This window comes from Heteronotia binoei, chromosome 11 (assembly GCF_032191835.1).
Source record: "Heteronotia binoei isolate CCM8104 ecotype False Entrance Well chromosome 11, APGP_CSIRO_Hbin_v1, whole genome shotgun sequence".
Classification (NCBI taxonomy): domain Eukaryota; kingdom Metazoa; phylum Chordata; class Lepidosauria; order Squamata; family Gekkonidae; genus Heteronotia; species Heteronotia binoei.
This window is the reverse complement of record NC_083233.1, coordinates 23,259,817-23,403,113: the sequence shown is the minus strand read 5'-3', so window position 1 is coordinate 23,403,113 and position 143,297 is coordinate 23,259,817. Positions and strand designations below refer to the sequence as shown.

General features: G+C 47.0%; 1 protein-coding gene across 3 annotated transcripts; it reads left to right on the top strand.

Annotated features, from left to right (window-relative positions):
- Nucleotides 1-67,270: 67,270 nt before the first annotated feature.
- On the top strand, nt 67,271-125,575 carry NHSL2 (NHS like 2). Of its 3 annotated transcripts, none has more exons than XM_060249549.1 (8): nt 67,271-67,396; nt 101,878-102,024; nt 103,859-103,995; nt 107,040-107,235; nt 114,795-114,926; nt 117,346-119,571; nt 121,057-121,189; nt 125,282-125,575. In XM_060249549.1, exons 1-8 carry the CDS (start codon nt 67,381-67,383, stop codon nt 125,565-125,567), a joined length of 3,273 nt encoding a protein of 1,090 aa, XP_060105532.1. In that variant the 5' UTR covers nt 67,271-67,380; the 3' UTR covers nt 125,568-125,575. The 3 variants fall into 3 exon arrangements, with proteins under 3 accessions (XP_060105532.1, XP_060105531.1, XP_060105533.1); XM_060249548.1 differs by lacking the exon at nt 67,271-67,396 and adding an exon at nt 72,244-72,326; XM_060249550.1 differs by lacking the exons at nt 67,271-67,396; nt 114,795-114,926 and adding an exon at nt 72,244-72,326.
- The last annotated feature ends 17,722 nt before the right edge of the window (nt 125,576-143,297 follow it).

The following is a 143,297-nucleotide window of genomic DNA, read 5'->3' as shown; positions in this document are numbered from 1 at the left end:
TCAGTCGCCTGTGAAGCAAATGGAAGGAAGTGCCATCTTAAAAACGCCAAGGGGTGTGTGTGGCATGGCGCTGAAGGAGATGGACGCCTAATTTAGTGCTCTGCTTCCTCAGCCCCCTTAAACCAAGTAAATAAGCAATCTGAACTTTTAAATACCTATCTCTGACATGGGAAGTAAGAAGGCAAACAAGTCAGGGCCAGCTTTAAAGGACTCTAAATATATTCCTGATCTTTATGCCTGAGCTTCTGAGGGTTTTGTCAGTGAGGAGAGTGAAGAAGAAAGCAACAACATGGCGACAGAACAAGCCCTGGTAAGCCCGCGGCCCCCCCAATTGCAAGATGAGATTTTTACCTCACTGTTTAATAAAATGGAACAGAAGCTGATGGCCAACATGTCAGCTCTTACTATGCCACTTTCAGAGCAACTGACTGAATTAAAAATATCGATACAAACTGTTACACAAAAAGGGGACTCAGCATATGCTAACTTACAAAATGGCTACCAGGCTCTTAAGTCAGAAAATGAACGCTTGCAGTCCAGAGTCTTGGCCTTGGAAGCCTCTTCACGTAAAACTCACCTTAAATTCCGGGGCTTCGATGAGTCTTTGGCCCCAATCTCGGAACTCTCTACATTTCTAACACAGTGGCTTATTCATGAGTTAAAATTGGAGGTGGGGTCTCCTTTAATAACAGCTGCCTACAGACTGGGCTCTGCCCACAATAATAAAAGATATGGTCCAGGGGACATTCTAGCTGTGATACCCGACTCTCACATGAGAAAATCAATCTTGATGCTGCCAGATCCCGGGGTTCTTTGTCGTTTAAAGGCTCTGCTATAGCTGTCTTCCCAGATCTCCCTCCTGATGTGAACGAAGAGATTTGAAACCCATTGCAGAAACTCTACAATATGCACACATTCCTTATCGCTGGAAGGATCTAGTCAAAATACAAGTAGTCCACAAGGAACACACACATAATGCTGATGACTGGGAATCTGGGAGAGTCCTTCAGAATCTCCAAGTGCCGATGCCTGCTGATTTTGGGAAGTCAGCCTCTAAGTGTAAACGGGAAAGGCCACCTTCTCCAGTGATAGATAAAAAAGTCTTGATTATTCAACTTTAAACTGTGCTGCTTTTGTGAAATCACAGTAGCATTAAGTGCCTCTGAATGTATGATTACAATGCTTGACGTTCAGGTTGCTTGTTATTGATATTTATAATGGATATATGGGTTTGGCGGGGGGGGGACTATTATTATTGCTCCTGGTTGTTACTTGCTTTGAAAAGTCTTTGAACATAAATTCCTTTGGTTTTGTGTGTGTATAGGTGGGTGGATGTGGGTATACACTTGATTTTTACTCTAATTGGTGGTGGGGAAATATATATCTTTTTAAAAAAAATAAATAAAATACATAATTCTAGATAGTACGTTTTAATAATATTATCAATATTTAAATATATAATTAATTCTGCATCTTGTATATTTATTTTTTTCCAGTGTTGTGAGTTTTATTTGAGGTTGTTGATAGTAGTTCCAGAACTTCTTAATACTCTTCACAGTTTTAAGATTTTATCTCTTTGTCTGAAAAGCCATTTTCTGTACATTAAACTTTTATAGACTCTTTATATAAAAACTTAAATATTTAAATTATTCATTGATTTTTATTAATAATCTAGATATCAATTGTATAACTCATTGATTCATAAAACTGCTTAGAAAATTATAGTGTGATTAATTCTTAGAATTTGATAATTATTATTCAAGCTCTTCCCCCCCCCCCTTTTAAAAACATCATGGATTCAACAACAATTTCATGCCAATGGATCATCTAAATCCTGAGGAGTTTCAATTTTGCTCCCAAAAAATGTTCAGTTTCAACACAAAGCAGTTAAAAAGGACCCACTTGGCCGGTATCTCTTCGTTAAAGGACTTTTGGGTGACAAAATGTACACCCTAGCTACTGTGTATGCTCCAAATGATAATCAGGTGACATTTATTGACAACATTTTCACATCTCTGCAATCCTTTCAGGAAGGTGAAATAATTCTTGGGGGAGACTTAAATCTGATTGTTGACTATGGGCTTGATAGATCTACTACACCAAACCAAGGGAACAAAAAATCTCTGCTCACAAGTTTGTCAGCACTTCTGGAAGTAGCTCATCTTTTAGATGTTTGGAGGCATTTACACCCATCAGAAAAAAAATTATACCTACTACTCGCCGAGACATAGGCCCTTTTCACACTTACCAGTGGAAACCGGAAGGGAGTCGGTATTGTGCCGCTTGCAGTAATCCGAGACAGGGATGGGAGTTTTCAGACACATGTTTTTTTTTTCCGGTAGGGTTCCATGATTGAAGTGAGCCATTTCACACTGTTCCGCTCTTATCTCGCTTCCACCAGCGCCAGCCGTTTTTGCCTGCCGGCTCGCGATCTCCACTTTTTTTTTTTTTTGGAACGTCAGGCTAAGATCGCTATAGCGCTATAGCGACGTATCACAACAGCAACACCATAGAGATGGCTAGGCTCTATTGACATAAGTTACCAGGTTTCAGCGGTGGCGATATCTGGCATCTTAATGGAGCCCAGGCATCCCTATGGTGATGCTATTGTGACACGTCACTATAGCGATCTTAGCCCGACGTTCCCCCCCCCCAAAAGCCGGAGATCCCGCGCGCCGGCGGGCAAAAAAGGGCGCGAAAACTGCTCCCGGGTTAGATACTGGACATTTCACACAGCACCCCATAGCGATTTCAACCCGGAAGGAGGGGTTGAAAAGTGGAAGAAGCTGCTCTTTGTTTGTAACGACTCAGGCACGCCTCACTACCGGGACAGCCGCGGGAGTGTGTGAAAAGGTGAGAGTATTCCAGTAGCAGCCAGTTACTGAATCGGGTCTGTCTGAAATGCCAGCAGAAACCCGTTACTGTTCAGTAACTGACCAGCTTCCATACCGGAATATATAGACTGTGTGAAAAAGCCCATAGTGTGTACACTCAGATTGACTACATCATCACTTCAAAAACTATGGCTTATAAAATAGTGGAAGCTGATATTGGTAACATAATGTGGTCTGACCATGCGTGGGTATCTTGTATGATGCTTAAAGATAATGATTCTCCTCAGGCAAGGTCATGGTCTCTTGATAAATCACTACTTTACTCAACATACTATACAAATGAATTGGATATCAAACAACTATACTATACAAATGAATTGAATATCAAACAATATATCTCAGAAAATGCTAAAGAAGATACTACATCAGCTATACGTTGGGATGCACTTAAGGCAGTTCTACGTGGAAAATCTATCTCATTGTCATCTCACCTTAAAAGACAAAAGCAAACAGTGGTCACAGATCTTGAAGACAAAATCAATGACTGGAAGATCTTCATAAAAGTAGGGGAAGTAAAAAGATATATAGAGAATTATTGAATACCCGCAAACTTTTAGAATCAATTGAATGCTCTCAAATTGGTAAGAATTTGCTTTATATAAAACAGAAAACATGGAGTCACTCTCCCAAATCCCTAAGATTTTTATCATGGAGAGTGAAGGAAAAACGAGCTTCTAGAACGATTATTTAAATTTGAGATTTCGGTGGCAAGATTCAGAGATAGATGAATATCTTAAAAAGGTGCCTCATCTACCAAAGTTCTTAAATAGGCCAATTGACTCACAGGAAATTCTAAGTACAATTAAAACGTTGAAGAATAATAAAACAGCAGGGCCTGATGGTTTCCTCGGAATTCTATAAGAAATTTGCCTTACTCCTGGCTGCTCCATTAGCAGATGCTTGCAGTAAAATACTGACTTCAGGAAGAATGCCAACATCATGGAATGAAGCATCGATAGTGGTGATTCCTAAACCAGGGAGAGATGCTACAACTCCTGCTTCCTATCGTCCTATTTCCCTTCTAAATCAGGACTATAAAATTTTTACTTCCCTCATAGCCAAACGATTGTCTACCTTCATTACTCAGTATGTTAAACCTGATGAAACTGGTTTTATGCCTGGGAGAGACCTCACCTAACATATTTAAGACCATAAATATCATCTCACCTTGTACTCAGGGGAGCCCAGAAACATTGTTACTTACATTAGATACTGAGAAAGTGTTTGATTCATTGGAAACTAAATATTTACTTTACCTTTTACAAAATATGAATTTGGGGGATAATTCTGTACGTATGGACACCATATATGCTAATCCTTCTGCATATGTCAGAGTGAATGGAACATTATCTAACAAATTTATTCTACAACGAGGTACACGTCAGGAATGTCCATTGTCACCTATTCTCTTTGCAATAACATTAGAACCATTAGCAAATGTGATCCAAAATAACAACAACGTACATGGAGTTCCCCTGCAAAATCATGAATTTAAAGTTAGTATGTTTGGTGATGACATGCTTTTGTACATCACGGAACCAGAAATGTCTTTACTGCATCTTCAAGAAGTTCTTGCAGAATTTAGCTCTATTGCAGGTTTGACAGTGAACACTTCAAAGTCTGCAATTTTACCTCTTACCTTATCAGATGATAGAATAAACTCTATGAAAACCCTTTTTGCTTATAAATGGTCAAAATCATAACTGCCCTACCTAGGGATTCAACTCTCCTCCTCGTCTAGTGATTTGCTAAAGATTAATTATTTGTAGAAAATTCAAGATATCCAGTTGGATCTTAGAAAATGGAACAAATTATCCTTCAATTGGCATGATCGCTTCTACTTAATAAAATCTTTTGTGGTACCAAAGCTCCTATTTCTTTTTCAAACTCTTCTAATTTATATACCAAACTTTTGACTGCCTGGCAAAGCATACTTAATCAGTTTTTATGGAAGCACAAAGACCACATATTGCTTTCAATATTTTATGACTACGCACCTCTCAAGGAGTCCTAAAGTATCCTGACATCACTTTGTATTACAGAACTACATTGATGACAACAGTGGTTAAGTTGCTCAGGAATGTGGAGTATGCTGACTGGACAAAGACCGTTCCTGAGCTCCCTCACATTATGAACATTCAGGAGGCTTTTTGGAAGAAACCATCATCTCGTCCACAAGCGATACGTAATAACTTAATACTGTCAACTTTATTTAAATCTTGGGACTCTCTCAAAGGCAAGTTATTACCAAACATATCCAGATTTTCCACCTTTTTATAATAAGATTGGTTCCTTCCGGATTGTGACCTGCATATCCTCTGTCTGGAGGAAAGCTAAAATCACTCGTCTAATAGACATATCTTCAAAACAAGGCCTTCTTCCTAAGCTACTTCTGGAACAAAAATTACAAGCAGATGTTCCCTGGTTTTTCTATCTTCAACTTCGGCATATGACTACTCAACTTAAACGAAATGCGGTATTGCAGTCTCCACAAACAGACTTTGAAAAGCTGCTCGATAGTAAGGAAGCGAATTATCGTGATCTTACATCGCAAATATATGCAATACTTCTACAAAGTTCACGATCTAAACTTTCCTTATCAAATATCTTGGAATAAATATTGTAATAATGTTGTAACAGAGGACCACTGGCCTGCTATCTGGCATTCTATGCTTATCAGTTCATCTTCATGACACATGAAGCTTCAAAACTTTAAGTTGTTAACACACTGGTGTCAAGAGTCACTCCATCTTATTCCTCTTGTCATCTGTATTCAATTGTACAATGCTTTGCTGTGTTTCAATGCTATGCTGCGCTTACTATGCCTTTGATATAACAGTAACTTGTTGCTTATCTGGAGGGAGGATGGCATGTCTGGGAATTGGCTAGTTGCTAGGTAACCAAGGTCAAAGAACTGGAGGAGATGAGAACCATGAACTGATAGTGGGTACCTGCACTGATGAGAGCTTAGCAAAAACCTTGCGAGCAATCCCCGCTTTTGCTTGGCGCGCTTTGGCTTGAGTTATAAAGGTCAGAGCAAAGGTTTATAAGTTGGGAGAACCAACAGAGAGTCAGTTCCGACAACGCATGTGTATGCCCATGAAGCTGGAATAAAGATCTTGAACTTCAATTGTCTTTTCCTTGAATGTGGGTCTGACAACTGGTATCTTAGTCCCAAACAACTGGCTAGAACATAAGAACATAAGAACATAAGAGAAGCCATGTTAGATCAGGCCAATGGCCCATCCAGTCCAACATTCTGTGTCACACAGCGGCCAAATATATATATATATATATACACACACACACACACACACTGTGGCTAATAGCCACTGATGGACCTCTGCTCCATATTTTTATCTACCCCCTTCTTGAAGGTGGCTATGCTTGTGGACGCCACCACCTCCTGTGGCAGTGAATTCCACATGTTAATCACCCTTTGGGTGAAGAAGTACTTCCTTTTATCCGTTTTAACCTGTCTGCTCAGCAATTTCATCGAATGCCCACGAGTTCTTGTATTGTGAGAAAGGGAGAAAAGTACTTCTTTCTCTACTTTCTCCATCCCATGCATTATCTTGTAAACTTCTATCATGTCACCCCTCAGTCGACGTTTCTCCAAGCTAAAGAGCCCTAAGCGTTTCAACCTTTCTTCATAGGGAAGGTGTTCCAGCCCTTTAATCATTTTAGTTGCCCTTTTCTGAACTTTCTCCAATGCTATAATATCCTTTTTGAGGTGCGGCGACCAGAACTGCACACAGTACTCCAAATGAGACCGCACCATTGATTTATACAGAGGCATTATGATACTGGCTGATTTGTTTTCAGTTCCCTTCCTAATAATTCCCAGCATTATTTTCAACATTCAACTCCTCTTTATGTTGGAAAGGGTGTGGAGACATTGGATCTTTTGCACATTGTTGGTGGCAATGTCCATTTATTGTGGCTTTCTGGAACACATTGCTAAAATTACTGGCTATAGAATCCCATTTCAGCCTCTGATACTTTTTCTCCAATACTGGCAAGATACAACAGTTCCTACAATCAGATGCTCATTAATTGATAGCTTATTAATGGCAGCAAAAACATCAATAGCTTCTCTCTGGAAATCCGACACAACACCTTCAATCTCGTTATGGTTCACAAAAATATGGGATCAATTAATTATGGAAAAAATCACAGACCAAATAGCCCAATTGGACATTTATCCTAAATCTACTACTTTTGAAGAAAAATGGTTCCCATTTATGGAGTATATTTCAACTCATATCCTACCAGGCAACTCAACTTATAGACAAATTCTTTCACTCTGAATTTTGAATAGGATTTGTTATTAATTTTATTTATATCATTTATTTTTAAATGATTTTTATGTTATTCTATCTTTCTTATTTCATATTTCTTATCATCATCAGATATGGGGTGCAGTCAGACAGTACCTCAGAATCAGTTTTTGAAAAATATTTTGTGTATTATTTTGGTTACACCATATGTTAAAAGTGAGGTGATAGGATAAGATTATTTAAAAACAATTCCTTCTATCAAGGCAAGATAAAAGTTAAAAGATTAAAACAACTTAGCGTTAGTAGGAGTGAAGAGACAAGCGTCTGCCTTCCTCCGAGTCTGTGCAGAACTCCCCTCTGCGCAGAACTCCTCCAACTTTGTGGTTACACAAAGTAGTCTTACTCTTGATGATATCGTTAAGTTGAATTTTCTAACCGTATTGTACAGGATTTATCGTGCTTATATGCACAGTAATTTCTGTTGGAGGTTGCTAAAATGCTTCTTCATATATTTATTCTGTATTGTCAAAATAGTTAATAACAAAATCTTTGAAAAGTTTAAAAAAAAAATTCCAAGGGGAATGGGTAACGTCTGCTGGAGAATGTAGATTCTTAGACATGCAGAAAATTTCTATTTTTACTGCAAAAGAGCTAAACGAGGTATCTGAAAATTCAGAACCCATTTTCCCCTTCCAGGCTTTCTCTAAGCTCCAATGACAAGGCGCTTCTCACTATGATCCATAGCTTCAGTTTTTTACAGTTCCACATTGGTCTGAAGCTATAGAACAAAGTTAGAGTCCAGTGGCGCCTTTAAGACCTACATAGTTTTATTCAAAGTGTGAGCTTTCACGTGCAAGCACACTTCATCAGACAAGGTTCAGAGGAATTATGAATACAGGAAGAGAGGGTATGTTAATTCTCTGGGGTATACTATGCATATGAGGCTCAGTGTGTGGCACACAGGTAGCCCTCTGTCTTTGCATTCCCTTGGAGTCTTCCCTACTAGGAAGAACTCTGGAGGACCACAGGCTCCAGCTATCCAAAAAGCTCAGCAGCAGCAGCACTAGGTACACTTTGACTGCTTCCCTAGATACCATGAACATCTGGAGCTGTCTTCTGCTGAGTCAGACCCTTGGCCTGTCAAGGTCAGTATTGTCTGCTCTGACGGGCAGCAGCTCCCCCAGTGCTCAGGCCTTTGTATCACCTACGGCCTTGTCTTTTTAGTTGAGGATGCTTGGGATTGAACCTGGAGCCTTTTGCATGCAAAGCAGATGCTCTGCCACTGAGCCACGGCCCCATCCCCTGCACAAATGAGAATAATGGCTGTATTAGTTCATTGGGTGGGGTTGTGGCTGAGTGGTGGAGCACATGCTTTGCACGCAGCAGACCGCAAACCCTGGCATCTCCAGTTTAAGGACTTCAGGCACTGGGAGACGCTTTCCTTTGCTGGAGATCCACTGGAAAAGATCTTTCTCTGCAGGAGGGAGCCGTAAAGCAGACAAAAATGAGATGGCCGGATTCGGTATAAGACAGTTTGATGATACAACACTGACCCACTGTGGAATCTCAGTTTATAGGGGACATTAAACTGTCACTATTATTAATCTGTTATTGTTTTGTGAGCATCCTCGAATTACACAGTCCCGGCAGCAAATGGATGGATTCCACCCCTTTCTTCAGTGCACATCACAAGCTAATTTATACATCCAGATAAAACCCTTGTGGGACAGTACTACTTCAGAATGCAGGTATAGGAAGGAGTGATGTATTTTGGTGCTCTGCTGCTTCGAGAACTTCTGCACTTAAAGGAGGAGCTTGATAAGGAAAAGGCTAAGCTAGAAGCACCTCTGCTTTCCGTAGGCAGGCAGGCAGGCCGTCCGGGGTGGGGGGGGTGGATGGGGAGGTATTCAATTATTTCTCCCATCCTGTATCGAGTGGTATTCTTTCCCCCCATGAACATGTCAATCAGACCTTAAGGTGACAGGATAGCACAAAATTGGTTTCTGTTTCAGTCAGGGAAGATTCCCCATCATCATGATTTTTGTAATGAGCATCCTACACAGGGGTGGAATTCTAGGAGGAGCTCCTTTGCATATTAGGCCACACACCCCTGATGTAGCCAATCCTCTAAGAGCTTACAAGGCTCTTTTTTATAAGCTCTTGGAGGATTGGCTACATCAGTAGTCTAATAAGCAAAGGAGCTCCTGCTAGAATTCCACCCCTGATCCTATGTGCTAGGGTTGCCAGCCTCCAGGTGGGGCCTGGAGATCTCCTGGAATTACAACAGATCTCCAGTCTAGAGATCAGTTCACCAGGAGAGAAATGGCTGCTTTGAAGGGTAGACTTCTATGAGCCCTGCTTGCAGGGAAGGGCAGCCTATAAATCAAATCAGATAAATAAATTATACACGGCTGAGGTCCCTCCCCTCTCAACAGGGCTGGCCCTGCCACTGGGCAAACTAGGCGATTGCACTGGCCTTCTGGGGGCACCAAATTGGGTGCCCCACCATGTGACTCTGTGACATTATCAGTAGGGCTTGGATAAAGGTTTACTGAATTTTTACCGAATAGAGCTATTTCGGTAAATATTCGGAAATGGGTATTCCAGATAGGCATCTGAGCCTATTTTTGAATTCCAAATAACTGATTAATGAATATTTACGGTACTATTTGGAAATATTCGGTAAAGCTATTCTTTCCATTGTTTTCAATAGGGAAAGGCAAAAGGCAGTCTGTGATTGCCTTTCCCACCTTTCCCTGGCCTTTTCCCACCTCTGGCTGGGGTGAGGGTGAGGGGGGGAAGGAGGCTTCTGGCCAATCAGAGGCATGTATTTCTGCAAAGTGTAACTTTGTGGCTTTGCAGGACCCTGGAGGGCTGTTTCTGCAGGGGGAAGGGAGAAATTCTCCAATGGAATTGGATGTTTCCCCCCTCAAGCCAATCAGAGAACAGAACAATTTATTTTCAAACCGTTCTGTTCTGTCCATGGGCAGAGAGAGGGTATTTATTTATCATCTCTTGCCCCCTGGACTCCATTGCAGTTCCTGTTGCCATAGAGAGACTGTGAGCTGGTGTTGAGCCTCTGCTGCTTTGGCAGAGTGCTGTGCTGTTCTGCTCTCTGTGGCCTGGTGTGGTGATCCTGATCCTGAATCCTGAACCTGGACTTCAGCATATAACTGGGTGAGATCCTTCCTTTTTTTCTTTATTGTGGGGAAGGGGATTGGGGAATTTTTATAAGTGGGTTTTTGTTTCTATCTTTTTGAAAACCTTCTGTTTTCCTTGGGTAGGTGTCTGGGTGGTTTTGTGTTGGGGAGGGGATGCTGGGGGGCGGGAAGGGGGTGGCCCTGGCCTGGCCTGGCCTGGCTGGGGTTGTTTGCTTTAATCACTTTTGCCTAGTTTGTTAAAATAATTTCTGCTTTGCTCTGCTACTGTTTTGGGCCTCTGTTTGTTTGCTTTGGAACAGGCCATTTTTCTGTAACCTGAGTATCTACCTGGGCTCTGGTTGTTGTGCTTGTGGTGGGCCTTTGGTAGCCTGGTTTTTTGGTGGTCCCTTGGCTTATTCTCAGTCTTTATTTCTCCTGTGGCCTCAATGCCAACTTAGCCTACCTGGTCTGGTTGGCGGTGCTAGTTTGGGCTTGTGGGTGGGGAGGGCTGATGACCCTTCCTGGTCTCTCTGTCCTGTGCTCTGTTGCTTGCTAGCAAGTAGCCTGGTTTGGTCAGTCCCTTGGCTTTTATTTCTCCTGTGACCTCAGTGCCAACTTAGCCTACCTGGTCTGGTTGGCGTGGTGGTTTGGGCTTGTGGGTGGGTTGCGGGGGGAGGGCTGGTGACCCTTCTTGGTCTCTGCTGTGCTAGGTGTGGTACACTGCTCCTGTTGTTTGAGCGTTGTGTTGTTTGGGGCAGGGATGGAGAGCTGGCACCTGCAGACTGTGTGTTCTGTGGCAGGGAAGCTGGCATCTGGGTGAGAGACCCAGAACCAGCATGGTTGGTGTGCTTGGCCAGCTCTCCCCATGTTGTTTGAGGCAGGACTGGAGAGCTGGCACCTGCAGATTGTGTGTTCTGTGGCAGGGAAGCTGGCATCTGGGTGAGAGACCCAGAACCAGCATGGTTGGTGTGCTTGGCCAGCTCTCCCCATGTTGTTTGGGTCAGGGCTGGAGAGCTGGCATCTGCAGATTGTGTGTTCTGTGGCAGGGAAGCTGGCATCTGGTTGAGAGACCCAGAACCAGCATGGTTGGTGTGCTTGGCCAGCTCTCCCCGTGTTGTTTGGGGCAGGACTGGAGAGCTGGTATCTTGGTTTGCTGCAGCCCAGTCTGCAGAGCAGACCTTGACCAGATTGTGTTTTGTGTGGCACTGAGGTTGGCAACTGGGTTTATGTTGGTGCCAGGGTGAATACAGAGTAGATAGATGAATGTAGTGCATTGGGATCTTATAGAGATTCTCTGATTTGAAGTTAGGTTTGGCTTTGGGTGCCCCAGGAATTGGACCCCCTAGTCCAATTTTTTTTTGGCCTTGTGGGTTTTGTGTGGGACAGTGCCCTGAAGCTGCACAACAGTTTTGGAGGCTCTCCCCAAAACCCCCTGCTCCCAGAGCCACTTTTCTTATGATAATTACAGTGGAGGAAGTGATTAATTGGTTTTTTCTCATCATTGGGAGCAGTGTACCTTTTGGGGTGCCCACAGATAGGTGCAGTCTTTTTGGGCCATGGGGGTTGCATGTGGGAGAGTCCCCTGCAGGTTCCCTGCAGTTTTGGGGGCTCTTCCTCAAACCCTCTTCTGGCCAGAGCCACTTTCCCCACAGCAATTATAGTGGAGGAAGTGGCAATTATAGTGAAGGAAGAGGCTAATAGGGCTTTCCCCAGCAAAATGGGCCTTTTGGGGAGCCCACAGACAGGGACCCGCCTAGCCCAATCTTTTGGGGACTTCGGGGTTTTGTGGGGGAGAGTCCTCTGCAGGTTCCCTGCAGTTTTGGGGGCTTCCCCTCAAACCCCCTCCCTACCAAGTGTCTTCCAATATACCCTATTTTGCCATTGACTTCAATGGCCCATAGGGTATAATGGGAGCCGAATACCATATATATCCGAATAGAGCGGTATATTCAAATATATCCGAATACCCTATTCGGTAATATCTGGAATACCGAAAATTTTATTTCCGAATCCGGATATTACTGAATTTTTTTTGGTTGACAGTGCGTGGGGAAGGGATGCCAGAAATCAGCCTTGCCTAGGGTTAAGGTTGCCAATCTTCAGATGGGGGCAAGGCACCCCCCAGTTTGGAGGCCCTACCCCCGCTTTAGGGTCATCAGAAAGCGGGGGGTGGGGGTGGAGGGACACCTCTACTGGGCAGTCCATTATCCCCTAGGGAGACAATTCCCATAGGGTATAATGGAGAATTGATCCATGAGTATCTGGGGCTCTGGGGGGCTGTTTTTTGAGGTAGAGGCACCACATTTTCAGCATAGCATCCAGTGTCTCTTCTCAAAACACCCTCCAAGTTTCAAAAAGATTGGACCAGGGGGTCTAATTCTATGAGCCCCCAAAGAAGGTGCCCCTATCCTTCATTATTTCCAATGGAGAGAAGGCATTTAAAAGGTCCCTTTAAATGTGATGGCCAGAACTCCCTTTGGAGTTCAGTTATGCTTGTCACAACCTGGCTGCACCCCCAGCATCTCCTGGCTCCACCCCAAAGTCCCCAGATATTTCTTGAATTGGACTTGGCAACCCTACCTAGCGTGCCAGACAGTCTAGGGCTGGCCCTGCCTCTCCAAACCTTTGCTTTCTGCAGGACACCCTCCACCCCCCCGGAATCTCCAGGAATTTCTCAACCTGGAGCTGGCAACCTGCAGTAGAATGCACCCATTTCATTCAAAACTGAGTGGGGCCAGAGGAACAATACTTCTCCTCCAGCCAAAACGTGCCGCTAATTTTGTCAAGTGTTCAGCTTAACTCCCATTTTGTCTTCCCGAGAGCAGCCTGGAAAGGATTTCTGGGAGCGGAACCCAGTTAGGGAGGGGTGAACTTGTTTACTGCTTTTGAAACCAGGCTGTCCCGTTAGCTGCCCTCTGACCTTGTGGGCTGAGACTTGGAACCAGCAAGGGAGAAATCAAGGGATCATCTGCATTTTCCAAACATCACTCCTAGCAGATGGCCCTTGGGCCTGAAGGAGGAGGTTTCCCAGCAAAAGATATCAGGGCTATTAGGCAAAACAGCAACAACATTAAAATGCTTTAAAGCTTGATAGGATTGTGTATATTGGTGAACTCAGCATCTCCCACATGGTAATCTTGCAAGCCTTAAATCTAAACAATTAAGTGGTCCTGGCTGTTCAGCATAGTTTATCTTACTCCCCCTGCCAGATCCATTATGTTCTTGGGAGGCGCTTTCCTTTGATCTAGCATCTGGGGTTCTGCATCTATGGGGCAGATGCAAAAGGTGACCTTTAATCTAGAGCAATGTTTAGGACTTTGCAGCATAACAGGAGGTCTTTTGCAAGCCAAGTAGCTTGTAAGAGACCTTAGCTCAGGGGTGTCAAACATGTGGCGCAGGGGCCGAATCAGGCTGCCGGAGGGCTTCTACCAGGCCCCCCGAGAAACTGGCTGTCATCTGCTTCCTTCTCCCTATCTCTTGCTTCCTTCTACATAACAGCTTGCTTTGCAAGGCTTGCTCAATTGCACAGGAGCTACAGAGCAAGGCCTCTATTTTCTCCAATGGCTGAGGCTCCTCCATTGGGGAGGAAGGGGGGTAGTAGGCAGACGTTGTTTTTCAAGGCTCTCTCAATCACATAGCAGAGCTACTGAGCCAAGCCTCTCTCCCTTCTATTGACTGAGGTTCCCCCCCCCCACCCCCCTGTCCCCTGGGGAGGCAGGAAAGAACCACAGCTTCTTTTGTCCAGTTCCCTGGATCCCATGGGAGAAATACAAAGAAAGCACATTTAAGACTAATAAGTGCTAACATTTTAAGCATGTTTTAATTATTTTAAAAATATATATATTTAACTGTGTTTGTCTGTGTCCTTTATAAAGTTTATATCTCTGCTACCTAATCTTAAATAAGGTACACGCATGACCTGGCCTGACATGGCCCGGCCTAACCCAACATGGCCCGGCCCAACAAGGTCTCATTTATGTCAAATCTGGCCCTCATAACAAATGTGTTTGACACCCCTGCCTTAACTGGTGATTAGTACTGACAAAGAAAGGTGACCGATAGGCTGCACTGGTGCAGTGTGTTGAGAGCATGAGTTATGAGTCAGGTCCATCTCCTGGCTTGGTGGTGAACTCACCAAGTGGCCTGAGGAAAACCACACACAGCCTATAACATGGGAATGGTTACTTCACAGGGTCATAGTTAGGGTTGCCAGTCTCCAGGTGGTCACTGAAATAAGGACTCAGGAAATGTTTTCAAACAACTTGGTCTCTTTTTACAATAGTGCATGAAGCTTACGTATATTCAGTGATAACAATAACAATAATTGGTTTAAATTCAACAGGACTTACAAGTTCAGCTTCTTACAAATCCTTTACAACTAAGGCTAGCCATGCTGTAAGTCAAGGGTGTTAAACATGCAGCCTGGGGGCCAAATCAGGCCCCTGGAGGGCTCCTATTGGGCCCCCGAGCAACTGGCTGTCGTCGTCTTCCTTCTCTCTTGCTTCCTTCTGTATCACAGCTTGCTTTGCCAGGCTTGCTCAATTGCACAGGAGCTACAGAGCAAAGCCTCTATTTTCTCCATTGTCTGAGGATTCTTCGTGTGGGGAGGAAGAAGTGGAGAGAGAGCTTGCTTTGCCAGGGTGTCAATTGCACAGCAGAGCTACTGAGCCAAGCCTCTCTTCCTTCTGTTGGCTGAGGCTCCTCCCTCTTCTTGTCCCCTGGGGAGGGAGGGAAGGAGCCTTCCTTTGCCTAGTTCCCTTGATCCCAGGAGAGAGATACAAAGAAAGCATCTTTTAAAAAAGAATGAAAGAAAGCACCTCTGTTTCCTTCAAAGTTTGTATCTCTGCTTCCTAGCATTACATTTTATAACACACATGGCCTGGCCGAACAAGGTCTCATTTATGTCAGATCTGGCCCTCGTAACAAATGAGTTTGACACCCCTGCTTTACGTGATACAGGAGGGCAACAATGGCACACATAAGTACTTAGAACATGCGTTAGCTGGACTTCACAAATAATAATAAATCATGGAGCTTAGGGTTGCCAGACCCGACTCAAGAAATATCTAGGGACTTTGGGGGCGAAGCCAGGAGCAAGGGTGTGACAAGCACAATTGAACAAAGGGAGTTCTGGCCATCACATTTAAAGGGACCATGAGTCTTTAAAGGGACCAATGCCTTCCCTCCATTTGGAATTAATGGAAGATAGGGGCACCTTCTTTTAGGACTCATAGAACTGGACTCCCTGTTCCAATCTTTTTGAAACTTTGGGGATGGTTTGAGGAGAGATACCAGATGCTATGCTGAAAATTTGGTGCCTCTACTTCAAAAAACAGCCCCCCAGAAACCCACAGATTGATTCTCCATTATGCCCTACACAGTTCCTGCTGGCTTGGAGTCAGGGGGTGGGGCCTAATATGCAAATGACTTCCTGCTGGGCTTTTTTTCTACAAAAAAAGCCCTGCCTGTGTCCACACCTCAGGGTGGGATAGGATCCACAGTAGGATCGTAGAATCACAGACAGAACTTTGAATTTATTATTACTTGAGAAGTCCAGCTAACACTTGTTCTAAGTACTTATATGAACCTTTGTTGACCTCTTGTACCACTTAAAGTGTGGCTAGCATTATTTGTAAAGGCTTTGTAAGAAGTAAGATTTTGCCTATCGCTGAGCTTGAATCGGTTATTGTTATTACTGAACATGTGTAAACCTCATACACTCGACCAGGAGTGACCAAACTGTGGCTCGGGAGCCGCATGTGGCTCTTTCACACATATTGTGTGGCTCTCAAAGCCCCCCCACCCCCGCCAGCTTGGAGAAGGCATTTGTCTCTTTAAATCACTTCTCCAAGCCAGGAAAATGTATTTAAAGTTAAAGTTGTTTTCTTTCCACATCTCCCTCCCTCCCCCATTTTCCTTCCTTCCTTCCTTCTCTGACATGCATGCCTTGTGGCTCTCAGACATCTGATGTTTATTCTATGTGGCTCTTACATTAAAACACGTTTGGCCACCCCTGCACTAGATAAATGTAGTATACTTTTGAGCAATGAGGAGGATCATTATATATTGTATTTCTAAACTGCCATTTTATTTTATTTTTTAGGAAAACATTGTTCTGCTGTTTGCTTGTTCGTTTTAATTGTTGTTAACTGCCTTCTACTATTTGCAGTCCTAGCTATTGAGCTCTCAGCCAACTGCACAAGATGGATAGCCACGGTAATTTGTCTATAGCAGAAGAAAAGAGCAAGAATCCAGTATCACCCTGAAGACTAACAAAATTTGTGGCAGGGGATGAGCTTTCGTGAGTCACTGCTCAGTATCTAAAGGAGTGACCATTGATTCACAAAAGCTCATCCCTGCCACAAATTTTGTTGGTCATCACCTGAAGAAGTAAGCAAGGACTTGTGAAAGCTCATCCGCTGCCACAAATTTTGTTAGTCCTCAAGGCGCTACTAGGGCTGGCTCGCCCACTAGGCAAACTAGGTGGTTGCCTAGGGTGCCGGGAGGGGGGCACCAAATTGGGCTCCCTCCCCCTTCCGGTGCCCAAGACAACCGCCTAAATTTGCCTCTCTATCCTCTCGCTGCCAGCCCCCTCCCTTCCTGCCCGTCCGTTTCGCTGCTCCTCCCAGAAGCTCGCCACGACGAGGCTGGGCCCTACCAGCTTTGAGACAGATGGCAGGGCCACGTTTTTTTGAAGAGAAAGCTGGAGGAGGCTTCACTCCCCCCTCACTTCCGGTTCCGGAAAGGAGGGGGTAGAAGCCTCCTCCAGCTTTCTCTTCAAAAAACGCGGCCTTGCCGGCTGCTTTAAAGCCGGTAGGGCCCAACCTTGTCGTGGTGAGCTTTGGTGTGGGGGGTGGAACACAGTGGAAGGGAAGGAAAGGGAGGGGGCTGGCGGCGGTGGCGAGCCAGCACCGGGTGCCACTGAAGAAGAAGAAGAAGATATTGGATTTATATCCCGCCCTCCGCTCCGAAGAGTCTCAGAGCGGCTCACAATCTCCTTTACCTTCCTCCCCCACAACAGACACCCTGTGAGGTGGGTGGGGCTGAGAGGACTCTCACAGCAGCTGCCCTTTCAAGGACAACCTCTGCCAGAGCTATGGGTGACCTAAGGCCATTCCAGCAGCTGCAAGTGGAGGAGTGGGGAATCAAACCCGGTTCTCCCAGATAAGAGTCCGCGCACTTAACCACTACACTAAACTGGCTCACTACTGGACACTTGCTCTTTTCTACCACCAACATAACTCTTCGCATAGCTGGTGAAGTGGGCTCCAACTCGCAGTTAGGCTTTAAGATTCTGCGTGAGTCTCTTGTTCCTTCGCTCGCAATTTGTTTTTTGCAGTTTTTCTTAAATTGCAGTTCTTCGCCTCAAGAAGGGTAGGGTTATTATGAGATGAAATACAAATTATTAGGGTTATTATGAGATGAAATACAAATAAGGCAAATGAAATGTTATCATCAGCCGGGTCAGGAAACTCCTCGACAGTGGAGCAGAGGCAGAATTGGGAGATGAGTTTTCAAAGACAGAACGATGCAAGGAAGACTTCTTTCCAGCTTGGAGTACTTCAGACTGAGGAGGGGCATCCTGACACTGTTGGTGTTAATAGGCTTTCCCTGGAAGCGGTTTAAGGCCAGGGATCCCGAACTGTGTGTCCTGAACCATTTGAAGGACTTCCTCTGCATTCGTTTGGGGGGTGGGTGGGAGGGGGCGCACAGACGGCAGCTGTGCAAACCAAAGGCAAATGTGGTTGCTGGGACTTGGAAGGAACATAAGAGTTTGTGGGGGCCAGACGCCTTGTTTGCTCCCAAACAGACCAGCCTGCTCCAAGCGGGAAATCGCTTCCAGATTGCGGGCTGGGATCCAGCGGGCAGCTCAGGGTGTGGGATTTGGCCACGAGAAACATGCTTTGGCCCCAAGACAGCGAACAAAAAGGCTGTGGCCCACGCGTGGGGTTGCATGCTCCTGGAGGGCTGGCCCTCCGAGAGGCTATTGGCGTTGGACTGGAGGTCGCACCTGGCTTGTGCAGTTACTGCTGCATCTTTGTAGGCTGTAAGGAGTGTTGCTGAGAGCTGTGGGGTAATCTGAGAGGGCCAAGGGCTTTCCCCAGGAACGTTGGCTTTGTACTTGTACTCTGGAACATAGTGCGGCCTTGTCTTGCGCACGTACACCCACGTACTCTGGCTAGCATTTAGGGTTGCCAAGTCCAGTTCAAGAAATATCTGGGGACTTTGGGGGTGGAGCCAGGAGACATTGGGTTGGAGCAAGGTTGTGACAAGCATAATTGAACTCCAAAGGGAGTTCTGGCCATCACATTTAAAGGGACTACACACCTTTAAATGCCTTTCCTCCACTGGAAATAATGAAGGATAGGGGCACCTTCTTTGGGGGCTCATAGTTTGGTGTACTGGTGAAGTGTGCGGACTCTTATCTGGGAGAACCGGGTTTGATTCCCCACTCCTCCACTTGCACCTACTAGCATGGCCTTGGGTCAGCCATAGCCCTGGCAGAGGTTGTCCTTGAAAGGGCAGCTGCTGGGAGAGCCCTCTCAGCCCCACCCACCTCACAGGGTGTCTGTTGTGGGGGGAAGGTAAAGGGGATTGTGAGCCGCTCTGAGACTCTTCGGAGTGTAGGGCGGGATATAAATCCAATATCATCATAGAATTGGACCCCCTGGTCCAATCTTCTTGAAACTTGGAGGGTGTTTTGAGCAGAGGCACTAGGTGCTATGTTGCAAATATGATGTCTCTACCTCAAAGACAGCCCCCCCCCAGAGCCTCATATACTCGGGGATCAATTCTCCGTTATACCCTATGGGAATCGGTCTCCGTAAATAATAATGGAGTGCCCAGAAGACATTTCCCTCCCCCCCACTTTCTGATGACCCTGAAGCAGAGGGAGGGCCTCCAAACTGGGGGATCCCCTGCCCGCATCTGGGGATTGGCAACCCTACTAGCGTCGTCAACCTCTGGGTGGGGGCTGGAGTTCTTCTGGAATTACACATGGTCTCTAGACTTACAGAGATCAGTTCCCCTGGAGAAAATGGATGCTTTGGAAGGTGGGCTCTGTGGTTTAATATCCCTTCTGGGTTCCCCATTCTCCTTACCTCCCCCCACCGTTAAATAGTGAACACACATACACAATACCCCCCCCCTCCCAAATCTCCAGAAGTTTCCCAAACTGCAGTTGGCAACCCTAATATTTTGTGTGCTGCACAAAGCAGAGGGATGCCAGATTTATAACTTTAAGCAAAAGTTTCTAGCCCTCATGATTGTCTTTGCAGCTTGAAGCGAAGGCTGCCTGGCTTAATTTCTCAGCATATGTCTGTAATTGAGAGTTTGGATAGGAGTCTCTGGAACTGCTTTCCTCCGATCTGGAGTGCTTGAAAGAGGCTTGGTTTTCATATATATAAAAAGCAGGAGCTGTGCATATGTTTTGAAGGCAACTCCTGAGAGCTGCAGAGTTACAGAAGTTTGGCCAAAGGGATGCGGGCATGCCCCTTCCACATGCATTTGAAAATTAATTTAATTGGGGGGGGGGGGGCTTCCACTGGAACTGTTGCATGTGCTTTAATGGGAAAATTGTATTTGCATAGGAACAAAAGATGTTGGAGTTGAAAGCATACTTGTTTTTAGCCAGTGGTTGGTTGGGCCACAGCGAAGCTGTTTTAGGAGAGGCATTTGGCTATTGGGGGGGGGGGGGGGGGGCGGGGATGCCTCTTTTAATATGCGGGAAGAAGACAATGAGGTTTTTTTGTAAATCCACATAATGGGAAAAATGTTTAAATGAATAAATATGCGGCCCCCTGAGCATTATCTGTGTTATGAGCAGGGCTGGCCCTGCCTCTAGGCAAACTAGGCAATTGTCTAGGGCGCTGGCCTTCTGGGGGTACCAAATTGGGTTCCCCCTGTGATCAAAGATTTCAGGTTTTCACGGCTGGTAACATCATTAGGGTTTGTAGAATCTTTCGGGATCAAGTGCCGTGTTCTACTGGAGAAAGCAGCCAAGAAGGTCTGAGCGCCTGCTCCGGCTGCAACGCCACTGAGGATGTTCTCCGCAGCTGAGAACGAAACGTCTGGAAGGAAAACTTTCTCCAGTAGAAGACGGCACTTGATCCCGAAAGATTCTACACTCCCCCATGTGACTTGGTGATGTTAACAGTGTGTATATGGGGGTGCCAGACGTTAGCCTTGCCTAGAGTGCCAGAGAGTCTAGGGCTGGCCCTGGTTATGAGGCCTGTGAAGCCTTCCACAATTAAGAAGGGTACATTTACACATCAGTCACCAATTTTGATATATTTATTTGCTTCGCTGTGTCCCCCCCCCCCCGCCAATTCAGTCCTAACAAATGGTGACCCTATAAGCAAAAGAAGAGCCCCGTGGCATAGAGTGGTAAAGCTACTGTACTGCAGTCTGAACTCTGCTCACAACCAGAGTTCGATCCTGGTGGAAGCTGGTTTCAGGTAGCCAGCTCAAGGTTGACTCAGCCTCCCATCCTTCTGAGATCAGTAAAACGAGTACCCAGCTTGCTGGGGGGAAAGTGTAGATGACTGGGGACGGCAGTGGCAAACCACCCCGTAAAAAGTCTGCCGTGAAAACACTGTGGAAGCAACGTCACCCCAGAGTTGGAAACGACTGGTGCTTGCACAGGGGACTACCGTTACCTTTTTATAAGCTAAACTTGTTATTCCTGTTTGGTCCTTTCATCTGCTAAACATCATTATATTGTATGCTAATTCGCTGCTCACATTCTATCTATATGTATGGACTGGTAACTTCCATTTCAATGCATCTGAAGAAGTGTGCATATACACAAATGCTCATACCTTGAATAAACTTCGTTGGTCTTAAAGGTGCCACTGGACTCAAATTTTGTTCCACAGAGCATAGTTAGGGGAGTTCTATAGAGCAGAGAATGGAGCTGCTGTATTTAAGGGGAAATATCTGCATTTGCAGCTTTTTCTCAGGCCTGCAGCACCGTGAGGTGACAAACTGTAACTGTAAAAATTCTCCCTTGCAAGAAAAGCATTACCCCATCTATTGAGCAGTGGTATGCAAAAGCCAGAGACTTGATGATACAAGGCAAACTGTCCACACAACTTTTATTGATGGAATCGCTGAATTACAAAAATAACATAAGAGAAGCCATGTTGGATCAGGCCAACGGCCCATCCAGTCCAACACTCTGTGTCACACAGTGGCAAAAAATTTTATATACACACATACACTGTGGCTAATAGCCACTGATGGACCTGTGCTCCATATTTTTATCTAAACCCTTCTTGAAGGTGGCTATGCTTGTGGCCACCACCACCGCCTGTGGCAGTGAATTCCACATGTTAATCACCCTTTGGGTGAAGAAGTACTTCCTTTTATCCGTTCTAACCTGTCTGCTCAGCAATTTCATCAAATGCCCTCGAGTTCTTGTATTGTGAGAAAGGGAGAAAAGTACTTCTTTCTCTACTTTCTCCATCCCATGCATTATCTTGTAAACCTCTATCATGTCACCCCGCAGTCGACGTTTCTCCAAGCTAAACATCCTAGAGAAATGGTTTCCTTATCTTGAATATGGAAATTCAAATGCTTCTGCAGTAGAGTTATTATCTCCAGAATTGTTGGACTTTATTATTATATATCTGATGAATGAAACTGTTTGGACCTTTATAGTACAGATGTACTGTGGGATGGATTTTAGATGTGATTATTACAGCTTTTATTTGTAAAATGATTTTTATTTTTATTATAATAAAATTGTTTTTAATTTTTTTTTTAAATTCTCCCTTGCAAACCAAGGACTGGATCTCCAAGGGAGGGTGGAACCCTTGGATCACCCAGAAAGGCTATGCTGGGGGTCATATACATCTGCCTGAACAAAAGCCAGCTGTGATGGGGCTGAAGGGAGGGGGATTGTGCAAGACTGGGCAAAAAACCCTGGCTGGATCCAGCCCTGTTACTAAAAGCACTCCCTTGCATCCAGTTCCTCTAAGATCCACATCCACAGATTACCTCATCCGCTGTAAGGACCCAATTGGACCAGCAATGCAGACTGAAGCTCTTCCAAACTTGGCTGTGTTGTGTGCGATCTTTTTCAGCCTACATTTCATTAGGTTAAACAGAATGATCCCAGTGTCGGATTGAGGCTAGCAGCACTAGAGCAATGTTTCTAAAGCAAAATCCCCGGCAGGAGGGGGGGGGGAGGAAGGGGGGGTGGTCGAGAACATCTCTGTCATGGGTTAGAATCATGCAGGCATGACCCTGAGCTTCTCTGTCGCCGATTGAAAGAGAATTTAAAAATCCGCTTTCCCCTCTAACTTTAAATGTGATAACAGCCTGAAAGGAAGGTGGTTGGGGGAGGGGGGGTCAATCGAGCTGCCAAATTAAAAAAAAAAACACCAAGAAGAAAGAGTGCTAGAGCAGAAATGTTTGTGTTGTATGGCACAGAAGCAGTCTGTGCCTGGATCCAAGGCTTCTGCCAGAAACTGCTTGCAAATCCTGCTTAATGTGTGGTCTCTGTGTTTTCCCATCCTATCTTGCATGCAGTGGGTTGACACCATCATGTTGTGAGTTAAGGATTTCCACAAACAGATCTTTGCTCAAGGATCGGCTGTGAATGTGCATGATGTCCAGCGGGTGGGGGGGGGGGCAGTGAGATGCCTCCCAAAGCCCTTATGCATTGCCCAAGACCCGGGCGGACGAAAGAGGTGGCATGGCCTTGATCCAAGGCTGCCTTCTCTGCAAGGCAGGCAGAGGGCAGCTCTGCCTGGGTCTCAGGTGGGCAGAAGGGGTGGCGAGGCGCTCTGCACTCCTCAGAGCCTGCCTTCCAAGGCAGGCTCCAATGAGCGCACCGCGCATGTGCTATCCTGCTGCTTTCACTCCCTGAAAGTGGCCAGGCAGTCGATGTAGGCTGGGCTAGGGTTGCCAATCCCCATGTAGGGGCAGGGGATCCTCCAGTTTGGAGGCCCTCCCTCCGCTTCAGTTTCATCAGAAAGCGGGGGGGGGGGGGATGTCTGCTGGATTCTCCATTATTCCTTATGGAGAATGATTCCCATAGGGTATAATTCATCTGCGGGTATCTGGGGCTCTGGGGAGGGGGCTTTTATATGAGGTAGAGGCACCAAATTTTCAGCATAGCATCCAGTGCCTCTCCTCAAAACACTCCCCAAGTTTCAAAAAGACTGGACCCAGGGGGTCCAATTCTATGAGCCAAAGGTGCCCCATCCTTCATTATTTCCAATGGAAGGAAGGCATTTAGTACACAGTCTCTTTAAATGTGATGGCCAGAATTCCCTTTGGAGTTCAATTATGCTTGTCACAACCTTGCTCCTGGCTCCACCTCCAAAATCCCCAGATATTTCTTGAATTGGATTTGGCAGCCCTAGGCTGGGCGCATGCAGTCTGGGCATGGGGAGGGGGCACCTAGTGGTGCCCCATAGGCCAGGTGCTGCCCTAGGTGGCCGTCTACCTGACCTACTCCCAGGTGCAAGCCCTGATGGCACCTGCGTGTGTCTCTTTCTCTACAGAGGTGGTTTTGCTGGAAGATCAGCTGGATGGGAAAGGATGGAGGAATCCAGCAAATGATGTATAAAATAGTCCTGCTCTTCTCCCTGCAGAGGCCTCTCCCAGCATGAAATGGGAGATTGTCCTAGTGAGTGATAAGGATGAGCCTAACATCTCTGGTGGATAGTGGGCCTTCTGCCAGCCTGGAGCCCTTGCGCCCCAGCATGCCAACACATTCAGTTCACAGATCCGCCTGCCCGTCAAGTGGATGCCACTCCGCTGTAGAGAAACTGAGTGAAGTTCATGCATGGGCGAACCTTGCATGATTTGAGGGTGATGAGTTCATACGTAGTCATAACGAGGTTATCTCTTCTATTAATATTTATGCCTTTGTCTAGCAGATACGATTGCTTACAAGAACATGTAGTATTGTAGTGTTTCTGTCCCTTTTTTTCCTGTTTGAATTGGGTGTTTGTTGGGATAAAATTTAAAAACGGGAAGAAATAATGGGGTGATAGTGGAGTTAAAAAGAAGCTTCTGCACCAAGGAGAGCTTTCATGCCCCAGTGTAGATCTATGGCCAGTAGTCTTCAAATTGTAGTCTTGGTGCATGGGGGGGGCAACAGTGGGAGGGCTTCTAGTGTCCTGGCGCCACTGATAGACCTCGTGATGGCATCTGGTTTTCTTGGCCACTGTGTGACACAGAGTGTTGGACAGGATGGACCATTGGCCTGATTCAGCATGGCTTCTCTTATGTTGTTATGTTCTAATTAGGTTCCATTAATTCTGCTTTTCTTAGCTCAGGGGTCCTCAAACTTTTTAAATAGGGGGCCAGTTCACTGTCCCTCAGACTGTTGGAGGGCCGGACTGCCGTTACTGTACAAGGCCGCGGGCCGTTAGTTCTCCGTCTTCTGCATCTCTCTCCCTTCCCCACACCACACACCCGGCCTGGGAACTCACCTCACCTCGGTATCACCTCACACTCTGTCTCCGCCGCCTCAGCCCAGTGCCGGAAGTGTGCGTTGCTAACGCGAGTTTAGGTCGAACGTCACTTCCGGTCTGATTTTGCCATAACCTGGCGGGCCGCATAAACGTCCTCAGCGGGCCGCATCTGGCCCGCAGGCCGTAGTTTGAGGACCCCTGTCTTAGACCCTTGTTAGGAGTTCTTCAAGGAGATGATGTCTCAGGGTGGCATGCATGGGTATCCCTTTCCCTGCTATCCTTTGTGTTCTCAGACTTACACTTGGTCGTTAAGACACAATTATGTTTCTGGCCGTTCTATTACTGTTTCTCCTTTTCCACATGTAAAAATCGTGATCCAATTTGTTGACTGGGAATGGTTACTATTTCGTGATGTTGTTCTTTCAATCACACATCTTCTACTGATTGATTGACTGATTTAAAACATGTGTATCCTGACTTTTCCCACTGCCTACAATGGCCCTTTGTGCCTAACAAAAGCCAGCTAAGCAAGCCATAAAAACATTAAAACTGCAGGACAATCCAGTTATCGGAAGCGGTAACCAGTCCTGGGCCCTCAACAGCAAAAAGAAAAGAAAAAAACCCACCCTCCCTCATGAGCTTTTCTTACCAGGCTAAAACCACAAGGCCTTACAGCGGTTATGTAACTAAGCCGGTGTGGGGGCCCTCACTGTTCCTTAGGAGGAGATTTTACATAACAGTTTGCTTGTCTGCTCAGCCAGTATTATGATGTTCATTTTACAGGCCTGAGAGAATGGGGGCTTCCATGAAGCCTCCAAGAGAAATCGTGGTTGAGGAGAGATTTGAAATAGGGGCTTCCTGCCTCCCAGCCCTCACTGTAGTTTTGAATCCCCATTTCACAGTTTTGCGCCTATTGAGCCACAAAAACTAGGCTGCTTAACAGTATTGTTTAGACGTTACAACTGAGTGCTGACATGGGTGGCCCTTTCCTGTGGTTTCCTTCCCATAATGCCGCTTTTAACACTTCAGCCATTTTGTGGGTCGTTCCCAGAGCCACAACAAGCTCATTTTGCGCCTGAGGCAAGAATATAAAATTGTGCCCCCTATACATTCATAGTAGTTATTTTAGTTAAAAAGGTAAATACATAAATAACAAGAGCAATAATAATACGCTTATTTCAGTCATTAAATAATTTTTCTGTATCCCTCAACTTTGTGCACCTGTGGCAAGTGCCTTGCTTTTGTTACAGTTCTGATCCTTCTTCTGGTATTTTTTTTTTTTATATTTTAGGGGTATGTGTGTGCGTGTGTTTGTTTCTGGAAGTCATATCAACCTCTGGTGACCAATTCCTACTGGGGGCCTGGAAGATATTCAGAGAGGTGACTGAATAAAGCCTGCCCCTGTCCTCTCGACTGGGTATTTCAAGGAAGTCTTCCATTCAGGTACTAACCACAGTCAACCCTGCTTAGCTTCTGAGATCTGATGAGATCGAGCTTGCCTGGGCTATCCAGGTCATGGCACAGTTCTGGTCCTTCTTGTGCAGTTGCCATGCAGTTGGATTGAGGGGGGAGATAATGATTGCTAGAAGGGACCGACATCACAATGTTCCCTCTAATTCCCTGCCTCCCACTGATTGCAGCAGTTCACATCCTGAGCAGAATATAACTGCAGTCATTTTAAAGTGGGCAGTGGAAGACCCTGCACAACTCCAGATTGCTGCTGAATGGGACTTCGCATGTTAATGAGCAGCCGCTTATGTGCACAGCTTAGAGGGAACAGTGCCTACAAGGACAACCAGTGGTGCAGAGTGGTTAGAATGCTAGATTTGGATCTGGGAAACCCAAGTTCAAATCCTGACTCTGCCATGGAATCGATGGTGATCTTGGGCCGGTCATACTTCCTCTTGGTCTAATCCAGGGGTGGCCAAACTGTGGCTTGGGAGCCACATGTGGCTCTTCACACATGTTGTGTGGCTCTCAAAGCCCCCACCACCCCATCAGCCAACTTAGAGGAGGCATTTGTCTCTTTAACTCATTTTGTCAAGCCAGCCAGCGGTTTGAAGAATGCATTTAAAGTTGCTTTCCTTCTACCTCCCCCTCCCTCCATCTAATTTCCTTTCTTCCTTCCCTCCTTCCTTGCGGCTCTTGAATATCTGATGTTCATGTCTTGTGGCTCTCAAACATCTGACATTTATTCTATGTGGCTCTTACGTTAAGCAAGTTTGGCCATCCCTGGTCTAATCTATCTCAGAGCGGTTGTTATGAGAATAAAATGGAAGAGGGGAGAATGATGGTGTAAGCCAGGGGTGTCAAACTCATTTGCTATGAGGGCCGGATCTGACATAAATGAGACCTTGTTGGGCTGGGCCATGTTGGGCCGGGCCATGTGTATTCCTATTTAAGATTAGGTAACAGAGATATAAACTTTAGAAAGGACATAGACAAACACAATTAAAGATTTTTTTAAAAAAAAACACTTAAAAATAAAACCTGCTTAAAACATTAGCACTCATTGGTCTTAAAGGTGCTTTCTTTGTATTTCTCCCATGGGATCCAGGGAACTGGACAAAGCAAACTCTGGCTCTTTCCTTCCTTCCAATGGGGACCAGGAGGGGGAGGAGCCTCAACCAGTAGAAGGAAGAGATGCTTGACTTAGTAGCTCTGCTGTGCAATTGAGGAAGCCTGGCAAAGCACACTGTGATGCAGAAGGAAGCAAGGGAGAAAGAGAAGGAAGCAGACAAGAGCCCCCGGGGCCACATGTTTGACACCCCTAGGGTAAGCCATTTGGGTTCTCCCTAGGGGAGAAAAGTGGAGCATAAATAATGACTATTCTTGAATTTGCCCACATTTTGATGGGCCTTCAATATTAACAGAATTAACACAGAATGGCAGCTCCCGCACCACCAATCTGAAGGCTCCAAGGAGCATGTTAAAAATTGGCCGCTCTAGGATTTGCTCACTTGTTGCCCGGCTTTCCGATAACAAAACCTGCTTAGATTTCAGCTGTTTTAATTGGCATGGAGCTCTTAGCCGCTACCAGCCTCTGTTAGAATCGCTCTTCTGCTCAGTACTGTCAAAGAGGGGCCTTCCTTCGCCATGCTCTCTCTGGCAGGAGGTGCCCAAGAACAGAATGGATAAAAAGAGCTCAGTTTGTTCATAAAAAGAGCTCAGTTTGTTCCCTTCACATCGGAGATCCAATAAGACTCTCTCTTGTAGACCTTTCCACCCCTCCCGCAACATTTCCCTAAAGTACCAAGCACAGTGTGCCTATTGGCAATGCCCCAGGCAGCAGGCGAAGCTTGTGTACACACAAGAGGGCATTGGGTGCTGTTGGCACAAAGCGTAGCTTCAGTGGTGGGGGGGGGGGAAGGCTAGAGCTGGCTGGAAGACTCCCCTGAGCTTGCCTGGCTGAATGAACCGAGTGTGTTTGCTTAGAGAACTAGCTCCCCACCCCCCATTCTGTGCACTGTGCAATTTTTATTCAGAGATAATCCCTCCCCTCTGGGGTTCATCTCATGGGTTAGAGCAGTTACATCTCTGAAGATGCACCCAGCACAGGCACTGAGGCCAAGTTGAGGCTAAATTCCAAGGATCCATGGAGCAGGCACTTCCTGAGCAGCTCTGGGAGAGGGGAATTTCATTGGGAATGCTGGCCGTCAACAAACGCCTTGCTGGACTTTCTGCAGATGGTATGTCTTTTTTTATGTGTTTGTGTGTTGTCACCCTTTCTTCCGGTGCGACCCTTGTGGTAGAGCACATGCTTGGCCTGCGGAAGGCCCCAGGTTCAGTCCCTGACATCTCCAGTTAAAGGATCTGATAGTGATCTGAAAGACCTCTGCCAGAGAGCCATTGCCTGTCTGAGTATACCACTGACTGTGATGGACTAATGGTCTGATTCAGTGTAAAGCAGCTTCATGGTCCCAAGTTCAAGCCTTGGCATCCACAGTGAAAGGGATATTGGGCGTAGGGAAGATGTCTTTGATTGAGACTCTGCCAGCTGGTGTGGGCCACATGGAACTAGGTGGACGGCTGACCTGATGTACAATAAGCCAGTTTGGTGTAGTGGTTAAGTGTGCAGACTCTTATCTGGGAGAACCAGGGTTTGATTCCCCGCTCCTCCACTTGCACCTACTGGAATGGCCTTGGGTCAGCCATAGCTCTGGCAGAGGTTGTCCTTGAACGGGCAGCTGCTGTGAGAGCCCTCTCAGCCCCAACCACCTCACAGGGTGTCTGTTGTGGGGGAGGAGAATAAAGGAGATTGTGAGCCACTCAGATTCAGAGTGGAAGACAGGCTATAAATCCAATATCATCATCATCATCATCATCATCATCAATCTTCTTTGCAGTTCATGTGCTGAGAAGAGATGGTGGCTCAATGAAAGAGGGGTGCATTTCCATGTCTGATCCCCAGTATCTTGAACAAAAAGGCTCTTAGCTGGAAATGACAAACACACACACAAATTGCTAATGGCAGGCATCAATTCAGCAGGTGCAGTTTCCCCCAATACACGCTAGCAACCCTGGGTGAAGCTTTACTTGCTGAAATATTTGGGCATGGTCATAATTCACTCACCAGCTCACACAGGAACATATGGAGCTATTTCATAAGCCGCTGGCCCTTCTAGTGCAGGAGTGCAGCTGGAGTCTCTGGCAGAGAGAGGCCATTCTTTGTGGCAACAGATTGTCCTCAGAGGGTTGCCAGCCTCCAGGTGGGGGCTGGAGTTCTCCCAGAAGTGCAAATAGTGTTGCCATCTTCAGATTTGGAAATTCCTGAAGATTTGGGGGTGGCTCTTGGGAAGGGCAGGGTTTAGGAGGAGACCTCAGCAGGTCATACAGTCCATGCTCCAAAGCAGCCATGAGCTCCAGGGGAACTGGTCTCTGTCATCTGGAGATCAGCCGTAATTCCAGGGAGTCTCCAGGCTCCACCTGGAGGTTGGCAGCTCCAATTGAAAGTGATCTCCGGACTACAGCGATAAATTCTCTGGAGAAAATGGCAGCTTCACAGGGTGTGGCCTAAGGAGCCGCACCCCTACTGAGCTCCTTCCCTTCTTCAAACTCCACCCACCCAAATCTCTAGGAATTTCCCATCCTGGAGTTGACAACCCTAGGACTCTTCAATGGATGTCTCACTGGAAGCGTGAACAATGGCTGCCTGTTGGTCGTGTGACTTCCTTCCTTTTGGTAAGCTGTCTAAACGGCTATCTTGTGATGAGAAAGACAGGATGCAAGCAGGAGTACATCAACAGAATGAGTTAGCTCAATAAAATAATGCAAGCAGTTTCCTAACAACTGGGGGAGATTCTTCTGCCCCAGCCCTCAAAGCTGACCATAGGTTTCTGCTGCCACCTTCAGGTTTTTTGGGGGAAATGGTTGAGCCTGGGAGTGGAGAGAGGATGAACAAACAGTGATTCAAAACCCATGTTTGGTGTAGTTTGGAGAGCCAGTTTGGCGTAGTGGTCAAGTGTGCGGACTCTTATCTGGGTGAACCGGATTGATTCCCCGCTCCTCCACTTGCACCTGCTGGAATGGCCTTGGGTCAGCCATAACTTTCACAGGAGTTGTCCTTGAAAGTGCAGCTGCTGTAAAAGCTGCCTCAGCCCCACCTACCTCACAGGGTGTCTGGGGTAGGGGGGGGGGAAGGTAAAGGAGATTTTGACTGCTCTTGAGGCTCTGAGATTCAGAGTATAGGTTGGGCTATAAATCCAGTATCATCATCTTCTTATGTGTTGTGCTTTGGTTTCTGAATCTTAGCATCAGGCTATGATCTGGGAGACCCAGGTTCAAATCCCAGTTCTGTCATGGAAGACTGCTAGATTATCTTGGGCCAGACACATATTCTCAGCCTGGGCCACCTCACAGGGTTCTTGTGAGGGTAAAATGGAGGAAAGGAGCATGAGTAGGGTAGCCAGTCTCCAATTGGGGAGCAGGGGAACCCCTGGTTTGGAGGCTCTCCCCCCACTTTAAGGTTATCAGAATACAAGAGAGGGGATGACCACTGAGCACTCCATTGTACCCTATGGAGATTGGTTCCCTTAGGGTATAATGGAGAATCAATGTGTGGGTATCTGGGACTCTGAGGGGGCTGTTTTTTTGAGGTAGAGGCACCGAATTTTCAGAATAGCACCTGGTGCCTCTCCTCAAAAAAACCCACATGTTTAAAAAAGATTGGGCCACGGGGTCCAATTCTATGAGCCCCAAAAGAAAGTGTCCCTATCCTCCGTTATTTCTAGTAGAGGGAAGGAATTTAAAAGAACCACAGTCCCTTTAAATGTGATGACCAGAACTCCCTTTGGAGTTCATTTGTACTTGTCACAACCTTGCTCCTGGCTGCACCTCCAAAGTCCCCAGATATATCTTGAGTCCAAACTGGCCACCCTGCCACATTTTAGTTCCCTATGGGGAAGAAAGACAGGCCGTACATGAAGTAAATAAATAAAATGATGAAACTGCACAAACTGGCTAGCTTTTCTTTTTTAAAAACCCTTTTGACGGCAGGAAGCAGCTCTGCATATGCTCAGAAGCCCTTAGCCTTATATGCCAGTATTCTTGGAAACAAAAAATCTCAAGTTCCCTCTGACGTATAATAACCAAAATTCCACTCACTGAGGGCTTCAACCTCCCCACACTTTGGATAGGTTGCTTCATCATTATCTTTTTTGAGGGGAAGGGTTTGTAAGTGTCTAAATGTGCAGTGCAGAAGTTATCCGCTTTTCGCCGAAATGTGGCCCTGTGATGTAGTGGTCAGAGACTCATCGTGACTGTCATTTCCCTTCTGTGGTGCTCTGAGCTCCTCTCGAATGAATGCGAGGCATGAGGAGCTCCCAGCAGGGGAGGGGGCGCTAGGCTGCTTGGCCTCTCCTGTGTAAACATGCGGTTTCCTCAGGAACGGCAGCTGAGAGTGAAGTCATGCGAAGCAGCGATTTCTCAGGGATTTGGTCGTGAGGCCGAATACCATTAACGAGGATGCCTTGGCAAAACGGACTTTAGCCACCATTTGGAGCTTCTGCTATAGTGGAAGGGCAGAATATTTGCTGGCCCATGGACTTGCCCACTGGCTAATCTGCCCTTTCAGTTTCTTTCCATGGCCCCTGAAGTCCATATCCTCTCAGTTTGTGATGTGATGGATGAAGAAAGTTATATTCTCATGCTATTGATCTAAGTGCCAGCCCACTGGGTTCAAATCACCTCTTTGACCTAAAGTGAGTGACTTTGGGCCAATGACTTTTTCACAGCCTAATTTATCTCATAAGAACATAAGAGAAGCCATGTTGAATCAGGCTAATGGCCTCTCCAGTCCAACACTTTGTGTCACACAGTGGCCAAAAAACCCAAGTGCCATCAAGAGGTCCACCAGTGGGGCCAGAAGCCCTTCCACTGTGCGCCCCCCAAGCACCAAGAATACAGAGCATCACTGCCCCAGTCAGAGAGTTCCAACAATAAGCTGTGGCTAATAGCCACTGATGGACCTCTGCTCCATATGCTTATCCATTCCCCTCTTGAAGCTGTCTATTCTTGTAGCCGCTGCCACCTCCTGTGGCAGTGAATTCCACGTATTAATCACCCTTTGGGTGAAGAAGTACTTCCTTTAATCAGTTCTAACCTGACTGCTCAGCAATTTCTTTGAATGCCCACGAGTTATTGTATTGTGAGAAAGGCAGAAAAGGACTTCTTTCTCTACCTTCTCTATCCCATGCATCTCATGGGGTACATATGAGGATAAAATAGGTGGTGGGGAATGGGGGTGGACATGCATGCTTCCCTGAGCACCTTGGATGAGGGTGGGATAAAAATGGAAGCCAGCAAATGAACAACAGGCCAAAAGTCTCTGGCAGGAACTGACTGACTGTACAAGCTTTAAAATCTGAAAACATTTTGTTGGCTTCTTCCCCACAGTTTCTGTCCTACTTCTATCGTTGGTCTAATTTTGACCACCTTTTCCCTTCCTTCCTTCCTTCCTTCCTTCCTTCCTTCCTTCCTTCCTTCCTTCCTTCCTTCCTTCCTTCCTTCCTTCCTTCCTTCCTGTCTAGATGCTCTCTAACATCTGGTGTTTATGTCTTGCATCTTTCAAACATCTGACATTCATGTCTTGTGTCTCTCAAAACTTTTGCTGTTTATTCTACACGGCTCTTGCATTAAGCAAGTTTGGCCACTCCTGTTCTAGCCACTACTCCACACAGCACAAAAGGGACATGGTCTGGACTGACATCATTCATCAGGAGATTATAGCACAGAAGCTATCATGAAGTCCAGATTCTACAGATCAGGTCAACTGCATCCCAAGCTCCACAAGTCTTCTTCTACTATCTCAGTTTCTTATTATCTTTGTTAAACAGTTTTTGGGCTGCTCTTAGTGGCCAAAAAGATATATCCAATACTGAGACCCATTAATGGGGAGAGCCCCTGCATGACCTAACCAGATTGTCAGTCAAATTTGGGCTTGTAAATTCCCTGTTGGGAACTAGAAATGCTAACCTCCAGGTGAGGTTTGAGGATCCCCCGGAATTACAGCTCATCTCCAGAAAACAGTCTCCCTGGAGAAAGTGGGTGCTTCAGACTCTATGGTATTGCACCCCACTGTCTTTCCTATTGCACCCCCTGTCTTTTCCAGACTCAATCCCCAAATCTCCAGGAATTTCCAAGCTTGGATCTGGCACGCCCACTCCCCCATTCCCTGCTGGTGGCCAGCAGAGACCCAGCAACCCTCTTGGGAATTCACTTCCCAGGGACATGGAGCCCAATTTGGACTGGAGCTGTGGTGCAAGGGGATGTTGCTTAGACCTTCTTTCCTGATGCCAGATGGTTCAGTGGAGTATTATTTTGCCCCACTGGGGAAAAACCTTCGTGGAATTCCTCCCTCCATTTCATCTCAGGAAAATGGTTGTCGGGGAAGGCCGAAGCCCCTTTTCTTTGCACACCATGGTCCTAACTGGGGGACCCTCATGTGGCCAGAGAACTGTGTTGCCTGTAGGGAGCTTGCAGGTGGACACAGATTGCACAGACCTGGGGGGAAACGTGTGGATGGAGACGAGGCCTTGAATTCAGCAGGAGCTCACAGGAGCACAGCTCCTGAACCTTTCTGATGGCCCCTTCCTCCTCCCCACCTACCTTGTCCATTGAATAGTAGGTGCAGCTGCATAACAATCTCTGGATTAGGAGAGCGGGCAGCCAGCCAGCCACCAGGAGCTTTGCCATGCCCCCAGCAGCCCTCATTAAACCCTGGATAAGCCCTCACCACACTTTCTCCACTATGTGATTTTGGGCAGTGGGTGGCTTGCTGGCCTTTTGCCTGCGGGGGGCAGCCAAGGAGAGCCCCAGGTGAGCGAGGCCTGCTTGGGCTGGCTGGATCTCTAGGCAGCCCAAGCAGGCCTTGCTCGTCCGGGGCTCTCCTTTCTTGTGTCGGGTTGCTTTTGGCAGGGGGTGGCGGTGGCATATGCTAATGAGTTATGCTAATGAGCTCCACCACATGTTTTCCTACAAAATGACCCCTGATGGAGACCTTCCGTGTGCAGAGCAGGTGCACTCCTGCTGAGCTGTGCATGGGAAGCTTCTGTTCCGTTGTGGCTTTTGTAGTTCATGGGTGCCTCTCGTTATTGCCTCTTTTGCACCTTAGGCTCTGCCACTATGTAGATGAGGCTTGGAGCAACCCCCTTTGCAGGGCACCCCAATGTTTGGAGAGGCTCTCCTGTTTCATCCACCCTGCCTTTCTCTTGTCTCCTAAAGAATCTTGTGGTTCCAAGGGATCGCCGAGTGCCCAGCTGCCTGCCTCTGGTGGGAGCATTCCTGTGATAATCCGGGCCCTGCTGTGATTGCTGTATGAATAACACAATAAAATAGCAAAACATTGCAAGCTGCATTCTCTGGAAATAACTGCTAAAGGGCTTGTAATGACCCATGGCTAAATGCAATAAAAAATACTGTGACTTGAATGATACAGGTAGGGTTGCCAGCCTCCAGGTGGGACTTGGAGGTCTCCTGCTTTTATGACTGATCTCCAGATGTCAGAGATTAGCTCCCCTGGAGAAAATGGCTGCTTTGAAGGGTGGAGTCTATGGCATTGTACCATGCTGAGGCCCCTCCCTCCCTAAACCCCACTGTCTCCTGGATCCACCCCCAAAGTCTCCAGGTATTTTCCATCACAGACCTTGCAACCCCACCCTAACTATTTACTCCAAGAATTGTTTTGTTTTCTTTTGTTACAGTACCGCCCCATTTCCTATGTCAGCACAGTAAGCTGCATTAATCTAAATAAGTGAGTGCTTGGGGAAAGCATTACCCGTAGAAGTTCTGCCACCTTTGGTACAGGAGCCCTGCTCTCATGGAAATGACAATGCTACATGTGGATTTATATTCAGACACCCGGGTGGCCACTGAGAAAATAAAGCAGGGGTGTCCACCTTTCCTGGTGCCTGCCAAGTGTTTTTTAGACTGTGGGTGGGACCTGGTGGAACTTTTGCCTAGCAGGACTTCTTATTGGCTATTGGAGATTTGATTGGCTGTGCAGATTTTTTTTACAAACAATGCTTTGGCAAAAGGTGCTGCCAGACAAGGATCTTTACTGTGCGACAAAGTAAGCTACAGCAGCCATTTTGTGGCTGGCTTCACCTCCTGCAGCAGCCATTTTGCGGCTGCATCCACCACCCTGTGTCAAAGTTGCCTGCACACTCCAAGAGGTTGGGGACACAGGGCTAAATGCTACCTTTTTAGTTCAGCTGCATTCAAGTCCAATGGCAACTGACAAGATTTTGGGGGTATGAGTTTTCGAGAGTCAAATCTCCCTTCATTTACGGTGTTCCCCCTCAGCTGACAAGAAAGGCGAGGCTAGGGTGCCTTTGCCCTGAGATTTCTTTCAGCCATACTCAGTGGGAAACGTGTCATGGCGTTCCCCCTGCCGCTGACTGGCACATTGTGAAAAGGTCTGTTGCAGACTCAGAACTCTATGTTTTGTTTGGGGGTTTTTTTTGTCGCCAGCTCTAATGTCAGGGGTTAAAAATAACTGAAATTGTGAAGCGTTCATTCTGAATCTCCCCATCAGTTCTCTCCCCGTGCGATCAATTTGAAAACTGGCAGGAGGCAGTTCCAGGAAAGGAGAGGGCTGGTTCGTGACCATTTTTTTTTATCCAGAGCTTTCGCTGGGTGGCAGAGGAAGCGCGGTGCTTCAGGGAGACCGGAGGGAAGCCAGGTGCTCACACTGGGCTGACACAGCCACAAATGCAGATTTGGCACCTGCCTGGGGGGGGGGGGGTGTTCCCCTGTGTGCCAGCTCCCAGCAGGCACTGAGAGCACTGCTGCTGGGTGTTCTAGAGACCAATACTGGCTTGCGTGTGGCTCCTTTGCCATGCCTGTGTGGAGCAGCAACAACTGTGACCCAGTGATCCAGATGTGTGTGTTATGCAGATGTGTGGTAGTCTCTAAGAGACTGCCCACAGGTGGACAATGGGGGTGGGGGCTGGTTGGGATTCCTCCTGCGTCCCCAGCTTGGAAATCTTTTCATGCAGAGGGATTAAGGCTGGGGGGGCAAGGAGAGGAAGGATTGCATCCTAGAGGAGTTGGAAGCTGCAGGTTGCCTTAAATTCCTGCAGGTGGCACTGCAGGAGAGCCTTTGACATCTGTCTCTCTTCTTTCTGGCAGCGAGGAGTGGATTGCGGAGCCAGGAGAAAATGCTCCCAACCTTGAGTGCTCTTCCACTTCCCACTTTTTCAAGAGCGCAAATGTTACTCTTGCACTGTGGTGCCATTTCTAAATGGGCGCGTACGTGGTTGGCTGGCAGCTGGATTTGCTGCAGGCTCGTAAAGGTCACTTTTGAGGAAATGGTGGAGCAGGGAGGGGGTTGGCCCAATACTTTCCCACTTCCTTTCTGGTTCTATTTATTTTTATTTGACTTCATTTGTACCCTGCCTTTCTCCCCAGCAGGGCCCCCAAGTGGCTTACATCACTCCCTTCTCTATTCTCACAACAACCCTTTGAGGTAGCTTTGGTTGGGTCTGTTTGACCGGTCTAAGGTCAACCAGTGATTTGAACCTGGGTCTCCCAAATCCTAGTCTGGCACATAAACCATGACACATCATTGACTTTCTTCTTCATTACAGCTGCTTTTGTTCATTCATCTCCAGCCTCTTTTCCTTTCTCCTTTATTTCCTTCCGTCTCACTTGTCTGCCTAAAATGTCTGTTTCTGGCAGGCAAGGAGTCAGAGGGAAGGGAGACGCCAGTCTGTCAACTGTTGGGCCAAGCGTTGCGGCGCAGGGGGCTGGATTTTGCTATAATGGCCACCGGCAGTTAACCTCAGATGTCATTTTACTAGTATGAAGTTGTCCTGTGGGCTTTTTTGCATGATGCAGTATTAATTTGGAGACAATCTTGGAACAAAATATTTGCATTCACCAGCAGGAACTCATTTGGATTAGGCGATATACCCCTGACAGGAAGTGACATCACCTGTTCTGCATATAGACACAGGACAAGATAGTGCCATCAGCTGCATTTCATGGATGTGTGTTCTCATACTGAGACCTTGTTTCACCCCCCCCCCCAAAAAAAAAACATGACCAGAGAGAGAAAGCCACGGGAGACAGAGCTGGCAGTGGCAGGCCCAGCTTCTCCCTGGAGGGCTTGCTTGTGAGTGGCTCTGCGGCTCTCACTCTCTTTGCAAGCCCATTGGAGGCTGGAGACAGCAGGGAGGACAGAGCACACAGTCTAGGATCATGTGGCTGCCTAGTGCCTTTCCGCTGCCGGAGACCTTTTTTTGAACTAGAGCCCTGGCCAAGCCAGCCAGAACTGCGTTCCTGTGCATTCCTGCTTAAAAAACAAAACAAAACCAAAAAACACCTTTGCATTCACTAATGTGTGATCTTAATGGTTTTGTTTGGTGTGGGAGTGTGTAGCACTGTAAATACGCCCCTGGAAGCATCTTGGTGTGAAAAACGTCTCTGTGCGGAAAATGTGCTTTGTTAAGAGAGCAGATGTGCTGAATAGTGGATGGAGGATGCTGAGCAGACAGGTTAAAATGGATAAAAGGAAGTACTTCTTCACCCAAAGGGTGATTAACATCTGGAATTCACTGCCACAGGAGGTGGTGGCGGCCACAAGTATAGCCACCTTCAAGAAGGGTTTAGATAAAAATATGGAGCACAGGTCCATCAGTGGCTATTAGCCACAGTGTGTGTGTATATATAAATTTTTTTGCCACTGTGTGACACAGAGTGTTGGACTGGATGGGCCGTTGGCCTGATCCAACATGGCTTCTCTTACGTTCTTATGTTCTTATGAGGGATGCTTTCAAACAGAAACCTCCCTGTGTGAAATTTTGGAGTGTGGTACTGTCCTTGCATGAGGACCGAACCACCATCCTTTGGCTTTGTAGTCTTTGGGTCCAACAGGGCCTGGTAGAAGATGGCTCTTCACTGTCCCTTTTCCGAGACTGCAGCACTAAGAATACTTTGCTGGGACTGAGCCCCATGAAATAAAATGGAATGCACTTCCAAGTAGACCTGTTTAGGATTGCTCCCTGCGTTTGCAACCAGAAGTTTATTAAAGGCTGTTCATTTTGCTATGTGGCTTTTCTTGCACGCAGGGCTTATTTTGCACAAAAAGCCCAGCAGGAACTCATTTGCATGTTAGGCCACACACCCTGACATCACCATTGTTTCGCACAGGGCTTTTTTGGAAGAAAAAGTCAGGCAGGAACTCATTTGCATATTAGGCTAAACCCCCTGATGCCAAGCCAGCTGGAACTGCATTCCTGTGTGTTTCTGCTACCCCCCCCCCCCCGCTTCCAAGTCTGGTTGCGCCTTTCGGGTGGCACAGATTCGGGGGAGGGGGTGAGAGAGGAAGGGGAGGCTGGGTTAAGGTTCTGTGAGAGCAGTGTTTGGAGAGAAGATTGTTCTACTAGGAAGGGAATCCAGGGATGATACCAGACAGCTGGTTTGGGTCGGCTTCAAGCCGTCCCTAAGAGAGCTGGCTGGAAATGGAGCGCCCCGGAGCTTCTGGACGGCGCTCAGAAAAGGGGCAGGCCATGGGCACCCAGGGAGTGTCTGGAATGCTCTCACCTCTTGTCTGTGGCTCTCCAGGCACCTCCCGGCTTTCCAGATAGCCGGGGAGGCGCCTCAGAGGCACCCCAGCGAAAGGGGACCACTTTGAAAGTGTTGCCTTTTTGAGCCGGCTCCCGGCAAGCTGGGGATGGGGCAGGACGGGGACGGGAGGCAGATGTGTGCGTGTGGATGTGCTTTTTTGATCCGGCTGCCTTCCATCCCTCAGGCGGCTTTATTGCCCCAGCAGGCACATTTCTTGTGTGTGTGTAAAGTGCTGTCACATCACAGCCAGCTTATGGTGATCTGTTATGGGGTTTTCAAGGCAAGAGGCTAACAGGGGTGGTTTGCTGTTGCCTTCCTCTGCATAGCAGCCCTGGACTTCCTTTGCGGTCTCCCATCCAAGTACTAACCAGGGCTGGCCTGCTTAGCTTGTGATATTTGATGAGATCAGGGTAGCCTGGGACATCTGGGTCAGGGTAGACATAATTCTTATGTTTATTTAGAGATAGGTTTATCAGTGACTATTGGTTCTGGTTCCGAAGTGGAACCTCCATATTCAGAGGCAGTGTACCTCTGAATATGAAATCCAGGGTGGGGAGCAGTGCAGTGCGACCTGTTTGCTTTATCCTCTGCTGTGAGATTTGGCTGATCTCAGTTGGAAACTGGGCAGTGAAGCTATGCAGACAGGAAGGAAACTCATGATTTCTAATGAATGCAACGGTTGTGGGTCTGATTGAGAGTGGCACTAGGAGGGGTAGAACGTTGTGACCTGATTCCCACCCCCCCCCCTCTTTTTTATTGTTGTGGGGAATGGCTGTAGGTGGGACCTGGGGATCCCCTGGAATTACACCTCATCTCCAGATGAAAGAGATCATTTCCCCTGAAGAAAATGTTTTGGAGGGTTGACTCTGTGGCACTGCACTACACGGAGGTCCCTGTCTCCCCTAAGCTCCATCCCCAATTTCTCCACCTGGATCTAGCGACCCTGCTTCCACATCCCCCGCCAGTGGCCCTTAATGGCTGGGAACTCAGAGACTAGAGCAGGGGTGGCCAAACTTGCTTAACCTAAGAACCACAAAGAGAATACATGTCAGATATTTGAGAGCCGCAAGACATGAGTGTCAGATGTATGAAAGCCGCAAGATAGGAAGGAAGGCAGGCAGGCAAATAGATGAGGGGAGGGAAAGAGAGGTGGAAAGAAAGCAACTTTCACTTTATAAATGCATTCTCCAAGCCACCAGCTGGCTTTGCTTAGAGAAGTGTATTAAAGAGACAAATGTCTTCTTCAAGCTGGCCAATGGGACAGTGGAGGCTTTGAGAGCCGCACAATATGTGTGAAAGAACCACATGGGGCTCCCGAACCACAGTTTGGCCACCCCTGGTATAATCCCCCGTTGCCACCTTCGTTACTGATTTTAATGCATAGAGGCAATAGAGGGCCCACATGGGATATCTCCATAGTATCCCCTGGAGCCCACCATTTCCCTGCTTTGCCACCAGAGTGGTTTCTGTGGGCTTTCGAAAAGAAAAAAAGAGTTGGTGGTATATTGCTGTAGCAGTATGCATGCTAAAGGGCTCTATCCAATGCTGTTGTGTTGTTTTTTAAAGCCAGCCAAAGGCCTATCACTGTCTGGGTGGGACACTGGTGTGTGGGAATATGGAGGGAAATAGCAACAAGTGCCGGCATGGAGGTTCAGAAATGTGTTTATTTTTTAATTTACAAAATTTATACCCTACCTTCCTGCCCTCGTAAGGGCCACCAAGGCATCCGACAAATTAAAAACCATACACAATAAAATCACATCTTAAAATCTATTAACACGTCATTAAAACAATTAAAACCAGACCTAAGTATATATAGACAAAACCATAAAAAATATTGAGCAGGAAGGAGGGATCGCTGAGGGAGATGGCCGAGCCAACGAAACAAAAAAGCCTTCTCTCAGTGGAGGAAGACGGCAACAGAAAGGGAGAGAGGAGGTTGCAAGCTCTGGGTTGGGAAATACCTGGAGATATTGGGGATGGAGTGTAAGGGGGGACCTCAGCAGGTTATAATGCTGTACAGTCCATCCTCCAAAGCAAGCATATTCTGTGTTGGAATTTTGAATATTTATATTGTATGTCTAGGCAATGTCTAAAGTTCAGTCATTATAGTGTTGAATATGTTTACCTGTCAATCAGTCTAGAGCTGGTGGAATGTTAAGCAGAGGCTTGAAAAACGACAGTTAAAGAAGAGCAGCTGGCAGTTCTGTGTTAGGCTCTGGAGTGAGCTGAGTGAGTAACAGCTTGTTAGTGATAGCTTAGAGGGTGTTATTATTTTCATCCCAATGTCCCTACCCCTTTTGAAATAAAATATATTTTTCAGTATTAAAGACCCCTCAACTCTTTTGTGATCCAGCGGTCCATTGAACTATCTGGGAAAGTTTAAATAATTTCCCTCACAACATTTCCAACAGCCTGGAGATCAATTGGAATCCTAGGAGATCTCCAGCCACCACCCTTAGGACAGACAGATCTCTGGGGAGAGAGTTGGGGCCGCAACTGAGAAGGCCTTTTCCTGAGTTGCCACCTGCCTTATCTCAGAAAGTGGTGGCACTGAAAGCAGACCCTCAGAAGATGACTGTAGCGCTTGGGTCAGTTACTAAGAAACCTGCACTTTCTCCTGCTCATGCTGTGGGCAGACTTGCTTTGACTCTGACTGTTTCTGGAAAGATGGCAGGTTTGGGATACCAGGGGGAGAACCACGTATGGAAGAATGCCTGAAGGATGATGTCCTATGCAAATCTTTCCTTTGGCAAGAGCCTTTGGCAGCAAGCTGGTCTGGCTACTCTGTTTCTTCACTTTCCCATATGTACCTACAACATGGGAAGTTTTGTAACGCGCCCAGAGCCTTTGAGGGAAAATCTAAATAACTAAATAAATGCAAAGATAGCAAAGATCTGCAGTTAATCCAACCCCTTGGCCTATGGACTTGTTTAGTATGCATACTTGCAAACCAGATGGGTTTGGTTGTTGTCCTTGCATGCACAGAGAGCATTTTTATGCAGCTATACCTTGATGCAGGTAGCGGCCCCACACATGCGCATTCCCCCTCTGTTGCCGTTGGGTGGTACAGTGGATCTGTTGCCACACTGCTTTTGAATCTTCATGATGGCTTTATCTCTGGCCTAAAGCCTTTGAGCAGCTGTGGAGTCTTGCATTCTCTTCAGCTATAAAGTTTTAGAGAAGATGACTCTCGCCTTGAAGTATGTGGGAAGGGGGGGTCAGGCTGTTGTGCTGGTAAGGGAGGATCCGTTTACTGTTATCTCGGCCAGGGAGAGGCTGAAGATGGTTTTCATAAGGGGACGATAAGGAGGAGATAGAAAGAGAGGTCTTTTTAAAATTTTTCCTGATCACCACTTGGGTGGGGTGGAAAGGAAATTTGAAATTTGGTCAGTCCCTTTGATAGCTTTTGTTGCATGTGGGAGGGAGAGAGAGAGGCTGAAGCTATAGATGTCCAGAGGTTTTCTTTTTTAGCAGGAATGCAGTCCTGGCTGGCTTGGTGTCAGAGGGTGTGGCCTAATATGGAAATAAGTTCCTGCTGTGCTTTTTCTACTAAAAAGCCCAATGCAAAACAATGGTGCCATCAGGGGGTGTGGTCTAATATGCAAATGAGTTCCTGCTAGGCCTTTTCTACAAAAAGACCCCTGTAGATGCCCCTTTGCAGGGTTCGTTTCATAGAAAAAGAGGTGCCAGAGCTCATTAGCACAACTCATTCACATAGCTCATTTGCATATGTCACACACCCCTGACATCACCGGAAGGTGTACTAAATTATATCAGCTGACCATCTACCTTAAAACGCTTCTTGAATTATGGACAGAATTAGGGACGGTGGCTCAGTGGTAGAGCATCTGCTTGATAAGCAGAAGGCCCCAGGTTCAATCCCCAGCATCTCCAACTAAGAAGGGTCCAGGCAAATTGGTGTGATAAACCTCAACTTGAGACCCTGGAGAGCCGCTGCCAGTCTGAGTAGATAATACTGACTTCGATGGATTGAGGGTCTGATTCAGTATAAGGCAGCTTCATATGTTCATATATGTTCAATTGTCACAATAAAACCTTACTCCTGTCATACTTTTTAAATTACTTTCTCCTATGGGGCCACAATGGCACAATGAAGATTTCCATCTGTCTGCTTTATATGTTTTGGTTATTTCCCCATTTTTTTGTGGAAGGAAATATTAGAAAGTTTGTCATATCTTAGAGTTCAGCAAAAGTCGCACAGGAGGGTTGAACAATGGAGCCCAGAAGCAAGGGTATTTTTGGGGAGGGGGTAAGAAAGAAAGAGCACAATAAAACCTAGAGGTTCAGGAGCTCCACTCCTGTCAGTTCCTGCCCAAAATGAGGCCTGCCGCTTTGTAAGCTTTGGCCAAGTTGTATGAGGGTCCAGACTTCTGCTGGGATTCCTACCTTGCTATTGTCTGGTATGTGGGAACCCGGAAACTGAGGTATGTCCATAACAGCGATTTTTATCTTCTTTTATTCCAGTTTTTGTTCCTGTGTGACTCACTAGTATACCTCATGGATTCATAGGTCTTTCTTTCCAGCCATGGCTGTGGGAAGCTGCTGCTTTAGCTTCTGATAAGGAAGAACAAGAACAAGTGTGGGAAATTCTAGGCAAACAAGGGCATAAATCTGTCATGGCAGAAAGTTCTGACTCTCTAGTGTATTTTTATCCCATCTTTCTTTCAAGGAGTTCAGAGTGGCATATCTGGTTCTCCTGCCTTGTTTTATTCTCACAGTTACCCTGTAAGGTTGAATCGTGCATGCTCACGAAAGCTTCTTCCCAGAATAAAACATTGGCCTTAAAAGTTCCACTGGAATCCAACTTTGTCCTGTGAGGCAGGTTAGGCAGAAAAGCTGACTGGCCCATAATTATGCAGTAAACTTTGTGTCACGGTGGGGAGGGGGGGGGATGATTTGAACTGAGGTCTTCCACATCTTAGTTTAACACCTAACTACAACATTACACTTGCTCTTCGGCGCTGGAAGCTACATTGGTTGGGCTGATGGACAGTGCAATATTTTTGCCTAGATCTGATCACTATCACTTTCAGCTCTCTGCCCTAATTCTGTAGCCTCTGTCAGGCTGAACTTTAGGTCTCTGCCCCAAGAAGCTTACAGAATCTTCCTTCTTTGCAGCCTGTTTTCTTGTTTGTTACTTGGCAAAAGTGTTGTGTGCACTGTTGGAGAATTGCAGAAGAGATGAATTTATACTGCACCCTTCATTCGGAGTCTCAGAGCGGTTTACAATCTCTTTCCCTTCCTACACCAAACTGAGTGGCTAAGAGAATGAGTTGTGACCTGGGAGCTTTCCCTCTCTCCTTTGAGCCCTCCGCAACTCCCCCCACCCCGCAGTATGAACTCAACAGATCATATTAGGGAAATCTCTCTGCCACTCCCTCAACTGTAATATAAAGGTCAATAATATTTGGCTACCTTACCAGGCTGTTATGGGGACTAAAGGTAAAGGTAGTTTCCTGTGCAAGCACCAGTCATTTCCGATTCTGGGGTGACGTTGCATCCCAACATTTTCACGGCGGACTTTTTATGGGGTGGTTTGCCATTGCCTTCCCCAGTCATCTACACGTCCCCCCCAGTAAGCTGGGGTACTCATTTTACCGACCTCGGAAGGCTGAGTCAACCTTGAGCCGGCTACCTGAACCCAGCTTCCACTGGGATTGAACTCAGGTCATGAGCAGAGAGCTCGGACTGCAGGTATAAAGCGTTTTGAACACTGGAGGTGCTATGCAAATGCATAATATAGCTACATGACTAATGGAATTTAATGTACAAGGGAGAAAAATAGGCTAAAATGGAAAGCAAAGATGACCTTGGGCTGGTCACACACTCTCAGCCTAATCTACATCACAGGTTTGTTGTGAGGATAAAATGGAGCAGAGGAGAATAACATATAAACCATTTTGAGTTCCCACTGGGGAGAAAAGCAGGATATAAACAAATAAAAGCAGCACAGCAGTTCATGAGATGCAGTCCTGTGGCCTTATCTAACAATTAGGAGCAGATTGCATGGAAGAGCCAGCAGGCAGCAGAACTCGAACCAGGCCTCCCACTCTGAAGAAAGAAACAGCAGGCAGTACTTTAGGAATGACTGTGCGTGCATCCTTTGGTAATGTTGATAATGGAGGAGGAGGTGGTTGAGGGGTATATTTAAAATCTGTGGATGCACATGCATGTAGAGAGGAGCAGGGAGAAGAGGGACATACCTGGGGTCTGGACAGGAGCTGCCTCCGTGTGGGCACTCTGGCTGTAATCTTGGTCATCTTAGCTTGCTGGAGCGTGTCCAGAGTCAATTCTTAAGTTGCACAGAGGATTTTTGTGTTTGGCAGGGCATTGTGACCCTAGAGTTTGAACTGCATTGTGGCGGGGGTAGGGGTGTTGTAGGCTGCAGCCAGGAACCTCCGGGAAATCCTGCAGTCCTCAAAGCCCTGGGATCGTCTCTTCCATAAATAGAACAGAAGAACGGCTGGAGGAAGGGAGGGTTGACTCTCCAGTGCAAAGATACGGTGAACTGGCGGTATTTCCAGGGGGTAAAAAGGCTGTACCGTTCTAGAAGAGGGAAAGTGGCTAAGAGAAAGAACTACAAATGATAAAGTCCCAGGTTGAACTGTTGCCTTTTCCGTAGACAAAGTGTAGCTTAGTGGCTGAGGATCAAACAAAAGCATCCAGCACTTTAACTACCAAAAAAGCAAGTTCAGGAAGACAGTGTGTATGTGTGTGTGGGGGGGGGAATGGTGGGTGTAATGCTTTCTCTCCCCCACTCCACTGCTATGCTTTTGAAAATGAAGCTGGATTTCTTGGGGAGGGGGAGGAGACTGGTATCTTCTGCCTTATTTCCCTTACCATGGCTTGAAGCAGCCCACCCAGTCAGGGAAAGGCATGGGAGTAAAAAATAAACAAATAAAAAGTCTCCCACTATTTATATATTTAAGGCAGATTACATGGTGTAAGTCAATGCCATCAGTAGGATGAGACATCTAATAAGCAATGTAATAGGACTACAGTTTCAGGAATGCAAAATGAAGCTGAAATTTCAGCCCAGTGTAAGTATTACATGTGCAAGTTAAACAAGCAGAAGATGGTATTACCTAAATAGGAACATGATACAGCTGGAGCAGGGGTGGTCAAACTGCAACTTGGGAGCCATATGTGAGTCTTTCCCACATATTGTGTGGCTCTTGAAGCCCTCACCACCCCTTTGTCAGCTTGGAGAAGATATTTGTCTCTTTAAATCACTTCGCCAAGCCAGCTGTTGGCTTGGAGAATGCATTTAAAGTTGCTTTCTTTCCACTTCTTCCTCCCTTCCCATTTATCTGCCTGCCTGCTGTCTTCTCTCAAACATCTGATGTTCATGTCTTGTGGCTCGCAAACATCTGACATTTATTCTATGTGGCTCTTACATTAAGCAAGTTTGGTCACCCCTGAGCTAGAGCAAGAGAATGCAACAGATAACAGCTCTGTTGCGCTACTTGTATCCTTCCTTCCTTCCTTCCTTCCTTCCTTCCTTCCTTCCTTCCTTCCTTCCTTCCTTCCTTCCTTCCTTCCTTCCTTCCTTCCTTTCTTTCTTTCTTTCTTTCTTTCTTTCTTTCTTTCTTTCTTTCTTTCTTTCTTTCTTTCTTTTCTTTCTTTCTTTCTTTCTTTCTTTCTTTCTTTCCCAGGGGTTCCCCTGCCCGAGCAAGGGTCTGGCAAATCTGGCAGTTCAGACTAGCCAGGTCTCTTAAAGCCATCTTTTAAAGGAGGTGGCCCATTACTACATCCTGTGACAGTGAGGTTCCTTTTGTCTGCTCTGTCCCTCATATGTAGGTCCATGAATTAGCTGAGACCTTTGGCCAAGAATTAGACTGGCTTGTCCTTGGAACCTGTTCCAGGAACCAGCCTAGAATACAGAAAAGCACTGAAAGAGCACTGCTAAACATACACAGAGTGCTTTCCCTTCCTGCCTCCTCCTGAGAATAGCACACATCTGGGTTTAGCGATGAGGATTTACAACGCAGAGAGGGAGGAGGGGGCAGAGACTGACTTCTGTTCAAGTTCTCACTTCCAGCTGACATTCTGGGTCTGGGCAGGTTCCCAAGCAAATACATCATCCTGCTTTATAAAACGATGAGTGGAAAATGGATTTGGTTGGGTGTTCTTTCCACCCTTCCGTTCCAGGTTGAAGCCCTTGAGGGCCAACTTTCCCACTCCCAGTTATTTCTATTTCAAGCTCCCCTTCCTCCAAGGATCTGGGGGCCGTGTTCATGGTTCCCGCCCCCTGATCTTCACACTAACCCTCTGAGGTAGGCGAGGCTGAGAGATTGCAAAGAGCTCCGCTCCGGCACCAGTAGCTTGGCACACAGAAAGCAAGCAGGGGAAACTATTATCACTTCTAGCTCTGCTACAAGAAGAGGGCCCCTAAAACTAAAGCTTCATGTGCTTTGTGTAGTGGTACAGTGTCAGGGGTTAGGATCTGGGAGACCCAGGTTGGAATCCCTGCTCTGCCATGGAAGCTGATTGGGTGACCTTCGCAAGTCACACAGTCTCAGTCTCACCTACCTCACAGGGTTGTTGTTGGGGGGAGAACGTTGTACGCCTCATTGGGTAGAAAAATAAGGGGCAGAAATTGATTTTTAAAAATGAGTTCAGCCTGCCAGGTTGACGTAAAGAGAAAAGTCAGCAAAACAGCAACAACAAAAATCCCACCTGACAACTCTAAACAATCCTGGTAGAGGTTGGGTGCAGTGTTCCCTCTAAGCTGAGTTAGTATGAACTAGCTCACAGCTTTTTTAGCCTCTGGCTCATACATTTCTGTCTTAGCTCAGGAAAAATAGCCCCAGAGCAAATGAATTTATTCAGGAGCTCATGACTTTAATACCAATAGCTCACGAAGTAGAATTTTTGCTCACCAAGACTCCACAACTTAGAGGGGTACAGGTTGGGTGATGGGTACAATGTGTGGTCTCAGCTTCAGTGCATGTAGGATCCAAGACTCTTGGGGTTTGCTCCGTGTGCAACTCCAATGCCTTGCTTTGGATGTAGCAACGCAATAGGCAAGCCTCCTTGGGCACTTGGAGCATGGTAGGTGCCCGCTGTTGGGTTCTGCAGCCGCTGCCCAGCAAATGCAGGACCTGTGTCTTTAAGAAGGGCCTGGCTGGGGCTGGGAGAATCAACTGCAGACTGCTTTGCCTGAAGCAAATCTGGCTTGAGTTAGGAAGCTGGGGAAAGGGGCGAGCTGCTCCAGCCCCTTCCTAAGCCCAGGCAGAGAGAGAGGTGGGGGGGGGAGCAGCATGCGCCGGCTGGGCAGAGGGCCTGGGAACAGCCTGGGCTCCTGCCGGAGCTGGTGACCCACTTGGGAGCAGGACAAGCGGCAGATCCCCTGGGGGCTGTTCTCCTGGAAGCTTGCAGAGCTGCAGCCTTCAAGTATGTAAACTCCTTGTTGCTGTTCTGTGGTGTATGGTGCGTGGCTTCAGTGTGGCTCTAAAGGGCTTGGCAGTGGAGCACAGCTGCAGGTCACTGCTCCGTGGCAGAGAAGGGAGGGCACTGCTGGGCGTGTCTGCATTGGCAGGGACCTGATGCAAGCCCTTGAGGGGGGGGCAGGGAGGAAGAGAGAGTTGCAGGGCTTCAATTTGCAAAGGATAGATGCTGGGGGGGGGGGGGGAATGCAGAGCCTGCCTGGAGCTGGAAGCTTTGTCCCTCCCCAATCCCCAAGTGTTGTGAGGCATGGTTGCTCATTCACGGGGAGGGGTATGCTCTGTGTGTTTGGAGGCAGGACCTTCAGGAGTGCTTCAGATGTTCCAGAGCTGAAACCCAGTTTAGCATTGGAACCCGGTCTCGGAGAATTCAGCCCTGGTGTCCAGCGGTTTCCCCTCTAATTGTGCATCGGTGAGACTGTACTGGGGGATGTGAATCAGTGGGAAGGATGCTTTGTAAAGAGAAGAGAGAGAGAGAGAGCTGGGCAGGAGGGATGGGTAACCCGTTTGGATTCTGGATTCGGCTCCGAGCAGCTCAGGAATGAAAGGGATATTTCTCTCGCTTTTTTTACGCTTTTTAAACAAGAGTGTTTGAGGCGAGGGCAACAATTTATTCAGTTATATTTCTAGCTCGCATTTCCAAGCTGCCCCCCACCCCGTCTCCCCCGCAGTTAGATGCTTTTCAGAATGGTGCTGGTGCCGCCCTCATGAATAGTAGACAAGAACAAGGACCAGATGAATGGCACAATGACAACTTGACAAGCTTGAGGTGGTTCTTAAAAGCACTGGGCTGGGATCTGGGAGAGCCAGGTTCAAATCCTCACTGTATTGTGGAAGCTCATGGGATAAGCGTGGACCAATCAGTCTGTCTCAGCCAAACCTACCTCACGGGGTTGTTGTGAGGCAGAATGGAGGAAAGGCGGTTGTATGGTGCCCTGCCTTCCTTAAAATGATAGCTCCAAAGAAATGTCACGGGGAAAGGGTGTTCCAAAGGCCTCAAAGGCCTGGTGCTGCAACCAAAAAGGCCCTACCCCTGGTCATTGGCTGCCTAGCTTCAGATGGGAAGAGGATCCAGAAAAGAGACCCAGTGAAGGCCAGATTCATTCGAGAATAGGATGTCTTTCAGATATGAAAAACTGGAGTCCATTAGCACCTTAAAGACTTACAAGATTTCCAGGGTTTAAACTTCCAAGAGCCAAAGGTCCCTTTGTCAGATACAGACTCTCGAAAGTTTATACAGGGGTGGCCAAACGTTTAACATAAGAGCCTCATAAAATATTTTATTTATTTATTTTATTCGAGATTTATATCCCGCCCTTCCCACAAGTGGCTCAGGGCGAAAACATCAGATGTTTGAAAGCCAAAGGAAAGGAAGGAAGGAAGGAAATAGATGGGGGAGGGAGAAGTGGACAAGAAGCAACTTTAACTTTAAATGCATTCTCCTGCTGCCAGCCAATGGGGCGGTGGGAGCTTTTGAGAGCCACACAATATGTATGAAAGAGCTACATGTGACTCCTGAGCCACAGTTTGGCCACCCCTGGCTTATACCCTGGAAAATCTCGATGATCTTTAAAGTGCTATTGGACTTGCTCTTCAATTGCAGAGGCAGCCCCGTGGCGCAGAGTGTTAAAGCTGCAGTACTGCAGTCCTAAGCTCTGCTCACAACCTGAGTTTGATCCCCGGCAGAAGCTGGATTTTCAGGTAGCCGGCTCGAGGTTGACTCAGCCTTCCATCCTTCCGAGGTCGGTAAAATGGTACCCAGCTTGCTGGGGGGAAAGTGTCGATGACTGGGGAAGGCAATGGCAAACCATCCCGCAAAAACAAAATAGGAGTCAATTGTACCTTTAAGACCAACAGTTTTATTCAGAAACATAAGCTTTCATGTGCATGCACACTTCTTAAATCTGCCGTGAAAACGTTGTGAAAGCAACGTCACCCCAGAGTCGGAAACGACTGGTGCTTGCACAGGGGACCTTTCCCTTTCCTTCAGCTGCAGACCCCCAGGGTTACCCTCCTGAGAATGTCAGAGAGATGTATTCTCTCCCCATGTTTGTGGGTGCAATCTTCAGGCTTGCGCTGATGACTTAACAAGATGCCTTAATGCTGCTCTTACACCCTGTGATAAACGGTTTGTTCTCACAATTCAGGTCATTAACAAGCGATAAAAGGGTGGGCTTTCCCCCAGCCCTCCAAAAGAGCTGTTCAGAAGTTTGAGAGGTGATTGTAAATACCGCCTTAGTGATTGTGAAAACACTCCAGTTTAATTAAATCTGAAACAAAGCACACACACACACAGACACAAGGCTACAGGCTTACCAGAACAGTGCGCTGAAAAGGGAAGGGATACAATCTTTTTTTTTTCCGCTGCGCTGTACCCACCTTGAGCGTGTGTTTACCCAAGAATGCTTCAAGCGCATTAACTCCTGACTTGAAGTGATCTCAAGAGCAGGTGCAAAGATTCTAATGTATGCCTTTGTGAGAACTGGGTAGGGGGCGGGGGGTGACCCTTGTGCTGGAGTTGTTCTTCCAAAATAAAAATGAAGGATGAGATGAGATGTAGCAAATTTTTGTTCTGTTTTATGGCCACGCTCCCATGCCTTCAGTCACACAGCGACATGCGGGGGGGGGGGGTTGGCAGAGAAAGCCCGGCAGGAACTTATTTGCATATTAGGCCACAGCCCCTGATGCTAATCCAGCCAGAACTGCGTTCCTGCTCAAAAATAGACCTGGCGACATGTAGTATTTACTTTCACAGAGACACATTGATGTGGAAATATGCCTTGTCATGAAGGCAGAGGAGTGCAGATGGAGGGAAAAGGCAGGAAATGCAGATTAGCATTAGAGCACCTGCTTTACTAGCAGATGGTCCCAGATTCAATCCTTGGGAATTTCTAGTTAAAGGTTGCCAGGGATGGTGGAAAAGAGCTTCGTGTGCCTCAGGGATACAAGTACTTGCAAAGGGTGAGCACTGTCTTAAAGATGCATTCCTTATTCTTTCTTGCTCAAGAGGGGATACCTCGTCTGAGATAGAAGAGGCGTTCCTCTCCTAAGTTAGATAGAATGAGGGATGCTTCTTTTAGGATGATGCTTTCCCTCTGCAGTTTTGATTCCCTCTCACACAAGAGGGAGTATTGCTTATTTGGTAAATTCTGATGCGTTGCTTTCTTCCTAATGGGAACCCAAAGCAGCTTATATCATTCCTCTGCCATTTTGTCCCCACAAGAACCACCCTGTGAGGTCGGTTAGGCTGAGAGATGGTAACTGGCCTGTGGTCACCTCAGTGATCTTCTCTGGTAGAGTGGGGATTTGAACCTTGGTTTCCTAGATGCTCGACTCCGGGCTTTTTTTGTAGCAGGAACTCCTTTGCATATTAGGCCACAACCCCCTGTTGTAGCCAGTCATCCAAAAGCTTACAGGGCTCTTAGTACAGAGCCTACTGTAAGCTCCAGGAGGATTGGCTACATCAGGGGTGTGTTGCCTCATATGCAAAGGACTTCCTGCTGCAAAAAAAGTCCTGGGTAGACCTATACCACACTGGCTAATTATTCTGAGATTGAAGATGCATTCTCTCCTGTGTGAGAGCTTGGGGAATGCCTCTTTAACCATGATACCACCTATGAAACAATCTCACAGAAGCATTCCTTTGTAATTTATAACACATATTTCTGACTCATGCAAACAGAAATGATCAGTCTGTTAATCAAATAATGATTAAGATTTACAAAAAAGGGTGACATCTCAGTCTAATTCTAGTTGACAGTAGTGCTTGCGATTTCCACATTTATTCCACCAAAAAGACATGATGACTCCTATTAATTGATACTTTCTGGATATAATGGTGAGGGGTAGGAGTGCCATCTTTGGGTTGGGAAATACCTGGAAGATTTTGAGGGTGGAGTCTGAAGAGGATAGAGTTTGGGAATGAGGGGGACTTCAATGGAGTATAATGCCCTAATGTCAAACTTGCTTAATGTAAGAGCCATATAGAATAAATATCAGATGTTTGAGAGCCACAAGACATGAACGTCAGGTGTTCGAGAGCTGCAAGATATGAAGGGAAGGAAGGAAGGCAAATAGATGGGAGGGAGGTGGAACTGGAAGGAAAGCAACGTTAAAGGCATTCAGCTGGCTTGAAGAAGTGATTTAAAGAGACAAATGCCTTTTCCAAGCCAGCCGATGGGGTGGTGGGGACTTTAATAGCCACACAATATGTTTGAAAGAGCCACATGTGGCTCCTGAGCCACAGTTTGGCCCCCCCTGCCCTAGAGTCCCCCTTCCAGAGCAGCCATTTTCTGCAGTTGAGCTGATCTCTGTTGCCTGGAGATCAGCTGTAATACCAGGAGATCTCCAGCCACCACCTGGAGGTTGGCAACTCCAGTTGAAAAGGAAGGTGGTTGATTGAAGGGAGGGGGAAGGACCTTTGTGTTTTCTTTGGCTGGACCTTACCGGAAGGCAGAGCTGGATGTAAGCACATTTAAGGCCTCAAACTTGACACTGCTTAGGGTCTCAGAGTGTCTTAATCCATCTAGCCGTGCAAGAAGGCTGCCTTCTGAACAAAGTTGGTGTGCTTTGAGAAATCGGAAGATGCCTGATGGAGTTGGAGATTGTCGTTATGATGTATCTCACATTAACAAAACATCTTCGTTTTAAGAGGGGAAAAAACCACTCAGTTCAAACCACGGTATGCTGGTATACAGAAGGGTGTGGTTCCCGCCCCACCCCGAATAGGCTGCTTGGTGGGGAGGGGGGAGAGAGAACCCTCTTGACAGACAGAATCGGCTTGTGGAAAATGCATTGGGGCATCTGGACAACTGTATTTCGTGTTGATCATTTGCGTGCGAAACTGCACATTAAACAGGCAAGGAAGGTGTTAATCAGTACAAGCTGTAAAATACAGAGGGTTTCCCCCCCTCCTTTCTGTTCTTCCCCTCCCTCTCTCTGTAACCATCTGTTTCCAGTCCTCCTTCTTGTTGCTTTTATTTGAATCCTAGGCCTTGACAAATAAAATTCTATTTGGCCCAACTGCAGACATGTTCCAAGTGTTATAACCTACGTGGGGGGGGGGGGGGGAGTGTTGTTGAATGGTGGTTAAGCTGCCAAGTAGGGATGAAGTAGGAGTCAAGTAGTACCGTACGTTTAAGACCAACAAAGTTTTATTCGAATGTAAGCTTTCATATGCATGCATGTATGTACCAAGAGCCCCATGGCGCAGAGTGGTAACTGTAGTACTAAGCTCTGCTCACGACCTGAGTTCGAACCCGGCAGAAGCTGGGTTCAGGTAGCCGGCTCGAGTTTGACTCAGCCTTTCATCCTTCCAAGGTCGGTAAAATGAGTACCCAGCTTGCTGGGGGGAAAGGGTAGATGACTGAGGAAGGCAATGGCAAACCACCCATAAAAAGTCTGCTGTGAAAACATTGTGTAAGCAACATCACCCAAGAGTCAGAAACGACTGGAGCTTGCAGAGGGGATGCATGTATGTATGCATGTATGGAGAAGTATTCATGCATACGAAAGCTTACATTCTGAATAAAACTTTGTTGGTCTTAAAGGTGCAACGACTCCTACTTTGTTCTACAGCTTCAGACCAACACGGCTGCCCACTTGGATCTAAGCAGGGATGAAGTAAGGACTAAGGAGGGGATATCCCACTGGTCAGAGGTTAGACTTTGGGGCTGACCTGGCTTTGGTTAAACCTGACTTTACCCTGAAGTGGTGGTCATCACACTTGTCAAGAACTTCTCAGTGAGAAGAAGAGTCACTAGTGGACAAGCTGTCTGAATTGTTGCCTTGTCCACCAGTCCTGATCTTCTCATGTGTGTGGTGCATGGCTCTGGTGCTGTGTCCTAGTATAGTTTTGGCCAGCCTGTCTCAGAAAGGGATACTGTAGCCAGGTCTTGAATTCAGCAGGAGCTCACAGGAGCACAGCTCCTGAACCTTTCTGAGGGTTCCCCTCTTCCTCCCCACCTACCTTGTCCATTAAATAGTAGGTGCAGCTGCATAACAATCCCTGGATTAGGAGACCAGCCAGCCAGCCACCCCCAGCAGCCCTCATTAACTCTTGAAGACACCCCAGCCACCCTTTCTCCACTTCTTATGTGATTTTGGGCAGCGGGTGACTTGCTGGCCTTTTGACTGTGGAGTGGGGGAGGAGACGGCCAAGGAGAGCCCCAGGTGAGCGAGGCCTGATTGGGCTGGCTGGATCTCTAGCCAGCCTAAGCAGGCCTCACTCACCCGGGGCTCTCCTTTCTTGCACCAGGTTGCTTTTGGCTGGTGGGGGGCATATGCTAATGAATTATGCTAATGAGCTCCACCACCTATTTTTCTACAAAACGAGCCCTGACTATAGCCCTGACCTGGATAGCCCAGGCAAGCCCGATCTCATCAGATCTTAGAAGCAGAGCTTACCCTGCAAGTATTTGGATGGGAGACCTCCTTGGAATACCAGGGCTGGAATGCAGAGGCAGGTTATATCAAGCCACTTCTCTGAACATCTTCCATGCCCCAGCAGAGGTCACCAGAAGTCAGCCATGACTTCCAGGCACGCACACAGAAACACACACATTTAAAAAGGGGTGTGTGATTCGTCCGTCTTAACCCCTTGAGCCTTGTCGGTGAGCTGACTGTGGCCCTGCAGCTGTGTGCTAGTTGCAGAGCTCACCACTGCTTTGGGCTGTGGATTTTCAATGGCTGCTCTTGTCAAGATAGCCAGCGTGGCCTTGTGTGGCATTTCTGCTGTCACATGGCTGCCTGGCTGAGTGGTTCGAGCTTGCACACATTCCCGGAAAGATGCACTCCTGCCTCAATCGAGGAGGAAACTTCGCTGCCAAAGGATGCTGAGTACCGATCCAATTTGCTCCTGTTTCCATAGCAACTTCCCAGTGTTTTCTGGTACTCCATCTTCTTAACACAAACGATGCTGGGGAATTGGCCTCTATGAACAAGGCACCAAAAGAAGCTGTTTCTTTTCCTCCCCAGTGGACAGCTGTGTTTGAGCACACACAAAAATAATTGCCCTCCCAAATGCAGGCTGTGTCCCCACGAAGGAGGATCCAACTCCTTCCTTTCCCTTTTCTTTTCTATGCCAATACGGGCTGGATTGCTTGCTGCCGCCCACAACCAGTCACCTCCCCCCCTTCATATGTCAAGGAGGATTTGATGAATTCTAGTGATTGGGGGAAAACAGGGAGTGAATAAGTGGTCCGTACAGTGAAGCTAAATGAATCCAGGTGTTTTGCAGGTCTGTTTCCTGCGGCAGCTCCCTCCTGTAATTCCGGTCCAGGGGTCCTTCAGCAGCATCTCTCTCCCTCTGCTTTATGTGATTAATTTTCTGCATTCGTTTGGCTTGCAGCAATCCACTTCTGGGTGGGAGATTTTTTTTGGGGGGGGGGGGGGTGCACCAGATTTGCTGATTCAGCACTTTTGCCATCATCTTGCAAGCCACCTGGGGACTGTGCCAGTCTTTGTCCCAAGGTACACCCTGCCAGTACACGTAGGTAGCCACAAAATCAGCAGAGAAATAGCTAGAGGTATTATCTAAATGAGACAACTGGCCAGATACTGTTGCTCCAAAGTCCATATTTCTGAATTACCATTAAATCTCACATCCAGCCAGGGCTTTTTTTGGTAGAAGAAGCCCAGCAGGAACTCATTTGCATATTAGGCCACACCTCCTGACATCACCATTGTTTCACACGGGGTGTAGAAAAAGCCCAGCAGGAACTCATTTGCATCTTAGGCCACACCTCCTAAGGCCAAGCCAGCTGGAAACTGTGTTCCTGTGCGTTCTTGCTCAAAAAAAAAAAAAAGGCCCTGCATCCAGCTAAGCAAGAAACTGATCTAGTCTTAAAAGATATGATTCTCTGGTCGTGTAACATCATATAAAAGGAGGGATGACGAGGGGCATATGGTCTGAATACCACTGGGGCAACAGTGTGAAATAAGCATCAAGGGCCATGTAATACACAGCATGTTAATTTTAGATAATGTTAAGTGGTGTAGTGACCTTTTGCTTTGAGGCTTAGCAAGGGCAACAGTCCAGGCAGGAATCCAGTGCTTCAGCTTCTCGGTGGCCTGCTGCCTTCAGCCTGTCCCAGTAAAGCCTGTTCTGCAGCCTGTTCTGCCATTACATTCTGCTGCTGAAGTAGGGAGTCAGAAACACGTGAGACAGCAGGGTTTTTTTTGTTGCACAATAGCTTCTGAACAGGAGCAGTCTAGCTGAGCAGAGAAAAGAATTTTGGCATTGGTACTCTTTTGTTAGGGCCCGAGCGCAGATTGCTGCGGCAGGGCTTCCAAAAGAGTGGGTGTACCTTTCTCCCAGTTGCTCCATCTTTTGCAGCCTAACCAGCAAACAAGAAAAGGGTTTCTCTAGCTTTTCTCAACCAGGCAGCCTGCTTGAACCTTCCTGTCTGTTTCCGCAGTTATGGGTGAGCCTTGGTTGTCAGCTGTTCTGGCTGTTCTCTTTGTCATGTTAGATAAGAGTCTGTAGTCAGGAGGGAGAGAAGGTGGTGAAGTAGAATCTAGCCAGCGGGCATCTCTGGGCATCAGAAGCCGCCTGCACCTGCAGGTGCATACCTGGCCAGGCTTGCACGCTGAAAATGCCACATGTGCCCATTTCTAGTGGCGCATCATGCCCAGGTGTGCTTGTGGTCTTTGCAGGCACAAAGGTAAACGAGGTTCTTCCATTCTCACCTAGCAACTTAGCTGGATGTATTTTTTGGCTCAAGAGGGGCTGGGGAGGAGAAGCCAGTGGCATTCTCTCTAAACTTGGAACGACCCTTCCTTCTGTGTGGGACGCATCATTGTAGGCAAGGCCGGGCCCTGCCACTAAGCAAACTAGGCAATTGCCTAGGGCGCTGGCCTTCTTGGGGTGTTGAATTGGGCACCCCCATGTGACTTGGTGGCATTATCAGTGCAGGAGCCTTGCCTAGGGTGCCAGACAGTCTAGGGCCGGCCCCGATTGTAGGTGTGGACCTCACATTTGTACACCTTGGCTGCAGACCTGCACGCAAACCCCAGCCTTCCCAAGTGCAGTATCCCAGGATCTGCTCACAGAATTCTTGCAGTCTCACTGTGTCTGAAGTGGGGGGGGGGGGGGCGGTGAGCGAGGAATGCACTCTGCACATGCTCGGGAAACCTTCCTTTGCATTAAGCCTTGGGGGCTTCAGGCCTGAGGCCTGGGGCTTAAGACCGATTTCTGCAGCTGAGCCTTTGAGGGGGGGGGGGGGGTTTCGAGGCCCGGCGGTCCCATTCCCGGCGAGGGTGCCAGGCTGTTTTGCAACACGCGTGGGTGCAGGTGCCTGGGCGCGTGTCAGATGGTGGGAAGGGGGGGGGGAGCAGGGAGAATATCCGATCCCCCCTCCCTCTTTCCTCCCCTCCCTCCCTCCCTTCCCAGCCCGCCCGCCCGCCCGCAGGCGGGGGCAGGTGGCGGCGGGGCGACGATGCTGTTGCGGCGGCTGCAGCTGATGCGAAAGCGGCGCCTTGGAGCAGGCAGCCGAGCTGGGCATGAGCGCCGCCGCCGCCAGCGCCAAGAGCTCCAAGCCGCGGGCAGCAGAAGCGGCGCCCGGCCGCGCTCCGGGCTCCCTTCGGCGGGTCTCGGCGGCCTGAGCGATGCCCTCTGGCGCTCCCGAGCCCCCAGCCGCGCACCGACATGGGCAACTCCCCGCCGGTGATGCTGGGCAAAGCGCCTCGCAGCAAGCGGCCTCCGCGCACCGCCGCCGTCTCCCCCTCCAACCCCGCCGCCGCCGCCGCAGCCCTCGGGCAGCCCGCAACAGGTAGGGGCCGCGGGGGGGGGCGCGATGGGGGGCAGTTTGGGATTTCTGGCCGGGGGGGGGGATGGATGGCCGCTGGGGACGGGACTGCAGAGTTGACCCCCCCCAAGATTCTTGGGGGGGGGGAATAATCTAGGGGTGGTTGTTGTTATTGATGAAATAATAATAGTTTAGTTTATTATAATAATAATTTATTAGGCTCCGCTGGATATTTAAATTAATAATAATAATAATAATAAATGGTTGATGAAATTATTATTATTGTTGTTATTATTATTGTTATTATTTCACCATAGCTGACTTACAGCGACCCCCTGGGGTTTTCAGTGCGGGCGACCTTCCAAGGTGGTTTGCCATTGCCTGCCTGACTTGGGACCCTGGACTTCCTTGGTGGTCTCCCACCTAAGTACTGAATGAGTTCGGGGGTTGCCATCACAAAAAGGGCTCCGGGTGACCTGAGTTCGATCCCTGGCGGAAGCTGGGTTTTCAGGTAGCCGACTCGAGGTTGACTCAGCCTTCCATCCTTCCGAGGTCGGTAAAATGAGCTTGCTGGGAGGAAAGCGTAGATGACTGGGGAAGGCAATGGCAAACCACCACGTAAAAAGTCTGCCATGAAAACATTGTGAAAGCAGTGTCACCCCAGAGTCGGAAACGACTGGTGCTTGCACAGGGGACCTTTCCTTTCCTCTCAGTGCTTCTTGCATTGACTCGATTTGGGGGCCCCCAGACCTACTGGAAGAGCAAATAAACGCACAGAGAGGTCGGATTTTTTGCCTGCGTAACATTGGTTTGTTCCCCCTCCCCCCCCAGCGCACGAAGTGGATTCTGTCCAGGGCTATACGCGGAGTGCTTCTCATGCAAGGAAACTCCTAGGAAACAGTGGGTAACCTCTGTGTGTGTGTGTGTGTCCTAATGCGTGTGCTTGCGTGTCATTTGTCCTGTTTTTGACAATCACCCACACCCATGTACTGTGCATATTCTGAGAAACCAGAAGTGGCCGTAGAAGATGTGGTACACCATCAATGTACCGGGGTGCAACACACGCTTGTGCACGAATCAGGAGTGACAAAGCACGCACAGTACCCTGCTGCTTCCAGCCACGGGGATGCTCTGCGCATAAGAACTGGAGTCTTGTGTGAAAGAAGCAGGTAGTGGAGCAGAGCTGGAGAGGAAAGAGAGGAGGGGGGAAGACTTCCCTACCCCCATGAGGTTTGTCATCAGCCCCTCCAGCTGAGCCTAAATCCTTGATCACAGATGGCATTCTTACTAACCTGCCTTTATCTTAAAAGACACAAGGAAGGAATGGAGAGCAAAATATCTAAATGATCCATCTACACGGATCTGAAGACTCCTGCTTTGCAGCTCTCCCAAGCACAATCAGAGACAGCAAGGCTCTTCAGATGTTAGAAAACCACATGTGGCAGATGCCAGTGAATTCTTGTCTTCCCCTTTTCCTTTTTTCCTTGCCTGCATCTTCAACCGCTAATCTCACATGCACATTCACTGCTCCCTGATCCACAGGTGACCGAAGATGCATGGAGGGGGGTGTTGGACTGACGCAAATGCTTTTCTCGGTTCTTGCTTCATCTCTCTTACGACTGTTCTTCATACATGTTGATGATGTACAGTCTCCCCAAGGCTTCAAGGGGGTTTTTACACAGTACCCCTGGAATTAAGTGTGATAGAATTTAGTAGGTTTGCTTCTGAGTAAATGTCCATAGAATCTGGTTTGAAAGGCCAGAAAAGGCCCCCCTAGAGATACCTTTCTAGTGTTCAATCCTTTTCTCTCTCCGCCCTGAGCTTTGCCTCGGTGGGGAGGGCGGGATATAAATAAAAAGTAATTATTATTATATGTTATTATTCTCTCCCTCCCCCACCCCCGCCCCCTGATCCTCTGCCCTGGATGGCCAGTTACCACATTGGGTCCCCTCCATCCATAAACCCTGACAGCATGTCATAGAATCATAGGTTTGGAAGGGACCTCCGAGGTCGTCTAGTCCAACCCCTTGTACAGTGCAGGAAACTCACAAATACTTCCCCCTATATTCACAGAATCAGCATTGCTGTCAGATGGCCGTCTAGCCTCTGTTTAAAAACCTCCAAGGAAGGAGAGCCCACCACCTCCCGAGGAAGTCTGTTCCACCGAGGAACCACTCTAACTTTAGGAAGTTCTTCCTAATGTTTAGCCAGAAACTCTTGATTTAATTGCAACCTATTGGTTCTGGTCTAACCTTCCGGGGCAACAGAAAACAGCTTTGCACCATCATCTATATGACAGCCATTCAAGTACTTGAAGATGGTGATCATATCAGCTCTCACTTATCTCTTCTCCAGGATAAACATAACCAGCTTCTTGGTTTCAAACAATTTTATTAGTAATATATGGCAATATATTCAATTTCTTATATCATTAATAACTACTTTCCCCCCATATATTACTTTCTACCTAACCCTCCCGCCATTACTTGACCCCGCCAGTGTACTAAATTCAAAACATCATTATAAAAGGTACCCCTAATTAATAAGAACCAAAGTTTGTATCCTCCCCCCACTTGTACTTAATCATTATCAAAGATTGTCCAATGTCCTTTTACTTTCCATTCTTTTTCTACATATCTTCTGAGCTTCTTCCACTCCATCTTAAATACTTCTAAATCATAGTCTTAAAGTTCTCGTTAACTTATCCATTTCACTCCATGTCATAACTTTAACAATCCAATCCCATTTCTCTATTTTTTCTTGCTTCCACAACTGCGCATACAATGTCCTAGCAGCTGAGAGCAAGTACCAGATTAAAGTTCTGTCTTCTTTTGGAAATTTTTCCATTTGTAATCCTAACAGAAAAGTCTCTGCAACTTTGTTAAATTCATATCCCAAGATTTTAGAAATCTCTTGCTGAATCATCTGCCAAAACTTTTTAGCTCTTTCACAGGTCCACGACATATGGTAGAAAGAACCTTCATGCTTTTTACATTTCCAACATCTGTCTGGCATCTTGTTATTCATCTTTGCCAATTTTTTAGGAGTTATATACCATCTGTACATCATCTTAAAACAATTTTCGATAATATTCTGACATGTTGAGAGTTTCATAGAGTTCTTCCACAAATATCCCAAAGTTTCCATCTGTATTTCTTTATTCACATTAATTGCCCATTTAATCATTTGAGATTTCACTACTTCATCTTCTGTAGACCATTGTAGAAGTAGTTTATATACTTTTGAAATTAATTTATCATTGTCTCCAAGCAGAACTTTTTCCATTTCTGTTTGCTCCTTCCTTATTCCTTCCTTCAGTTTTAATATCATTCTCCACCAAACTCTTTATTTGTTGCATTTGAAACCAATCATATTTATTATTCAACTATTCGGCAGTTTTCAGTTCTATTTTGCCACTTTGTATTTTTAACAGTTGACTATATGACAACCACTTTTCTTCCCCTATCTCAGCTGTTATTTTTATTACTTCTGCCAGTACTATCCGTAATGGTCTTCTCTCATCTCCATACTTCTTATATTTCATCCATATACTTAACAAATTATTTCTTATATAATGGTGAGAGAAAAAAAGTCCATCTTCTTTTTTCGATAATACAAATATGCATGCCAGCCAAATTTATTTCCGTGACCTTCCAACATTAAAAGTTTTCTGTTTATCAGCGTTATCCTTTCTTTTATCCACACCAAGCAAACTGCTTCTTGATATAATCTTAAATTCGGTAATTGAAATCCGCCTCTCTCTTTTGCATCTGTCAACATTTTCATTTTAATCCTTGGTTTCTTCCCGGCCCACACAAATTCTGAAATTTTTCTTCGCCATTTATCAAATTGTTTACTATGCTTCACAATAGGAATAGTTTGAAACAAATACATTATTCTTGGTAGAATATTAATTGCAGCTATTTTACCCAACAATGACAAATTAAGCTTGTTCCATTTTAGCATGTCTTCATCCATTTTACGCCATAACTTCTCATCATTATTTTTGAACAGATCAATATTCTTCATTGTTATCTCCACCCCCAGATATTTTACCTTGGAGGTGGCTTCGCAGCCCGTTAGTTTCTGCAATTCTTGTTGTTTATTTATCTGCATATTTTTACACAGAATTTTTGATTTTTCTCTATTAATACAAAGTCCCGTCAGCTCCCCATAGTCTTGTATTTTAGCTAACAACAGAGGTGTAACTTGTATGGGGTTTTCATTTATAAACATTATATCATCTGCAAATGCTCTGTATTTGTACGTAAATCCTTTTACTTTTAATCCTATTTCTTTATCTTCTTGAATTTGCATCAGTAATATTTCAAGAGTCATTATAAACAACAGTGGAGAAAGTGGACAACCTTTTCTAGTACCTTTGCTGATTTCATATCTTCTGTAAGATCTGCATTTATGCATAACCTTGCGCTTTGTTCAGAATATATTGCTTTTATCATTCTTATAAAGCTTTCTCCAAGCTCCATTTTTTCCATTACTGCAAACAAAGTCCCAGTTTAAATTGTCAAATGCTTTCTCTGCATCTGCAAAGAGTAATGCAACTTCTTTTTCTGGATGTCTTTCATAATATTCTACAATATTTACAACAGTTCTAATATTGTCTCTTATTTGCCTTTTGGGAAGAAAACCTGCTTGATCTTCCTTTATAAAGTTTATCAAATGTTGTTTAAGCCGTTCTGCCAAGATTCTTGTATATATTTTATAGTCATAACATAACCAGCTTCTTCAACCTTTCCTCGTAGGACTTGGTCTCCAGACCCCTCACCATCTTCATTGCCCTCTTCTGAACACATGCTTTCCGTAGCCAAGCTAATCCCCAAGTATACCTTGCAATATTTATATTATTTCCTTCATTTATTTACATGCCACCTTCCTCTCTTATGGAGACCCAAAACAGCTCACGTGGTTCTCTTCTCCGTTTTAGTCTCACAACAACCCTTTGAGGTAGGTTAGACCTGGAATGTGCGGCCGGCCCAAGGTCAGGCAGCAAGACAGATCTGGTAGAGCTGTTACTTGACTCTCCTGAGGTTATTGCCAGGTTTGGAGGCTGGGTGGGGCTGGTTGGTCATTCTGAGAGAAGATGAGGATGCCTGAGAGAAGATGAGGATGCTCTGTTTGAGCAGAGCAACTGCAGTGAGAATATCATGGGTAATTAGAAGGTTCTCACATCCATTTGCCAAGAACCTTGGCATAAGGATACAGGGTCATCTGAAGGTCATATATCCTACCCCTCTATGTGCACAAATCTCCTTAGCTGACAAAGGGGCTTTAACTCTTGAAAACTTATATCTTGCAATGTTGTTGGGCTCTTAACCTGCTACTGGACTTGAATCTAGCCGTTCTACTACAGGATAACCCAGCTATTCTCTGAAACAAATCCCTTAGAATCATAAACTAGCATGATTCAGAAGAAGTTATTTCCTAAATGCAAGTCAGTTTGGTTCTCCATGTGGATTGCTTACCCAGGATAGGTCTCATTTTGGGCGGGAGCTCACAGGAGCAGAGCTCCAGAACCTCTTAAATTTTATTGTTCACTTTCTTAAACCTCCCCCCCCACACACACACCTGCAGATACTTTCTTCTGGGCTCCATTGTTCAAACCCACTATAAGAATTTTGCTGAACTCTAAAATTTGATAAACTTTCTAATACTTTTCTCTACAAAAAAAGCGAAAATAACCAAAGCATATAAAGCAGACAGACAGAAATCTTCCTCATGCCACTGTGACCTCAAAGAAGAAAGTAATTTAAAAAGTATGATGGGAGTAAGGTTTAATTCTGACAATTATAATTCAAGAAGCATTTTAAGGTAGATGTTGAGCTGGTATAATTTAGTACACCCTCCAGTGATGTCAGGGGTGTGTGACATATGCAAATGAGTTGTGCTAATGAGCTCCAGCATCTCTTTTTCTACCAAATGACCCCTGGGATAAATTAAATATAAATCTGTGCTGGATTTTAGTGCATCATCTTTAGCCACAGTGGTCCATGAGGATGGGCATTTCTTTGAGAAGTGCTTAAATAGCGGCCATTATCATTTATTTATACTACATTTTCATGCCATCATTCCTTCCAAGGATTTCAGGTCAGCAGATATGGTAGTTTAAGGTACCAATGATGCTGTGGGGTTGATTAGGCTGAGACAATGTGACCAGCTCAAGGTCACTCAGTGAGCTTCATGGATGAGTTGAGACTTGAATGTAGGTTCCTCTAAACTCAGTCCAGCATTCTTGCCAGCATACCACATTTCAGAACATGAGATTGCAGAAGAGGGGTGTTAGACAGGGATTCAGCCTGTGTACCACCATCTGCCTCTATCATAATCTCAGATATAGCAAAAAGCTCAATAAATCCTACATGCATTTACTTGGGAGTAAGACACATTGATCACAATGTGCTTTACTTTAGAGTAAACTCGAATTGGGATTGCGCTGGAAATTTTGCTGAAATGATTAATGCAAACCAGTTAAGGGGAGACAAAGTAACTTGCTTCCCCCTGTACTGTGGATGGTCCCTTCTTCAGAGGGCTTCCTATCTCAGTTGAAAACTTTTTAAGTTAAATCTGTCCCTTGTGCTTGCAGGTTTATCTATTTTGAGCTGTTTTGTACAGATTTTAATATTGTAAGCCATCCTGATTATTTATTTTAAATAGAAAAATGAGGGTTATATAGTCTAATAAATAAAACTGGAGAGGTCCATGAATAACCTGACATACCTTGGGTCTGTAGAACTCTTCAGCTAAGTGCCACTTTATTTTGTAACTATATGATGCATGTTTGTGCATGCATGTTTTTCTGTCTTTTTTTTCTTGCTGCCATTTCTGAAAGGGGTCTTGACTGGCATCATAGAATAAGTCAGTGGCAGGGTGAGATCTTCTGTATAATGGCTTCTCCATAGCAATCTTGTACGTGCAGGTTTAGGAGTTAAGATCTCTTGTGCTATATCTGGAGTAGCCAGAATTCACTTTTAACCCCAGAGTGATTGATTGATGTGTTACAGCAAAGTGGAAAGTGAAGGACACATTGCAGGGTGTGTGTGTGTGTGTGTTCTCTGCATCCTTTTAAAGCGTAAATATTAAGGCAGTAGCAGTATCCCTACTGAGATGTTTTCAAATGAGATAGGCCAGCAGGTCTCTGTGCCTGTTGAATGGAAGAGAAGTATGTGGAGTGCCCTGACAAAATGGTTGAGTGAACAAAACCAATCAGGGACAGAGAGCAGAAAAACAAACAAACCTGTCTTCCTGCACTGGGGGGGCGGGGGTAAGCCTGACCTGGAAGTTTTTAATTGGAAGGTCAAGCCTTGTCACATGGCTTACTCAGGGCCAGCCCTGCCACTAGGCAAACTAGATGATTGCCTAGGGCGCTGGCCTTCTGGGGGCACCAAATTGAGCGCAACCCATGTGACTCAGTGATGTCATCTGTGCGGGGGGGGGGGCACCAGAAGTTAGCCTTGCCTAGTGTGCCAGACAATCTAGGGCTGGCCCTGGGCTTACTCTGGCTTATCAGTCTTCATTTATCATTTTCTAGCATTTTGAGATTTGGCTGGGTTAGCAGAAAGAGTTTGACTAGCCAATGTGAGGTTCAGTTTTGGCTTTCTATTGAGGAATGGAGAGAAATCTTGCGGTTCCTGTGTGTGTGTGTGTGTGTATATATATATATATATATATATATATATATATATATATATATATATTCATTGGAATCAGAAGTCTCAGTTGGGGAAATGCCCATTGATAACCTGCCAATAGAGATGTGCTATGAATGACTATAACTGCTGATGGGGACTTGCTTTTGTGCTGCCCAATAGCTGGCCTTGGTAACTGGCCTCCATTTTTATGTTTCTTTATTGCTGTCAAGTTGTAGTCAACTTATGGCAACCCATTATGGTTTTCAAGGCAAGAGATTATCTGAGGTGGTTTGCCATTGCCTGACTCTGTGTTGTAACCAATGTTCCCTCTATGCTGTGGAGTCTTGTGAGCAAAAATTCTACTTTGTGAGCAACTGGCGTTAAAGTTGTGAGCTACTGCATAAATTAGCTTGCTCTAGGGTCATTTTTCCTGAGCTGAGATAAAAATGTGTGAGCTGGAGGCTAAAAAATTGTGAGCTAGCTCACACTAACTCAGCTTAGAGGGAACATTGGTTGTAACCCTGGACTTCTTCGGTTGGCCTCTCATTCAAATACTGACCAGGGCTGACCTAGCTTAGATACTGAGATCTGATCAGATCAGGTTAGCCTGGGCTATCCAGTTCTAGGCCTTTTACCAAAACCATGTTCTTCTTCCAAGGAGCTCATGCTGGCAAACATGGTGTTTTATCCTCTCAACGACCTTGTATAGCAGAGGAAGAACAGCTGGCCCAAGATCAGACAACAGACTTCCTGGAAATTTGAACCCAGGTCTTGGCAGTCTCAGTTTGCCTCCCTAACCACTAGGTAACACTGGCCCTTTGCATATTAGGCCACACACCCCTGATGTAGCCAATCCTCTAAGAGCTTACAGCAAGCCCTGTAATAAGAGCCCTATAAGTTCCAGGAGAATTGGCTACATCAGGGGGTGTGGCCTAATATGCAAAGGAGTTCCTGCAACAAAAAGGCCCTGTATACTATTCTCTTGCTTTTGCTCTGCCAAGTTCCCATGCCCATAGATGGTGCTGGATTAAATCATTCATAACGTTAGCTGTTAAAGATGCAGGAACCTTCCTAAACTGGAGGATGCTAACCTTGGTCTTGTCCAAGGCTTTTTTTTTGTAGAAAAAGCCCAGCAGGAACTCATTTGCATATTAAGCCCCACCTCCTGCTGCCAAGCCAGCCAGAATTGCATTCTTGCTAAAAAAAAAAAAAGCCCTGGTCTTGTCCTTAATGTCTTAAGCATTTTAGCATTTGCTCCAGTATACAAACTACATACAGGAGGGGAGAGCCGTCTGTTTCAGTTACCTGCCTTTCCTCTTCCCACTTCACCCAGACGAGTGGCATGTTTAAGGAGCCCTCTTGTAAAAAAAAAACAACCCAACTAGTTCATTAGACAAACAGGTATTTTAAAAGAATGTTAAGTTGTTGCCATGGCATCCAGGTGATTGCTTTTTGCTCACCTAATTAGCAGGCAGAGCCAACCCCTGGAAAGGTGCAGGGGCCCAGCTCATGGCAACTGAGCATGGAGCTGATTGGCTGAGAATGGGAGGGAAGCTATAGGCTCATTTGCCTACTCCACCTGCTGTGTGTAAGCAGCAGGGAACTGGTCACAGGTAGCTGTTGGGGACAAGATAGAGAGAGTGCTAACTGGGGTTATGTGGAGCTAGGAGAAAACCTGCAAAAGAGAAGCTGGGCCACCTGCTGCATGGATGGAAGTTTAGGTAAGCCCTTTCATTGCCAACTTTCCAAGATACTTTCTTGGCCAGACAGGATTCGCTGCAGGAAGCCCTGGAAGAATTCCAGAAGCTTTAAATGCTTTGGCACTGATGCTGGAGCATTTTGATAGCTGCCCTTGGCTGGAGCCTGATGTTTTTGATGCTAGCTTTTAAAAGTTGGATTCCGGTGCTGAGCAATTCAAAATGTTGCTTTCCTTCCCTCGGCTAGCATATGAGTAGGGCTGCATGGCTGTAAAAGCAACACTTGGTGTTTGGGGAGGGGGGGGAGTCAGTATCTGGAGCATCTTGCTGTGGCTTTTCTACTGGGGGAGGGGAAAGCAAGTTGCTAGTGGCTATAGAGACATAAGTAATGCCAGGTAAAATCTTGGACTGTAATTGCAGTAGAGTTGCCAATCCCCAGGAGGGGGCAGGGGATCCCCTGCTTCAGGAACATCAGAAAGCGGGGGGGGGGGGGAGGAGAGGGAAATGTCTGCTGGGAACTCTGTTATTCCCTATGGAGACATTTTCCCATAGGAAATAATGGAGAATTGATCCACGGGTATCTGAGGCTCTGGGGGTGGGGGCTGTGATTTAGATAGATGCACCAAATTTTCAGTATAGCATCCGGTACCTCTCCCCAAAATACTCTCCAAGTTTCAAAAAGATTGGTCCAGGGGGTCCAATTCTATGAGCCCCAAAAGAAGGTGCCCCTATCTTTCATTATTTCCTATGGAATGAAGGCATTTAAAAAGGTGTGCAGTCCCTTTAATGTGATGGGCAGAACTCCCTTTGGAGTTCATTCGTGCTTGTCACACCCTTGCTCCTGGCTCCACCCCCAAAGTCCCCAGATATTTCTTGAACTGGACTTGGCAACCCTAGATTGCAGGCTGGGAACAAGTGGCAGGTGGTGGAACAGGAGCAATTCAGGACTTCACTGGGAAGGAAGAGAAGGGGGTGAAGGATGGGGTGGGGGTTGTATTTGTGTGCGTTATACCAAATCAGTGTCGTTCAGTTGCTCGGCTGTCATTGTATTGCATATTTGCAGCCTTGAGCGCATATTTCTGTTGTTCTCTCAAAACTCCTCTTGAACAGTCCTGAGGCTGAAAAGCATTCTTGTCTTTCAGATGGGGGTGGGAGGGAGGATTCAGACACAGTTGTTTCCTAGCTAGGAAGAGCAATGCCTTGTTTCCAGCCAGGCTTGTGTCTTTGAAATGACTAAATTGTATTCGAGAAAAGAATCTGGGTAATTGAGTCACAGGAAATAACAACCTGCAGCCTAGGTACCCTGGCAGATTCTTTTAGCCTGGCAGGCTTCCATTGCTGGGAATGCAGCGAGTCAGAACCGGTGAGTATCAACTGCCAGCAGGGTTCCCAGTTTCCATGTGGAACCTGGAGATCTCCTAGAATTACAACCCAGCTCCAAACTGCAGGGGATCAGTTCCCCTGGAGAAAACAGCTGCTTTGGAAGTTGGACTCTGTAGAATTATACCCCTTCCCAAACCCCGCATTCCTCAGGCTCCACCCCCAGACCTCCAAGAATTTCCCAACCCAGATTTGCAAACAGGACTGTTTTTGAGTGGGAATGCACAGGGACACAGTTCCGGCTGGCTTGGCATCAGGGGTGTGTGGCCTAATATACAAATGAGTTCATGCTGGGTTTTTTTCCTACAAAAAAGCCCAGTGTGAAACAATGGTGATGACAGGGGTGTGGTCTAATATGCAAATGAGCTCCTGCTGGGGTTTCTTCCTACAAAAAAGCCCTGTGGAAACAATGGTGATGTCAGGGGGTGTGGCCTAATATGCAAGTGAGCTCCTGCTGGGGTTTCTTCCTACAAAAAAGCCCAGTGTGAAACAGTGGTGGTTTCAGGGGTGTGGCCTAATATTCAAATGAGTTCCTGCCGGGCTTTTTCTACCAAAAAGGGCCCTGGTTTCAACCATCGCCACTAGCCTCCATTCCACCCTGCCCTGGAGCCAGGAGATGATGGTATGTCTGTTAGCTTATGAGTTGCTCCTAGTGAGGAGCTGGTCCTTGGTTTGGAAGCAAGCTAGATGGAAGCGTTGCATTCAGAAGCAAATTCAGGGATGGGGACAGGGCTTTTTTTTTTTGCTCAGGAATGCAGTTCTGGCTGGCTTGGCGTCAGGGGTGTGGCCTAATATGCAAATGAGCTCCTGCTGGGCTTTTTCTACCCAATAAGTCCTGTGTGAAACAATGGTGATGTCAGGGGTGTGTGGCCTAATATGCAAATGAGATTCTGCTGGGCTTTTTCTACAAAAAACCCCCAAACGCCTGGATGAGGACAACCATAGAAGTCTCTTGCAGCCCAAATGACAGTGAGCCTTTTGACAAGCCAAAGCACAAATAATTTATCCACCTTGACAGCGCCACAAGACTGTTAGGGAGAAGCGGCGTATCTCTGGTGGTGTGGTCACTGTGTCTGGTGTTTGGACTTTCCAGGGCTGTTTGTTGAGTTGCCAGCCTCCAGGTGAGGTGGGAAATCGCCCAGAATTACAACTGATCTCCAGACTACATAAATCACCTATTAGTACTTGTTAATTTAAAACATGTATTCCACTTCTCCTGGAGAAATTGGCTCCTTTGGAGAGGGGGACATTATGGCATTACACTCTACTTAAGTTCTCTCAGGCTGCAACCTCAAATCTACGGGTATTTCTGAAACTGGAGTTGGCATCCCTTGCTGTCTTTCTGGCTGCTGCCAGACTCCCTGGATCCATTCATGATCAGGATGACCAGTTGTTCTGCCAGTGCTGAACTGCTGGGGTCATCTTCCAGAGTTGTTCTAAGGACAGAGATGTCTGTTGCTGCACTTATTTTGGTTCTTGAAAAAACGAACTTCACACAATGTGCAGCACGCATGCAATGGAGCCCTGATATTGTATTGGGGGAGGGGACACTAAGAAAAACAGTTTGGGAAGGGGGTGTTGAGAGAATAATTGGAGGCAGGGGTGGAATTCTAGCAGGAGCTCCTTTGCATATTAGGTCACACAGCCCTGATGTAGCCAGTCCTCCAAGAGCTTACATGGCTCTTTTTTGTAAGCTCTTAGAGGATTGGCTACATCAGGGGTGCGTGGCCTAATATGCAAAGGAGCTCCTGCTAGAATTCCAGCCCTGATTGGAGGAGTGCTTGTGCAAGCAAGGTCACCCCAGAGTTGGAAATGACTGGTGCTTGCACAGGGGATAACTTTTACCCTTTTTGCTTAACCCTTCAGCTGCTATATCTCTGTTTGGGTTCACAATTTTGGTCCCTTTCCCGTACCCCGATTTCAAAATGTGGGTAAATATATGAGGGTGGAAGCCACTGACAGAGGAACTAGAGTACCTCCTGTACCTGGGTCCCCTTCTCAGCTCAACTCTGCTCTCCCAACTGCATATTTTCACCGCATATTTTCTTAACCTTAGTTGGGAAGACTCATCCCAAGCAAGGTCACACAGTGCTTGTGGAAAAGACCGTGATTTTGACCAGTCTCAAAGGAAGTAGTTTCCCTTGTTTGTAGAGCACTTGCTGCCAACACCTCCTCTTCGTGCGTCCTTGTTGTGTGGGCTTGACATGTTAATAGTATGGTAAATAATTTGTTGTTGGCTAATTTGGTTTTAAAGTGAGGGTTAGCTGCTGGCGGCCTCTGGGCTGAATCTACCCCATGGAGAGTATTATCTAGCTCCCCAGCTGCCATTGCAGTGTCAGGCTAGGCTCCGGGAGCCCTGGCTTTGAATTCCCCAAGCCACTATGGAAGCTTGCTGGGTGGCCTTGAGCCAATCACATGATCTTCACTCAACCTACCTGGCAGGGCTGTTGTGATGGTAAAACAGAGGCGAGGAGAACAATGTACGCTGCTTTGGGTCTTCGCTGGGGACAAATGAAAAATAACTAATAATGATGTGTGGAGGAAGTAGCAACTGAAGATGTGGCACATGGGAATATAGCCTGCTTTGGGAGATGGGGGAGGGAGGGGTACATGTAAAAACAGTCCTCTGTTGAGATCGGCTTCTGCCTGGTGGTGTCAAAGGTGCTTTCTAAAGAACGTTGTTTTATTTTATTAAATAAGATATTTATATCCCACCTTTGCACGAGGCTGGAGCTGGGGAAGAATCTAAGCCAGGGGTGGCCAAACTTGCTTAACATAAGAGCCACATAGAATAAATGTCAGATGTCTGAGAGCCACAAGACATGAACATCAGATGTTTGAGAGCTGCAGGACAGGAAGGAAGGAAGGAAAATAGATGAGGGAGGGAGAGATGGAAATAAAGCAACTTTAACTTGGCTGGCTTGGCTTGGAGAAGTGATATAAAGAGACAAATGCCTTCTCAAGCCCACCAATGGGGAAGTGGGTGCTTCAAGAGCCACACAATATGTGTGAAAGAGCCACATGTTGCTCCTGAGCCACAGTTTGGCCACCCCTGATCTAAGCCTTGAAGGAAGGAACCCTGGGTATAGAAGCAAGGGCCTTATCTTGCCTTGCTACACATATCCATATTCTGTGTTGTTCCCAGTGCCTTGTCAGGAGGAAGGAAGACGGGGCAGGCCAGCGACAATGGGCCAGCAGGGGTTGACTCAAACAGCCAATTCCTGGTGATTTCCTCTCCCTGTCGAGCCAGAGAAAGTCAGGGAGGAAGTTCAGCTCTAGGAGGACTGCAGACCAGAGACTCACTAGGAACAAAAGGGCAGTTCCCTCCACCGGTCTGAGGTGGTCTGAATCAGCAGCTTGCCTTGGGGCAGTTTTGCTGCCGCCGCCCAGCTGCTTTAGGAGCTGGGTGGAGTAAAAAGACAGGGGGAGAGGTCTGCGTGGAACTTGCTGCCGGGAAAACTGTCTGTCTACCCTGTGGCCTTTTGTGCGGACCCTTGGAGAGCATCGGTGTTGTATGCAGGGCCAGCGGTCATGGAGAGGGCTGGATCCTTGCTCATGTCCTTGCACAGGGCAGGTAAGGCGTACTGGTTGGTGGAAGAAAATCTGAGTGGTGGGCAACAAGGCAGGGGTGCTGCTGTTGTGCACGACGGAGCATAGGCCTTGGAAGTCTGAACTGCTGCAGCCAAGGGTATTGCTGGCCAGGCAACATGCCTGTGGTTTCCTAGTATGCCTGCAGCTGCACACCATGCTTCTGCAGAATTTGTGTCTCAGCCATTCCACCCTTCAGGGGTTGCATGCCTTCAAAATGTTTCCTCCCCCTTCTACCCCCATCCTTTCTCTTGCAACAGGGAGAGTCAGCAATCTATGATATCGCAACTAGGCAGGTCGCCTTGATTTTTATCAAGAATATGCTGTGTAGGAAATGTGTGTGTGGGGGAGCTTTAGATTTCAACACGCCTGAATAGGAAGTCAAAGTTCCTGGCAGCTTCTCTGGTCTTTCTATCTGCCTATTTTTGTTTTGTTCTGGAAAGGGGTAGGAGACTGTTGTTCAAGATGTACTGATGTCGTTGCACAGATGTTCAAGTGTAGAATACCAAGAGCGGATAAATTCCCACGCCTGGAAAGATAGCTTTGTGCTGGCTTCCCTGGGCAGTGGATAGTTTGCAAGGTCAGTTTTCTTGTCAGCAGCGGAGACTTGGACACTTTCTGTAACATCTAATTATTTCCAGATACATAGATGGAGCAGGTGGGAGGCGAGCATGTGCTCACTCATAACCTTAAAGCAGCATCAGTCCTTTTGACTGTTTCTTGCCCACCCTCTCCTTAAAAGCTTACTCTGCCTACAGGCAAACTGCTGGCTTTATTCCCTTCAGATTCAGTCTTGCACCTGCAGGTGTCTTTGACTGCAGGTAGCTTTGGCAAAGGCCAGTGGCCACAATGCAAATGTCTGTCATTCAGGAAGCGAAGGCGGGAATGTTATTTCCAAAGTTGCTTGGCAGTCGAAATATTCAGGTTTTTTAAGAACCTGTCTTTGCAAAGGGCTGCATTTCTTTTCCTGCTCTAGGAACATTATTTCATGCAGAAGGTTTTAAACCGGCTCTTGGTTTAGTCTGGTTTGGAATGCAAATTGAAGGGCGACGTCGGTTTGCATTACAAATGTTTCTCTTCTGCATAGGCCTGATGTTAACATAAATAGCACCCTCCTGCCTCTTGTGTTCTCAAGGTTGGCTAGGGTTGCCAGTGGGGAGGAGGCAGGGGTGCCCCAGTTTGGAGGCCCTCCCCCACTTAAGGGTCATCAGAAAGCGGGGGGGGGGGGGGGAGAATGTCTGCTGGGATCTCCATTATTCCCTGTGGAGACCGATTCTCATAATAGAGAATTGATCTGTGGGTATCTGGGGCTCTGGGGGGGGGACTGTTTTTTGAGGTAGAGGCACCAAATTTTCAGCATATTATCCAATGCCTCTCTCCAAAATACCCTCCCAAGTTTCAAAAGGATTGAACCAGGGGGTCCAATTCTGTGAGCCCAAAAAGAAGGTGTGTCTCTATCCTTAATTTTTTCCAAAGGAGGGAAGGCATTTAAAAGGTGTGTGGTTCCTTTAAATGTGATGGCCAGAACTCCCTTTGGAGCTCATTTATGCTTGTCACAACCTTGCTCCTAGCTCTACTCCCAAAGTCTCCTGGCTCCTCTCCCAAATTCCCCAGATATTTCTTGAATTGGACTTGGCAGCCCTAAGGCTAGCTGGGGGGACAGGACTAAAGGGGGACATCTACAGCCAGTTTCCCTGGTCTCCCAACTGAAAGGACCCCCAGAATGATTCTGTATACAGATTACATATGAATGAACTGTAGAATAAAACTTCTATTTTGCACCCTTACAACTGGGTGTTTGTTTGTGTGCAAGCTAGAAGGCGTATCCTTTTGGACCAGTCGGTTCCCAGTTTGTGTTTGGGTGTTGCGTTCCTGTTGAATCCCACTCAAGCTTCGCTTCGCATCTTCAGTGAGAAGGAAGGCCGTCCTGCCGGCCAGCGGCACCAATGAGGTCATAACTGGGCAGACTCCTAGTTATGGTCTTGAATTGTCCTCCTGTGCCTGATTTCAGACTGTGCCATGGAGTCCTTTCCTCCCACTCAGACTTGTAGGCAATTTCCTTGTATTGTGCTTGTGGTTTCACAATCAAGGTGATGGTGGGTGGGGAGAGAGGATCTGAAGCTAAGCCAAAAGTCCCTGAGGGGTAGCAGAGTGACACTGATGCAGCAAACATACACAGGAGTCCTGCAAGTCCTTGAGGACTAGGGGTGGAATTCTAGCAGGAGCTCCTTTGCATCTTAGGCCACACACCTCTGATGCAGCCAATCTTCCAAGAGCTTACAAGGCTCTTTTTTGTAAGCTCTTGGAGGATTGGCTACATCAGGGGTGTGTGGCCTAAGATGCAAAGGAGCTCCTGCTAGAATTCCACCCCTGTTGAGGACTGACCATTTTTAATTGATTTTTTTAAAAAAGATCGGTCTTTCAAATAGGGTTGCCAGTTTCCAGGGGGTGGCTGGACATCTCTCACTATTACAACTGATCTCCAGGCACAATAGAGATAAGTTCACCTGGAGAAAGAGGCCACTTTGGAAAGGGGACTCCATGGCTTTATACGGCCACTGAAGTCCCTCCCCTCTCCAAGCCCCACCCCCTCAGCCTCCCCCAAAAATCTCCAGGTATTTCCCAATTTGGAAACCCAACTTTCAGCTAGAACAGGTCTCCTCTTTCTTTTTGCAATGAAATGTCTCGCTTATCTCCTTGCTTGCGATGTAGACCCTCTGCGTACGGCCCCCTCCCCAAATATGCAGTGCTTGGCCCTTTAAAATAATTAGTTTTATAAGAGTTTGACATCTCAAACCCCCCCCCCTCCCCAGCTTTTCCATGTGATACTCAGTGAGGGTTTGGAGGTTGGCCCCTTGAAGTCATGGGATTTGAAGGACGCTTCCGAATAAAGCAAACTCTCTAGTGTGTGTGTTTCACAAGGAAGGCTTTGAGTGACTGGGAGCGAGAGCTGCGTAAAGGTGCTTGCACCTCGGGAAGCGGCCAGATCTTACTGTCTCATGGTTGCTAATGAAAAGGGAGCTGCTTTTTATCTCCTGCAGATTCAGTCCCTTTGATCAGCATGCCTTGCTTAATGAATAAGTGCAGGATTGCACCTCTCTCGCTCTTTTTTCCTTTTCAATATTCCCACGCCTGCCCGCCTTAGTGCTCTTAGAGTAGATGTGGAAATATTGTGAGGAGAAAAATAGGGAGAAATAGATGCAATCCACCAACTATTCATCAGACAGGCATGCTGATCAAAGGGTTTGGATTTGCAGAAGATGAAAGCTTTGCCCTTTTCATTAGCAGCCAGGAGAGAAAGGGGGTGAACCGCTTATGGAGGGAAGGGTGGAGATTACCTGCAATCTAGATAGGGCCTCCAAAATAAATATTATTATAGCCATATTGTTCTGCTATGCAAAGTGTCTCTCAGGTGTGGCCTGCTGGGAGGGGGAGGATAGGCCATTAACAATCCCAAGTTACCTGGCATACAACAGGGCCACCTGCTCAGATAAAACCAGTTTTGATCCACATGTGAGAGGGGTAGGCAAGAAGGAAACAGCTGGGGGCGGTAGTTGCTAATGGGTTTCCAGAGGATCCTCCGAGGTTTGGGAGAATGCTTATGCCTGGTTATACCACACCTGGTGTGATGTTGTGGTTCTTGTTTCGGACTTGAATCGAGGAGACCCAAGTTCGAATCCTTACTGCGCTATGGAGTGACCTTGAGCCAGTCACATTTCCAGCCTAACCCGCCATGTTGTGAGGAAAACATGGAAGAGAAGAGAGCGGGATAAATCACTTGGCTCCTCACTGGGGAGAAAGATGAGATATACTGTAAGTCAAACCAGTAAATAAATAAATCTTGTTCCTTTGTGTGTTTGCCTCTGGCAGATCATTCCAAGCAGGGCTTTCTATGAGCAGAAATGCACAGGAATGCAGTTCTAGCTGGCTTGGTGTCCAGAGGTGTGGCCTAATATGCAAATGTTCTCCTGCTGGGCCTTTTCTACACCCCCCCTGTGTGAAACAATGGTGCCACCAGGGGGTGTGGCCTGATATGCAAATGAGAAGAAGAAGAAGAAGAAGAAGAAGAAGAAGAAGAAGAAGAAGAAGAAGAAGAAGAAGAAGAAGAAGAAGAAGATATTGGATTTATATCCCGCCCTCCACTCCGAAGAGTCTCAGAGCGGCTCACAATCTCCTTTACCTTCCTCCCCCACAACAGACACCCTGTGAGGTGGGTGGGGCTGGAGAGGGCTCTCACAGCAGCTGCCCTTTCAAGGACAACCTCTGCCAGAGCTATGGCTGACCCAAGGCCATGCCAGCAGGTGCAAGTGGAGGAGTGGAGAATCAAACCCGCCCTAATTCCTGCTGGGTGTTTTCTACAAAAAACCCGCCCTAATTCCAAGGACTCTCAAGGCTCCAGCACTCTTCTCTACAGGAAATCCGACTGTGCAAGAGCTGTATTGTGGTTGTTCCATCACCCTTCTTCCCTAGAACAGGGACAACCATTTAACTCCTCATTTTATGTCTGTGGGGACACTGGGCAAACAGCTGTTGTACAGGATAGGATAGTGAAGAGTTCCTAAAACTGCTGCTGCCCAACTGGAAACAAAAAATTCATTTTTGCTAACTCAAAACGAGAGCCCCAGTCTTTAAAATGTTGGATGTGATGGTGGGTTTAAATTGGCATGTCTGTCACCTTGAAGGAGTGCAAGAAGGTTGCCTGTGCTAGGACACCAGCTGAAAGGAGAGTCGGCCAGTACAGCACCTTTCAAAATCTTTTTTCCAGGTGGTTTCTACGTGCCACTCAGTTCTGCAGGGCAGCTGTCAAGATTTTGCGCATCTGTCCCGTTTCACCTTGCCTAGAAACTTCAGCCGGGCACACGCCAGTAGCACCGCACGGAAAGCTCATGATGTAATTGGAACAAGCTGTCATTGGCTGCACAGCAATCCTGGGGACAGGAGGCTGGGTTGCTTAGCAACCCTTGAAGCAGCTTCACCCTGTTTTTGTGGGTGTCACAGGAGCTCTGATCTGCAGCGGTCTGGCACAGTGCAGCAACCCCCCATACTATGGTCTCCTCTGAGTTAGGTGCCTCTGTGCATTTCCATCCTCCCTAAATTCTTACCCCCCCCCTCCCAATGCCACAGCTGCCGGGCTGACTTTTTTGCCTCTTCCTCTGGCCTCCTTAGATCTCTGGCTCAGCATCGTAGCCAGCAGGTGGAACTTCTGCTCCTCTCAGCCAGGGTTTCCCCTCTGCCCCACAGAATCCTTGGCTTCCGGCCCTAATTGAGCTCCAGAGCCAAGTGCAATGTGCCAAGCTGAAGCTGAATTTCTCCAGTCTGCAGGACTGGAGTGCAAACATGTGAGACAAGTGCACATAGGTGCTGCTCACACATGGAATGTCATGCCTTGTGCTGCGGGGGTGGGGGCAGCAGTGTGTACAGTTTACCCACACCTGGCAGTGGAAAGATTTAGGTAGCCCAGTGGCTCATAGAAAGGATCTGTCCCCTGGAAAGCAGGGAATTGCATTACTTGTGTGTGTGTGTGAGGTGGGGTCACTTTGTGCAATCATTTCCACTCTATGGGGATCTGGCTTTTCTAGAAATTCCGACTCGTACTTAAAGCGACCTGTGTATGACCACTCTGCTCTGGAAACTTTGAATTTATTTAAGCCCCACCTTTCTCCCCAAGGAGGACAAAAAGCAGCGTACAAAGTAATGTTTTGACCTTCCTCCACTTCATCAAGCAGCTTAAAACTACTGTTCAGCCTTCTTCCACTTCATCCTCACAATTACCACCTTGTGACAGATTGTCTTGCCCAAGGTTATCCAGTGACCTTCATGCTGGAATAGGAATTCGATCCTGGGTCTCTCTGATCCTAGTGTAACTAGCTCATCCTGCTGCTCTTTTTCTCTTTCACTAGCAGAAGAGCTGCTTGTGCTGCTTTTTGTTTATTCGTCTATACCGCACCTTTTCCTCCAGTTGGGGACGCAATGTGATTTACATCATTCTCCTTTCCTCCATTTTACCCTTACAACAATCCTGTGAGGTAGGTTAGGCTGAGAAAATGTGATTGGCCCAAGGTCACCCGATGAGCTTCCATGGCACGTGTGGAGATTCGAACCTGTGTTTCCCAGACACTAGCCAAACACTCTTAACCATTACGCCACACAGGCCCTCGCTGTTAGAGGAAGTCTTTTTAGGGCAGAGGAAGGCTTTGCTGAATGGAGTGGTAGGATACAGTCCGAAAATTGGCCCATTTTTCTTCTAGATGGTTCTGCCATAGGGCTGCCAAGTTCCTGGGCCAGGCAGGGGTTCTCCTGCCTTGGAGGTTCCCAACAGGCCAGCAGGGGGGATCCTCCCCCAATGTCACCGGTCGCTCTAGGAGTGACCGGGAAAACTCTGGGGTTTTCCCTCATGATCTTGCAATTTGGGAGGAAAACTCTATGGTACCATAGAGTTTTCCCAGAAACTCCTAGAGCGACCAGTGTGCGCTGTGCACGCTTTGCTCATGCGAAAACAGTCTTGGCAACCCTATTCTGCTGTGAAGCTTGCTTGGTGACATATAGGTCCAGTCACACACAATTCAGCCCTAACCTACCTCACAGTCCTTGCAAAGATAAAATTGGAAATGGAGGACTGTGCCCGCCACCTCAACAGAGCTGCAGCCAGGATTACATGTTTGGTGGGGCCTGCAGCAGCATTATTTGTATGGGGATCCAGGGGGCCACCCAGTTCGGCCCTAAACACTTTTATCTGCTTCTCAAGTAAAGTAACAGCCTCCACCCCCCTATTTGTCTAATTCAGGGAGCAGATCAGATGCCCCCCAATGGAGGGGCCTTACAGATGGAATGGGGGATTGAATGGTGTTGCCTTGCCCCCCAGGCCCCACTGTATCTATGGGCCTGCACCCCAAGGTCTTTGAAGGAAAGGTTAGATTAAAACTTACTGATAGATAGCACATATAGGCAGAAAAGTTCAAGCAGTATTGCTGTACAGGAAGTGCTGATGTGGTTCTTTTTGTACATTGCCCTTCCTCATTTTCCTCTTGACACTTCCACTACCAGCAAATTGAGTTCTCCCTCAGCTCCTTTGAACCTTGGGTCTGCCTCCTTCTGTATGGGCAGAGAGGGAGGAGAAGGCTTCTCCCTTCCTGTAGGCCTAGCGTCACCAGAGCAACAGAGAACATTTGCAGACTGCAGTTAGGGCTGGAAGCCTCATTTGAGCCATTTTCAGTTCAGAAAAGGATGATTAAAGAGGAAGTACATGAGAGAGGTTATAAAACTATGTCATATGAGGGGGGGGGGGAAAGTGGGCAAGTTGTTGCTTCACCCATAACACTGGAACTAGGAGACATCCAGTGAAGCAAATGGTCTGTAGACTCAGGGCAAACAAAAAGTATTGCTTCACACCAGGTGATGGTCTGTAGCAGGGGTGGCCAAACTTGCTTAACCTAAGAGCCACATAGAATAAGTGTCAGATGTTTGAGAGCCACAAGATATGAACATCAGATATTCAAGAGCCGGAAGGAAGGAAGGGAGGCAAATAGATGGGAGGAGGGAGGGAGAGTAGAAAGAAAGCAACTTTAACTTTAAATGCATTCTCCAAGCCTCCAGCTGGATTGGCAAAGTGTTTTCAAGAGACTTTAAATGCCTTTTCCAAGCCAGCCAATGGGGCTGTGGGGGCTTCCGAGAGCCACACAATATGTGTGAAAGAGCCACAGTTTGGCCATTTCTGGTCTGTAGCTTTAAAAAGGGAAGAGCAGAGGAATTCATAGAGGATCTTCATTGATACCCATCAGTCATGCCTATTAACTGTGATGATTACATGAAACCTTCATATTTAGGGACAGCATAACCTCTGAATATGGAGCCTGGTGGCGCAGAGTGGTAAAGCTGCTGTACTGCAGTCCAAGCTCTGCTCATAACCTGAGTCCAATCCTGGTGGAAGCTGGGTTCAGGTAGCCGGCTCAGGTTGACTCCGTCCTTCTAAGGTTGGTAAAACGAGCATCCAGCTTGCTGGGGAAAAGTGTAGATGACTGGGGAAGACAATGGCAAAAGTCTGCCGAGAAAAAGTCATGATGTGACGTCACCCCATGGGTCGGTAATGACTCAGTGCTTGCACAGGGGGTCCTTTACCTTTATGCATCTGAATCTCAGTTTCTGGGAGGAAAGGTGAGAGCAGAGGGAGTTCTGGCCTCCCTGCCCTGCTGATAGCCCATTATGGGAAAGGGCAGACTATAAATCCACAAAATAAAATAAATAGTTGGCCACTATGGGGAACTAGATCTAGTGGGGCTGCTTTTAAGTGGAATGTCATGTCCAGGGTGTGTGTGTGTGTGGGGGGGTGTACTTCCTGAGAGACTCTTCTCATGTAGTCCATTGCCCTGCCCTATAGTGGCATTTGGTAGTGGACGAAATGAGGTGCTAAAAAAATAGACAGAGGGGAAGATTATATTGGTAGGTGCATGTCCATAGAAAGACCTGTCAGCTAATTATTTCTGCTTGTTTGTGCAGACGCAAACTCTCCATTTTTTTTTAACTTCTACTGCAGTTCCCTTCCCCTCATTGCAGTTCCCATTTCACAACTTGAATTTGCAACATTGCGGTTTGGTCACGATGGGCAATGGGGCGGATGGTGTGTTGTAGCTCAAGGTGAGGTTCCCTTTGACCAACTTTGGTCACACTCACCAAAGGTTTCTGGACTGGAGTGACCTCCCTTAACCAATGGACACGTAAGCAAGGAGCCAGGACTGGGTTCCTAAATCTTGGTGAGCCTGTGGGTACTTTTTAGACTTTTGGGAGAGGACACTGTCACAAAATGGCTTCCATGGAGTGCTGAGGAAATGACTGAATAAGGGGCAGGGGAAAGGGGTTCCCCAAGCACCCTAGAATGGAAGAAGCTGTTTCTGAATGGGGGTTTCTTGCAGGCTCAAAGAGAATGCCTGCTGGCTGTTTCAGAAGTACCTCATGCTTTAGTGAGGTGGAAGAAAGCCAGAACTCCGGCTCTTTACTTTGGGGGAGAGGGGAAAGGGTTCCAGGAAACCCCTTGGTAGGTGTCATGATGCTTACACAATGAATTAAGTATCAGCATGCTCATGGGCAGTGTGATCAGAAGGAGAGAAGGAGCTGCATAGATATCAGAGGGAGAGAAGGAGCTGCATAGATATCAGAGGGAGAGAAGGAGCTGCATAGATATCAGAGGGAGAGAAGGAGCTGCATAGATATCTTCAGGCCTCATTTTGGGCAGAAGCTCACAGGAGTGGAGCTGCAGAACACCTAAATTTTATTGTGTTCTTTCTTTCTTACTCCCCCCCACCAAAACCCGCCCCCCTTGCTTCTGGGCTCCATTGTTCATCCCCCCCCGTGAGAATTTTGCTGAACGCTAAGATTTGACAAACTTTCTAAATATTTCCCCCACACACACACAAAAAAGGGAAACTAGCCAAAACATATAAAGCAGACAGATGGAAATCTTCATCATACCGCTGTGGCGACATAGGAGAAAGTAATTGAAAAAGTATAATAGGAGTAAGGTTTTGTTATGACCATTATAATTCAAGAAGCATTTTAAGGTAGATGCTGAGCTGATATAACTTAGTACACCTTCCAGTGATGTCAGCGGTGTGTGGCATATGCAAATGAATTGTGCTAATGAGCTCCGGCACCTCTCTTTCTACCAAATGGCCGCTTGATTTCTTGCTGCAAAATCCCTTCTGATGTGAGCAAGGATGGTCTTCGCCAATGGACAATAGAGGCAGCTGCCCCAGGCCCACACTTGGGGACTCCACAACCACCCATGTCCCTCCAAGGACAGGGAAAAGAAGAGCAGGTACCCACCTCTGCTTCTACCTGCCCCATTTGGACTCAAGCTGCTGGCTTCTGGTGGCAGCAGGTGTCTCCTGCCCATCTCACACTGTGTGAGATCATACCCCTTGCATGGCCCTGGTGAGCAGGGCTGGCGATAGAGTGGCAGCAATTCTGGGGCTCCGTACAGAGTTCCAGCATCACTGAGGCTGCTCCTGAATACAAGAGACGCCCAATCAGGTACCCTGCCTGTAAAACATCTGCACTTCCTGCTTGTACCGTTTTTAGAACTCCCTCCTTCTTCCAGAGCTGTCCATAGTTTCACCGGGGTGTGTGTGGTGGTGATCACACAATGCAGATGTACCCGGAGGAGGGGAATCTAGATCTGGAAACAGGAAGAGAGAAAAGGTTAAACATCCCTTCTTGCAGCATTTACGCTCTCAAAAGACGAGTTCCCCTTGGCTGTTATACATTTTTTTAAGGCAAAAGATTCTGTCATGGATCTTCCATATCACAGCTGTGTTATTCTGAGATAGCAGTGAATGCGGGATGTTGAGGGTTGTGTTGGGTGGTGTTTTGACAATGTAATTTAGCACAGATATTGCCAAGAATGGGCAAGGCTCTGCAGAAATGGTGGAAGTGATACACTTATGCAAGGCTTTTTTTTTCTTTTATAGAAAAAGTCCATCAGGAACTTTTATATGATGGTGTCATCATTGTTTTGTCTCCAGAGCATGCAACTACTGTCTGATTAAGAGTGATGGGTCAGGTACAGCTGGGGAGAGTATTTGATAGGGGAGTCACACTGAATGCAGAAACAATGAATGGAAATCTTGCGGCTAGTTTTATATCAGCATAAACTTTTGTGGACTTCTTTTGTGTGTGGATCCCCACTATGAAGCCTTTTTATGTAGTGATGGGGGGGAGAGATTCAACAGGATCAAAGCACCATGAAACACACAGAGTGCAGGGCGAAATGTAACTGTCTAAAGTTCTAATCAAGAAAATAAGGAGTTGTAGTGAGTGGGGAGATCCAAGTGTTGCTACGATAGGTTTTTTTTTTTTTGCTCAGTGCAGATGTGCTAGCCTTGACCTAAATAGCCCAGATCTGGGAAGCTAAGCAGAGTCTGCCTTAGCTAGTATTTGAATGGGAGACCTGCAAAGAATTCCAGGGTCTTGAAGTGGAAGCATGCAATGGAGAACCACCTCTAAATATCTCTTGCCTTGAAAATCCATAAAGGTTCGCAAGTAGACAGCTGTGACTTGATGGCACGTTCTACCAAAGCTGGAAACCCTCAGTCAAAGGGGGATATTACACTGGAGAGCGATTGCTAATCTGAGTAGACCTGGGCAGGGGAGGAGCTTGCAATGCCCAGCCATTTCTTATTTTCCTAGGCTCAGAGCATTTTATATTATTTGTTTCTGTTGTGATCCTTGTGCTTTTTCTAGATGTTTTATTTTAAAAATTGCTTCGCCTAAGTCTTTCCCCCCAAAAGCGTGCAAGTGATATGGACCCTGTTAACAAACCCCAGCTCAGCAATTCTGTACTGGATGTTGCTCTTTGAAATTCTTTTGTGAGCTTTCAAGGAGACCGAAATGTTCTCTCACTGGTTTTCTGGCAATTGTTAGGGATGGCTGAGGCAGGTGGTTGATTAGTCCAGATAATTTTAGGATGTGTTGTATCAGTTTAGGCTGGAGCCACCCCAGCTGTTCCTTTTCTTCCCCAGCCTAGACTTTGATCTGATGTACTGCATGAATGCATGAAACTGCCTTATACTGAATCAAAACCTTGGCTCTTCAGAGTTACTATTGTCTACTCAGACCGGCAGCAGCTCTCCAGGGTCTCAGGCAGAAGTCTTTCACATCACCTACTGCCTGGTCCTTTTTAAATAGAGATGTCGGGGATTGAACCTGGGACCGTCTGCATGCCAAGCAGATGCTCTGCCACTGAGCCACAGCCCCTCCCTTCTAGCACAAAGAGATGTGGGCAACTTGTGAGTGCCAAGTCTTGGGCCAAGTCTAATGAGCCCGAGCTCAGAGCATGCTCATAGGATCTTTTCTGGACCTGTACCCAATTCTAAAAAGTGCTCCTGGGTTGCTGTTCCTAGATATGTAGGGGAAGGGAGACTCATCATTCCCTTCCAGATTGTGACCATTTCCAGAGTTCAATGGCAGCCATGAAAACATGGCATTGTATATTGGAATATAGCAGTTTAAGTGCATACTGACTGAATAATAAAAACAACACGATTAGTCCTTGAACATAACGCAAGAACAGACTCTTCTTCTTCTTTTTTTTTTTTAAGCATGCTAGTTTTGAAGCGGTGTTACTGGAACAGAGTTATTTCTGGCCCCACAACTGATGGGGGTGGGAGATGGGGCCAGAAACTGTTTTCCCCTGCAGTGTCTTTCCTTCTGCTGAATTCCAAGGAGAGAGGAATGAGGGATAGTATGCCAGAGACAACCTGGGCAGCTTTGCTATCTGGGACAGGGAGGCTTTCTCTCTTGCAGCTCTGAGGTTTTGTTCTGGTAGGGCTTGCATGGAACTGATGGATGGTCTTCTGGATTTTCTGGGGCTGAAGAATACTAAGAGAGAAGATGTCTCTTAAATCTGCTTGCTGGTGCATATGTGCCTCAGGTTTGTTGGCAAAATGATGTTCACACTCCTTTTGAGCCTGGAATGCTTGTGAATGCCATTAATGTAGCGCAGGGGTGGCCAAACTTTCTTAACATAAGAGTCACATAGAATAAATGTCAGATGTTTGAGAACCGCAAGACATGAATGCCAGATGTTGGAAGGAAGGAAGGAAGGAAGGAAGGAAGGAAGGAAGGAAGGAAGGAAGGAAGGAAGGAAGGAAGGAAGGAAGGAAGGAAGGAAGGAAGGAAGGAAGGAAGGGGAGGTGAAAAAAAGCAACTTTAAATGAATTCTCCAAGCCAGCTGACGGGATGGTGGGGCTTCAAGAGCTACACAATATGTGTGAAAGAGCCACGTGTAACTCCTGAGCCGCGGTTTGGCAACCCCTGATGTAGAGTATAAAGAAGGTCCATTTTAAGCTGGAACATGTATTCTAGCCAATTTAGGTTTCAATTTGAATCCCAAGCGAGGAGTGGACAAAAAAAAAGCAGCAATTTAAATGTCTCACATGAAAAATAGGCTGACAATTATTTTTCTGCCTCTACTACCCTTTTCCCCTCTAAATTGCTAGCTAGAATTTGGGACAGGAGAGGTAAAAATCCCTTCTCTTTTAGCATAATCAATAGAACGAACTACAGTCCTGCAGGCCGAGCTCACTCCCGAATGCCCTTTTAAAATCCCATGTCAGCTGATCGATAGCCAGTACTGAACTGATTTCCTCTTAAAGTGCATGCAGAAGGCAAGTTTTGCAATACCTTAGGACTGTGATTCAGAATCTCTCTCTCCTCCAGCAATTTGGCAGCACTGCAAAAAGATCAGACAGGGTGGCCAAAATAACATATGTAGTAGCTTTTCCCCTGTGCTTCCAAAAGAACTCTCAGTCCAGAGTTATAGCTGCTATATAAGCAATCACTTTTAACCAAAGCAATGCCTGGAGGGCTAGAAACTCTAGCTGTACTTGTGGGCTGGCTCTTACCCAAGCCAAGACACAGCCTACACCAGGGGTGTCGAACCCAGCACCTTGTTGGGCTGGGCCATGTCTGTATGTCATAAAATGTAATGCCAGGTAGAGGAGATATAAACTTTATAAAGCACACACACACACTCAGCCTAATCCACTTCATTGGCTTGTTGAGCCTCAGTCAACGGAAGGAAGAGAGGCTTGGCTCAGTAGCTATGCTGTGCAATTGAGAGAGTCTGGCAAAGCAAGCTCTCCTTCCCCTACTTCACCCCCAAGGGAGGAGCTTTGCTCAGTAGCTCCTGTGTGATTGAGCAAGCCTGGCAAAGCAAGTGGTGATGCAGAAGGAAGCAGGAGAGAGGGCCTGATAGGAGCCCTCTGGGGGCCTGATTCAGCCCCCGGGCCGCATATTTGACACCCCTGGCCTAGACATTCTTTATTCTATTTACTTTTTGTGTCTATTTTTAAAATCCCACCCTCCAGGGAGTTTGCAGTAGCTGATGATGTTCTCTTCTTCACCATATCCTCATGATCACTCACTCAGAGCTAACTCACAGTTTTTTAGCCCCTGGCTCACAGATTTTTGTCTTAGCTCAGGAAAAATGATCCCAGGGCAAACTAATTTCTGCAGCAGCTCACAGCTATAATGCCAGTAACTCACAAAGTAGAATTTTTGCTCACAGGACCCCACAATGTAGAGGGAACATTGCTCACGACAACCCTGTGATGTAGACGCGACTGAGAGAAGGAGTGGCCCAAAGTTACAGGATGAGCAGGGGTTTGAGTACAAGTCTCCCCGGGTGTAGTCCAGCGTACTCTAACAATTAAGCCACAGTGGGTCTCTTTAACCTTCTCCCAAGGCACCATGTAAACTGCAGAACAAGCTCGGCTAGAATCTTCTCTTTATGTGGTTTAGTTACTAACAGCTGCCTTTAATTGTTCATGGGAAGGAAGGAGATTTAAGTGACGAAGTGACGAGAACATCCTATAGAACGTTTATGAAGTCATATGAGATGGCAGTCAAGGCTGCAAAGAAACAATACTTTGCAGCCAAGATTGCATCTGCAAATTCGCGCCCAGCACAATTGTTTAGGGTAATTGGCGATCTTATAACACTGCCACAAGGCAAACCAAACGTTAGAGAATTGGAGATAGGCTGTGAGGCATTTGCGAAATATTTTGCAGATAAAATCGCATCACTCCGCCAAGACCTACCTATCACATTAGATACAGTAAGTCAGACTGAGGCTCCGCGCCTGTCTTCGGATTTACTGCTGGACCACTTCGACCCACTCAGCCTGGAAGAAGTTGATGGAATTCTCTCCGCTGCTCGCCCAACAACATGTGATCTGGACCCTTGCCCCTCCTGGCTGATTAAATCTTGCCAGAGGGAGCTTAGATGTCCTCTACGGGACATCATAAATAGATCCCTCTTAGAGGGGCGTTTTCCAACGCCTCTGAAAGAGGCCTTGGTCCGCCCCCTCTTGAAAAAATCAACAGCAGACCCGGCCGAATTGGCGAACTATCGACCGGTGTCTAACTTACCATTTTTAGGTAAAATCATCGAGAGGGCAGTGGCGTTGCAGCTACAGAGATTTCTAGATGACGCTTCTGTCCTAGACCCGTGCCAGTCTGGCTTCCGACCGGGCCACGGGACGGAGACGGTCTTGGTCGCCTTGGCAGATGACCTCCAACGGCAACTGGATCGAGGCGGTGTAGCAGTCCTGATGTTATTAGATCTGTCGGCTGCATTTGATACGGTCGACCATCGGCTACTGATCCACCGCCTCGCCGACATTGGGGTTAAGGGGTCTGCTTTACAATGGCTCTCCTCTTTCCTCATGGGTCGGGGACAAAGGGTGGCGATCGGGGGTGAACAATCCCAGAGGCGCACACTAGATTGTGGGGTGCCTCAGGGAGCAGTCCTCTCCCCGATGTTATTTAACATCTATATGCGCCCCCTTGCCCAGATTGCCAGGAGGTTTGGGCTGGGCTGCCACCAATATGCGGATGACACCCAGCTCTATCTGCTAATGGACGGCCGGCCCGCCTCCCCCCCGGAAGACCTGGATCGGGCGTTACAGGCTATCGCAACGTGGCTTAGACTGAGTGGGCTGAAGCTGAATCCGGCAAAGACAGAGGTTCTCTGTGTGGGTCGCAGCGCTCCAGGGAGGGAAATATCCCTCCCGACCTTCGATGGTGTGCAGCTAAAGGCGGCGCAGCAGGTGAAGAGTCTGGGTGTTTTACTGGAGCCTTCATTATCAATGGAGGCCCAGATAACAGCCACTGCCAAGTCAGCTTTCTTCCATCTGAGGCGGGCAAAGCAGTTGGCCCCTTTCCTGGAGCGTCGGGACCTAGCAACGGTGATCCATGCGACGGTCACCTCACGATTGGACTACTGTAACGCCCTCTACATGGGGCTGCCTCTGTGCCGGACCCGGAAGTTACAGCTAGTGCAGAACGCGGCGGCCAGGCTGTTACTTGGTCTCCCAAGATGGGAACATGTACGGCCGGGGCTACGCGAACTGCACTGGTTACCGATTGTATACCGGGTCCAGTACAAAGTGCTGGTTATCACCTTTAAAGCCCTATATGGCCGAGGACCAGCCTACCTGAGGGACCGTCTCTCCCCGTATGAACCCCAGAGAGCACTGAGGTCAGTAGGAAAGAACAGACTGACTACCCCTGGGCCAAGACAAATTAAACTACAGAATACTCGCTCTCGGGCCTTTTCGGCCGCAGCCCCACATCTCTGGAACCAACTCCCAGAGGAGGTGCGGGCCCTGCGGAACCTTGATCAGTTCCGCAGGGCCTGCAAGACCACCCTTTTTAAATTAGCTTATGAATAACTGAAAATCCGCCATCAGCATCAACTAGAAGAGTGTCAAGGATAGCGTCATAAAATGTTTTAGTTAATTGTTTTAATTCAGGCTTTTAAGGTTAGTTTAATGTTAATTTAATGTTTCTAGTGTAACTGTTTTATTGTTGGTGCACCATTGGTCACCGTATTGTTAGCCGCCCTGAGCCTGCTTCGGCGGGGGAGGGCGGGGTACAAATAAAATTTATTATTATTATTATTATTATTATCTTTTGACTGCTCCTCTGCATAGCTTACTAACATTGGGAAAGCGTTATGTATATGGTTTGTAATATATGATTCCTGCCGGGCTCATTGAAGCCAGGAGAGCAGAGCCTGGGGACTGGAGAACAATGGACAGTAGGATCCAAATACCTGCTGCCCGACACCAATCACAGACCCCTGCCTGTTTGAATGAACCAACAGCATGCTTGTGCAGAAACTTAGAGTTGTATACAGGTTTGGCCTGTAGGCCCTTAGCCAGTCTTGTTAGTGCAGCCGCTACCATGCTGCCACGAATAAAGAGCTGTTATCACTGTTACCTCGTCTTCTCGATACTTTAAGCCCACTATATCGGGTGTCCAACAGTAGCTCTCCTGATGTTTTTTTGCCTGCAACTCCCATCAGCCCCAACCATTGGCCATGCTGGCTGGGACTGATGGGAGTTGTAGGCAAAAAAACATCTGGAGAGCTACCATTGGCCATTCCTGCACTATATTATAGAAAGAGAGAATTAAAGAGCCTTCAGGATGCATCTCTGAGTGTGGGTGGAATCCATATTGAAGTCCATCATTTCAAAGCTAACATGGGAGGCAGCAGGGGGACTAGTTTAGCCATCTCATTGACTTGTTAGTTTTCTGTATCATGGATTTGAGAGGGAGGGGAGGGAGAGCAGAGGCCATGGCTCAGTGGTAGAGTTATCTGCTTTTCTTGCAGAAGGTCCCACAGTCAATCCCCAGCATCTCTGGTTAAAAATTCCAAGCAGTAGGTGAGGTGAAAAACCACTGCTTGAGACCCTGGAGAGCTGCTGCCAGCCTGAATAGACAATACTGACCTTGATGGACCTTGGATCTGATCCAGTGTTGGGCAGCTTCATGTGAAGCATTGCGTTTAAGGATTAGGGTCTTGACTGCCTTGTGTATGTTCAAGTAAAAGGTCCTTGGAAATATCCTTGGGATTGGGGACTGTGGGGCCAAATGAGAAGCTTTCAGGGGCTGGAGTAATCTCGTGGACCTCTAGTTGTTTGTTTGACTGGAAAGTAGAACTGAGCAGGTGCCACAAGTCACCCCAGTTTGCTCGCTTTGGAATCATATCTGCATCTTTCCCCCCAAGTGATACAGCACCATAAACTTGAAAATGACATTCAACAAGTAGTGTGTGTGTGGTGGTGGGGGATAATATGGTTTCAGGCAGGGGTGGCCAAACTTGCTTGTTGTAACAGCCACATATAGAATAAATGTCAGATATTTGAGAGCCACAAGGCAGGCAGGCAGGAAGGAAGGAATACGCTCAGGGAGAGAGGTAGAAAGGAAGCACTTTAGCTTTAAAAGCATTCTCCAAGTTGCCAACTGGCTTGGCTTGGATAAGTGATTTAAAGAGAGAAATGCCTTCTTCAAGCCGGCCAGCGGGGCAGTGGAGGCTCTTGAAAGCCACATAATATGTATGAAAGAGCCACATGTGGCTCCTGAGCCACAGTTTGGCCACCCCCAGTTTCAGGGCTAAGCCTTAGTTTAGGGTGGTCACCTCTTCTCTCTAGGGCAGAAGTCTTATTTTTGCCAACTGTGAAATGGGTAGCAATTAAGGAGAGCAAGATCTTCCCCCAGCATGGAGATCCATGTGTTGAATTTATGCAGCTGCATAAGTCCTGCTAGAAGAAGGCCTGGCATCCCATCATCTCAGCCATGCCAGCGGCCCTCCTTCCCTCTGGTGATGCTTTTTGAAGCCAACGTTCATCCTATTAGCCTGGGAGGTGATTCTCTGCTCTCCCCACCCACCCCACCAGTGCTGCTTGATTGAACTTCAGTGCTTTTTATCTCATTATTCTGTGATTCTTAGCACCTGGTGTGGACAAGACACTCTGTATCCATGGCTACAGCAATGTTCTCCTCTTATTGCAGGAACAGGAATATCCATCTTGAGTTGACAGATTTCACATAGTTGTTTGCCAAGGGAAGAGTTCATCTGTTGCAAGGTGTTCTGGGATACGCAGATCAAACCAGGTGGTGTGTCTGAGAGCTTTAGCAAGGAGCATGCTGGGAGCAACGTGCCCTTTAACCAGTACCCTCCCCCACAAGAAATGTCACATTAACCAAAGGGCCAAAAAGTTTTAAAATCAAGACAGATGTTATGTCTGTTTCAAAAGCTGGCTGGAAGTTTTTACTTCCTTGTCATGCTGGTCTGGCGAGTCCTGCCGTGGGGGTGGGCACTGAAACTGGAAGCCCAGGGTGACCAGTAGTTGAGGAGAACCTGCCCAGTATTGTTAGTACAGCCTAATTGTGCACTGGGCTGCTGGCAGGTACTTTGTCAACTTCATAATGAAGCTCCAGCTGCTATAAATATCCCAATGCATTTTGAAAGAATACCGTTTTGGGTTTTTTTTTTTTTCTTTCCCCCTTACGGGTTTGTAAGCTTAGGTGTGCAACACAGAAAATGTGCTGCATTAGTACTCAGCTTAGGGCGCTTAAGGAACATCTTGGGAAGTGACAGAAAGCCATGAAATAGCCTACTGAAAGGAGGTTGCCGGCAACCATGTCTGAACATGGGGATCTCCAGTTAGGTTTGCCAGTCCCCAGGTGGGAAGCAGGGGAGACCCGTGTTCTACAAAAAGGTCCATTTCAGTGAAATTTACAAGAATATGCTGTAGTTGCTCAGTACAAAGAATTTTTTAAAGACTCACTATTGAAGGAATATCTCATACTATTTTATAACATATAATGTATATATCCAAAATTATAAATCAAAATTACAATAAAGCATTTTGCCATTTTTCATCATGAAAGAGTCCATGTAGAGTACGTAAAGACTCCAAGGAGTGCAAAGTCCTAGCAGGTGCGCTTTGACCTCTCCTGATGGATGACGATGTTGTCTGCGATGTCAAAAGCTACTTTGCAGGACACTGAAGACTCAACACATGAGGCAATGTCTTTATAACGTTCCCTAGGTTTAAAAAGCCATGTTTCGGTTGTAGACCTTCGTTTTGATCAATTCACTTCATATTATCTGGAACCAATGCTCACAACAATATGCACGCGACTAGCCAGTTTCTTTATCTGGCATTAGCGTTTCTCCAGATAAGGAAACTGACTAGTCACATGCATATTGTTGTGAGAATTGGTTCCAGAAAATATGAAGTGAATTGATGCATAATGATGCAAATAGTGGTCAGTGATTTATTAGGTATATGTGTGTTTCCTTCTTCCACTGGTGCAGAAAGATGATTCCCTAATCTTTCCCTATGCTGTTCTTATGGGGACTCTTTTTCCCAGCTTTTGATTTTTTTAAAAAGTCTCCTTCTAGCACGGCCATGTTGCAAAGGGCATACATATATATTTTATCTTGCTGTGCAAAGAAAGTATAAGGAGTTTAATAAAGATGTGTGTGTAATATTTGTTCATGTCTTGCAGCTCTCAAACATCTGATGTTTATTCTTTGTGACTCTTACGTTAAGCAAGTTTGGCCACCCCTGTTCTAGACCAAATCTGTATCCAAGGTCAAAGCAAAAGCTTTGGGAGCTTTTCCAATTTGTGGAGAGGCCACCTACTCAACTTTCCCCATAGCAGCTGAAAAATACAAGCTTAAAGGACTGGGGCTAATGTTCTAAGATGAGCACCAACTGCCTCGTTAGTTAATATGCAGTCCTCTCAACACTGGTTCACAGTTCCGTCTTGTGATGGTAACACATTTTGGTTCTTAAAATTCAAAAGTTTCCATATGCTTAGCAAAAATCTGCCTGCCTTCCTGTCTTCCTGAATACATACAGATTTGCAGATCCTAGCATGCACGTTCATTGCTTGATATGACTGGGGGAGGGGACATGCAAAATAGGCTACAAATGCCATACAAAATAAGGTATTAAGTTGAAAATGCAGAGGAAGGCAGCCACAATGCTATTAGTCTGGAGTGCCAGTTGGTCTAGCCCAGGGGTGGCCAAACTGTGGCACAGGAGCCACATGTGTCTCTTTCGTACATATTGTGTGGCTCTCAAAGCCCCCACCAGCTTGGAGAAGGCATTTGTCTCTTTAAATCACTTCTCCAAGCCAGCTATCAGCTTGGAGAAGGCATTTAAAGTTAAAGCTGCTCTCTTTCTACCTCTCCCCTCCCCCCTCATCTTTCTTTCCGCTTTTTCAGTTTTCCCTTCCTCCCTTCTCTCCTTTTGGCTCTCAAACATCTGACAATCGTGTCTTGAGGCTCTCAGATGTCCTACATTTATTCTGTGTGGCTCTTTTGTTAAGCAAGTTTGGCCACTCTTGGTCTAGCCTATCCCTGCCCAGGGTGCCACTGAGTGTCCTTTAGAATTCACCTCAGCTAGCACTATTTCCACGGTGGGTGCATGCTCTGGGCCAGTTTTGTTGCATGGGTATTTGTCTGCTGTTCCAGATTGGTCTTCCCACACAGGAGCAGCCCCTGGGAAGCTTTAGAGATGCTCCAGGATTCCCCAGGAAGGGTTTGAAACCCCTGTGGGAGAATACATTATCCCTAATGGGTTTTGCTGAGACTTTTTTTTGCTGCTGGACTTGCGTGCCCCAAATGGAAAGTGTGTGAGTATTGTTTTCTCATTGTGCTAACTGAAGCTAGAATTTGAAGGAATTTGCATGAGATGTGTGAAGATCCCATTTTTCCCCATGTTCAGTCCTATAGACACCGTCCCTCTGAACATCCGCCCCTGTTCTGCATCGGGCTGCTTTTGCAAACTGATGCTTGGCTTCTTGGGGCACTTTGGTTTGGGGTGGGGGTTGGTGGAGAGAAAAATCAGTGAAGATTCCACTTCTAGGCCCCCCCTCCCTCTGTCGACATGGCAACAAGTCAAATTATTTAAAGGAAGGGGAGAGAAAAAAAAGTCCATTATGTCAAGTTGCCGTGGCAACCTGAATTCAAACAGCAAGTGGGCGCAGACGGCAGAACATTTCCTTCTGGACTGCGAGGTGGTGCGAACCGCATCTTTCCCGTAGTCTTCCAGGGATGTGGGGGCAGGCAAGCCCTGGGACCTTCTGGTGATGGGATGCTAAGGTGTCCGGAACTGGGAAGAGGGCAGGCAGCTGGTGTGTCCGCATGTGGTCAAAGAACTGGAGGGGATCACAGCAGCTTTCCTCATAACATGACTAGGCCTTAATGCCTGGTGGCTAGGATTGTGATGTTTTAATTTGGCTCTGATTTAAATTTAAACACTGTTAGATTGATCTGTAAAGTAGCCCTCAAGCACTAATCAGGCACTAGATTTTTTTTTTTTAAATAATACATGTGGAAATGGCAGGTGCTGTCCAATACTTCCTCTAAGCTGTGGAGTCTTGTGAGCAAAAATTCTACTTTGTGAGCTATTGGCACTAAAGCTGTGAGCTACTGTGTAAATTAGTTTGCTCTGGGGCCATTTTTCCTGAGCGAAGACAAAAATGTGTGAGCCAGAGGCTAAAATACTGTGAGGTAGCTCACACTAACTCAGCTGAGAGGGAACACTGGTGCCATCTTAGAAGAGGCGTTCCCTTCTGAGTGTCAGAGAACTAGGAAGACCTCTTCTCAAAGGATGATTGCTGCAGCATCTGCAAACAGAAGGAAGTATAAATTTGGGATTATTTGGTATGTACGTTTATGCAGATGTAGTCAATGAACTGACTCACTGTATAAGTGTTAACAGGCAGTAGCAGCAGCCTGCTTGAAAAGGTGCTTCCCACACAGTCGCACACCGTCTTTGAAAGGTTCCGGTGCTCTTAACAGCTGTTCGATGGGCAGAAATTCAACAGGAAAAGTAAAGCTGCCTAGGTTAAATAGCTTCCAAAGTACAAGAACCCAGCCAACCAGCCCTTGAGGCCCAATAAGGTCTGATGGTTTCTGCTGGATTTCTGTACCAGTTAAATGTGTGATTCCATCCTAGGCATATCTGTGTTTCCTCTGCATTACATAGATGTGGGATCAGGGGGTTCACAGCAACAGCTTAGCAGGGGAACTTAAAAGACATGAAGTAGGACAGAATAAAAGTTGTCTGAACTTCATAGAATCATAGAATAATAAAGTTGGAAGGGACTTCCAGGGTCATCTAGTCCAACCCCCTACACAATGCAAGAAATTCACAAATACCTCCCCTTAAATTCACAGGATCTGCATTGCTGTCAGAGGGCCATCCAGCCTCTGTTTAAAAACCTCTAAGGAAGGAGAGCCCACCACCTTAAGAGGAACCGCTCTAACTGTCAGGAAGCTCTTCCTAGTGTTTTAATTTCAACCCATTGGTTCTGGTCCTACCTTCTGGTCCTACTTCGTACTAAATACTACAGCTTTTTTCTGTCACGGCGCCTGTGCTATTAAGAACTATAGAAAAACAGCTGCTGAATTCCTCACGCACGCCCCATCCATGTGTGACAGCAAGCTTCTCTTGCTGGATTTTCATGCTTCTACTGAAGACACAAGACACAAAAAGTTGGCAACTTTTTAAAATGGCACCAGTCCTATTAAAACTGACCACATTCAAGTGTCACTGGAACATCTTGAAGCACCTGAAGACCATTGGAACATCTGGATGCAATCACTAGAATTGATATACAGACGATTGGTTGTATCTCGCTACCATTAGTGCTAATATATTCATAGTTTATATCACCATATTTTTATAGTGAGGATATTGCTTTTATATGTTTTTATGTTTCAAATTGCCATTTGGCCTGTAAGCTGCCCTGAGTCTGCTTTGGCGGGGAGGGTGCAGTATAAATCTAATAAATAAGATTTTCCTCCTCTTGCCTTACGTGGCTTTCAGATTTGACATTTCCATGAAATATGGTGAGTTTCACAGAAGTGGCAGTGCTCATGTACTTCCATCTTGTCTTCGACTCTGGCTGAGGGTGACCCATTTCCAAGGCATTGTTCCCAATAGGCAACTTGTCAAATTAGTCGATGGTACACCTAAGCTGGCCAAATCTCCTTCAGAACATGGTCTGTTCTGTATATGCAGTGGAATGTGGTGGTAGAGTCCTGCAGTGGAAGACTGTATCACTTCAGGCTGCAGGGGGGGACAGCACATTAAAGACACATCATAGTTTCTTTAAAATGAATGGAGCATTCATAAACATATTATTTGCCTGCAGCCTGAAATGGTACAGTCCTCCTTGCTGCTTTTAAGACTGTACCATCTTATTCTTTCCCCGCTATAGACCAAGCCTGTGATTCACAGTGTGTGGGAGATATGTGGCAGGAACTCGGCAGTGTCCTTCCTCAGTAGAGCATAACTAATGCAAATTCAGTGTTTAATATTCAACTCCCCATGTTCCGCAGATGATCAGAGCAGGTCCTATTATGAGGCAGAGCTGTGGCTGTCACTTCCTGCAACTGGTTTGGTAAAGGGTGGGAAATCATGATTTCATCTTAGCTTTATTTGAGAGCCAGTGCAGTATAGGGCTTAGCGTCTCAGACTAGGACCGAAGAGATCCACTTTCAAATCCCTGCTCCACCATGGGAGCTTGCTGGGTGACTGGGCTGGTCACACGCTCCCAGCCTAACCTACCTCATAGGTTTGTTGTGCGGATAAAATGGTGGCCAGGAGAAAACAATGTAAGTCGCTTTGAAGTAAATAAAGTTAGTTTCAAGAGTGATCTTTCACACCTTCCATTGTTTTACAGGCAAAAACAGCTACACATTTGGCAAGCCTCCTTGCTTTGAGAACAGGGATTATTGGCTGGTTTTCTCTCCCCATCTGTCCCCTCACCCCACCCTGGACTGTGTGTGGTAGTCACTTTGGAGGAGCTAGTCTGCTACTGGTTTAAAATGTGACTATTTACCTCATTTATACTCTGCCTTTCTCCTCAGTGGCGAATGCGTCCTCTAAGGTGTGGAGTTTTGTGAGCAAAAATCTTACTTTGTGAGCTACTGGCATTAGAGTTGTGAGCTACAGCATAAATTAGATTGCTCAGGGGACATTTTTTTGAGCTAAGTAAAAAATGTGTGCGTTAGAGGCTAAAAAACTCACTCACACTAACTCAGCTTAGAGGGAACACTGATGGGGACCCAGTGTGGCTTACATCTCCTCATTTATTCTCACAACAGCCCTGCAAGGCTGAGGGAATGTGAGCTGCCCCAGTTCACCCAGCATGATTCCATGGCAGAGTGGGAGTTCGAACCTGTGTCTTCCAGATCCTACTGCAACATTCTAACCCAGGGGTGTTGAATTCATTTGTTATGAGGGCCGGATTTGACATAAATGAGACCTTGGGGGGCCGGGCCCTGTTGGGCTGGTCCGAGTCATGTCAGGTCGGGTCATGTTCATACCTATTTAAGATTAGGTAGCAGAGAGATAAAGTTTATACAGAACATAGACAAACACAAGTATATATTTTTAAAAATTTAAAACATGCTTAAAACGTTAACACTCATTTGGTCTTCAAAGTGCTTTCTTTGTATCTCTCCCTTGGGATCCAGGGAACTGGACAAAGGAAGCTTTGGCTCTTTCCATCCTTCCCCAGGGGACTGGAAGGGAGGAGCCTCAGCCAATGGAGAAAATAGAGTTTTTGCTCTGTAGCTCCTGTGCAATTGAGCAAGCCTTGCAAAGCAAGCTGTTACGCAGAAGGAAGCAAGAGAGAGGGAGAAGGAAATAGATGACAGCCAGTTGCTCGGGGGCCTGATAGGACCCCTCTGGGGGCCTGATTTGGCCCCCAAACTGCATGTTTGACACCCCTGTTCTAGCCACTACAACACGCTGGCTGAAAAGAGCTTTGTCCTTTAAGTTTAAAGATGCTCTAGGAAGGTATAATTGTGCGGCAGTGGAACAATCTGCAGTTCACATTCCGCCTTGCCTGCGTGTGAGAAGAAAGGCTGTGCGTGAGAGCTTTCATGTTCGTGTGTGTGCCTTTCAAGTTGAGATGCGTCAGCCCCAGACTTTTTTTAACTTCTGGAGACCAGGGTGGGACTGAAGCCGGAAGAATACAGCTGTTTAACAGCAACATTCGAAAGTGGCATCTCTCAAGATGCTGAAAATAAGGATACTTACCAAGGATAGAAACCAGAACATAGAGATGGCTCCTGGTAAACAGGGACAGCTGGAATGTATTGTGTTCAGCCAAACATGCTGTTCTGTACAATGTGATAGGGTTATAAAACCAATCTCGTTTTATTGTGCCAAGATGACGGAAAGGAAATGCAATGTAAAGAATTGTGTGTTTTGTCACATGAAAGGCGATGTATGGATCTGTTGCTCTGCTGCATGTGAAGGAGGTCGGGTGTGCATTGCAAGCCGTGGGTGGGAACTGGATTTTCCACCTCGGGGGCCGCAACAGACCCAGTTCAGAATGAGCCCCATCTGCCATTCTGACTCAAACTTGGAGGGAAATCCCAAGAATCATCCTCTGTCGGCTTCCAGCTTCCATCGGTGACTCACTGCAAATTTGGATTCTTGGACCATATGGAAATATGCAGATTCTGCTCTGGCCAGGCAGGTTGGACATGAAAGGATTTTTATTTTCCTAGAAGCATAGACCTAAAAGGGCGTGTGCTTTCCCCCTACTGTAACCTGAGCCTTCGGGCATTACAATCTCCTGCAATGTATTTTTTTTTTTCTAATTGCTGACACATTCTCCGTGAGTGAGCACAGATGCTGGACTTCTGTAGCCAACTTGGGCCAAAGGCAGCAACATCATGTCAGCACTGTAATGGAAACTGAGCGCCTGGGAGTTGAACCCTGGCTGCTTTCCTGGAACGCCAGAGAAATCCCCAGCTGTGGGTCCAGCCCCTACCCCCTCCCCTGCCCCCCAGCTGCCTTCCTCCAGCTTACTCCCTGCTTCCTGGGCCATATCTCTTTGAAAAACAGGCAGGAAATGATTTGCACCCGGAAATCCTCTTTTGCCTATGGAGTAGTTTCTTTGCAACGAGGCTGCTCACGTTATTCGAGGCCCTTGTTGCAAAGCCGTTGGAATTAGGCTTGCAAGCAGAGTTGCCAGCCTCCAGATGGGTCCTGGAGATCTCTCAGGATTACAGAAGTTCTCCAGAGTATGGAGATCAGTTCCCTGTGAGAAAATGGCTGCTTTTGAGCATGGACTCTGTTGCATTCTACCTTTTATTTATTTGTTTGTTTACATTAGACTTTTATCCCGCCCTCTCCGCAAGCGGACTCAGGGCGGCTTACAACAGTTGTTTACACAATTTAAAACAATAAGTCAATAAAATCTATAAAACATTAATACAATTAAAATTTAAAAACTTTAACAAGTTTTTTCAGGATTCCTTGTGGCCCATCTAGGAGGTATCAAAGGCGACGGTGCCTCGAAGCCCGTGCAGAATTATTTTTCTTCCTACAAAGTAGGGCTTCCAAATCGATGTGTGACTTCTAAGGAGCTACAGTACCCCAGTGTATGGGGTATGGTGGGTGGGCATAATAAGTGTACAGTAAAGGTGCGGTTCTGTCGAGTAAGGTCACCTCTGGGCTGCTGGTTGCACCATCTGCTGGCTGCAGCATGGATTACAGGCAAGGAAAGTCTGTACAGCAGGGATGGCCAAACTTGCTTAATGTAAGAGCCACATAGAATAAATGTCAGGTGTTTGAGGGAGGAAGGGAGGGAGAAAAATAAATGGGGGTGGAGGAGGGAGGGAGAGGTGGAAAGAAAGCAACTTTAAATGCATTCTCCAAGCTGCTGGTTAGCTTGGCTTGGAGAAGTGATTTAAAGAGAGAAATGCCTTCTGCAAGCCAGCCAACGGGACAGCAGGGCTTCAAGTGCCACACAATATGTGTGAAAGAGCCACATGTGGCTCCTGAGCTGCATTTTGGCCACCCCTGCTGTACAGCATTGCCAGCTGCAAAGTCAAGGACTAACCTCAGAGCAAGGAGTAGCCTGTGCCACAGATACGATGCTGTCTAGATTCTGGACAGGCAGGGCTGGAGTGGCCCTTTAGCATGCTGGGAAAGCTCCTGATGGGCCGATGCTCTAGAGGGTCATAATCTAAGCAAAATGCCCACCCACCCCAGGAAAGGGCAAATCTATACTTGCGGTCCTAGATGCTGAGGCTCAGGTCTGAGCTGAGTGGTCCTCCTCTTGTTCCAGGGCTGTTTTGATGTCCCAGTAGGTTCCTGCAGAGGATGGGGAAGTCTGTGTCCAGTACATATGCGGGAAATGGCCCCCCATCCTGAGACTTCAGCTAGTCTAGCACTGTTCCTCTTTTGCACTGGTGTTTTGTCTTGCCTTGTGTAGAGCCAAAGGCTTGACCTTTGGCTTTTTTGCTTTTATTTTTCTTTCAGTCTTTTTCTTTCTTTCCTGGTCATGTTGGCACCCTGCAGGTTATGCTATGGTGCCCCGGTGTGATTTGTGAGTGGTGATTGTTAGTTAAATCCAAGGCTTTTTTGGCAGAAAACCCCAGCAGGAACTCATTTACATATTAGGCCACACCCCCTATCATCACCATTGTTTCACACGGGGATTTTTGTAGGAAAAGCCCAGCAGGAACTCATTTGCATATTAGGCCACACACCCGCTGGTGCCAAGCCAGCCAGAACTGCGTTCCTGTGAGTTTCTGCTCAAAAAAAAGAGCTCTGGTTACACCCCTTGATCACTTTTTCTTGCATTTTTTCCAAGCTTTCAAGGGAGATGTCAAAGGCCACACTCCCACCACACTGAAAGAATGCAGTTAGGACCAACTGATAATGCAGGTTTGCATAGCTGTTCCAGCACCAAGCAACAGAAGAAACCCAGAACCTGGGGCAGGGTAGTGGTGGCTCAGTGGTAGAGCATCTGCTTGGTAATCAGAAAGTCCCAGGTTCAATCCCCGGCATCTCCAACTAAAAAGGGTCCAGGCAAGTAGGCGTGAAAAACCTCAGCTTGAGACCCTGGAGAGCCACTGCCAGTCTGAGTAGACAGTACTGACTTTGATGGACCGAGGGTCTGATTCAGTATATGGCAGCTTCATAGGTTCATCTCAGGGTTGGGAGAACAAACTTGCATGGAACTGCAAACATGTGGTGGTAGGATAATGGGAGGGGGAGGACCAGGGCAGACCAGCTCTGGCTTATGCAGCTTACCGCTATGATAGTTGTGCTTCAGGGTTAATGCAGGGGAGAGTCTGCCTTCCAGCGATGTATGCGTTTTTAGCTCTTACAGTGATGAAGAGAGACTCGGAAGGATGCATGCACTGCCAAACGAAAAAGCTAAAGTGGAACTTGGTAGGCTTTCCTGGAGGCAGGGTGTCATCATCCTTCATATCTCCTTGTGTCTCTCCATGGCCAGGAGAAGCAAAATAAATTATACCAATGGACTTGGTTTGGATAATGTAAGCAGATGGCAGGCTGCAGAATTTTAATTTCTTAATGCAGATCCAAATTTGAACTATGGGAAGAGAGAAAGTATAGCACTGAGATCCAACCTTGGGCCTTGTTTCCTAGAGGTGTTTCTGAAGAGTAGATGTCAATCCAGTTTAATTGTGTTTTAGGGAGGGGGAGAATGGGGGACATATGTGTGAATAGCCATTTTCAAAGCTGTTGAGCTTTCTCGTTTTACTTGCTATTTTACATTTTTTTTTATTACAATGCTCTTTGGGCCTATGCAATAAAACTGAACTGAACGGATATCCCTAGCTCTAGCATAACTGGGGTTCCTTGTGGGTTTGTGTATTGATTTTAGATGTATTTTTTACTCCTCTTTTATCACTAATGGAGACCCAAAGCAGCTTACACGATCATACTCCCCTCTAATCCTGCAGAGAATCCCAGCTAAACAAGTTGGAAATAGGTTTGAAATGTAGACAGGTCCAGGAGTGGAATTCTAAGCAGGAGTCCTTTGCATATTAGGCCACACCTCCTGACGTAGCCAATCCTCCAAGAGCTTACAAGGCTCTTTTTCGTAAGCTCCAGGAGGATTGGTTACATCAGGGGTGTGTGGCCTAATATGCAAAGGAGCTCCTGTTAGAATTCCACCGCTGGACATGTCACATGTGAAAGGGTGCTCCCCAGCTGATGTATAGAGCTACACTTCCAAAACTTTCCCAGTTGGGCACCATGACAACGAAACTGCTTTGAAACTGGCTTTGGCATATGGTTGGATGTACTTTGAGGTGTCTGTGTCTCCAAATACGCTACCTCTACCAGCCCAGGTTGGTGTGATGTTTTATTCCCTCCGCTCTTCTCTCCCCAGCCTCCTCTAACTTAGATCTGGAAGTCAAGAAACCCACGCCTCCCAAGCTGTTATGGCATCAGCCTGTGAACATCTTCTTGGCCCGGCCTGTTGGTGTGGAGGAGCTGCACCACGAGGCTGAACTCAACCTCCAGAGTTTGCTACAAGGTATTTGGCAGGAACCTGGGAGGAGGAAAGAGGAGGGCAGGGAGGAGGAAGTTTGCAGCCTTGGCTGGCTAGAGGGGGCTAGTGTATCAAGGGGCTGAACTGAAAAACTCATGGCCTGAGGCTGGGACCCTAGAGGAAATGATTTACCTTGGGCAGTACTCGCTCCAGCCTGTACAAGCTCAGGTAGGAATGGGAGTGTATAATTGTCGCTCTTGCAGTCAGCAGGCAGTGAAGCCTCTGGATTGGTTGGGCCAAGGGCTTTTTTTGTAGCAGGGACTCCTTTGCATATTAGGCCACACACCCGTGATGTGGTCAGACCTCCTGGAGTTTGCAGTAGGTCCTGTACTAAGAGCCCTGTAAACTCTTGGAGGATTAGCTACATCAGGGAGGTGTGGCCTAACATGCAAAGGAGCTCCTGCTAAAAAAAGCTCTGGTCGGGCCTGTTGTAAGTATTAGGAACTTGGTCTTTTACCCCTGTTACATGGTCAGTCCTTTTTGCCTGTTGCACTTCAGCTTCCAACATTTTCAACTGTTAGCTTTGGCAGCTGATCCTGGTCTGAAATTGTGGTCTTCTAGGTCCAAATTTGGGTACCAGTACACCATGGACTCACCTTGCCTTATCACAGTGCTAGTGTGAGAGTTGTCACACTGAGGGAAACATTTCTTGGATGTGCAGGAAGTTGTTGGCTCCTGGCCAGTAGATCTGGGCAGTGATAGCGGGTTTATCACCTGACCTTGCTTGGTCCCTTCAGGGGATCGGTTGTTTTTCTTACAAAGCTGTTCCTAGACTGAGTCATGGATTCTTTTGCTGGGCACTCTCTGCTTAGTCCTCAAGGTACAAAAAGATCTTTAAGGATGTGAACAGTTTCAATCACCATGTGAACGGATCCAGCAATAGCCATGTGAACAGACTTCTCATGGGTCAGGGCCAGGGTAGGGGTAATAAGAAAATAAAGAACTGCCCCAGTCACAGGAGATTAAAAAAATAAGGCCAAAGCTGATGGTGCACAGCTTTGATATGTATTTTATTACAAGATTTACAAGGTTTACAAGATTATACAAGGGATAGAGAAGGTAGAGAAAGAAGCACTTTTCCCCCTTCCTCACAGTACAAGAACTCGTGGACACTCCATGAAATTGCTGAGCAGTCAGGTGAGAATGGATAAAAGGAAGTACTTCTTCACCCAAAGGGTGATTAACATGTGGAATTCACTGTCACAGGAGGTGGTGGCAGTGGCTGCAAACATGAACAGCTTCAAGAGGGGATTGGATAAACATATGGAGCAGAGGTCCATCAGTGACTATTAGCCACAGCGTATTGATGGAACTCTCTGTCTGGGGCAGTGATGCTCTGTATTCTTGGTGCTTGGGAGGGAACAGTGGGCGAGCTTCTAGTGTCCTGGCCGCACCAATGGGCCTGCTGATGGCACCTGGTGTTTTTGGCCATTGTGTGACACAGAGTGTTGGGCTGGATGGGCCACTGACCTGATCCAGCATGGCTTCTCTTATGTTCTTATGTATTTTTTTGGAAATTTAACTGAGTAATAAAATACATTTTCACATGATTTTGCACCACTGGTCTTAATTTTTTAAAAAAATCTTTATTAAGGGTAGGGGTACCACATGTGAAGTTGAGCAAAATGTTCCACTTCTTTGGAAAATGCTTTCCAGAGCTTGCCAGGGATTGGGCCTTCTACACCTTGCATGTAAAACCTGAAAAATCCAGGTGCATCCATAGTTTGGGATTGTACCCCAAACATTCAAACTTGGGGGAAATTATAATGGCACACCTGCCTACTGCAAAGGAGATGTGACAGAACTGCTTTCTTTCCAGAAGAGTATGAGGAACCTTACTCAGAAGGCAGGATCAGTGGCCAGACTTTCCGCTATGCCAGCCCCCTCTCTGCAGACAGGCCTCTCGACTACAGCCCACGGCCCCCACAATCCAAACGTCTGGAGTTTGTGTTCATGGTGAGTATGATCATTTTCTGTGTAACGCACTTTGGAGCTGGAAGGGGCAAGATCAGCTTCAAGAGAACTGTTATTAAATCATTTGGCTGCCTTGGCTGCATGAGATATGCATAGTAAAACTGATAACTCCAAAATACATTCAGAAATACACAATTGCATTACTAAAATTGCATTAAAATGCTGAGCAGATTTAAGAGTTCTGCAATTAACAGTTTTCAGCCAGCAGCTTCCATGTGCAGAAAAGCTGGGCAAATAATTTCTTTTTTTTTTTTACCCTGGCATCTAAAACTTAAGAGATTAGGTACCAGGCAAATCTCTGGGGATAGGGTTTACTGTAGCCAAGATGCCACCACTGACAGCGCCATGTTTTGAGGTATCTGTGTGACGTCTGGATTCAAAACAATTCCAGTTTCCATTAGCTTTCGGGGTGGCAGTATCTGGAGCAGAAGGAGTAGGAGGCAGGTAGTTTGGAAGTGTCAGAAGCTAGTGTCTTGCTTTAGGGGCAGATTGCCGACACTGGAAGATAGCAGTGGGTATTTATCCAACCAGTGGCATGAGATGCCGCCTGATTCTAAGGAACAGGAGAGATTCTGATTCGCGGTGGTTTTACCCCAGCATAAGCTGTGTTTTGATCAGCTGGCCTCTGGAGGGTTAGTATCAGGGGTCATTTTGTAGAAAAATAGATGGTGGAGCTCATCCAGGGATTGTTATGCAGCTGCACCTTCTATTCAATGGACAAGGAGGAGGAACTCTCAGAAGGAGGAGGAGGAACTCTCAGAAAGGTTCAGGAGCTGCGCTCCTGTGAGCTCCCACTGAATCTGAGGCCTGGTTAGTATATACGTTTTCTAATTAGAACAGTGGGACATAGTGGTAGGAGGAAATTCATGCCTGATGAATGGTGTCTTGGCTTGAGTCATCTGACTCTATGCTTCTTGCAACTGGGCTGGGAATGGATAGGCCAAATCAAGTGGCCAAGCTTGATTAATGTAAGATCCACATAGAATAAACATCAGTTGTTTGAGAGCCACACGACATGAACATCAGATGCTGGAGGAGGGAGGGAAGAAAACAAATGTAGGAGGGGGGAAGGGATGGAAAGAAACATCTTGAACATTAATGCATTCGCCAAGCTGCTAGAAGTGATTTAAAGAGACAAGTGCCTTTTCCAAGCCAACCAATGGGGTATTGTGGACTTCAAGAGTCACACAATATGTGTGAAAGAGCCACATGTGGCTCCTGAACCACAATTTGGCCACTCCTGGGATAGGCTGTGGCCTGCGAGTGAGATTGAAATTGGGATTGCGATAATTCCGTGTTTCTGCAATTCTGTGTTTTCTGCAGTTGCTCTGCATTGGTGCTGAAGTTGGGTTGCCAGCTCTGGATTGGGAAATACCTGGAGATTTTAGGGGTGGAGCCTGGGGAGGTTGGGGTTTTTAGGGGAGGAGCCTGGGGAGGGGAGGGGCCTCAGCATGGTACGATGCCATAGAGTCCACCCTCCAAGGCAGCCATTTTCTGCAGGGGAACTGATCTCTGTAGTCTGGAGATGAGCTGCAATTCCAGGGGATCTCTAGGTCCCACCTGAAGGCTGGCAAACCCATGCAAAAGCCACAGAAATCATGAAATCAAGATTTAATTTTTATGAACAAGCTTCTTGGTATTATGAAGGACTGTGGCTCAATGATAAGTAGCTAGCGTAAAGAAAATTCACGCTTAGTCCTTGAAGTCTTCAGTAAAGAGTCTCCCACATCAAATACCAAGGAAGACTTTTCTCTGCCTGAGACCCCTGAGGTGTTGGAGTAGACCAGGGGTGGCCAAATTGTAGCTCAGGAGCCACACTCTTTCACTCCTATTGTGTGGCTCTCAAAGCCCCCACTGCCCCATTAGCTGACTTGGAGAAGGCATTTAAAGTCTCTTTAAATCACTTCACCAAGCCAAATCAGCCAATGACTTGGAGAATGCATTTAAAGTTAAAGTTGTTTTCTTTCCACCTCTCATTCACTCTTCCCTCCCCCATCTTCCTTCCTTCCTTCCTTCCTTCCTTCCTTCCTTCCTTCCTTCCTTCCTTCCTTCCTTCCTTCCTTCCTTCCTTCCTTCCTTCCTTCCTTCCTTCCTTCCTTCCTTCCTTCCTTCCTTCCTTCCTTCCTTCCTTCCTTTTATTCTGTGTGGCTCTTACATTAAGCAAATTTGGCCACCTTTTGGAGTAGACTACACGAAGCATGATGGACCACTGGTCCAACTTGGTATAAGACAGAATAATATGTTTGTTAGTGCATCAGTAATTCCTGCATCAACAGTCTTCTGCTGAGCTCATAGCCGCAGTACTGCCCTCTGGCTGCTTCCAGGGGTGGCGTTGAAGAGCTGGTCAGCTTCTCAGTCTTCTGGCAAGCTGCCATTTTCTTGTTTGTTTAGCTTCAAAATGATATCCTGCTGCCCCTGCATTCAAAAGGGCTTAACGGCCAGGTTTCTTTTAAGTCGGTGTGTGGAACACAAGATAAAACGACCCATACCAATAATCAAATAATCTTTGAGTTTTGCACACCTAGGGAAATGCTGATTGCCACTTTGGGGTCAGTCAGCAGTTTTTCTCCAGGCCAGTTTGGCAAGGGATCGTGGAGGCTTTTGCCATTTTTGGGGCTTGGAGCAGGGGTCACTGGGGATGTATGTATTGCCGGGGGGAGGTATTTGTGAAGTCCCTATATTATGCAGGGGGTTGGACTAGATGACCCTGGAGGTCCCTTCCAGCTCTATGATTCTGTGACACCTGGGACTGGCAAAGAAACATCCTGGCTTGATGCTTTCCCGTGGATCAGCAATGAGACGTGTGTTTTTGCATTGGGAAGATGAGAGGGTTTGGGGCTGTTGTATCAGTGTAATGTGAGAGCTTGGTATGCGCAATGAAGGAGTGGGGGCGGGGAGCATGGGTTAGGTGAATTTCCAAACTTGAGACATGGAGTTCTTAGTCTCTCTCTTGCACTCTCTTAGTCCCCTCCTTGCATGGGTGATTCATTGATTCTTCCCCACCCGCACTCTGGCTCTCTTGACAGTCTGCAAACCAGCAAGCAAAGGAGAACGAGACAGCAACGCTGGGAGTGAGAGCCCCAGAGCCTTCCATCAGTCTGCCCGCAAGCCCGGACAAGCACACAGCCTGGACCCGAGCGGGGCCTCTGCCTTCCCGGGAGGAGAAGAGGTTGCACCAGCCCTGTCCAACCCAAGCAAACATTGTCCCCATCAACGTCTCTGGTACGCTGGGCCCGTGTACAGGGGGTCTCGGGGGCGGGGCCATTGCCTAACAGCAGAGGGAGGTGGGAGGTGTAGCAGTGAGAAATTGGCAAGAAGGCCATGGGGGAGATGCGCAAGGTACCACATGGGACCAGAAAACATGTGAGCTTGATGAAAGGGTTCTGCATCAAGGCTCACCAGGATGGGTGCAGTGGAAAAAAGCAAGAGTTCAGCAGCACCGTGAAGGCTACCAAAAGTTGTGGCAGAGTATGAGAAGAGAGCACTCATAAGAACATAAGAACATGTTGGATCAGGCCAATGGCCCATCCAGTCCAACACTGTGTGTTACACAGTGGCCAAAAAACCCAGGTGTCATCAGGAGGTCTATCAGTGGGGCCAGGACACTAGAAGTCCTCACACTGTTGCTCCTCCCAAGCAGCAAGAATACAGAGCATCACTTGCCCCAGACAGAGAGTTCCAACAATATGCTGTGGCTAATAGCCACTGATGGACCTCTGCTCCATATGCTTATCCAATCGCCTCTTGAAGCTGGCTATGCTTGTAGCTGCCGTCCCCTCCTGTGGCAGTGTGAATCACCCTTTGGGTGAAGAAGTACTTCCTTTTATCCGTTCTAACCCGACTGCTCAGCAATTAAAGGGAGCGTCCACGAGTTCTTGTATTGTGAGAAAGGGATAAAAGTAGTTCTTTTTCTACTCACTGGAGAAGACCTTGATGCTGGGAAAGATTGAAGGTAAAAGAAGAAGGAGATGGCAAAGGATGAAAGGGTTAGACAGTGCTATCAATGCAACGAACATGAATTTGAGCAAACTTAGGAGGACCGTGGAAGATTGAAGGGCCTGGTGTGATGTGGCCCAGGGGGTCGCGAAGAGTCGGACCCAACTGTGCGACTGAACAACGTGAGCTTTCAACGTGAGTCACGCCTTTGTGCAGCTGATCACTTCTTCAGCACAGTGACTCAGGAAAGCTCCTACCTTGCCCTAAATTTTGGTAGTCTTTATGGTGCTACTGTTCTTTTCTACTGCCCCAGTCAGGACTGCCTAACTTGATCTATCTACGAGATGGGTACATGTGCCAGTGCCCCCTTTCAGATGCCTGTATTTTATCATGACTAACTTTCCCCCTTTCCATGCATGTGTGAGTCTGGTCTCATCCACATTGCTTAAGAAATCCAAGTCAATCAATATGTCTGTCCCTGTTGTCACCATGGTTCTCACAGCACACAGTGTCCATTTACCCGTCCGTCTCTGTCTCAGGCTCCGGAGTTTGAAAGGGCAACAGCATTTTGGTGCCCTTCCCTGCTATGGACCTCATCCTCCTACCCAAAGAAATGAGGGCTCTGAGCATTTTGAAATGTGCAGTTAACGCTCAGCACGATCTGTTTTCCCCCCTGCATTTGCACCTTCCTGGTATTCCCTGGAGCTGAATGCAGGGTCTGCCTTCTGAATACAGCGCCCTGCCCCCCAGGGAGAAAATATAAGGCACATGATTGCTTTGTGGGGAGGCAGCCGATGGAGAAGCTTGTAGAGGTTGCGTTTTCTATGGGGATCCCTACTGCACCTCATAAGAAAACTGAAGCATTAAATGAGTGGAATCAAGAACTGTTGAAACCAACTGCCGTTATCATTCAAATATTAATAGCAGTTGTGTAACTTAGGCCCAATTAGAATAATCAGAGTCAAGCGTGGCCTGGATTGCACCACTGCTGATAGTGGAAGGAAGGGCTTGTATGTTTCACAGTCCCCTCCTCATCACGAAAAAACCCTCCCTATTTTTATGTGATTTTTTAAAAAATGATAGTTATTTTGTTTATGTTGTAAGCTGCCTTGAATCCCACAAGGTAGAAAGGTGGCTAATAATACTAATCAACAGGGCTTTTTATGTAGAAAAAGCTCAGCAGGCCCTCATTTGCACATCAGGCCACACCCCTTGACATCAGCATTGTTTCACGCAGGGCTTTTTTGTAGAAAAAGCCCAGCAGGAACTCATTTGCATATTAGGCCACACCTCCTTATGCCAAGCCAGCTGGAACTGTGATTGTGTAACATTCCTGCTCATAGACAATGAGTAATCTGAGGAGAAGAATAAGAAAGACTCAGTTTTGCTCCCTCTGCAACATTTTCTATACATGCAAAGAGTGTGTGTGGGGCGGGGAGTGTATGTGGGGCCGGATTCAGATATGGAGTTTCCTCTTCTCCTCCCCACAGCCTGAATTGGTACAATCCAATAAAACCGTTTTACCATTTGATTCTGGCTAACAGAAATGCCGGCCCTTAAATTTCATATCCACTGTGCTTTTCAAGCAAAAATTCCCACACAAAACTTCACTTTCTCAGTCTCGTAGCAAACCTGCTGTGAGGTCAGCTGTTAAGGAGTCCTATTTTGCAGTTGTGGTAAATTGAAGCAGAGATTTGCATAAAGACTTCAGAAGAACATATTCTTATTGCCCAGATGGATCCAGCCACAGGCCCATCTACCACGGCAGTCTTTTTTCCAAAACGCAGCAGTCTGGAAACCTCTTGATGCTCGCAAAGTGGGTATGCGGCATATCCTCTAGCTTCCGATATTTCAGGATAATTACCTGCGAATTTTGAGGCTCCCTTTGTGCAGCTGTTGGTCATTATAACTAAATAGACCTTGCCTCTATGAATTTGTCTAATGTCTCCCACTACTCCTTTAGGGGAAGGGAAAACTTTCTTAGGCCGTTACCACATCTTCTGATGACCAATTCTGTATTTCAATAATAAGCTGGGCTTTTTTTTGAGTGGGAACTCCTTTGCATATTAGGCCACACCTCCCCGATGTAGCCAATCCTCCAAGAGCTTACAAGGCTCTTTCTACAGGACCTACTGTAAGCTGTTGGAGGATTGGCTACATCAGGGGGTGTGGCCTAATATGCAAAGGAGTTTCTGCTACAAAAAAGAAGCTCTGATAATCAGTAGTCCTGAAACCTGGATGGTCCAGGCTAGGCTGATCTCATCAGATCTCAGAAGCTAAGCAAGGTCAGTCCTGGTCCTGACCTGGAGGGGAGACCACCAAGGAAGCCCAGGGTTGCTATGCAGAGGCAGGCGAGAGCAAGCCACCTCTGAACGTCTTGCTTTGGAAACTCCGTGGGGCTGCCCTACGTCAGCTGCAGCTCGATGGCACTTTCTTGAAACGTCTCAAGCTACGATAGCGCCTGGTGGGCAAAAGTTACGTATGAGCAGGGAAGTCGTGGAAATGGCCAGCACCAGACCCTTGAAACAGATGCCTCTGACAGTGGGGGGCTGGGTCTGAAAATAGTGGTTGCCAGGAGACATAGGGGACCCGCCCACAACTATAAGGCTATTATTTAATTTTTGTAAGAAATAAAATGTTCAAAAAATACAGGTAGAAAAAAGGTACAATTAAAGATAGATTGATAGATAGATAGATAGATAGATAGATAGATAGATAGATAGATAGATAGATAGATAGATAGATAGATAGACAGACCGTATTTTTCAGACCATAAGACGCACTTCCCCCCCCCCAAAAAAAGTGTGGGGGGGAAGTGTGTGCGTCTTATGGAGCGAAGGTACCTTCCTTGGGGGGGGGGTGCAATCCGTTGCCTCCGCCTCTGATCCCGGTGCTTCCTTCGCGTTTGCCTGCCTGGCTCCAGCTTCTTCCAGCAAGCGCTGGGATCGCTCCACGCTGCCCCCAGCGCAAACCCAGCGCTTCGCGAGCACCGGCTGTGGAGGGGGCAGCATGCTTCCTCCGTGCCTGTCTGCCTGGCTCCAGCTCTGATGCTTAAAGCAAGCGCTGGGATCGGAGGGCGGAGGGAGCGATCCTGGCGCTTGCTGTAAGCATCAGAGCTGGAGCCAGGCAGACAGGCACGGAGGAAGCACGCTGCCCTCTCCGCAGCCGGCGCTCGCGAAGCGCTGGGTTTGCGGTGGGGGCAGCGTGGAGCGATCCCAGTGCTTGCTGGAAGAAGCTGGAGCCAGGCAGGCGCGGGGGACGCACCGGGATCGGAGGCGGAGGCAGCGGATCGCCCCCCAGGAGGAAGGTGCGTCCTATGGTCCGGAGCGCCTTATGGTCCAAAAAATACGGTATATAAAAATCAGGGCTTTTTTGTAGAAAAAGCCCAGCAGGATCTCATTTGCATATTAGGCCACATCCCTGACACCAAGCCAGCTGGAACTGCATTCCTGCTAAAAAAAAGCCCTGTGTGTGTGTGTATATAAAGTAGTCCCCTGTGCAAGCACCAGTCGTTTCTGACTCTGGGGTGACGTTTTCACAACGTTTTCATGGCAGACTTTTTACAGGGTGGTTTGCCATTGCCTTCCCCAGTCATCTACACTTTCCCCCCAGCAAGCCAGGTACTCATTTCACCAACCTCAGAAGGATGGAAGGCTGAGTCAACCTGGAACCGGCTACCTGAACCAGCTTCCGCTGGGATCAAACTCAGGTCATGAGCAGAGGGCTCCAACTGCAGTAGTCAGCTTTACCACTCTGCATCACAGGGCTCGTATGTATGTATGTATGTATGTATGAAATTACATTGTACAAATATTGTACACATTACTGGCAGTATACAGTAGATACTAAATGTAAATACAGATTTCATATTCTCCAGGGGAGCTGATCTCTGACAGCTGGAGATCAGTTGTAAAAGCAGGAGATCCCCAGGCCCCACCTGGAGGCTGGCAACCCTAAATACATGGATTTTAGTTGCATTACAGTAATGATACTGGAACTTCCATTCTATTTTCAAGCTACTAAAAGGTCATTAACATTTTTAACTTATTGCCTAATGTTTAAGGGGGCCCACTTGCCATCGGGCAAGCTGATACCCTGGCCAGTCTGCTACTGGCCTCTGATATTGTGGGAATTGCTGCTGGCCACCTCTTTGGCTCCTTAGTCCCTGTTCTAGGATGTTTCCTGCAGACACGTTCCTTGAGAATGTTACTTACAGTTGTTACTTGCAGGTACAAAAAGCTGGGATGGTTTGAAATAATAGCCCTCTTTCTCTCAAGTTTACTGGAGGGGCTTGGCGATGAGGCGCCTGCAAAAGGGACCTGGTTAAATCCCTTTTGTCCCCACCTAAAAGATCGTTAAGTCACAGGTTCTGCGGATGCCATTTCTCAGCCTGAGAGAAAGTGCTTAGCTAGATGGACCAATTCCCCGACTCAGTCCAAGTCAGTTTCAAACAGTTTTCCGAGTCAGTTTCAAAGAGTCATTTCCCATATTTCTCTGGCTCCAGCAAAGGCCTCAGTTTTCCAGCCCTGTGGAATAGCCAGGTGCCAAAGGGCTCTTGTCTTGTTGATAGATACATAGCAGAAGAACAAACATCGGCAAAAGATGCTTGCCTTGGTCCTTTTGGCACTGGCAGTGGGCAAGGAGTTCTTGTGAAACCAGTTGCGGATGCTCCCATCTTCTAGCTCAAGGGCGGCCAAACTTGCTTAACAAAAGAGCCACATGGAATAAACGTCAGATGTTTGATAGCTGCGAGGGATTGAGGGAGAGGTGAAAAGAAAGTAACTTTAAATGCATTCCCCAAGCCACCAGCTGGCTTGGCTGGGAAAATTGATTTAAAGAGAGAAGTGTCTTCTCCCAGCTGGCTGACAGGGTGGTGGGGCTTCGAGAGCCACACGATATGTGCAAAAGAGCCACATGTGGCTCCCGAGCCACAGTTTGGCCTCCCCTGTTCTAGCTGATCATCCCAGAGCCCATTCCATCTCTGCTCATCGGCATGGTTATAGATAATCTAGCAGACATGCTGCCCTGTCCACATGTGTGCAGATAGAAGCCAGGCTCCAAAAGGATCTCTGCACTCATGGATTTGTCCTCCGTTGTTGATTTCTGCTGTCCTTCTGTCTCGAGGTGTCACACCAGTGGATCAGTGGCTGTGACATCATCTCCCCTGGGACTCCATATTGCTATTAACCAGCATTCAACCGCTCTCTTTTTCCTGGATGCTGACTAAAGTGACTGCCTTAGGCACTAAATCGCCTTGGCCCATCTCGGCTTGTATACTCGGAAGCATGTAGGAGAGCAGGAGCAGGGAAGACGCAGCTCAGTGAGCTGCTAGTGTTAATACGCTGATGGTCCCCCTCGCATATGCAGCAGGTGACAGAGAGTGGCCTGTCCCACCTCAGACTGCAGTCTGGATCTGAAAGTTCCTTTTGCATTTAAAAAACTCCATGCAGAAAGAAAAACAGTGCAGCAGGGAAGGAAATCCCACCCTCCCCCTTCCTAGGCTTTCTGCACTGGTGTTCCAGGGGCAGAGATGATGCAATAAAAAGGAAGCACTTCCAACTTGTGTTCTTCTCCCTGTGGTCTGAAGTCATATAGTCCATTCTGCCACCTCATTCTCCTGCATCTGCAAACTAGGTCTGGGCTCCTTTCAACGCAGGGAGGCCGGCCTTCTAGAACTCTCCCAGATTCTCTGGAAAGGAGCTTGGAGAAAGTGCATTTCTTAGGGGAAACATCCCACAATTTTCCTGGACATGTCTATATGATGTGTTTTCAAAGTGGCTTAAACGTGGCCTTTAACTACTGTAGTTTGCTCCCTCAAACCCTGAGAACTGCTGGTTCTGAGCAGGGGTCGTTTTGTAGAAAACTAGGTGGGGGAGCTCATTAGCAGAACTCATTAGCATATGTCACCCCCCCACTAGCCAACAGCAACCCAATGCACGAAAGGAGAGCCCTGGGCGAGCGAGGCCTGCTTGGGCTGGCTAGAGATCCAGCCAGCCCAAGCAGGTCTTGCTCGCCTGGGGCTCCCCTGGGCCACCCCCCCAAAAGGCCAGCAAGCCACCTGCCACCCAAAATCACATAAAAAGTGGAGAAAGGGTGGTGTGGACTTCTCCAGGGGTTAATGAGGGCTGCTGGGGGCGTGGCAAAGCCCCTGGTGGCTGGCTGGCCGGCTGCCCGCTCTCCTAATCCAGGGATTGTTATGCAGCTGCACCTACTATTCAATGGACAAGGTAGGTGGAGAGGCAGAGGGGGAACTGTCAGCATCAGGAGCTGTGCTTCTGTGAGCTCCTGCTGAATCTGAGGCCTGGTTCTGAGATTTCTTTTTATCTACAGTTCCTATTTGGGGAGTCATGGCAGTGAAGCAAATTCGTAACTAGGCAGAAAGGCTGTTCAGTTGCACAGGGTTATCACTCAAACTTAGAAATTGGGCCCATCCGTTTTAACACCCTCTCTGGCCTAGTGTCCTCCATCAATCAATGTTCTCTGTTAACTTTGACTCTTGTGGTGGTGGTGATTACCTTTCATTAAAATGGTTGTGTTGGTTCATAGTCCTTTTTTATTGGTGTGACAAGGATAAATCATCACTCTCCCACAAAGCACGCTGTTCCCCACCCCATGCACCTCACCAGCCCTTAAGACCCCAGACATCCCCAACATCTTTGGTAGCCATCTTTTCTGTATTCCTCATGAGGCGGCATCAGCTCAGAATTCCTTCAGCCTGCTTCCTTCTCACTTCATGCCAGCTTCCTTCACCGTTCCTTGTCTCCTCATACATTTCAAACCACGGGGAGGGGGAGGACCTTCCTTCGGTCCACCTTGGCTGTTGAGTGTCTTTGTTTTGGCTACAGGGCAGCCATTTGCTAGGCACGCCAGTACGCGCCACTCCCTCTTTAACACAGAGACTGCCATGAACCCCAAGTCCTTGCTGCGCCGGAGACGGACGGTTATCGGCTTCCCTCACCTCTCTCTGCGGGACCCAGGTGATAACATTGAAGGTGCTGCTCCCTGCTGGTGCCGTAGGGGAGGAGCACTTTGAGGAGTTACGAGCTGCTACTGAATCAGTGCCTGCTATCCAGTAGATGAGAAGCACAGAATTTTGAAAGGATGGTTTTGAGGATCTCTGCAGAAATGGGGAGCGGTAATGTGGGGTTCTAGGAGGGCAAACCAGTTTGCATGTACCTCAGGTTTCTAAAGCAGCTCTCAAAACTGGGAGTGCAAAAGCCTAACCTGAATTTTTTTTGTAATATGAAAACTTTTTTTTAATATGAACTTTTTATATATATAGGAAAACTAGCAGCTAACCAAAGCCCAACGCATTTACACTTCATAAATTAAAAAAAAGGTAAAGGTAGTCCCTTGTGCAAGTGTCGGGTGGTTACCGACCCATGGGGTGACGTCACATCAGGACATTTTCTTGGCAGACGTTTTACAGGGTGGTTTGCCATTGCCTTGCCCAGTCATCTACACTTCCCCCCCAGCAAGCTGGGTACTCATTTTACTGACCTCGGAAGGATGGAAGGCTGAGCCAGCTAACTGAATCCAGCTTCCGCCGGGATCAAACTCAGGTTGTGAGCAGAGCTCAGACTGTGATACTGCAGCGTATCACTCTGTGCCATGGGGCTCCTTACACTTCATAAATAGCCCTCCACAAAAGACTCTCTCTGAAACCAAGAGCACCCATAAGTTGATGTGTACGCTCTAGCCTTCACACGCAAATCTGAAGTGTGAGAATTTGCTTGGGAATAGACCCGCCCCAAACTGTTTTGCAGTGTGACGTTTCCCTAACTGAAAATTCACTTGCATCTTTAAGACCCCTCCTGATATTTTTCCTTTCCTTCTGCTTTAAACTTGACCAGGAGACAGAAACTTTGTTTTATTTATTTCATTTATACTTCATCTTTCTCCCCATGGGAGACCCGAAGCAGCTAAAAGCATCCTCCTGTCCTTCATTTCCTCCGCCCAACAACTCTGTGCGGTATGTTAAAACTGAGAGTGAGTGACTGGCCCAAGGTCACCCTGCAAGCTTCCATGGCAGAGAGGGGATTCGAATGTGGGTCTCCCAGAAATTCCTCCAGCACTCTAGCTGCTGTGGTACGGAGACTCGGGTCCTTCTGGTGTCAGAACATTCTTGTTCCATGGATCAGATTCAACTTCGGCTATGTGGCAGTTGGGATTGGGTGCCCTTTCAAAAACTTTCTTCTTCACGTTGCTGTTGTTGTGTCCTTCTGCTAAGCAATGTTGCTCCTTAACTTGAACTTCTTATTATAACCAACCAAGTTTAATTGAGAACGTAAACTTTTGTTCGCTCTCGACGCACACTTCATCAGACGAGGGGATCCTCTTCTGATGAGCTGTGCTTCAAGAGCACACGAAAGCTTACGTTCTCAATTAAACTTGGTTGGTCTTAAAGGTACCCCTTGACTCCTGCTTTATTCAACTGCTTCAGACCAACACGGCTGCCCGCTTGGATCTTATTATAACCCTGTGAGATACGTTGGCCCTGAGACTCAATGAAATGTGCCGTTCGCGGGTTTTGTGTGTCAAATTCAAGGATGCACCAAAATAATCAGAGCAGTGGCGCAGAAGAAGAGGTGCCATTCTCCCTGCCCCAGCTTCTGTTCTTCTTGCAAAGTCTGTATCCTGCTGCTCTGCTAAGCAAAGCCTGTGCCCTTGCTCCAGCTTAAGTGGCTTTTTCCTCTAACAGAAGAGCCACTTAAATGGGAGGAAGTCTTCTTAATCTGGAAGAATTTCCTCCAGCCAAAGGTTGAATCCAAGCCAGTCTCTTTTGCCCTTCTGGGAAAGGAGCGATTATTTTGGTCAGGAAGCAGCCCATTGCAGGAACTCTGTCCCCAAAAATTTTTGGAGTACCCCGCTTCAAAAAAAAAAAAATTGGAGTGCCCCACTTCACCCATGGGCTGCAGACAAGGGAAGAGACAAACTTTCAGGAGACACCCCGCTTGTGTCCATTTTGGCACTTGGAGGGAGGGGGTCCTATGACTGCGTAGGGATTGGAACCATCATTTCCCACAAGTTATCAGAGCTACTTCCTAACACTCATCACCCTTCCGAGGCTGCGACTGCTTCAAGAACAGAGTCCAGTGGAAAGGACCGGTAGCTCTCTCTTGCTTTGCCTGGTGTGAGTTAGGGTTCGGTAGAGGGAGATGAAATTTCGGCAGTGTTTATTCTTTGGCAAAGCAGTGTGTGCTTCATTCTGGCTATGAAAGGGTAGCTGGAAGAGTTGGTCTTTTGGGAGATGCCCAAGTGCCAGTTTTGTTGGGGTACGGAATAAATTTATCTCCTATAACTAGAACCAACTTTTACTCTTCCTGCAAGCACTAAAGCAAGCAGGAGAGGTTCTGCACCCTCCTTCATTCCTTTCCCTCTCTCTTTCTCTTGCAGGAAATAGTAACGGCCCCATCCTCAACCCTCCAGCGACTATCGCAGAATCTGTCTCTTGTAATTTTGTCCCTGACGTGACCAATGGGAGGAGCTCCATCCATCAGGTTCGGTCCCCGCATCCGCGGTCCCAGCTGAGAAAGACGTTTAGTGACCTTGGCGGAGCTCTGCAGGGAAGGTGTTGCCAGGTGCCGGCTGGGCACCCAGAGAAGCAGGGGGTGATGTATGCCAGCCCGTCCTGCAATGGCCCTAAGGAGGACTCTGCTTTCTCTCCTGCTTGGAGCGCAGCATCTTTTGGTTACGTGAGCCCTTCAATGAGCCACAGCGAGCTGACGGGGGACAACACCATTCCCTCATCTCCCTGCGGCCCAGGACTGACTCCCGATTCAGAACAGCCTGCCTCCTTCTTCATTGGCAAAGACAACGCGGTTGGAAACAATGGCTCGGGGTCCTTCTGTGCTTCTCCCAAGTCCCTGGTGGATGCTGAAGGTGGCTCAAGGGGCGAGGCAAGAGACACCAAGGCGCATTTGGTCCCCACTCTTGGTGAAGAGGAGTGCCCGCGAGTGGAGAGGGAAAGAATTTCCTGCAAATTCCGGGAAAGATCACTCTCGGTCCCCACAGACACAGCCTCTCTGTGCTCTGTGGACATCGGGGGCAGCGAGACCTGTGGCCTGAGCTATCCCAGTGCCAGCTCGGAGGGCAGCACGAGCACAGACAATGTGTCGCTGACGGTGGAGCAGGATGCCCAAACGCGGCAACGGCGGCAGCGCATGAAGAGCATCTCTTTGAAGAAGGCCAAAAAGAAGCCCTGCCCGCCGACTCGCAGTGTATCTTTGATCAAGGATGGGCAGCCGACCAAAGGAGGATCTAGTGGTGAGGGGGCAGTCCAGGACCAGAGACCCAAAAGTCTCTGTCTGCTGTCAGAGGTACAAGTCCAAGAGGATACAAGCGGAGAGGCGGAGAGCATGCCATACACCCCACAGTGGTACTTGCCAGAGTGGAATTCGAGTGACCCTTACTGCTCCTTGTCTGGCTCCAGTACCGCTACCGGGGCCACTGTGATTGATCTCTCCAAGACTTGCGGCAGCTCAGAGTCTCTCCCTTCCCCCTCCATCTCCCGAACCACGACACCCTCCCATCTCTCTGCTGAAGTGAATTTGAAAATCTCCTCCCCGGGGAGGTTCGCAGGGGTGATGTCCCCCTCTAGCGGCTACTCCAGTCAGTCAGAAACCCCGACCCCAACCATCCCAACATCTACAGTCCTGGGACATGCTACGAACCATACCGGGCGAACCAGGCCACTCGTGCCCGAGAGGAAGTCTTCGCTTCCCCCAGTCTCTCCCATGGAGCGGAGTCCCAAGTCACGGATGTCCTTTGACCTCCCATTTGCCCCGCCGACCCACCTGGATTTCTCTGGGCTGAAGATCTCCAAGGGCAAAGCCAAGGTGAGCCGGCACCACTCAGACTCCACGTTCGGCATCAAGCTCGGCCCGAAGCTGAGCCCGGTGCAGCCGGTCATGCCCATGGTGACGCAGCTGGACCTACGGTCTGTCCGCTTGCGCTCGATTAGCCGCTCAGAGACGGAGGACAACCTGGACAGCCCTGAACCCATGGAGGAACATGGCAAGAAAATCCGGCCGCCGGTTGCAGAGAAACCTCCCCTTTCCAAGAGGCCGCCGATGCTCTTGCACAAAACCCCACCGGTTCAGGAGGAGTCCCCTGTGAACTCCCCAACCTCTCCCCAGCCCCCGGGTCCAAATCCCATAGAGAGCATTTACGTGGTGGCAAGGAAATCGGAACATCAGTGGGATGCGGAGGCCTGGAGTCCCATGGAGTCGGCCTCTTCCGTGGCAGCGCTCTCCTCCAACCAGGGGTCTTCAGGGACATTTTTCACAGCCACTCAGCGGCTCTCCCAGGAGAGCTTGGGGGAGGAGGAGGAGCTGAAGCCGAAGCTGCCCGCAGAGAGGACACCTGGGGGGGAGAATCGGAAAACCAAAGTCCCGCCCCCTGTCCCCAAAAAGCCCAGTGTCCTCTACTTGCCATTAGTACCCTCTCCGCTCCATCAGGGCACTTCTTTTGGGGATCCAAGACTGGGTAACAGTCCTGTCATCATGTTGGACGAGAACTCTGCATACTCTGAGCTGCCTGCTTGCAAGCTACCTTCTCCCATGGCCAGTGAGATGAACATGAGCCCAACCAGTGCAGAAGAGTCTTGGGGAGAGGTGTCAGGTAAGCTCCAATCCTCCTTTGTTTTCTTCCATTATCTTCCATTATCCCACGGGTATCTGTCTTCCTGGGATGCAAGAATGCTTATTATTACTAAATGCTGTCTCGGAGAGCACTTTAAGGGAGGAAACAATATGCAACCGTTGTGCAGAGAGTCAGTTTTGACAGTTGCAAGCTGATTTTTTTTAGCTCCGTGCGCCCATGCTGGGAAGCTGTGAATGACCATTACTTTGGTGTGTCCATACTGCATGAGAAACCAACAGCTTTCAGATATGTGGCTGTCACACTGGGCAGTTAACAACTGTGTCTCACCTCTGTGTTGCTATGCAGGAGCGTTTTCTGCGTAGCAACGTTGCAATGCATGAAGTACCTTGTTTCAAGTCTTAGCCGAATAGCACCTGAACTGGCATCAGCCTCTTGGTTTCTTAATGGGATCTAGTGGATACACAGGTTAGGAGGTCGTACATAATGCTGCCTTCTATTTGTTTTTTAAAAAGAATTTAGGCCACCCCTCCAGGGAAGTATGGTCTCATCTCCCTGTTAGAGGCAGGGCTTTTTTTGTAGGAAAATCCCAGCAGGAACTCATTTGCATGTTAGGCCACACCCCCTGATGCCAAGCCAGCCAGAACTGCATTCCTGTGCATTTCTGCTCAGAAAAAGCCCTGGTTAGAGGTATATGCCCATGGAAGCAATAGGAGGGCTGTTACTTCCAGCTGAGTTCTGAATTCTGTGCTGAAGCCTGGCAGCCTGTAAGCAAGTCTGGCTCTTCTAAAAGGGGAAGAAGGTTCCAGTTGGAACATCTTAGAAAGGCTTGTTCGCTTTGATTGTGCATCCACAGCACTGGCCATTAAGGCAGCCTCTGTCCCCAAAAGGCAGCTAGACGGATAAAGGGAGATATTTCTTCACCCAAAGGGTGCTTAAAACATGGAATTCACTGCCACAGGAGATGGTGGTGGCTGCAAGCATAGACAGCTTCAAGAGGGGATTGGATAAACATATGGAGCAGAGGCCCATCAGTGGCTGTTAGCCACAGCGTATTGATGGAACTCTCTGTCTGGGGCAAGCAATGCTCTTGGAGCTGGCGAGGGGGGCGCAACAGTGGGAGGGCTTCCAGTGTCCTGGCCCCACTGATGGACCTCCTGATGGCACCTGGTTTTTTTGGCCACTGTGTGACATAGAATGTTGGACTAGATGGGCCATTGGCCTGATCCGAGATGGCTTCTCTTACGTGAAGAGGAGTGGTTCAGACCAGAGCTTGCAACCTTGGTCCAGCCTTCTGAATCCTCAGAAATATGGCAGAGAGTGTTTATGACAACTTCCTCTGTTTCTCACTTCCCTATATCTCAGACCTGTGCATCTTGGTCCTGTCCAGCCGCACAGTTAGAAAGCACTGCGTTCCTTCTCAGTCACTGTCTGTCTCCTGAGTATCTCCTCAGGAGGAGGAAGCCTATTTCTTCAAGGTCTTGCATTCTTCTTTTTCCTCTTCAGGAAACTTTGTGGACTCAAGGGCTGACGATAAAGGCTTCGTAAGCGACAAAACTGCTGAATCGATAACTGAGGAGGACGATGACGTGTTTGTGACCTCCCGGACCACAGAGGATTTATTTACTGTCATTCACAGGTAAGGGAGTCATCCAGGGGCAGGCCGAGCATCAGCATACCTCAGGGCTCTTTTTGTAGCAGGAACTCTTTTACAAATTAGGCCACACCCCTCTTATGTAGCCAATCCTCCAAGAGCTTACAGGGCTCTTATTATAGGGCCTACCTACTGTAAGCTCTTGGAGGATTGGCTACATCAGGGGTGTGTGGCCTTATATACAAAGGAGTTCCTGCTACAAAAAAAAGCCCTGGCATACTGTGAGGCGGAGCAGCTGGCAGGGTCCCAGTGTATCTGGTAGAGCCCACTGCCTCTGGACCTCACCCACATGCCAGGCAATGGAGGGCTTGTCGGAGGAAGAAGAATGCACAGAGGTGTGGTGCACGCAGGTGGAGGAGTAGAGGGGAAGGCATGAAGGGGACCTGGCGGTGGACAGGCAGGTACCATGTCCTTCTGACACTCTGTATCTCCTCTGTGGGACCAATGCTGATCGTGTGCACATCTCTGAATGTACGAAACTGGCTCCTACAAAATTAGACTGCTAATACATTTTACTTAGTATCCATCTACCCTGACTTTTAGGTCCTCTCCAGGATCTCAGGCGGTTTGCCCCCCCCCCCCTTGCCAATCTTTTGGAATTTTCTGAAAAACAGTGCTTTTCTTTGAGCAGGAACGCAGTTCTGGCTGGCTTGGTGTCAGGGGCTGTGGCCTAATATGCAAATGAGTTCCTGCAGGGCTTTTTCTACAAAAAAGCCCTCTGTGAAAAAATGGTGATGTCAGAGGTGTGGCCTCATAGGCAAATGAGTTCCTGCTGGGCTTTTTCTAAAAAAAAAAAAGGTTAACTAAGCAGGTGAAAAAAGGGCGATCAAGTAGTTACTGCATTCTTGGACTTCCTGTGATAGATGCCTCTTCAAAGACTCCTGATTGGCTTAGCATTGCGGAATAGGAGGCAGGTCCTCTTATGGATTAAACCGATCAAATGGCAGGAAGCAGAGAGGAGGAATAAGTGGACCCTTCTCACAATGGAGGAGAGTGAGCCATGGGGTCCCTCAAGGAGCAGTATTGAATCCAGTGCTGCTGAATTTGCTCATAAATGGTGTGAAATTGGGAGCGAGCAGTGTGTATCCCTGACATAGATGTCCCAGGAGGCTAGCCTGATCTCAGAAGTTAAGCAGGGCCTGGTCTGGCTGGTGCTTTGAAGGGAGACCACCAAGAAAAGCCAGGGTTGCTACAGAGAGGCAGGAAATGGCAAACTGCCCCAAAAGCCTCTAGCCTTGAAGTCTTTCAAAAGACCCTTTTCTACTGGCAGTGTAGTAGCAAGTATTCAGATGATACCAAATTATTCAGCATGGTAAAAACCAAGGTGGGTTGTGAAAGCTCTGCATGAGAATATCTCTAAATTGGGCCTGTGGGCATCAACATGGTAAATGAAGTTCAACGTAGGCAAGTATAAGTCGGTGCGCGGGGTGGGATAGGGAATGGATTGCACACTTTAAATAAATGTTGATAGTGTCTGAACTGACTGAAACAGAGATTGAAAAGCTCTTGGGGTTGCAGTGGAGAGCTTGATGAAAACGTCACCCCAGTGGGCAGTGGCAGGTCCGTGTTAGTACGGGAACTGAAAATGAAGCAGCATTTACTCTATGACCTCTGTATAGATCGACTCCTTATTTACAGTTGTGGTCATCAATCATAACTCGGAAAGGATATTTTGGAGTTGGGAAAAGTACAGCTCAGGGCACCCAAGAAGATTAAGGGGCTGGAGCACCTTTCCCATGAGGAAAGGCTAAAGAATCTGTGACTTTTCAGTTTTAAAAAAAAAGATGACTGAGGGGAAACTTGTTAGAAGGTTATAAAATTGTGTACGGAGTGGAGAAAGCAGAGAGAGAGAGAGAGGTTTTTTCCCTCCCTCTCATATAATATTAGCAATGCGGCAGTAAAGTTAATGGGTAATAGCTACAGCACAAACAATAGAAAATATTTCTTTACTGTTAATAATAAAATTGTGGAAATCACGCCCTGACCTGGATAGCTCAGGCAAGCCTGATCTTGTCAAACCCTGGCAAGGACTTGAATGGGAGACCCCCAAGGAATACCAGGGTCATGACGCAGAGGTAGGCAATAAGCAAACCGCCTCTCTGAAATGTCCAAGCCCCATTAGCGGTCACCAGAAGTCAACCATCGCTTCTTGGCATATACACACACATGCATGCAAATACTCACCCAAAAAAATTAACAAAAAGAAATTGTGGCATTCATCCTCAGTGGATGTAGTGATGACTATAAGCATAAATGGCCATAAAAAAAAATCTGGATAGATTTATAGAAGATAAGTCTTCTCACTGGCTGCTAGCCATGATAACTAAAGGGTATCTCCAGTGGCAGACTGGGTCTAAAAGTATCGGTTGCCAGGAGACAAAGGGGGCCCACCCACGACTATAAGGCTATCATTTGATTTTTATAAGAAATAAATAAAATTTTCAAAAAAAAATACGTAAGTGGGGAAAAGGTACAATTAAAACTTTTGTGAAATAAAATGTCTATGTATTTTTAGTAATTACAGTGTACATACATTGTACATTTTACTGGCAGTATGCAGTAGATATTAAATGTAAATATTTAATATCTACTGTAAATTTTAGTTGCATTAGTTGCATTACAGTAATAATATTGAAACTTCTGTTATATTTTCAAGCTACTAAAAAAAAAAAAAAAAGGTATAGGTAGTCCCCTGTGCAAGCACCAGTCGGTTTCGACTCTGGGGTGACGTTGCTTTCACAATGTTTTCACGGCAGACTTTTTATGGGGTGGTTTGCCATTGCCTTCCCCAGTCATCTACGCTTTCCCCCCAGCAACTTGGGTACTCATTTTACCCACCTTGGAAGGATGGAAGGCTGAGTCAACCTGGAGCCGCCTACCTGAACCCAGCTTCCGCTGGGATCAAACTCAGGTCATGAGCAGAGTGCTCCTACTGCAGTACTGGAGCATTACTACTCTGTGCCACGGGGCCTTTTTCAAGCTACTAAAAGGACATTAACATTTTTAACATATTGTCTAATGCAGGGGTGTTGAACTCATTTGTTATGAGGGCCGGATCTGACATAAATGAGACTTTGTCAGGTTGGGCCATATTGGGCCAGGCCATGTCAAACTGGGCCATGTGTGTACCTATTTAAGGTTAGGTAGCAGAGACATAAACTTTATAAAGGACACAGACAAACATAATAAAAGGGGTTTTAAAAAAAACATGCTTAAAGCATTACCACTCATTGGTCTTAAAGGTGCTTTCTTTGTATTTTTCCCATGGAGCCCAGGGACCTGGGCAAAGGAAGCTCTGGCTCTTTCCTTCCTTCCCCAGGGAACCAGGAGGGGGAGGAGCCTCAGCCAATAGAAGGAAGAGAGGCTTGGCTCAGTAGCTCTGCTGTGCAATTGGGAGAGCCTGGCAAAGCAAGCTATCCCTCCTCCCCTTCTTCCCCAAAAGAGGAGCGTCAGTCACTGGAGAAAATAGAGGTTTTGCTCTGTAGTTCCTGTGCCATTGAGCAAGTCTTGCAAAGCAAGCTGTTATGCAGAAGGAAGCAGATGACAGCCAGTTGCTCGGGGACTAGATAGGAGCACTCCAGGGGCCTGATTCGGCCCCCGGGCTGCTTGGTTGACACCCCTGGTCTAATGTTTAAGGGAACCCACTTCATCATGGGCCCACTTGCCATTGGGCAAGCTGACACCCTGGCTAGTCTGCCGCTGGGTATCTGCATTTGGAGGCAGAAAACCTCTGAATCCCAATGCCAGGAGGGAGCATCAGGGGAAGGCCTCAGCCTTTATGCCCTGTTGTTGGCCCTCCAGGGCAACTGGTCAGCTGCTGTGTGGACTAGATGGACCACTGATCTGATCCAGCAGGGCTGTTCTGATGTTCTTTTTAATTTTATTTTAGAAATCCAGTGGGGGTACAGGGGAAAAAAAGGAGAGGGGGAAAAAGTGTTATAGGACATAATTGTGTGTGTCAAAGGCAACCAGGGAGATCAAAATGTATAGGACAAAGAATATTTTCCCTTTCATCCCCTTCATTGCAATGTTTCTGATGTTCTTGACTGTTTTTTGGTTTGTGTCTCGCGTTTACAGATCCAAACGGAAGCTCCTGGGCTGGAAGGAACCCAGCGATGCCTTTGGGAACCGGAATTCCCAAGTGTCCTCCAAGAACGCTGATTGCCCTCCAACGGGCAGCATGAGAACCTCCAGCAGGAACGAAGACTTTAAAGCCCTCCTCCAGAAGAAGGGGGTTAAGGGAGCCTCCGGCATCCGCACGTCCGCAGCCGAACTGCTCAAGACCACCAACCCACTGGCTCGGAGGGTTATGACCGAGTTTGCTGTGGACGGGACGATCCCGGGCCCGAAGGCCATGCCCTGATTGTGTTTGAGAAAGCCCCGCCTCTTTGTGCCGTGGCCCGCCCTGTCCCAGGGGAGACGCGCTTGTCTGACGGTCAGGGTGAGCCTGCTCCCGTTGGCATTTTCGGCATCTGTGTCGATATATTGGCAGTGGCAAAACTTTTTTCTGGTTTTTGCTGGGGCGGGGGGGGGGATTCCGATTTCAAGAGAAGTGTCTTAAATGTAGAGCACATACATCCGCTATATGGAATCAGCCCTGCATCGTTACTGTTCAGAGAAGGAAGGCTTTATTTCCTTTTTCGGGTTGGACGGAGGGCCTCGCGTGGATGTTCCTAGACAGGGCTACTCTGGGTTGGTGTGTAGCTTCCCCAGTTGCACGAGGCGAAGCAATGCTTCCTTGTTCTTTTTCCAGGTGTACAAATGGGGGCCCCCCTCCTGTCCTGATTTCGTGTCTGCGGCAAAGCTAGCTTGGAACTGTTCAGTTTCTTTTTTAGCATGTGGTACTTTCAGTGGCTTGTAGGATACAATATACAGCTGTTGTGGCTTTTTAAAAACAAAAAAATCTCCCTCCAAAATGTGACCTTGTCATGTTCGGGGGAGAGAATAAGCTGGGCTGGAAATCAGGCGCCGTTCAAAAGATGCTCTTGGACTGCAGAGTTGGCGCCTGATACTCTTCCAGCACTCCATGGAAACATACCATATTTCTGATCTGGTCCTGATCAAATCCAGTGGGAATTAGCAAAACCTCCAAGTGTCCTCCGCGAAACTGCCCAGAAGCCCACCTCGTGCTGCAGACCTGATTTTCAAGTTCAGGCTCAGAAAGGGAATTGACGCAAACACTGTCACTGCTGCTTGCAGGACAGAGAAAATGCAATGTGTGGCCTCTTTGCAGAACAGCCTTAAAATGGGAGAACTTGGTAGATGCAAGATGGGGAAATGAGAGACCTGCTGCTTGGGCACCCTCCTGAAAGGCAGCCAGTGCTTGAATAGCACCCCTTTTGACACAGCCCTAGTCCTTTCTGTGAGGTTGCTGGTTGAGCTGATGTATTTAAACAGTGCAAGGCACCAGGGTTCAACAATGATCGGCATTGTTGCATCTTGCAGGGCTTTTTTTGTAGCAGGAACTCCTTTGCATATTAAGCCATGCCCCCCTGATGTAGCCAATCCTCCTGGAGCTTACAGTAGGCCCTGGACTAAGAGTCCTGTAAGCTCTTAGAGGATTGGCTACATCAGGGGGTGTGGCCTAATATGCAAATGAGTGCCTGCTACAAAAAAAAGCCCTGCATCTTGGCAAGGTTGGCTGCAGATGTTCCTCCGATTCCATTGTATTGAATTGATCACTGGCAATCTTTAAGCAGCGACTGGATGAACACTTGTCAGGGATGCTGCAGGCTGATCCTGCATTGAGCAGGGGGCTGGACTAGATGGCCTGTATGGCCCCTTCCAACTCTATGATAGATGCAACAGCACTGAGTACTTTGGTCCTTTCCTCTTGAGTAAAGAAGAACCAAAGTCTCAAGTCCTGCCCCAAACCACAGGGCAGAGGGAACTCGCCCTCTGTCCACCTTAGCAGTATCACACTTGGGCTACCAAGCAGTGCCTCCGGACAATCCATAGCCACCACATTGCAGACCCTAGAAACAAACAGCCGCTGACAAGGGCTAACATTAGAATGCTGAAGTATTTGAATTCCAGGCAAGGTGTGAGTTCGTGTGTTTTTTTGCTTTTGAAAAAAGCTTTCCTTTTCCAGGTTCTCTTGCTGCAAATTGAGAGAGACGCTTTGAATGGTGGCATGGGGTTTCTCCCATGCTAGGATCGCAGCATGTCGATAAGGGAGGGTTTCTGGGTTCTGGGTGTCTCCCTGAATTTTGAAATATGCCCCAAGTGAACCTTGGGAAAAGGGTATTGCTCAAACTGCATCAGGAATTTTATATGATACCTATATATAGATGTACGTGTGCAGGAAATCTAGTATTTCCCCACATTTTCATTGCACCGTAGCACGACCAAGAAAGAGATCCGAGGATGGGGTTATGGTGGAAGGGGCAGGCTCAATCCTCAGCGGCTGCTTTCACCAGGGGCAGAGCTGTCTAGTCCCAACCTGGTGCACCCAAAGATATCCCCTTTGTATTCTTTTACTCATACAGAGGTGGGCATTTGACGTGGGCAGGAGGAAGTAATGTAATGGCTGTGGAAACCGGGCTGCGGTAAGGACAGAAGCTGTCCTCCACTAGCCAGGGGTTCTGCAAGGTGGGTGTTTGCAATATGTCTGCACGTGTGAAATGTACAGAATGCTCTCCTGCCCTGCCCTACACATTCTCACAGTGTAAAAGATCCCCCCCTCCCCAGCTCCTGTGTATATCTCCTGCTCATTGTAGTGAAGGGCATTTTGCAATTGTTTTTATGAATTACACCTTATTACCTTTTGTGAGCAAGAGGTTGCTGAATTTGTTCCTCTGCCAAACTTTTTTTTTTGGGGGGGGGGCATGTTTACAGTCTGCAGCTTTTCCCACCCGTTCGCAAAACTAATGGCCTTACAGTAAATGCCTACAAGAAAGACACTTCAGTATTCTTCCCCTTATTAGCTGCCACCTTTCCCCACCTCATGTGACTATAACACAGGGTCCTGCTGTTGAAAAGCACTGATAACAGGGAAGAAACCCCAAACAAGTGTGCTTTGAAAGACAATCAATTGAAATATCCCAATTTGTAGCTACCAGTCAATACAGTCCCAGTAGTCTAATGTGCTGCCCTCTAATGGTCTATACTGGTAGTATCTGATTCCTTCCCCCCTGCTTTGTGAAGTCTAGAGTCCTGTTTGATTCCTGTTATCGATTTTTTTTTTAAATGGAATAGCAACATGGGAGGTTTGGAGACACAAATCACTTAATCAGTTTTCTCTGCATGTAGAATAAATGACATATCTTACCAGGCAGAGTTCCCCCAAAGGCATTTTTAAAGCCGGTCAGTTTCACCAGCAGTGAAACTGACCAAGCATACTAGCCTTTGTCAGGAATCTCCAAAGGCCAGTGCAACAGTGCTCAATACAAAGCTGTTTCTCAGGGTGCTTTCACAAGTTAATCTCACATAGAAGCAGGGCACATAACTGCTTGTCAGGCCAGAAAACTCCCCACTCTTCAGTCCACAGAAGAATGCGAAAACAGGAAGCACAAGTCATTTTTACTTTCTGTTTCAGCATCTGTAGGAGCAGGTAGAAGGAGTTTGGCAGCACTGTCCCTTATACTAGGGTGGATCCAACCATCCTTAGAGTAGCCTTCTTCTCTTCCTCCAAAGGAAGAGCTGCTGAAGTCAGGAGCAAGGCTTCCCGCTTGAGCCAAAAAGAAAGGTGAGGGACAAATATTTTAATCAATAAATACACTTTGCTCAGTGGAGGGTTTAAATATTCTAAGTAATAAATAAACTCTGCTCAGTGGAACGGGGGGATCCACCCCAGTCACGGAGAATTTTTGTGTTTGTGTGTGAATGAGGGCACATCAAAACTATGTTACAGATCTCAACTGATGATATTGGGACTCCAGACATAAATGGGGAAATGGACATAGAATTTGATGCAGTATCTTAAAGGATTCAGCCTGCTGGATCCTCTTCTTTAGGTTTTCTGCCACAACATACCTGTGTTACACCTGGCAACAACAACAATGTGATTTAGGATTTAGAACTTGTTTATTACCTATTTTAGGTCTTTGGTAGTGTTTTCCTTCATATGGATGGTGCTGGCTGCTTATGAACAAAAGCCAAGGAGGGGAATGATCAGTTAGGACAGCTAGTCAAAACTTTCTTTGTTCTTGTACCCGATCTGTACTGTAAAGTTGTTTTAATAACATGCTTACTTTCATAGCTTTCCCCCAAGGATTTCTGGGAATTGTAGTTTGATGATGGCCCCAGAATTCTCTGCCTAGGATTGTTCTGTAGCAGAACTACAAGTCCCAGAGTTCCTTGGGGTCAGAGATGATTAATAGGTTATTATAACGGCCAGGTGGATGTACCCTCGGTTTTCAGCAGCAGGATACCATTCTTGTGCCATGGGTGTCCCCAGCTCTCACTAGCCACTGAAATTCAGGTTCTCTCTTAATATCAGCAGCTCTTCATAGATCCCAGGTAGACCATTATGTGGCTCAAAATGTGTATTGTACATACTGACTGCCTGCTTGGATGGGACCCTCTTGCAGCCGGTGGGCACAGGCTGATTGTATTTTTTTTAAAAAAAAATAACCAAAAAGTGCTCCTATTGAAACAGGGTGATAGAGAAATAGATAGCTGCAGCAAACAGCGACTTACTGCTGATGAGAAGTGAAACAGGGTATCTTTTTAAAAATAATACATGTCTGCAGGGCTTAGTTTTTGTACGAATCCCACTGTATCCGATCCAGTTTTATAATGCCGTAATACCCTATGAACCCAGTCTAAACATAATTCTGCATTACAGAAAGACTTCTTGCTCTCTTTGGCTTTGTAGGGAGCTGGGTGTGTCTGGGCGGGGATACCAAAGCAGCCAGCCTAAGTTACACCTCAGGGGTCTCTCTGCCTCCTTTTGCAGAACCTGCATTCTCTGCAAAGCACTTTTGAATTGTGACATAAATGTGGGAGACAGACATAATTCATTGCTCACTGTGCTGTCGTGTTGGCCACCTTGGAGACCAGAGACTTCAAAAGCGAGCCCATCTTCTGGGTGCTGGAGAGTGGGTGACCACACAGCACATGGTGCAACATGAGCCTGGCTGGGGAACGTTTGTTATGACCAGGGGTGGAATTCTAGCAGGAGCTCCTTTGCATATTAGGCCACCCCCCCAATGTAGCCAGTCCTCCAAGAGCTTACAGGGCTCTTTTTTGTAAGCTCTTGGGGGATTGGCTACATCAAGGGTGTGTGGCCTAATATGCAAAGGAGCTCCTGCTAGAATTCCACCGCTGGTTATGACAGTCTTATGTAATGCTGGAGAACAACCTCCCCTCCCCACCACAAAAAAAAATCTACAGAAAAGCTCAGGAACCCCTGCAAGGGCTACAGTCCGAACAGGAAATTGTACCTGTTGGTCAGATAATAACTACACTGATTCAAACTTGCAGAAGACATGGATGGTAGAGTCCTTTCTGGACTCTGCCACTGCAGGGATGGGGGGGTGGGGGTGGGGGGAAGGATTGCACATTTTCTATTTTGAAATGTACCATATCGGGGCAAGCTTACTTTCTTGATATTTCGGCTTTCTATGTAAAGGAAAATGCAGGATTTTAAAACATTCAAGCAGGCGTTTCCTGGACCTATGACTTGAATTGGTCTGGTGTGGTCCAGAAGAGGTACACTGCGTGGTTTTTCCATATGTGAGAATTGTTCCTTAGCTTGTGTGCCAAAACATGCTTGCTTGGAAATAAAGTTCCGTCTAAGTCAAGAGATTTGCTTCCAAATGTAAGTGCTTAAGATCAGGGTGTTAAGCCTCCATACACAATGATGGGGATTCTTTTTATTGGACCAGCTGGTATCAACATCATTTCCTCTCCTGCTAGAAAGCTGAAAGAAGACTCTCAGAATCTTGAACCTAGGCAGACCAGAATGTGTGGACGGTTCCTCCCTTTTGAGAGAGATGTGGGAGCCAGTTAGGTGTAGTGGTTAAGTACGCGGACTCTTATCTGGGAAAACCAGAGTTTGATTCCCCACTCCTCCACTTGCAGCTGCTGAAATGGCCTTGGATCAGCCATAACTCTGGCAGAGGTTGTCCTTGAAAGGGCAGCTGCTTTGACAGTCCTCTCAGCGCCCCCCCCCCCACCTCACAGCGTGTCTGTCGTGGAGGAGGAAGATAAAGGAGATTGTGAGCTGCTCTGAGACTCTGCGATTCGGAGTGGAGGGTGGGATATAAATCTAATATCATCTCCTCCTTCTCCTTCTTGAATTACCTTGGAAAGTTACCAAAACCTAGGTTTGCTTTTGAGATACAGAAGTTGCTCATGCAGCTGCTTTGGAAGCAGAGAAGGGGGCAGATTAGCAGCTTTGTAGTGGTGTGCCATCTCGTAGTCTTTTCTTTTCTTTTTGCAAGAGCCTGAAAAAATGTAAGCTTTGCCATTGTCCCCTGGAAAACCTTGAGGGAGAATAGCTTTAGCGCCTGGCTTCTTCCAGCAATGCCAAGAGCCAGTCTCACAAGTCTGTTCTGCTGACGCTTGCTGTGTCAGCTCGTATTAATTACCTCCAAGTACGGGCTGTAAGCGGTGAGTTGTGTCAGTGCGGTTTGGAGGCACCTGAACTCGGTGCCAGGCCTACTAGACAGGAGCCAGGGTGATGCAGACCCTGCTGGAGAGGACACAGAAAGCCAAAGGCAATTTTGAAATTAAATTTTGAGCCAAGACGTGACCTGAGAAACAGATTTACAGTATCCGCCTTAACTTGTCTTGCATTCTCTCAAGCCCAATGAGGCCAGAAGATCTAGAAACACTTCCTTCAGTCTTGTTCTTGTTTCAGTCAAGTGTTCCATACTAATGCTTTGGAGCAACCCCCCCCCCCGGCAATTCTTTGTCTGTCTTTGCTTCAGAGTAGCATGGTTGTTTGAATTTTAGGAATGTGGCAGGAATAAAGTCAGCATCCAGATGACTTCATAGGTGATGTCATTGCCAACCAATGGAAACTGGAAAAGGGGAATAATTCATGGTCCAAGGCCAGTAACGCCACTGCTGCTTATTCCTGGCAGTGCTACTAACTGAGCTGACTTATCCCTGCTGAGGATTTCCCATCCTCCTTGCCACGCTTCTCTTTGCCCCCAGCTTCTCTTTATATCGCAAGAGATTCTGCCCGGCTCCAACAACAACTGGGAGTCTCTCAGAGTCTCATGAGATTTGATGTGGCAGCTGCTCACAGCTGTAGTGCCCACCTGGAATTTGTCCATCTCAGCCACTGATGGATCCTTCAGGAGCCCTGTTCCCTTGATGATGTTTCTTTATGCTGCGAACTCTTGATCTGATTCCTTATTCTCTGGCATCTCAAGCTGAGTCTGTGAAATAACCAACCTTGCATCCAGTTTGAAATGTAGTATTGGGAGTAGAAGAAATGCGTATGGTCCAAGAGAACGGAGAAACTGGATTTTCTCCCCTCTTAGGGAAAAGCTAGAGTGTTGTTAATGGAATATAATTTATTCCAGGGATGTCAAACATGTGGCCCAGGAGCCGAATTAGGCCCCTGGAAGGCTCCTATCAGGCCCCCGAACAACTTGCTCTTGTCTGCTTCCTTCTCCCTCTCTCTTGCTTCCTTCTGCATCTCAGCTTGCTTTGCAAGGCTTGCTCAGTCACACAGGAGCTACAGAGCAAAACCCTGATTTTCTCCATTGATTGAGGTCCCTTCCCCTCCTGGTCCCCTGGGGAGGGAGGGAAAGAGCCAGAGCTTCCTTTGCCCAGTTCCCTGGATCCCTGGGAGAAATAAAAAAAAGCACCTTTAAAATCAACAAGTGCTGATATCTTAAGCATGTTTTGTTTTAAGGTTTTAAAAAAATCTTTAGTCGTGTTTGTCTGTGTCCTTTAAAAAATTTATATCTCTGCTACCTAATCTTAAATAGGTATACACATGGTCCAGCCTGACATGGCCCGGCCCAACAAAGTCTCATTTATGTCAGATCCGCCCTCATCACAAATGAGTTCGACACCCCTGATTCTTTACTTCATTTATAGGCTACTTTTCTCCCAGCTGAGGGCCCAAAGTGACTTCCAGCATTCTCCCTTTCTCTGCGGAGTAGTAGCCATAGAGATTTGCACCTCCAGTCCGTTAGCAGATTTATGTCAAGCAGCGCAACATAATTTTTGTTTCCTTCATTCATACCTTGCCTTTCTCCCCAGTGGGAACTTGAAACAGCCAACGTTATTCCCCCATCATCTGTTTTATCATCACAACCATCTTTTGAGGTAGGCTAGGCTGAGAGTGTGTGACTGCCTGGCCAAAGGGCATCCAGCAAGCTTCTATGGAAGAGTGGGGATTTGAATCTGGGTCTCCCAGATCCTGGTTAGGAGTGTGCATTCAGAACAACCCAAGCTGAAAATATAACCGAAAAATACTTTATCTGTATTTTCTGGATATATTTTGGCTTCCCAAATGAATCTGGGCATTCATGGAAAAACAGAAATCCCAAGAAAACCCTGTATATATTTGGAATTACCAGTAAATCCAAAAACAGTGGCAACTGAGAGGCAGAAGCAGATCGCTTGTGCCTCTCAGCTGTTGGTCAGGCTTCTGCTGCAGCCCCTTTAAAGTTTAAAGGGACTGCAGAAGACAGCCCAAGCAAGGATCGGCTGTTCTGGTGGGGAGCAGACTGTTCATGTTGGCTAGGCTTGGGGCTGGCTTCTTGTGCCTCCTGATTTAAATCGGACTGCTGGAGAAGCCAGCCCCAGAAGCTGCTAAGCTGCAGGGAGCAATCTGCTAGCCACAGCACGGCAGATCCAGGGGCCAGCTTCTCCTGTAGCGTGATTTAAATAACACTGCAGAAGAAGCCAGCCTAGACAGGTCTGCTTGAGGCAGGAAGGGAGCTCCCCATGGCACACAGATTGTGGGGCCAGATTCTCCTGCAGTGTGGTTTAACCCATGCCACAGAAGCCAAGCCAGCCTCAAAATTGGGCTGGCTATTTTTTTTTACTAGTATTTTTGTGTTATCTACTGGTGCAAAAAAAAAAAAAAATCAGGATTCCTGAAAATCCCAGATCCGAATACCATACTGGTATTGGTAGAGCCTTTTTTTGTAGCAGGAATGCCTTTGCATATTAGGCCACTCCCCCCTGATGCAGCCCATCCTCCTGGAGCTTACAGTAGGTGCTGTAAGAAGAGTCCTGTAAGCTCTTGGAGGATTGGCTACATCAGGGGGGAGTGGCCTAATATGCAAAGGAGCACCTTCAACATAAAAAAGCCCTGGGTATTAGAACCCAGGATTTTTCAGAAATGTTGAAATCCAATAGACCTGAACCAAAAAAAAAAACCAATTAAAAGAATTGCACACCCCTAATCCTGATCTGACACTCCCAACTGCTACACCAAAGAGATTTGAGTCTTGCCATGGTTAGAGCAACCACACAGGAGTCTTGACTGGCGCTTCTTGTTTCATGGGTCAGATTCAAGCACAGCTATTTGGAAAACTTGTGGCTGGGTACATTTTGAAAAATCTTCCTTCTATTTTTGCACATTGTTGCACGTTGTTATCATGCCCTTTGGCTAAAGAATGGTGCATTTACTAAGTTGAATTTCCATGTTGCGTTCTTATCACACCCCTGTGAGGTACTTTAGCCAGGGACCCAACAAAATGTGTAACGCGGTGGACTTCTTGTGGGTTGAATTCAGAGGTGTAATAAAATGGTTAGGGTAGGGGGGTGGAGGAGAAAGAGCGTAACCGTTTCCCCATCAGCCATTTTTCTCCCCATCTTCTTTTCTCTTTGCAAGGTCTCTCTCTTACTGCTCCACTGATTCCTTTACAGTCTTTTCAGTTCACATTACAGGCTTTAGTGCAGGGCTGTCAAACTCCTGTCTCCTGAACCACACCTGGCCTGCCCAGGGCTTCAATCAGGCCCACAGCAATTTTCTCCCCCCCTCCGCCCTGCCTGTCCTCCCCCTTTGAAACTCCGAGGCTGCCAGTGACGTTCCCAGTTTCTTCCGCCTTGTCTTTGCTGGCTGTAAGGAAAACACAGAATGGATTTTCCATTAAGGTCTCTGTGCCCAAAGACCTTAATGGAAAATCCATTCTGTGTTTTCCTTGCAGCTTTATGCTGCAGTGTAGTTCAATGGTGCGACGGTAAGGCAGTTTCACTTTTTGCAGCATTTATGGCCAGTTGAAGCTGCTTGCAAATAAAGGGTTGATGCTTTCAGCCAGCTCGCCTATGCTGAATGGACCTGAGAACTGGTGCCTAGTGAGTATAATCTGGGAACCCACAGCAAAATCGGGATATTACACTGTGCCTGGAAAGCTGAGTAGACTTGGAGGCAGGGAAGGGCAGAGAAACTTGCAATGCCCAGCCATTTCATGTTTTCCCTGGCTGAGAGCATTTTATATTTTTAATTTCTGCCATAATCCTTGGGCTTTTTCTTGATGTTTTATTTTAAAAACTGCATTGCAAAATCCCACTATTCCCCCACCTCTCCATTTTAAACAAAGTATCACAAGAGCTTTAGGCATGTTTGTATTTTAAGTTAAAATAATATCTTTAATTGTGTTTATCTATATCCTTTATAAAGTTTATATCTCCACTATTACATTTTATGACATGTAAAGCTCAGCCCCAAAAAGTCCCATTTGTGTCAAATCCGGCCTGCGTAATAAATGAGTTTGACACCCTTGCGTTAGTGGGTTCTTGTCTACAGAACAGAAGATCTGTTCATATGTAATATATTCAGTGACTAGAGACTAATGATAAATTTGCTCAAAGCGGAAAATTTTAAAATATCCAGACAAATATATGTATTTGGCCAAGCCATGGCAGGTTAAGCCAAACCAGGGAGGTAAATTTCATTTAATAAAGCAACTGGTTAAGCAATCAAAAATTTTATTGGTTAAATATTAACAAGCCAACAATCTGTCCCATGTACATACGCTTAGCCAACTCTGCTGCTGATTTTTGCGAAGAAAAATTAACACATTAAATGCTCTGGTGTCAGTCATGTGTAGGCGATTAACAATAAGGTTAGCATTGGAAAATGTGCATCCCACAGGCACGGATGATCCCAGAATGTGTTTTTTGCCTGTTTGCAGCCATGTAGAAGGCTAAGCAGCCCCGAGTCGCAGAGTGGTAAAGCTGCAATACTGCAGTCTGAGCTCTCTGCTCACGACCTGAGTTTGATCCCGGTGGAAGCTGGGTTCAGGTAGCTGGCTCAAGGTTGACTCAGCCTTTCATCCTATTGAGATCAGTAAAATGAGTACTCAGCTTGCTGGGGGGAAAGTGTAGATGACTGGGGAAGGCAATGGCAAACTGCCCCGTAAAAAGGCTGCTGTGAAAACGTTGTGATCCGACGTCACCCCATGAGTCAGAAATGACTGGTGCTTGCACAGGGGACTACCTTTACCTTTTTAAAAGGGTAAACAAATCCTTATCATTGAATGTTTTACATCCGTTCTTCGAACCAGATCAAGCACAACTGTATTACCTTCAAGTCACCCTGAGTGAAGCTCCTCCCCCAAATCTTCAGGAATTTACTAACCTGGATTTGGTGACTCCTAGGTAGGTAGGCCTTATGCGTAAGCTGGCCCTAACAAGTTCTCATGTTTGCAGGATCTGTGTACCAATGTCCCCAGTGCTTCTTGACCTGAATGTGTTTGTACTATTTAAATACATACGTGTCTGTTTGTGTTTTTACATCTTCCACTTCGAGCAAAGACTTCCCCTCTTTGTGATTGTAGTCTTTTTAGACATTTCCCTGTGGCCTTTTCTCCCTTGCAGAAACCAAAGCTGATCTTTTCCTCTCTCCCCCCCCCTCCCCTGTTGGAGTGGTTCAATTCAGTTCAGTTTTGTCCTTCCATTGCAAATCTCCCCCCCCCCCCTTGGAGCAGTTCAGTGGTGTCATCCTAAGAACAAGCCCAGCTCCTTTCTATTAATAGTCCTTTGTCTCTTGGGAGGTGTTACATACCCCTTCTGCTCAGATGAACCAGAATTTTTGCTTTTAAAACTGTGCTCGGCTCGCCTGGCTGCCTCTACTTGCTTGGCTTTAATTACATGTTCCTCCATCCGTTGCCATGGATTTTGTACAATTAAGGCTGCAATTAACACCCCGGCTCAGACATTCAGGAAAAATATATCATAAAAATGTCCATGCTTTGTTCATTGTTAGATATAATCCCCCCCTTTTTTGTTCCTGCTTTTTCTTTGCTGCCCACCTAGTGAGGCCAGTGAGGTAGGAAATGGTGCCGTGGGGAGCCTCCTGCTGTTCCAGGGGTTCCAGCCATGTGGTTGGAGGCTTATCCTCCCCTTCCTCTCTCTCCCATGCAGAGCACTTCAGAACCAAAGTGTGATTTGAGGGCAGCCTTTGCACAGAGGATGGGATCTTGTAGGTTGCAAGTCCTAAGGGCTGCTGGTCATCTTTCCACACACCCCTTTCCCATAGAAGGCGATCTGGTGAGGTCAGGCTTAGGAAGGAAGCCTGCTGGCCTTTATCGTTCCAATGGAGAAATATTTGTCTCTTTTGGTTTTTCTCTCTTGCTCAGAGGAGCTACAGTACAACCTTACATCAAAGGCACCAATGAGAGATGTTCAAGGCCTTGAACATCATGGCCTTGAACATCTCTCCCCCTTTTTCTTACGTGGCTTTATGAGTCAGGGGGAAAGGAAGTGGGAATTAAGAAGCAATGAAGAGGAGAGGGCAGTGAGATAGTCTGTGCATGTTCAGACTTAGAAAGGGGGAGATTAGACTCCTGCCCCAGTACAAATTAAATGACACTACTCTAGAGTTGTTTGCTGTGCATGCTGCACCTCTGATTTTTTTTTGGGGGGGGGGGGGTGGAGCCTGTGCAATTTTTGACTCGCCGAAAAGCTATGTGGCTTCCTGTGGATATTTCCCCCAGATTGTTTATCTTCTGAGTGCTTTCTCAGGATCCTGCTTCCAGAACTAATCAGTGCTTTTGTGGGCTGCAGTGTCCATAATACACATGCTCAGGTCTTTTGAGAGTTGGTTTCCCCAGGGTCCCAAATTTTGTCAGAATCATCCTATGAGCTCCACCCTCTCTGACATCTGCAGCCAGATACTGATTTTGGAAGTGTGGGGCATGGGGGAGGATAAAATCCCCTGCTTTGAATTACTGATCCTCATGGAGCATTGAAGGTACCAGTGAGTCGATGACAGATACAGGAATGGTTGTCCTCACTAGAGAGGAGGTCATCTTGCACCTGAAGGAAATTACAGCCTTGTTCCCAATGATGTGCACAGTGCCATTCCACAGTGCAGGTGGCTGAACATGGCACCGTACAAAAAAAGATCCTTGCATAAAAGTTAGGCTAGAACCCTGCTCCTTGGCATCTATATGCAGGGGAGTTTTCTTTAATAGATAGCATAACCAGCTTCAAGAGGGGACTGGATAAGCATATGCAGCAGAGGTCCATCAGTGGCTATTAGCCACAGTGTATTGTTGGAACTCTCTGTCTGGGGCAAGTGATGCTCTGTATTCTTGGTGTTTGGGGGGGAGGGGCAAAGTGGGAGGGCTTCTAGTGTCCTGGCCCCGCTGGTGGACCTCCTGATGGCAGTTGGTTTTATTGGTGTGACACAGAGTGTTGGGCTGGATGGGCCGTTGGCCTGATCCAACATGGCTTCTCTTATGTTCTTAACGTGGACGAGTTTACAGGTATGTTAATCCTCACCTGCCGTCTGAAGTGGCACAATCTGCAGGAGTATACCCCATCATCGAGGGCTCTGGCACACGAGCGCCAGAACACACTGGTGTTGAGAACCAAAAAGGTATTCAGGCAGCCAGATCAATGGCTATGAGTGCCATTTCCCCCAGGAATATGTCCCCAGTTGTCTATGTTGCTTTTCTAGAAGTTATAAATAAGATTGTATTTGTGTTGCACAAGAATGAAATGTTTGCTGGTAAAAAAAGAAAAATTGCAAAGGAGCATTTTGTAGAGCTGCTCCTGAGAAGATAACTGTTTATGACTTTGGTTGTAAAAACAGTAAGAAGGAAAGTAATAGCTGATGAAGTTGAGGTTGACAGGAATTCCAGGGGAGGGTGAACTTCTAAGCTAGGGATGCAGAGTTCCCTGGACCATTTGTGTGGGAGGCCGTAGTGCTGCCTTGTGTTTTGTTAGCAGAAGCAAATCCCTCGTATTTAACCTGAGGAACCCACCACAGTCTCCCTGGCACAAAAGGTGTAGAGTTAGCTCTCATTCCCACTTACAATTTTCAGGCTGTTGTTTTTGAGCTTCAGGCTCCAGCAGAGCTTGAAGCAGCCCCACAAGATCCAGAGCGAACAAATCCTGTGAGAGACCTTGGTGCTATCTTGGTTTTCTTTCTCCTTGTTTGGCCTTCTTCTGCCCCGGTGCCCTTCTGTCATGAATTGGATCAGTACTGGTTTCGACTCAAGTACAGGTGCCAGGTAAAAAAAAGACTTGCACCAGAGAGGCACGGGGAACAGCAATTCCCGTTACTTTTGTCTCACAGCCTTGCTACCCCAATGGCGACTTCCATATGGGAAGGCTATTAACTCTACTGCTTAGCTTGGTGACTCGCGTATAGGGTGATGGAGTTCCGGTCTTGCATGACAACCTTTTCTCCTTTTCCGTGCCTGCCTCCCGGACCCAAGGTGGGGGCAGGAGATGGTGTGAGCACAGCTGTCCATGGTTCTCTCTCGCTTCAGAGATTTCTGCACCTCGTCCTTCAACCAAAAACTCAGGAATGCGCTGAAGTACCAATGATTGTAAATCTGAACAGCTCGGATTCTCTTCACTTTCCGAGCAGGTGTCACAGTTGTCAGGAGGACCAGGTATCCTCCTGAACTGCCCACCCCACCATCCTGGTTCAATCTCTTGTCAATGCCAGAGCCCCTTGCTTGTTGGGGTGCCTTTTGTGGGTTGGGTGGCCAGAGCTGGATGGAGATGGGTGGTGGATATGGCTCTCTCCCTCCTGGTCTTGAAGATTTTAATGGGCATATCCTATTCTGATCCACCCCAGTTCCTAATTATAGGTAATGTAATAGTTGGGGGGGGGGTCCCAAAATGTTTCAAAGTTTTTCACATTGGTAAGCTGGTCATTTTACACTGTTGACGTTAAGTGAATCATCAGAATGTTTAACAAATGTATCCCTCTAAGTCAAATCTGAAAAGCTTTGCAGTTAAAAGACTGAATTTCTGAAAACGAAAGCGAATGTTCAGATTTGTTTCATGTTTCCTATCAAGGTTTAGGGTAACCCCCCCCCTTTGTTCTATCTGAGAACCTGTTTGAAGGTGACTGGTTGATTTCCATTTTACCGTTTTGATTTGGGGCTAAGCCCGTTTTCTTAGTCTCTCCTCGGACACAGTGTAAAGATTCTGTCTGGACTCTGCAGCCGCGGCTCCACTCGGCTGGCCTTTGCCCTGTACCCGCACCATCAAACCTCATATCTTCCTTTTTGCTTGCCCGCCTAACCGTCCCCGAGAGAGTGACATCACCACTAGCAGCAGTGGAGAAGGGGGAAAGTGACGGAACGTGCAATCAATCAGCATTGCTGATCATTGCTGCAGAGGTGTGAATGTACTCGTAGCCTGTTTCTGGGCGGGCAGAATGAATGTCGAGAAGTTTTCTTTCTCTGAGAGGAAAGAACCGTTGACCAGTCCGAATGTACTTTGAAGTCCTCCCGTGTCTCATTCATAGCTGAATCATCGCCATGGGCAGCATTGCTCGGGATGGGGAGGGGAGAGCTCTCAAACCATGTGTATGATCATTCCCCCGCAAAGGGCTTTAAACGAGCACTTTTACTTCAAATAGTAGCTCAACCCACGAATGTATTTTGGCTGCACACACAAAACCTGAGAGGCAAACAGAAGCCTTTGGGCCAAGCCCTGCCGTGATTCAGGGTGAAGTCAGAAAGTTCATTGCTAGATGTTTGTAAGATGGGCCAGAGAAAATATGAATGGCTGGAGATGTGTGGCCGTGAAGAAAAAAAATGCCATTGACCTTGTACAGTGTTGCATCAGACTGCTCAGGAAAATATATATATTATTAAAAGGTGGTGAAAATAAAGAACTTAAGCGGTGGCTCGATAGTTTTGTACGACAGAAAGTCCTGCTAGCGAAAAGGTTTCTGTAGGTTTCCACAAAAACGGGTGCCTCAGAAAACCCTTTTTTTTTGGGGGGGGGGGGAGAGCCTTTTCTTTAGAGTTGAAACCACTTTTAAATGAAACATAATCTTTGATCCCGACACCATGTCCTTAAAAAAAACCAAAATCCTCTTTTTACTAGAGGATCCTGGTATTCTTTTTCTCTTCTTGTTAGGTTCTTTTTTTGTTCGTTTGTTACATTTTTTTAAAATACAAAATGTTCTGTTGCAAGCTTGCATCTCTTGGGAATTTGGTATTTTTCTCCCTTGCTCTACACCTAAGTGGATTTAGATAACCTTTTTCCTGGGGTGTTTCTGTAAAGGTAAAACTGATATCCTACCTATACATATCTAGCTATCTCTATATTTGTATTAGTCTTATGGTGAGCCAGTCCCAATGAAGACAGACGCATTTTTTGACTATTTTGTGTGTGTTGACGCAAATCAAATTTGGGGTGCATGCCCTGTTTTTGAATCCAGCACTCCTATTCCTTGCCACTGTACAGTTATCTGGAGATGCATATAGAGACTTTTTTATATTTCTGAATGTTGTACTTTTTAACTCTTGCAAGCTTGGTAATATACTATCTAAATGTCTTAAAAACTTGGCTGTGTGATGAAATTGCCTGGGTAATCAGCTGGTTGGAAGGAAGGGTGGGAGAGGGAGGCACCCAAGGGTCAGGTGTTATACTGGGAGCAAAGCATGGTTAGAACTCAGGTCCTGCCTTCTGGGGCCACAGAGTTTCCTGCATTGTGCAGGGGGTTGGACTAGATGACCCTGGAGGTCCCTTCCAACTCTATGATTCTAACTCATGCCTGAAGATTTTAAGGCACGCAAGGTGCTTCGATACAAGGGTCTTTGGTGTTCATTATTCAGTACTCTGTTACAATTTGTTCCGGTTACTTTGCCACTCACCTATTAATTTCCTAATACCTCTTCCGCCCCTTAAGCCCTCATGGAAAAGGTAGGATGGGGTGGGATGTTAACTCATGCAAGTCTGTTGCCAACCCTACCTGCTCCTTCTCTCCCATGCCTTTAATAATTAAACCAGGTAAGTGATGCCTCCATTTGAATGAAGTCCACATAACACTGTGGGGCAACGTTCCATCTCTGTAGTATCTGCTTAGAACATTGGTTCTATTTTTGTAAAATAAACCTATATTGAGAAACCAAGTGCACAGACGGTGTTACTGTTCTCTCTGGAAGACCCCATGATCAAGCACTGAGAGAGTCACCTTTTTGTTTTAACAGGTGGTACTACACGAGCAGGCGGTTGGTCATTGTCTCATTGCATTTTACGTTCTAGGGAGTTGTGGAATCCATGTTTTTCACTAAGGATTGATTCATGAATGAATCTTGGTCAACTGATGACTGCATCGGGTGGTGATAATTTGTATCTGTGAATGTGGTCAGTGCAGAAAAGAACTGGATCAGAGCAGTGGTCCATCTAGTCCAGCATCTTATGTCACATGGCGGCTAACCAGTTACTATGGGAGGGCCAACAAATAGGACATATAGACCAAGTTCTCTCCTCCTGATGTTGCCTCATACCATTTGTTTTCAGAGGTTTTCTGTCTCTGAACATGGAGGTTCCCTTCAGTCTCCACAACTAGCAGCCATTGATGGACCTCTCCTCCATGAATTTATCTAACCCAGGGGTGGACAAACTGCAGCTCGGGAGCCACATGTGGCTCTTTCACACATTGTGTGGCTCATAAAACCCCTAACCACCATTTTGGGTGGTTTGGAGAAGGCATGTGTCCCTTTAAACCATTTGTCCGAGCTAAGCCAGCCAATGACTTGGAGAAAGCATTTAAAGTTGCTTTCTTTCCACCTCTCCCTCCCCCCATCTATTTCCCTTCCTTCCTCCCTAAAACATCTGACATTTATTCTATGTGGCTCTTAACATTAAGGAAGTTTGGCCACCCCCTGGTCTACCCCTTTTAAAGCCATCTATGCTTGTGGCTATCGCTACATCTCCTAGAAGTGAATCCCACATTTTAATCACTCGT

Bases quoted from the DNA above. Each gene is read 5' to 3' on its own strand.
- NHSL2 (XM_060249548.1), top strand. From the start codon at position 72,284: ATGGAGAGGGCTGGATCCTTGCTCATGTCCTTGCACAGGGCAG. The intron at 102,025-103,858 runs GTATTTGGCAGG...CTTTCTTTCCAG, and splicing joins CCTCCAGAGTTTGCTACAAG to AAGAGTATGAGGAACCTTAC. The intron at 119,572-121,056 runs GTAAGCTCCAAT...TTTCCTCTTCAG, and splicing joins GTCTTGGGGAGAGGTGTCAG to GAAACTTTGTGGACTCAAGG.